This window comes from Camellia sinensis, chromosome 14, assembly GCF_055761805.1.
Source record: "Camellia sinensis isolate YWXY chromosome 14, ASM5576180v1, whole genome shotgun sequence".
Lineage (NCBI taxonomy): Eukaryota > Viridiplantae > Streptophyta > Magnoliopsida > Ericales > Theaceae > Camellia > Camellia sinensis.
The window spans coordinates 7,903,803-8,047,981 of record NC_138974.1 but is presented as its reverse complement, the minus strand read 5'-3'; the positions used below and the strand labels follow the sequence as shown (position 1 = coordinate 8,047,981).

General features: G+C 39.0%; 5 protein-coding genes and 1 pseudogene across 8 annotated transcripts; 2 read left to right on the top strand and 4 right to left on the bottom strand.

Moving 5' to 3' along the window:
* Positions 1 to 13,324: 13,324 nt before the first annotated feature.
* On the bottom strand, positions 13,325 to 14,728 carry LOC145806787 (uncharacterized). Its single transcript, XM_082904599.1, has 2 exons — positions 13,882 to 14,728; positions 13,325 to 13,713 (listed from the first exon to the last, which is right to left on the bottom strand). Exons 1-2 carry the CDS (start codon positions 14,726 to 14,728, stop codon positions 13,325 to 13,327), a joined length of 1,236 nt encoding a protein of 411 aa, XP_082760725.1.
* Positions 14,729 to 19,487: 4,759 nt separating this feature from the next.
* Positions 19,488 to 20,615, bottom strand: LOC145806786 (uncharacterized). Its single transcript, XM_082904597.1, has one exon. The coding sequence runs from the start codon at positions 20,613 to 20,615 to the stop codon at positions 19,488 to 19,490; it is 1,128 nt and encodes a 375-aa protein (XP_082760723.1).
* Positions 20,616 to 23,788: 3,173 nt separating this feature from the next.
* Positions 23,789 to 24,680, bottom strand: LOC145806785 (DEAD-box ATP-dependent RNA helicase 41 pseudogene; annotated as a pseudogene).
* Positions 24,681 to 34,469: 9,789 nt separating this feature from the next.
* LOC114278648 (putative plastid-lipid-associated protein 12, chloroplastic) lies at positions 34,470 to 95,365 on the bottom strand. 4 transcript variants are annotated; one of them, XM_082906249.1, is made up of 11 exons: positions 94,285 to 95,365; positions 78,029 to 78,082; positions 77,476 to 77,550; positions 61,609 to 61,728; positions 58,607 to 58,820; positions 58,373 to 58,461; positions 58,186 to 58,278; positions 45,527 to 45,580; positions 45,326 to 45,405; positions 34,848 to 34,955; positions 34,470 to 34,739 (listed from the first exon to the last, which is right to left on the bottom strand). In XM_082906249.1, the coding sequence occupies exons 1-11, from the start codon at positions 94,612 to 94,614 to the stop codon at positions 34,652 to 34,654; spliced, it is 1,305 nt and encodes a 434-aa protein (XP_082762375.1). In that variant the 5' UTR covers positions 94,615 to 95,365; the 3' UTR covers positions 34,470 to 34,651. The 4 variants fall into 4 exon arrangements, with proteins under 4 accessions (XP_082762375.1, XP_028076542.2, XP_082762376.1 ...); XM_028220741.2 differs by having other exon boundaries at positions 58,373 to 58,456; positions 58,629 to 58,820; XM_082906250.1 differs by lacking the exon at positions 78,029 to 78,082 and having other exon boundaries at positions 94,285 to 94,684.
* Positions 46,134 to 47,297, top strand: LOC145807665 (manganese-dependent ADP-ribose/CDP-alcohol diphosphatase-like). The gene has a single exon (XM_082906251.1). The coding sequence runs from the start codon at positions 46,275 to 46,277 to the stop codon at positions 47,133 to 47,135; it is 861 nt and encodes a 286-aa protein (XP_082762377.1). The 5' UTR covers positions 46,134 to 46,274; the 3' UTR covers positions 47,136 to 47,297.
* Positions 95,366 to 108,951: 13,586 nt separating the features above from the next.
* On the top strand, positions 108,952 to 112,123 carry LOC114278638 (uncharacterized). The gene is made up of 5 exons (XM_082904596.1): positions 108,952 to 109,797; positions 110,112 to 110,520; positions 110,654 to 111,008; positions 111,108 to 111,288; positions 111,971 to 112,123. Exons 1-5 carry the CDS (start codon positions 108,952 to 108,954, stop codon positions 112,121 to 112,123), a joined length of 1,944 nt encoding a protein of 647 aa, XP_082760722.1.
* The last annotated feature ends 32,056 nt before the right edge of the window (positions 112,124 to 144,179 follow it).

Below are 144,179 nucleotides of genomic sequence, written 5' to 3'. Positions count from 1 at the left end.
TACATTCCATACCCACATAGTCACATAAGCATGTTATCAATTAAGCACATAGCATATGACACTATATCTAAGTCTCTATCAAGCGAGACAAACTGTAGACACCCCATTTTTGACCGACCTTGAGACTCAGACGTCACCAGTTGAGCGCTTGGTGATATTGCATATTGTGTTCGTTCAGAAGTTTCAGAGTCTCGGCTGCGAGCCTTGCCTCCGGACTTCTGGACTCTTTTTGTGCTTTGCCTCGGTTTGCGAACCAGGCCCCATTTTCTCTGTTTTCGTTTCCCGAAGGGAGGGAGAGGTCTCGTAGATCATCTCTCAGTGGCCGTAGGCTACGTTTTGTGGTCGTAGGCCATTTTGCCCGTTTGGAGCCCGGTTTTCGATTTTTCGGGGCTGTTGGCCGTGTGCCTCGGTTCGGGACCGCCTAACCATCTCCGTTTGCTCCGGTTTTCGGCATACATCCTATTTGCTCCCTTTTGAAGGACACTGTGGTCCGAGAGATCAACTTCGCGGTCGAACACCACTCCCGGTGCTTAACAGCCCGTTTTCGGGGCCCCAAACTGCGTGTTTCGGCCCCCGAACCTTCGTTTTGCATTGGTTTTAGTTCATTTTTGGCAGGGACCTCTGTTTTATTGGTAAGAAGGCCGTAGAAGGGTGGGAGGCCAGTAATTGTTCTGTCAGCCAACTTTATCCCTTCATCGCCCTCCGTCGCCCGTTTTTCTTCACTTCAGAGCCAATGTTGAACACCCTTGGACCATTTTCTTGCACCCAAAACCACATATTTGTGATGTACACATCTGGGAGGCCACCAATATTTGGTGGCCGGCCAGTAATTGTTCTTGACCCTTTTGAACCCCTTTGAAAAGTGGGTTGCTCCCTCTCCTGGTTCACTTTTTTCAGTGTTCAACCACAGGGCTGTGTTGTGCACACATGGGAGGACCCTTTTCTGTGGTGGCCGGCCAGTAATTCTCATTGACCCTTTTGACCCCTAGCCGGCCGGCCATACGAAGTAGCCGGCCGGCCACCTGCAACTCTGAAAGTTGGCTGGCCATGATCCTTGCAATGTGTATATTCCAGCTGTATATCTGTTTTCCCCCCAAAAAACCTGTATCCGGGGGGCAACTTTTGGGGGGAAACTTGATCCATTTTCCCTCCACTTTTTCCCTCCATTTCTCCCCCATTTTTATCTATATAACAGAGCCTCCAGCTCTGTCTTGAGGGTTGAAAAAATTGGCCTTAAGCCTTGTATACACATCTCCCTCCATCTCTCTCTTTAAAGCTCAAGCATCCAAGTTCCTTGCACCATTCCTTCATCACTACCTAGCATCACCACCACTACTCCATTTCTAGCAGCTTGGGGAGCTTTCCAGTAGCTAGGAGGCATCACTTCTCAAGCCAAGAAGCAACCAAGGGTTGGTCTTCAAGGGTAAATGTTAATTCCCTCTTTTTTAGCTTAATTTTGCAACATTTTTCCTAGCTATTTTTCTTGCTGTTTTGAGCTCCGACCAAAACTGAAAGTACCCTTTATTTGAGCTCTATTTCATGATTCATTAAGGGAATTTTGTCATTTGAGGTCCCCATCTTGCACTTCCTTCTTTATCTCTCCTTTAGGCCCTAATCTTGCATGTTATTTTTGGCCTATGTGTAATCTGTTTTGGGGTATGCCATAAACTGTAAGTGAGATTTTTTTGAGCCCTTCTTCAACATTTAAGAAGGGATCATCACTGTTTAGATACCCCATGTGCTACTTGCTTTGAAATCCATGTTTTTGCCTCATTTTGCATGTTTTTTTAGCCTATTTTTCTTCTGTTTTTGGACCTTGGTCCGAACTGAAAGTGGCCATATTTTGACCCCCTTGTCATGTTTCATTAAGGGTCTTTGGCTGTTTGATGAATTTTTTGTATACTTTGTGTTTTGACCTCTTTTGGGCCCTACCTTGCATGGCATTTTGAGTATACTTGTATATTTTTTTGGGGGTTTCCATAAACTGTAAGTAGACATATTTTTGGTCCTTCTTCAGTGTTGTAGAAGAGTCTTTTTCTGTTTGGGCTTTGCATCTACCACTTGCTTCATTACCCCTCTCTTGGCCCCATTTTTGTATGCTAATCTAGCCTCATTTGTGTTCCATGTTTGGCCATGCTTTAAACTGTAAACATGCTTGTTTTGGGGCTTCCTAGCTTCTGTCTTCATACTTCATGTTCAAATTATGCATGCATTGCATAGCTATAGGCCATTTCATGCGCCAAAATTCATGTTTCGGGACTCGTTCCATGCATCGGGTATCATTTTGCCATGATTCGGGGCTGTTTTGCATCTCATTTTGCCTCTGAAAATTGCATGATCATATGCCATATTCCATGTTTTGCCATGTCTTGTTAGAGTGGCATTTCGTGCCGTAGGTTCGATCCTCGGTTTGCGTGCATGCGTGCGCCCATCTCGAGTTGTCTCATTTTCATCGCATGGCCTCTTATGTGAGTGTGGCTGAGGTCCACTCATGTTGGTGTAAGTCCATTATTGCATTGCGTATGCCATTTCATTTCATAGCATTGCGTATGCTAGGTTGTATGTTAGAGCATTGTGTATGCCTTGTTACATCACGCATTCTGTATGCCATTTCATAGCATTTTTACATGATAGGCTGTATATTAGTTGCATTTCATGCATGTCATGCATATTGCATTGTGCTTGGGATAGGAGTTTAGCCCGGGCACGGGAAACGAGGTACGTTTCGTACTCCGAGTGACGGAACGTGTCTCAATTCCAAGTCACCGACACTCCGGATTATCCATGATGGAGTTAGGTTTTAGTTGAGTTTTCATGTGCATTCATTCTATATTGAGTTGCACAATTTGATTCCTCTGCCATCATGCATAGATATGCGTGATTGGTGGCACGAGGATCGAGGCATGCATATATTTGTGAAAATACATTGCTATGCCCCTTTCTTGCTCTCTGTCGCAGCAAATCAAGAATTAGCAACCTTCCGGAGCTTGGCGCGCTTTCCAAGAGTAATTGAAAAACAGAGGCTAATTGGGGCATCCCAGTGGATTTCCGCGCAAGGCAGCCCAGACTTGCATCATTCATCAGAGTCAAGGCAGTCCCTGGCTTGCATGCCAGTTTATAGCTTTCTTAGTTAATTTGTAAATTAATTAGGAATTTGTTCATATTCGGACTGTATTATTTGGACTGTACTATTTATTTGGACCCTCTGCGTGAGGGCATAATTGTAATAAGTGTGGGTGAGTGTGATGTATGTCTTCCAACCCCACGTCTTTCTTTCCTTTTATTTACCTGTTTATGATGGTTAGATTAGGGCATGTTTCAATTAGCATACAGTATGATAGCATGTTTGCATCATTCATCTGTTTTGCATGCACCGGGCTCGGCGCATCATACTAACTGCATTGTATTTTCGATTCCAAGTTGAATACATGTTAGTTGTAGCATTTCATATGCCATGTTTAGAATAGCCGAGCCTGCTATAGTTGCATTCTTGCATGTGTTGCATTAGGCATTTCTGTATAATTAGGATCATGCATGGATTTCTAATCGGTTTTTGTTTTGGCTTGGAGTACTCGGTGAGTTTTATGCTTTAGCATCCTTGCATGTGTGTGAGTGACTGCCATGAATAGCATGCTTACCATGAGGCTATGTGCTTATGTGATATAACTGCCTGAATGCCTGTGGGTGAAGGTTGGGTTATTTGGATTGAAACAAATCATCAACTGTGAGTTTTAAGCCCACTAGATAGTGGCAAAACCATCTTTTCCTAAGCCCACCTGAGGGTGGCAAAATTTGCATTTCAAGCCTACTTGCGAGTAGCAAACCATCTTTCAAAAACAAACATGAAATATTTCGTTCCAATTCAGGCGACCCAGTCTATACTTGTATGTTGTGCGCATCACATAGTAATCTAGGCTAATAACCGGAATAAGAACACACAATGTTTTCAAAATTTGATATTATGGTTAGTAGAGGCCGATCTTTGATTGGGCGAGCGGGGGTGCTCACGAAGTGACCTTCCCCAATCGTACCCAAGTTCCCGAGCCGAGGCAACTTTGGTGATGACGGACACGTGGCCTTTGGCACCGAGTCAGGGTTTCCTAAATTTCCCATTAAAAAACATTTAGGTGGCGACTCTGTATCTGGAAAAGCAGTCCATGTTTGGCACTTCTTTTCTAAAAATCTGTTTTCTCAAAACGATTTGCCGGATTTGGACTCTTTGGTTCAGACTTAGAACCGTGACAATTTTAGAGTCCTGAGCTGTAGTGACCCCAAATGAACAGAACGGGAGCTCGTTCCTCCCGGGGCGTTCGGGGGACGTCTACACAAACCTATTGTGATCCTAATCACTTCCCACGTACCCAAAGTATTCGAACCCGGTTAGCTCTGATACCAAGTTGTAACGCCCTCAAAACAATGGATAAAACCTATCTCATTAGACATGCATTGATATAAAATAAACTAACCATTTTTATTTATCAGAGTAATTCTTACAACTGTATTACATGTTAACAACAAAAACAAATGCCCTAAGGGCTTACAGCTTTCCAAGTTAATACTTGGTTACAAAAAGAAGAGTACTAACTCAATACATATTAAGCCCTTGGCTTGAATTTACATATAATACATCACAATAAACAAAAATGAGTCTTCAACTCTCATCATCATCCAAGCTATGTCCTTGGAGGTAGCATACTACCTGTACCTGAAAATAATGTCCCATAAAGGGTGAGCCAACGCCCAGTAGAGATATGCTAAACACAGTATGGGCAATAACTAAGACATTAGCAATTGATAAATGTTCAGTTTTCATAAATCAATTCATAACTCAGTTTCATTTCATTTCAGTTTCCATTTCTTATCAATTTCACAATTCACATCAACGGCTCAGAACCTGGCCAATCCTTTATATGAGACAATGACTCATATTAAACATTTCCCATTTTTCAATAGATAAACATATTAGTTGTATCAACATCTCAACAGATAAGCATACAAGCTATATCCACATTTCAACAGATATGCATATTAGCTATATCAACACTTCTAATGACAAGCATATGAGCTGTATCAACACATTATCTGACAAGCATATGAGCTGTATCAGTGGAGTCCATCCCCTATCTCCTCCCAAACAACATCCGGTTTAGAGGTCCATCCCCTATCTTCCCCTAAACCGTGGAGTACATCCCTTATCTCCTCCCACACACACAATGCATATATATACACAAAGGTCATATACACACTCAGTCAATACATAACGTTAATGTATTCTGTCAACCGTCATACTCTATGACATATTCAATTGATTAGTTTTAGTTTGGCTAATCATCATGCATTGTCTACAACAATCAAAACTACCCTCCACCGGTAGCCCAAGCAATTATTTCTAAACAGATAATAAAAGCTCCAACAGATAAAATATCAATGTTTTCAAAAGCGAGCGATTTATAAATCCAACTCCATCATTTCACAACATAATGAGCCAATTTCATTATTTCCAACTCAATTCCATAAGTTCACAATTTTCCCAAATTAATTATACCAATTAATTTTAAACAACAAATTAGGGCTTTTACCCCAAACTCTCGATACTAACCCAAAGGTTCCAATATCACCAACCAACAACTATATCATCATTTTCAAACCCAAAATACACGTTATGAGCCCAAAATCACAAAAAACCCTCTTCAACACATTTTGAAACCCTAAGTCCCAAAATCAACCAACTCAACATTTTATCAAAACAACTAAACATCTAGGTCAAAGACCATAAGAGTGAGTAGGAACCCCTACCTCAAAAGATGAGATCCAATGAAGAAGATGGTGAAAACGAAGTTGCTCCAAACCACAAGTTTCTCGGATACAAAGATAGCCCTCGACGATCAACAACCTTTTGGCAAAGGCCAAAGGTAAGGAAAGCACCCTAGCTAGATCAATATCTAGAGAGAAGGCAAGGTTTTAGAGAGAGAGGCTCTCAAATGGCCTTTTCGGAAAGGTAAGAGAGAGAAAGAGTGAGAAAAAGTGATTTAAAACTGCCCCACAGTCAACTGATATACGACATTCCTGATGGTGGAAACAAACAGACAAGACAAACTAACCAAGGAAAGGACCAATCCATATAGCATCAGATTTACAACCACCCGTATTGGCTAGCTCGGGTCACCCATTCTAGTCTTTGTGGTTCAACATTGCGGCCCTTATGATTCACCCAAAGGAATTATTATTAGGAAAGGGTGTGCGCGGTGCCGTTTAAAGGTAAAAGAGAAATCACGCGGTGGATGGTGGCCTGACAAATTTGTTAGAAACTACCATTTTTTAATCAAAAATTGCTGAGCAATTGGCAAATAATGATGGTTTCGATTTGGTGGTTCAGGTGGATTGACAGATTAAAAAAAACTTGATTCAAATTACACTTGTATCAAAGATTAAAACAACTTAATTTATAAATTAACTAAAATAGTAGAAGTTAAAATAAATGTCCATTCATCTAACATTCAATATCCACAAACTAGAAATCTAAAAATCTGACAATCCAAATAAATTATATAATAACAATCCAATAAGGCAACAAATGGGTTGATGATGGATGGTGTAGTAGAAGGGTTGGATCACTCTAAGGGCTGCAAATGAGCTGAGTCGAGCTGAATTTTAGTATGTTTGGATTTATTTATTAAGATTTTAACGAACTCAATAAAAATTTAACGAACCGAACTCGAGTCAAGTTAGCTTAGATTTGACGTGAGTTCGAGCTTATTCATGAGCCTTAACGAGCGAAAAAAATTATAAATTTATATTTATGTGTGAGACTAAGTTATAATTGAAAATTTGATTATACAATTATACATAAAATATATATATATATATATATATATATATATATATAAACATATATTAAAAGAAAGGTCAATATTTTACTAAAATAATATCTACCACCATTATTATATAAATATTTTATCTATAGTTAGCTATTATTTACATTTATATTTTTTAAATATATAAATAACATGTTTATTTTATTTTACACATATTTTTAAATTATTTAATATATATAAATAATATATGTTAAATGAGCCCGCTAATGTGCCAAGTTAACGAGATGAACTTTAATATATTTGAGCTTATTTATTAAGATTTTTAACAAGTTCAAGCTCAAGTTTAAACGCAAAAAAAAAATAATAATAATTACAAAAATAAAAAATTAAATTAAATTAAATTAAATTATCGAACCAAGTTTAAATGAGCCGTTATCGAGTTGAGCTCGAGTCTGTTCATGAACAACTCTATTCATTTATCGTTCTAATTATTCTAGAAAAATACAGATTTAATAAACCAAACCAAATCAAACCCAACCCCACCCCACCCCACCCAACCCAAAACCAAACAGAGGTATACATATATCTATCTACTACTTTAAAAAGACGGAAGAATTACAAGTGTTTTCTACATTTTTGGTTCCATAAGTGTCCTTATCAAGTTGATGAATTTACTTATCAGCAAACGTTATCAATGGTTTCAAGAGGTGCCTATTCGTTAACGCTGACAACAGTTCACAACACCTGTTAGAGAGTCTCAACTATTTTCTTTTTAAATGTCGCAATCCATTCTCTTTGCGATAAGGAAAGCAGAGAGCATATCTAGACAATATGAAAAAGCACATCTTTTTTTGTTTATGTGGACTGCTTCTTCAGAATAAATGCATACTTTCTAGGTAAGTAATTGTATTGTACCTATATACTAATCTTTTTCCTTTCAGAAGATGCTATCGTTTTGCTCGCCCATAAGAAATAGAAGAAGGGATTGGGTTTGTAAAGAAAATGAAATGAAATGAAATGATTTTGATTTTGATTTCTCACCCTCTTGTTTGGTTGAGTTGATAAGAAAATATGGTGATTTCTCCCTAATCCTGTTTGGATAGACTAGATAAAAAATAAGAAATAAAACCTCTTATTTCTTTTGTAGGTAAATGGACAATTTTGATAATGTACAAAATTAGTAATTTCCTCATTTATTTTCTCTCCCAATCTCTCCAATTTTAGAGAGATTCAAAAAATGAGTTATGAAATTAATTTCTTTTCATTTCTGCTCATTTCTCTCATGTTTAGTAATCAAAACAAGTGATCATAAAATCAAGAAAAAAATTATTTCTTTTCTTTTCTCTCCAAATCACTCCATCCAAATGAGATACTAGAAAGCAGTAGAAATATATATGTATATATATAAAGTGTACGGGGGCGAAATATCCTCTGCTTTCTGTACTCCTTGGAGTTCAAGCTTCACGTGACGGCGTCTAACCTGACAACACAGAGAACGGTGAGCTGCCTGGCAGTGGTGTGCCGGATAGACCCTCCGACGATCAAGTCAGATCACTTGAGGAAGAAGGATGCTATTCGAGAGAGAGAATGTTTCAGATAGCGCAAGTTGCTTACCCCCAACGTTCATCCTCCCTTTCTTTTTCTAGGCTGGCCATGCAGCCTCAGGATTGTGCGCGCACTACCTCTACTGTCCTTCTCTGGACAGTTGGCTGCGCTCGCCTCCCACCACCTTACACGTGTAAAGGCCAAGTCCTGCATCCAGTACATGCAAGACTGCCAAACGGTACTGACGCGTGCCTGGAGTAGATATCCTCTCCCTCACGCCATTGGCCCAAGTGACACACCCGACCGGCATACCAAGACCGGCCTATTCCTTGGGAGAAAATCGCAACCATAAAGAACACGACCGATCCGCCGAGCTATCGGGCGCACACCGACCTCTTCCCGGCCTAGACTCTTTCCAGACCGTTATCTGCTCGGTCGCACCGTGCTAACGCGCGCCTACCGCCGAACACCTAACAGCCACAGCTCGGCCAGGCCTTAGAGCATGCCTGGTCGGCAAACCTAGCTTGACCGTGTAAAATAGGCCGAAGGGCCGTGCCGATTGAGGAGATAGCTCGGCACCGAGAGGCTTGCCACACCTGCGTTACCGTAGCTCGGCCGTACTGTCCGGTGCAAATCTCCCCTCTCAATTGCCCCTTAATCCCATCCGAGCTAATTGTGATTGGGGTTACCACCATGACCGAGCTAACGGTCCCTGAACTGCGCCAGTACCAAGCCGAGCGTGATTGGTTTGGAAGCCGTTACCGAGCTATCCCATTTGGTCGGTCACTGCTTCAGCGGTCTCGTCGAGGGCCGTACAACCGTACTGACAGCCGTCCTTTCGATGCCACGTGGCTTTATCCCATTGGCCCCGTGCGGCCCCAAAGCTGTCTTTTTAAGCGCAAAATTCAAACGGCGCAGCCATTTGGTTTTTCCCACTTCCTTAAACACTTACACGAAGGGTCACTTCTCCCTCATTATCCATCTTCTCCTTGAGCCAAAACCCTAACTCTAAAAACTCCATTTCCTTCACCGCCGTCGCTGCCTCTTGCTTCACCCATCGTTTCTGTTACTTCTGAAGCTGCTTACAGGTTTGTGGAGTCGGACCCCGCTCGTCATCAGGTTGCGGTGAGTTTCCCCACTCCCCCATTGTGTTTTCAGTTTTCATTTTCCAGTTCTTCAGACCTGTTCTTCATTTTTGTGCTATTGTTCTTCATGTTCTTTGCTTGGGACTATCGACGTTCCCTCTTATGCGTAGAACCTGTACACCTTAGGGAAAATGGAAATTGTAGGAATGAAAGGGGCCCTCGTGCCCTTGGTTCGAATGAACGAGCCCCATTTCTGGGATGAACAGTTTGAATCTGGATAGAACCAAGCTAAATGCTCATTTAGATCCGTAAGTGGAGCTTCAACCGAGCAAAAACTGGTTTGTGGCTTCTTCTCGGGGCTTTGATCGAGCTGAAGACTTAATTAGATCGGTAAATATGATTGAATCGAGCCAAAACTTGTCCGAGTCTTCTTCTTGGGCCTTGACCGAGCCAAGAATAGAGTAAGAACCAAACCATGAAGGCTGAATCAGCCGTGCAGTCGAGCCGCGATAGGGGTCAGACCGGCCAAACTCCCAAAAAACCATTCCCTGAGCTAAGAGTTCCAATATCAGTCGTGCAATTAATGTCGTGCTAACCCTTGGGCTTATTATTTTATTTTATTTTATTTTTTTAACAATGCAGAATAAACTAGGACTGATCAGGCCAGTCTAGAACCCTCACTGGTGGAGCTCAAAGTCTGAGCAAATACACCAGAATTTTTCGCCGAGATACAAATTAAACCACTAAATAAGTAAAACCGAGGTAGATGGGGAAGTACCGGTTCATGGTGAGCTCGCCCGGTGCACTAGCTGAGTTTCGTTAGGAGTATAACATTCCAGACGATGTCCATTTAGAGCTGGCCAAGAAGGGAGATACCCCATGGGGTGACCTAGATCGGTGCCCCTTCACGGTTGTATCCATCGTGGAAGGAGGGCTTCGCTTCCCTGTCCAACCCTTGAATTTTTAAGGCAGACAAGGCTTTGTTCGACCCAAGTCTCGAACAACATGTACAAGATAACAAACGGTGTGGCCGAGCTGAATAGGAGGCTCGGTCTCAATCTCGGTCTCGCTGAGATATTACATCAATACAGCCTTAGCAAAAATAAGGGTGGGTTTTGCTGGTACCTGAAGGTCAAGAAGGGCCGAGCAAAATTCATAGAGGGTAACCCAGATAAGGAGACAAACGACGATGACTTCTTGTGGGTGTCCGGTCGTTATGAGGACACCGAGGCGCCCATACCGGGCTGGTATATTAGGAAAGATTTTGGCAGTGCTGGTGAGTAGCTCAGTAAACTGCACTACTTTCTTTTTGCACTGATTTTCTTCTTGTCGATCTAACACTTGTCCTCCTTTTTGTAGATTACAAGCTCTTGGCCGACGACTACTCCCGAGCTAATCAAGAGGCCATCAGAGTTCTGCTTCGTCATCCGGTCGAGGAAAGGGAGTCTCCAAAACTCCTCGGCTTCGAACCGACCTACCACTACACAGGACCACGCAAGAGCAGGGTGACTGACTTTCTTCGTGCGCCCTCTCCAGAACCAGATCCAAGTCTCCCAGCGATCAAACTTGTTCCCCTCACCGCCGAACAGGAAATGACAAAAATCCGGACAATCAAATCAATGATCACCGGAGAACCGAGCGACTCCCAGCCACCAGAGGTACCTGGGGGGACTTCCTCTACTCCAGCCGAGCAAAGGGAGGGGGCGGTGCTGGCTCTTGCAAGCGAACATCCAACGGACCGGTCGAAGAAGCGACCAAGAAAAGACCAAACCGGGCAACAACTGGTCGACGAAGATTCAACCGAGCATGCATCCACCGAGTTGGGTGACCAGACCGAACAACTGAGCGGGCCATCCAAAGCCCCAACGACCCCCCCCGGTCGGGGCGCCCAAGATTAAGTACAAAGGCCGGGCTGTCTCTAAGGCCGACTCAGTGTACGCGGACAAGGATTACTCCCTCGGTTTCAACATGACCAAGGGGCTGATCCTTCCCGTCGACATAAAGAAGCACGACGAGCTGTCCGACCTGAAGGTGCTTCGATCGGCAGCAAAATCGATCGTTTTGGTAAGGTCCACGCTTTTTTCTACAAGTTGTTGACCGGTTTTTGCTCAGTTTTCTGAGTGTTTACAATCTTTCATTTGTTTTCAGGCCGCGCAAAAGAACTATTTAGCACACGACCGAATGATCGCAGTGCGGCAGAGCCTGCGGGATGCCATAGCTAAGAACAAGGCCCAAAAGGCCGAGATAGCGAAGCTTAAGGCCGTGCAGGAAGCAGTTGAGGCCGAACGAGATAATCTGAGCCAAAAGGTTGACCGAGCGGAAGCGGACAAACAGCGGGCCGTGAAGTCGACCAAAGCCCGGTATCTCGCCGAGCTGAGGAAGCTGCGCGATGCCCACAAAGAGGAGAAAGATAAGGCGGTTAGCGACGCTGAAGACAGGGGTTATGCTCAGGGTGAAAAAACGTGTGAACGGCAGGTGCAGGCAACCAAGGACATCTTTTTCCAGTGCGGTTGGAAAGCTGCCGTGGAGAAAGTTGGCCTTGGTCAGGATGCTGACATGTTCCTACATTCGCCTGCGGCCTTCATACCGCACTATATGCAGGCCTATGTGAGCACCGCGCAGAAGAGGCTCATAGAGGAGGCCAAAAAGGAAGCCGCAGAAGAAGCCGCCGCCGCGCAACAAACCGAGCAAACTTCTCCCGAAGCATCTCAGGATGTCGAAGATCAAGTAGTCGATCGGGAGGTTGTCGCGGTGGAGGACGCGGATGGTGAGTTGGAAGAAGGCTTGCCCGAGCGCAATGCGGAGGTTGCCGAGCAGACTCTGGAGGTCGCCGAGCAGACGGTTGACCTGGAATTGGATTGAAATGCCCCCTCCTATTTCCTGCTGTGTTTTCGTTTCTTTTCTTTCTTTGTTTAATGTAACCGGGCTAGGGCCCCACAATTGTAATGCAATTTCCTCAATCAATGAAATTTGAACTTTTTGCCCGCTGATCTTCTCTTTTTGTTTCGGTTGCAATGTGCAAAATGTCTTGATTCAAACTTTAATGTACCATAACTGATAGGCCGGCTGGCCACGCAATATGCCTAGCTAAAATCAGAACTTCTTCAATTTAAATGCTTGCGGCTGCTCTCTGCTCGATTTTTTTTTTTTTTTTTTTTGAACGAAACCGAAAATTTTCATTCAGCTGAGCAAAAATTACCACTGCCGTTATAGCTTTTACAACACTCCAAGTCTTGTGTTTGGGCGGGCAAAAATCATCTCGGCCCTGGAGGAAATTGGACATCTCAGTTATTTCACTTCGGCCGAGCCAAACCAACTCGGCCATTAAATTGGACAAAACACCAATATTCCGACATGGAGTTGGACAAAACGCCAACATTCCTTTTCTCCGAGCGAAGTCAGCTCGGCCTCTTGTAAGTTGGACAAGGCACCAACATATCGCTTGGCCGAGCTTATTTGTTGGACAACACCAACATTTCGTTTGAGCCGAGCAGAATCATCTCGGCCTTAATATCGGGCAAAACACCAATATTTCATTTAGGTTGGTCATGACGCCAACATCCCAATTGGGCGAGCAAAAAGCCAGCTCGGCCCTTGAATTGTTCCATATGCCAATCATTTCGTTGGACAACAATACACCAACTGTTGGTGCGGTCTGCTTCTATACCGGCGAGAGAAAATTAGTCTGGTCCCATTCAGGTCGGTCCCTTTGCCCCTGGCATCCACAATGGCCTTGTATCCTCACGGTGTCATTGTACAGAAAGATGTGATACAAAACAACAAGAGGGCTATTTTTCATTACAAAAAGCAGTGTTATCCTTACATTAAATGCCAAAAGGCTTAAGGTTCAGAAAGCTAAGCAACAAAAGCAATTACATTTTAAAAGTAAAAGACCTTAAGGTTGGCTGCATTCCACGGTCTGGGGACAGCTTTGCCATCTAAATCTTCCAGATGGTATGCCCCTTTGCCTGCGAGACCAGTCACCTTGTATGGTCCTTCCCAATTTGCACTGAGCTTTCCTTCGCTAGGGACCACCGTGTTGCCCAGCACTTTTCTTAAGACCCAGTCCCCGATCTTGAACAGCCTGGGGTGCACAACCTTATTGTATTTCTTGGAGAGTTCTTGCTGATAGGCTGCTATGTGGATTAGGGCCCACTCCCTTCTTTTCTCGGCAAGGTCTAGCTCCAATGCCACTGCTTCATTGTTCAAATCTGGCTGGAAGCTTTCGGACCGGATGGTTGGTATGCCAATTTCCAACGGGATAACGGCTTCCATGCCATAGGCCAAGGCAAACGGAGTTTCTCCGGTCGACCGTCTTGGCGTAGTGTGGTACGCCCAGAGTACGTTAGGGAGTTCTTCAGCCCACCTTCCCTTGGCCTTCTCAAGCCACTTCTTTAGCCCATCCAGGATGGTCTTGTTTGAGGCTTCTGCTTGACCATTTGACTGAGGATAGGCCGGCGTTGAATTATAGAATTCGATCTTTAGCTCTTCGCAAAATCCGCGAAAGAGTTTCCCATCGAATTGAGTGCCATTATCTGAGATGAGGGCCTTGGGTATACCGAAGCGAGTGATAACATTTTGCCAAACAAACTTCTTCACATCCTTTTCCTTTATGGTCGCCAGTGGCTCAGCCTCAACCCACTTTGTGAAGTAATCGGTGGCGGCGATGAAGAATTTGCGATTGCCCGGGACTGCTGGGAGTGGCCCCACTATATCCAATCCCCAGAGTGCGAACGACCAAGGACTTGTAAGGGGAAGCAATTCTTTCGCTGGCTGGTGGATCTGGTGAGCAAATTTTTGGCACTTTTCACATCGGCGAACGTATTTCTGCGCGTCTGCCTGCATGCACGGCCACCAATAACCTTGGAAAATTGCTCTGTAAGCTAGTGACCTACCCCCAGTATGGCTGCCGCAGATGCCTTTATGGATCTCATAAAAGAAGGCTTCCACCTTAGCAGGGTGAACGCACTTCAGATATGGCTCGGTAAAAGACTTCTTATATAAGGCTCCGGACGGGGAGAGCCAAAACCGTTCTGACTTGGCCCGGATCTTGTTGGCCGCCTTCTTCTCTTTCGGTAGAACTCTATCTTTCAAGAAGACGATGATGGGGTCCATCCAGGAAGGACCCAAGTCGGCGCAGAGCACCTCAGTTATTTCCGGTTCCTCAATGCTTGGCCGAGGTAAAAATTCTATCATCAAGGGGTTAGGAAAAGCTGTCTGAGCAGAAGCAAGTCCGGCCAATTCATCAGCCGCGTTGTTTTCCTCGCGGTTGATTTGTTCCATCCTGTAGACACCCCATTTTTGACCGACCTTAAGACTCAGACGTCACCGATTGAGCGCTTGGTGATGTTGCATATCGTGCTCGTTCAGAGGTTTCGGAGTCTTGGCCGCGAGCTTTGCCTCCGGACTTCCGGACTCTTTCATGCTTTGCCTCGGTTTGCGAACCAGGCTTTGTTTTCTCTGTTTCTTTACCGAAGGGAGGGAGAGGTCTCGTAGATCATCTCTCAGTGGCCGTAGGCTACGTTTTGTGGTCGTAGGCCATTTTGCCCGTTTGGAGTCCGGTTTTCGGTTTTTCGGAGCCGTTGGCCGTGTGCCTCGGTTCGGGACCGCTTAACCATCTCTGTTTGCTCCGGTTTCCGACGTGCATCCTATTTTCTCCCTTTTGAGGGACACTGTGGTCCGAGAGACCAACTTCGTGGTCGAACACCACTCCCAGTGCCCAACGGTTAGTTTTCGGGGCCCCGGACTGCGCGTTTCGGTCCCCGAACCTTCGTTTTGCATCGGTTTGGGCTCATTTTTTGTGGAGACCTTATTTTTACTGTTAGAAAGCTTGTAGGAGGGTGGGAGGCCAGCAATTTTTCTGAAAAGCCAACTTCTTTTTGGTCAAAAGTGGTTCAGCATGAATCCGGGAAGGAGAAAAATCTGCGTGGCTTCACCGAAACGGGCGTAACTCTTTTCACAAGAGGAATTAAGATATGAGGCCACCACCATTGGAAAGCTTACTTCCGGGGCTTCATTTTGCACTCAAGAATCTCCCAAGTCCAAGTCCGGGGGGAAGAGATGTGGTTGGTTGAAGTCCGTTTGGACCGAATCTGCGCGGCTTCACGGAAAAGGGCATAACGTTTTCTACAGGAGGAATTTTAATGCAAGGTTTGTGCCATTGGAAAGCTAACTTCTGGGGCTTCATCCTAGGAGGTGGTCGGCCACTTTTTTCCCTTTGACCTAGCCGGCCGGCCACTTTTTCTGGCCGGCTGGCCACTTACCTGGTGGATGACTTTTTTTCCCCTTTTAAACTGGCCGGCCATTTTTGCCCCTGTGAGTGCATTCCAGCCATGTATTTGTTTTTACACTTCACCCATGTCCGAGCGTTTGGCATTTTTTGGAGGGAAACTTGATCCATTTCCCCCCCACTTTTTCCCCCCTTTTTTCCTCCCATTCTTGCCTATTTAACAGAGGCTCCAGCTGCTGGTTTAGGGCTGGAAAATTTCCCTAAGAGCCTCTTACATTATATCCCTCCATCTCTCTCATTTCCTTCAAAAAACCTTCAAACCCTACACCATTTTACACTACACCACCAAGCCTCACACCACCACTTCCATTTCCAGCAGCTTGGAGGTCTTCTCAGAGGCTAGGAGGCAGCAAATTTGGTCCAAGAAGTTGCTAAAGGTTGGTCTACAAGGGTGAGTACCATTTCCCCCTTTTTGAGCTTATTTTTGCAACATTTCTTAGCCATACATTCTTGCTGTTTTGAGCTCCAGACATAACTGAAAGTAGTATTATTTTGAGCTCTATTTCATGTTTCATTAAGGGACTTTTGTCATTTGAGGTCCATATCTTGCACTTGCTTCAATATCCTCCTTGAATGCCATTTTCTTGCATGATATTTTTAGCCTATATGTGATCTGTTTTGGAGCATGATTTAATCTGTAAGTAGGCTTATTTTGAGCCCCTCTTCAACATTGAAGAAGGGCTCATCACTGTTTGGGACCTCCATGTACCACTTGTCTTTATATCCATCTTTGGTCCCCATTTTTGCATGATTTGTTAGCCTATTGTGCTTCCATTTTTGGACGATTTTCAGAGCTAGAAAAGGTCTTATTTTGGCCCTCTCTTCATGTTTCATTGAGGGTCATTCACTGTTTGAGGCACCCTTCCTATACTTTGTGTTGTATCTCTCTTTTAATCCCCATTTTTGCATGATTTATTAGCCTATTGTGCTTCTGTTTTTGGTCATTTTACAGAGCTAGAAAAGGTCTTATTTTGGCCCATTCTTCATGTTTCATTAAGGGCCTTTCATGATTTGAGGCATATTTTATACACTTCATGTTATATCTCTCTTTTGGACCTCATTTTGCATAGCATTTTGGACATATTTGCATACTGTTTTGGGTCCGACCCTCAACTGTAAAATGCCTTATTTTTGGTCCCTCATCAGTATTGTAGAAGAGTCTTTTTCTGTTTGGGCTTTGCATCTACCACTTCCTTCTTTGGCCATCTTTAGGCTCATTTCTTGCATGAAAGCTTAGCCATACCTATGTTTGTTTTTGGGCTATTTTCAGAACTGTAAAAGATCATGTTTTGGGCCCCTCTTCAACTTTGTTGAAGGGCCCTAATCTATTTGAGGACAGCAGCTGTGAGTTGCTTCTTAATCTCATGTTTAGGGCCATTTCTTGCATGCTAGTTTTGCCCTGTTTTTGTTTGCTGTTTGGCCATGCTTTGAACTAAAAAAGTGCTTATTTTGGGGCTGCCTTGCTTCTGTCTATTCATTTCATGTCCATATTGTGCATGTTTGGTATAGCTATAGGCCATTTCGGGTGCCAAAATTCATGTTTCGGGACTATTCCATGCATCGGGTGTTCTCTCGTCTTATTTCAGGGCTGTTTTCCCCCACATTTCAGTGCTGAAATTCCATTAGCATGTTTGCATGTCATTTTAGCCATATTGCATTGCATATGCCATTGCATCGGTTTGCGTGCCCGTGTGCACGCATTTCGAGGCACTTCATTTTCATCCATCGGCCTCTTATGTGAGTGTGGCTGAGGCTCTCTCATGTTAGTATAAGTCCATGTTGCATTCTATATGCCATTTTTGCCATATTGCATTGCATTGCATATGCCATTGCCTCGGTTTGCGTGCCCGCGTGCACGCATTTCGAGGCACTTCATTTTCATCTGATGGCCTCCTATGTGAGTGTGGCTGAGGCTCTCTCATGTTGGTGTAAGCCCATTATTGCATTGCGTATGCCATTTCATCCATAGCATTGTGTATGCTCGGTTGTGTGTTACCCCGTATAGCGTGTATGTCATTCCATAGCATTGTGTATGTTAGGATTGTATCTTAGTTGCATTTCATGCATGTCATGCATATTGCATCGTGTTCGGGATAGGAGTTAGTCCGGGCACGGGAAACGAGGTGCATTTCGTACTCCGAGTGACGGCATGTATCTCAATTCCCCAAGCACCGACACTCCGGATCACCCATGATGGAGTTAGGTCTTGTTGTGTTTTCATGTGCATTCATTCCATATTGAATTGTGCAAATCGACTCCTCGGCCATCATTCATCGAGATACGTGATTGGTGGCACGAGGATCGAGGCATGCATACATTTGTAGAAATACATTGCTATGCCCCTTTCCTGCTCTCTGTTGCAGCAAATCAAGAATCAGCGGTCTTCCGAAGCTTGGCACGCATTTCAAGAACAGGTGCAAACAGAGGCTAATTGGGGCATCGTCATGGATTTCCGCGCATAGGCAACCCGGGCATGCATCATTCATCAGAAGCAAGGCAGTCCCTGGCTTGCACACCAGTTTTACAGCTTTCTTAGTTAATTTGTTAATTAATTAGGAATTTGTACATTATTTGGACTGTAATATTTGGACTGTACTATTCTTTCATTTAGGACTGTATTATTTATTCGGACCCTCTGCGCGAGGGCAATGCTGTAATAAGTGTGCGTGTGTGTGTTGTATGTCTTCCAACCCCACGTCTTTCTCCCTTTTATTTATCCGCTTATGATGGCTAGATTAGGGCATGTTTTAATTAGCATACAGTATGATAGCATGTTTGCATTCATTCATCTGTCTTGCATGCACCGGGCTTGGCGCATCATACTAACTGCATTTGTATTTCAATTCCAAATTGAATACATGTTAGCTGTAGCATCCCATATGCCATGTTTAGAATAGCCGAGCCTGCTATAGTTTGCATTTTTGCATGTGTTGCATTAGGCATTTCTGTATACTTAGGATTATACATGATTTCTAATGTAGTCTCTATTTTTTGGCTTGGAGTACTCGGTGAGTTTTTATGCTTTAGCATCCTTGCATGCGTGTGAGTGACTGCCATGATAGCATGCTTGCCATGAGGCTAAATGCTTATGTGATATAACTGCCTGATTGCCTGTGGGTGAAGGTTAGGTTGTTTGGATTGGAACAAATCATTGACTGTGAGTTTTTAAGCCCACTAGATAGTGGCAAAACCATCTTTTCTAAGCCCACCCGAGGGTGGCAAAATCTGCATTTTAAGCCTACTTGCGAGTAGCAAACCATCTTCCAAAAAAAAAAAAAAACAAACATGAAATGTTTTGTTCCAACTCAAGAGACCCGGTCTATACTTGTTTGCTGCGCGCATCACATAGTAACCTAGGCTAATAACCGGAATAAGAACACACAATGTTTTCAAAAATAAATATCATGGTTAGTAGAGGCCGATCTTTGATCGGGCGAGCGGGGGTGCTCACGAAGTGACCTTCCCCAATCGTACCCAAGTTCCCGAGCCGAGGCAACTTTGGTGATGACGGACACGTGGTCTTTGGCACCGAGTCAGGGTTTCCTAAATTTCCCATTTAAAAAACATTTAGGTGGCGACTCTGTATCTGGCAAAGCAGTCCATGTTTGGCACTTCTTTTCAAAAATCTGTTTCTCAAAACGATTTGCCGGATTTGGACTCTTTGGTTCAGATTTAGAACCGTGACAAATTTGAGAGTCCTGAGCTGTAGTGACCCCAAATGAACAGAACGGGAGCTCGTTCCTCCCGGGGCGTTCAGGGACGTCTACACATCCTTATTGCAGCGAACTTCTTGATCTCTGCGCGTACCAACGCCTGATACTTGGCCAATCTTTCGTCCTTTGCCTCATACTCCCCCGAGACCTGATTGACCACCAGCTTGAAATCGCTGAATACCATCAGGGCTGACGCCTTCATTCTCAATGCGCTTCTTAGTCCGGCAAGGAGGGCTTCATACTCCGCTTCGTTGTTGCATGCTGGGAAGCCGAGCATAATTGCCTGCTCGATAATCAGCCCATCCGGTGAAGTCAGTACGATACCTAGCCCGGCCCCATGCCTGTTGGATGCCCCATCGACGAAGAGCTTCCACATCTCGCCAATAAACAGCTTCCAGCAATCAGAGGGGTTCTGGGAGCTTCTCAATTCCAAGTCTCTGATCGGTTCATTCTGGTCTCTTTCCTTGCCTTGATTGAGCACGCCTTCCAAGAAGTCACCCGGCTCCTTTAGTGCGGTCGCTCGTCGGCTTTCCCTCGCTTTTGAGCCAACACTCGTTTCTATTGCCAGAACCGTGGGCTGTGCTAAATTCGCACCAGCCAAATTAACTGGGCAAATTGGATGCGTTCCAGGGGCGAATTCCGCCACAAAGTCTGCAAGAGCTTGAGCCTTGATTGCGGTGCGCGGGCGGAATTTGATATCGTATTGCCCCAATTCCACGGCCCATTTCAAAATTCTTTCGGTGAAGGCTGCCTTTTCAAAAAGCACCTTAAGTGGGAACTCGGTTAACACAACTATTGTATAGGCATGAAAATAGTGCGTCAGCTTTCTTGATGTCATCATCAGGGCCAGCGCTAATTTTTCCAGCGGAAGATACCGCGTCTCAGCTGGGAACAAAGTCTTGCTTACATAGAAGATGGGCAAGTGCTGGATGTCTTCAGCGCAGACTAGGACGGCGCTCACAGCATGTTGAGAGATAACCAAGTAGAGATACAATTCTTCGCCCGGCCGAGGTGTGACTAGGATAGGGGCTGAGGAAAGGTATATTTTTAAGTCTGCCAGTGCACGGTCACATTCGTCATCCCAAAAGAACTTGGCCTTCAAAGTTTTAAAGAAGGGCCTACAATGATCTGAAGACTGGCTGATGAATATGTTCAGTGCGACTGCCATCCCGGCAAGATGTTGCACGTCCTTCACGGAGTTTGGGCGCTCCAGCTCTTGTATAGCCTTGATCTGCGATAGGTCAGCTTCAATCCCTCGGTTTGTGACCAAAACCCTAGAAACTTCCCGGTGCCGACTCCGAAGGCGCACTTGGAGGCATTCAAATGAAGTTTGTGGCGCTTAAGTATGGCAAACATTTTTGCTAGGTCGGTGAGGTGTTGAGACTTCTCCTTACTCTTTACCACCATATCGTCGATGTAGACCTCCATTGTTCGGCCCAAAAGAGGAGCGAACATCTTTGTCACCATCCTCTGAAAAGTTGCCCCGGCGTTCTTTAGTCCGAACGACATGACTTTATAACAATACAGGCCTTTAGGAGTAGTGAACGACATGATCTCTTGGTCCGGTTTATACATGGCTATCTGGTGGTAGCCGCGATATGCATCCAGGAAGCTAAACCTCTGATGGCTAGCGGTCAAGTCCACCAGCTAGTCAATTCGAGGGAGGGGTAAGCTATCCTTTGGGCATGCACGGTTAACTGTCTTATAGTCAACGCAGACTCGCCACTTGCCATTCTTTTTCGGGACTACCACCGTGTTGGATATCCAACGAGGGTATTGCACTTCTTCTATCGCTCCCGTTTCCAAAAGATTTTTGACCTCCTCTGCCACTACCTCGGCATGGTGCAGAGCCGAGCGGCGAGTCCTCTGAATGACCGGCCGCGCATTTGGGAAGACGTTCAACTGATGGCAAATGAAGTTAGGGTCGACGCCAGGCATATTGTAAGGCGTCCATGCAAAAGCCTCCATGTTGGAGACCAAGAAGTTGACATAATCCAACCGCTCGGTGCTAGACAAAGATGATCCCAAGAGGAAGAACTTAGTTGGGTTGTTCTCGTCGACGCGCACTTCCACCAAATCCTCGACCAATTTTTCCTCGGCTTTTCTTCTTACGTCATCAAGGACCTCCTTTCCCTCGGGTCCCTCAATCATTTGGATAAATCCTTTAGCTGCTCGACTGCCATTTACCGCAACGGCTCGGTCAGCGGCTCGGTCAACAGCTTGGTTAACGTGGCTCGGCTTTGGTTAACGACTCAACCAGTGACTTGGTCAGAGGGTCAGAGCACAGGTCAGAGCGGGTCAGCCCGATGACGTTAGCTGTTGTCGTTAGGTAGTCTTCTTCTCTGGTTTCGCGCATAAAGTGCATGTGGCCAATCGCTGGTGTGTGGAAACGGTGTCAGTGGTGCGTGTAGTGCGTGCGGCCTCTTTTGGCATCCTTTTTTATGCAGTTTTTTCTTGTGCGCTCGTCTCGTCGAGTGCTTTAACCTGGTGTGATCAAAAGTGGATTTCGACCACTTTGATTTCTAGGCAATTTTGAAAAACACACCCTATTTTCTCTGAAAAATAAACTAATGAGGCTCTGATATCACTTGTTGTGATTAAAGATGCCCAAAAAATTATCAACAATAGAGCTTAAGCTGTCGTCAAAATACCCTGCTTCTGAGTATATTTTGCTTACTGATAAGAGAGAGCCAGGAAGTTTTCAAAAAGCTCAGAATCATAAAAAGAAGAGTAGCTAGCAACAAACTATGCAAGAACAGATGCAGTCTTTGTAGAAAAATCAGCCTTATGATTTGGTAAAACTTCCCCAGGGTTGAAAAGCACTGAAGAACAAATGGGTGTTCAAGTTGAAGAAAGATGGCAGCAGAAAGCTAGTCAAGTATAAGGCATGATTGGTTGTCAAAGGTTTTGGGTAGAAGAAATGTATTAATTTTGATGAAATATTCTCGCTAGTTGTGAAAATGACATCCATTCGAGTAGTTTTGAGAGCACGGGTCAGCCCGATGACGTTAGCAAGATGACGTTAGCTGTTGTCGTTAGGTCGTCTTCTTCCCTGGTTTAGAGCGTGTGGCCAATCGCTGGTGTGTGGAAACGACGTCAGTGGTGCGTGCGGCTCGTGTGACCTCTTCCGCCATCCTTTTTTGACGCAGTTTTTTCCTGTGTGCTCATCTCGTCGAGTGCTTTAACTTGGTGTGATCAAAAGTGGATTTCAACCATTTTGATTTCTGGGCAATTTTGAAAAACACACCCCGTTTTTCCAAAAAAATTGACTAACGAGGCTCTAATACCACTTGTTGTGATTAAAGACACGTAGAAAATGATCAACAAGAGAGCCTAAGCTGTCGTTAAAATACTCTGCTTTTGAGTATATTTTGCTTACTGATGAGGGAGAGCCGGGAAATTTTCAAGAAACTCAAAATCATAAAGAGAAGAGTAGCTGGCAGCAAGCTATGCAAAAAGAGATGCAGTCCTTGTAGAAAAATTAGACTTATGATTTGGTAAAACTTTCCTAGGGTTGAAAAGCACTAAAGAACAAATGGATGTTCAAGTTGAAGAAAGATGGTAGCGGAAAGCTAGTCAAGTATAAGGCTCGATTGGTTGTCAAAGGTTTTCGGCAGAAAAAAAAGTATTAATTTTGATGAAATCTTCTTGCCAGTTGTGAAAATGACGTCCATTCGAGTAGTTTTGGGACTAGTGGCCAGTTTGAATTTGGAACTTGAACAAATAGATGTGAAAACAGCATTTCTCCATGGTAATTTGAAGGAAGAAATTTACATAGAGCAACCAGAAGGTTTTGAAGTAAAAGGGAAAGAAAACTTAGTCTGCAGATTGAAAGAAAACTTACCCGTGAACTTTTCCTGCTCTAGTCCAAGTTTTTGAAGAAACCGGTTCAACTACAACATCTCTTTCCCAGCTTCTGCTGTGACAATATACTCTGCCTTGGTTGTGAATAAAGCAACACACATTCCACACCATGTGAAGTAGGCCATGGAAGTCAAATGTAGCTTCTGCAAGATTTTGGGCTAGAGATTTTGTGGAGACATTTAGCCAAGCTATCCCCTTGTAGGGTGGCTGTATTGATGGCTTACCATTTATTTTTGGTGGTTGGTTGTTAGTAGGCTTTCTCTCGTTTGTGTATAAATAGGGAGAGATGTGAACTAAGTTGATAGAGAGAGATCAAGAGTGAAGAAAAGAGAGAGTTGTGAGAAGTGTATGAGCTGTGAGTTGAGTTGAGAGAGTGAGACGACTCCTCTGTTTTGTATTTGTTTTGTTCATAGTGAAACTTTCTCTCTTTCTCAAATGGATGTAGGCATTGGGCCGAATCACGTAAATATTTGTGTCTCATTGTGTGTGTGATTGCTTGTTGATTATTTTTTGGGTGTCTTTAATCACAACAAGCTCTCTAGTTGGTGTAAGAATCATTGATAATGGTTTTTTCTGATTTGAGAGCTTTTCACGATCAAAATTTGCACAATAGGAAATTACAAGAACAAAAAATGAAGCAGTTTTCCCTGAACCAGTGTCGGCTGAAACAAGCAGGTTTTTGCCAACCAAAGCAGCCAGTATTGCTTGCATCTGGACAGGGGTTGGCATTTCATATCCAGCAGCTTCTATATTTTGGAGGAGCTTATGAGGAAGATTACAAGAAGCGAATGACAGGATGGGTGTTGAAACGAAGTCTCCCTTGACATTAATTTTGAGTTTCCTTCTTAGCAATTCACTTGGATGATTAGTTAGAAATTGAGATTCTGATTCTGATTTTGATTTTTCATCAGAATCTCTTACATAAAAGCACTCATCATTGGTAGTGGTAGTGGGTAGTAGTCTTGTAGGATGCAAGAGACCAACTGGCAACCGTGAATTGGCAATCCTGCATAGAAGAGTTTGTTTACATTCAAGGCTGAATATATCATCAGTCCCGTCTCATATATACTCGCCATAGTGGCCACATACAACACAACGCGGCTCCCCAGGAAGAGCTTCTCTTTGATCCCAACTCCTTTTGTTTATATCATTTACTATATCATAAGAGACTAAAACAAAATATTATATAAGCTAAGTGGAACAGTCAAAATATAAGAAAAATAATAGTCAAAAAAGAAATGAACAAAATGCAAGCATTGGTACCTGGTTCTTCTTCTTCATTACCATTTGCTGTCACAGCTGAACTTTTAGATCGAATACCCTTGTCTCCTCCTCCTCCTCCTCCTCCTCCTCCTCCTCCATCTTCCATCATCTGAAAATTTGACATAAATTCAACCAATTGAATTTGAAGAGAGAGAGAGCATTCACAAGAGCTTTACAATCGATTTAACACAAGTTCAATTGGCCTACAGTACTCTTGACTCTCAATTCAATATACACAATAATCATGAACAAATAATAAACCTAAACCTGAAGATAATCTGAGAGGAGCATAATATATAACATACATTTATGTATGTATGTATGGATAGAGACCTGCCTGCCTGCCCTGGGTAGCTTCGACTTTGAATTGAATTGTGTGTGTGTGTGTGTGTGTGTGTGTGTGTGTGTGAGAGAGAGAGAGAGAGAGAGAGAGAGAGAGAGAGAGAGAGAGTGATGGTAGAAACAAACAGACAAGACAAACTAACCAAGGAAAGGACCAATCCATATAGCATCAGATTCACAACCACCCGTATTGGCTAGCTCGAGTCACCCATTCTAGTCTTGGTGGTTCAACATTGCAGCCCTTATGCTTCACCCAAAGGAATTATTATTAGGAAAGGGTGTGCGCGGTGCGATTTAAAGGTAAAAGAGAAATCACGCGGTGGATGGTGGCCTGACAAATTTGTTAGAAACTACCATTTTTTATCAAAAATTGCTGAGCAATTGGCAAATAATGACGGTTTCGATTTGGTGGTTCAGGTGGATTGACAGATTAAAAAAAACTTGATTCAAATTACACTTGTATCAAAGATTAAAACAACTTAATTTATAAATTAACTAAAATAGTAGAAGTTAAAATAAATGTCCATTCATCTAACATTCAATATCCACAAACTAGAAATCTAAAAATCTGACAATCCAAATAAATTATATAATAACAATCCAATAAGGCAACAAAAGGGTTGATGATGGATGATGTAGTAGAAGGGTTGGATCACTCTAAGGGCTGCAAATGAGCTGAGTTGAGCTGAATTTTAGTATGTTTGGATTTATTAATTAAGATTTTAACGAACTCAATAAAAATTTAACGAACCGAACTCGAGTCAAGTTGGCTTAGATTTGACGTGAGTTCGAGCTTATTCATGAGCCTTAACGAGCGAAAAAAATTATAAATTTATATTTATGTGTGAGACTAAAGTTATAATTGAAAATTTGATTATACAATTATACATATAATATATATATATATATATATATATAAACATATATTAAAAGAAAGGTCAATATTTTACTAAAATAATATCTACCACCACTATTATATAAATATTTTATCTATAGTTAGCTATTATTTACATTCATATTTTTTAAATATATAAATAACATGTTTATTTTATTTTACACATATTTTTAAATTATTTAATAGATATAAATAATATATGTTAAACGAGCCTGCTAATGTGCCAAGTTAACGAGATGAACTTTAATATATTTGAGCTTATTTATTAAGATTTTTAACAAGTTCGAGCTCAAGTTTAAACGCAAAAAAATAAAAAATAATAACAAAAATAAAAAATTAAATTAAATTAAATTAAATTATCGAATCGAGTTTAAATGAGCCGTTATCGAGTTGAGCTCGAGTCTGTTCATGAACAACTCTATTCATTTATCGTTCTAATTATTCTAGAAAAATACAGATTTAATAAACCAAACAAAATCAAACCCAACCCCACCCCACCCCACCCCACCCAACCCAAAACCAAACAGAGGTATACATATATCTATCTACTACTTTAAAAAGACGGAAGAATTACAAGTGTTTTCTATATTTTTGGTTCCATAAGTGTCCTTATCAAGTTGATGAATTTACTTATCAGCAAACGTTATCAATGGTTTCAAGAGGTGCCTGTTTGTTAACGCTGACAATGGTTCACAACACCTGTTAGAGAGTCTCAACTATTTTCTTTTTAAATACCGCAATCCATTCTCTTTGCGATAAGGAAAGCAGAGAGCATATCTAGACAATATGAAAAAGCACATCTTTTTTTGTTTATGTGGACTGCTTCTTCAGAATAAATGCATACTTTCTAGGTAAGTACTTGTATTGTACCTATATACTAATCTTTTTCCTTTCGGAAGATGCTATCGTTTTGCTCTCCCATAAGAAATAGAAGAAGGGATTGGGTTTGTAAAGAAAATGAAATGAAATGATTTTGATTTCTCACCCTCTTGTTTGGTTGAGTTGATAAGAAAATATGGTGATTTCTCCCTAATCCTGTTTGGATAGACTAGATAAAAAATAAGAAATAAAACCTCTTATTTCTTTTGTAGGTAAATGGACAATTTTGATAATGTACAAAATTAGTAATTTCCGCATTTATTTTCTCTCCCAATCTCTCCAATTTTAGAGAGATTCAAAAAATGAGTTATGAAATTAATTTCTTTTCATTTCTGCTCATTTCTCTCATGTTTAGTAATCAAAACAAGTGATCATAAAATCAAGAAAAAAATTATTTCTTTTCTTTTCTTTTCTCTCCAAATCACTCCATCCAAATGAGATACTAGAAAGCAGTAGAAATATATATGTATATCTATAAAGTGTACGGGGGCGAAATATCCTCTGCTTTCCGTACTCCTTGGAGTTCAAGTTTCACGTGACGGCGTCTAACCTGACAACACAGAGAACGGTGAGCTGCCCGGCGGTGGTGTGCCGGATAGACCCTCCGACGATCAAGTCAGATCACTTGAGGAAGAAGGAGGCTATTCGAGAGAGAGAATGTTTCAGATAACGCAAGTTGCTTACCCCCAACGTTCATCCTCCCTTCCTTTTTCAGGGCTGGCCATGCAGCCTCGGGATTGTGCGCGCACTACCTCTGCTGTCCTTCCCTGGACAGTTGGCTGCGCTTGCCTCCCACCACCTTACACGTGTAAAGGCCAAGTCCTCCATCCAGTACATGCACATATATAATTGGGCCTTCACTTGAAAATAGTATAGATTTATGCACATATATAATTGGAAACTGATTGGGTGTGTGTGAGGATATGTTTTATTAAATACAATTGGTGGGTCGGGTCAATCTGACAAGTGGGTTGGCCTTTTGAAACCGCCATCTGAACCGACCTGTCACTCCTAGAACACCTAACCAGCCTCGCTAGTCCTCCAAAAATGCACAGATCGACTTGGTTCGAATGGTTTTGGTGGTTTTGTTGATATTTTACACAGCTCTTAGATTCAAGTTTCTCCGATCTTAGTGGGCTTCATTACGCTAATCATTTTTGATGTTTTAAAGTATTTATTTTATCAAGCATTATGTTTAAATTATCCAAATAAAAAATAAATTGATTAAATAATCATTTCTATATAATTTTGTTAAATTTGTCTTCGAATATATTAAAATTATATAATTATAACTATTGAATCAATCTAATTTTTATGTATAAATAATCTATACATAAAATTTGACAAAATATAATTCAAATTATTAAAATAGCTAATGTTGAGCCCTACAAAGCCCAACACCCCCCTCCAAAAAAAAAAAAAAAAAATGAACTAGAGGCATGCTTAACTCTTATTTATTTATTTATTTATTTATTTATGGTAATTAGTGAAAGGAGCTTGTATGTTTTATTTTAGGATAAATTATGCTTTGTCCTTTTTAAGTTTTATAATAAGGCGAATTATATTAGTAGTACTTGTAATTTGAGATTTGTATCATTTCGGTCCATAACCTTGCCAATTGTTATATATTTGATTCTAAATTTTAAATCTCGTTCTAAATAAGAACAATTGAAGGCGCTATTTCCTTTGCAAACAACAAATGCTCTATTCCTTGAAACGTTGTCAATTTGATAAAATATAAACTAGTTTGACAAAAATAAATATCAAAAAAATATTTTTGAATGATAATTTTGTAAATTTTATAAAAAAATTTATAAATCTTACATTTTTTTTATATATTTTTTTACCAAATTAATTTTTAGTATGTGTTTAGATTATGATCATGTAATTGGTGGTTATTTTTGTTAATGTTTTTTCATGGTTATCATGTAATGAATGGCTGTTTTTGCTGTTAACAGATGTTTTTAGATGGTTAACATGTAATGGATGGTTATTAAATTTTTAATGGGTAATGAATATGTTTAATATATAAAATGTATTTCGTTTTGAATTTTTTGATTTAATAGATTGGTTTAATAATGACATCAAAATTGTTGTCATATATATATATATATATATATATATTTTAACGTGAAGTTGTCACCATGTTTGGCTTGAGTTTTTGAGACTATTTTTAGATTTTTTTTTTTGAAAAAATAACAACTAATTTAACGAAAATAAATATAAAAAATTATTTTGAAAAATTATTTCTACCGTCTTAAAAGATAAAATTATATAAAAATGATAAGGTGCCGGTTGGTAACACTTACGTTTTCAGTTTTCTGTTTATATTTACAAAAATTTAAAAAACTCAAATAAAAACTTGTTTGGTAAATTTTTGATTTATAAATTAGTGATCTTAGTTTATAAATTTGGCCAAAAAATGTAAACTCAAAAAATGTGTTTCCGTTTTGAGTTTTGAATTTTTTTTTTACCACCCAACACTAGCCACCACCCGCTACCATTTTTCACCACCGTCTTCCGCCACCATTAATCACCCATCTGCCACCACCACCACCTACCACCCGCTACCACCACCCACTTGCTACCACCACCCACCCCTTGCCACCACCACCACCCACCCGCCACCCATCTACCACCACTACCCACTTGCTACCACCTACTTGCTACCACCTGCCACAGTCACCAAACTACCCACCACTACCACTACCCGCCACCTACCCGCCATTTGCCACCCACCTGCCACTACCACCCACCACCCACTCGTTACCACTCACTACTTGCCACCGTCACCCACCTACCCATCACTACTACCACTACCTACTTGTCAGTCGCCACCCACCTGCCACCACCACTCACCAGCCGCCGCCACCACCACCACCACCACTACCACCCACTCGTTACCACCCGCCACTGTCACCCACCCACCCACCATCACCATCCGCCACCTACCTACTACCACCACCCACCCGCCATCCGCCACCCACCTGCCACCACCACCACCACCACCACCTGCCACCGTTACCCACCCACCCACCACCACCACCACCACCACCACCACCCACCCGGTACCACCCAGCACCACCAGCACCACCCACCACCCGCCACCATTACCCACCCACCCACCACCACCACCCGCCACCACCCACCACCACCCACCACCACCCACCATCCGTTACCCACCTGCCACCACCACCCACTACCACCACCACCACCCACTCGCCACCACCCACCACCACCCGCTACCCACCACCCACCGTCACCACTTTCCACCACCGTCTTCCGCCGTCGCTTGCTACCACTTGTCATTTCTCACTCTTTTTTATATTTTTAAATTTTTTTAAACATTTTGTCAATTACCAAACGCGTTTGTAGTTTATGTTTTTTTAAAAATAAACAAAAATCAGTTTATAAAATTTTTGTAAATATAAACTGAAAACGTAAACGCTACCAAACAGACCCAGATGGGTTTTAATTTTTTTTCACCAATTTCATTTTTAGTTTCTTAGAAATAGATTCTGAAAATTAAACCAAACAGAGCTTTATAATTAAGAATGTGCTAACATTATGCATTAAAAAAAAGACCATTGCATTTCAAATAGCATACAAGGTTTTTTATTAGCTCAAACAACATATAAGCTAACCAACAAAAAATAAGTTGCATGACGACTTTGCTCTTGAAATGGAAAAAATTTCATTTGCATAGAAAACGATATCTTTGATTGTCTTTATTTGGAATGAAATTCAAAATTCACGATCAAATGTATTACAATTGAAAGGTTAGGGACCAAAGTGGCACAAATCTCAAACTACCAGGACTGTTAGTGTAAAACGCCATTTATAATTTTTTCAAGGTGAATTATACTTTACACCCCTACACTTTGCACTAAATTTCACTTTGGTCCATACACATGAAATCATGACAGTCACCCCTGCACTTTTATTCAAATCTCACTTTGATCCTTACATAAGTGTTAATGCCCCTCTTCTGTTATTTTATTTTTAAATCTTTAACAAAATCTAGTCATGTGACAAAAATATAACTACAAAATGAAGGTAAGAAAAAAAAAATCATCTATGTTTCCCACCAATACACTTTGTCCTATGTGATAAGCACGTGAGAGTTATATAATACAATATATATATATATATATATATATGTTCGTATGGTAAAAATTTGAACAAAAATGTAAGAAAAATAAAACTTTTAAAATAAAAAATGCGACAAAGAAATCAAAGAGAAAGAAATATGAATAGACAGAAGACTGTGTTACCATATTTCATGATTCCAATTTATGCAAAACCCTAATTCATTTTCTTAATTGTTCACAATTTGCGTTTTGTTTTAGCCTAATACAATTATATTTTGATATAAATTTTGGGATAAAATGTGTATTGGTGAAAAATATAGATTTTCCTTTCTTACCCTCATGTCGTAGTCATATTCTTATCACATGACTAGATTTTGTTAAAAATTTAAACAATTGAGTAACAGAAAGGCGACATTGATATTTGTGTAGGGATCAAAATGAGATTTTACTAAAAATACAGGGGGTTGACTGTCACAATTTCATGTATAGTGACCAAAGTGAGATTTGACCAAAAATGTAGGAGATTGACTGTCATAATTTCATGTATAGAAGCCAAAGTAAAATTTGGTGCAAAGTGTAATTTACTCATTTTTTCACTTTGATTCCAACTCAGCACTCCTAAACGCTGTGTTTGATTGAAAGATTTAGAAAGTGATTTGGAAACAGAAATGAAAAAAGTAGAGGTGAAAATATAAATAAAATATATTCATATTTTACTTAATTTCACATATATATATATATATATATATTTTTATATAATTTTTTTTTAAATCTCTCAATTAAATACAGCGTAAGTGAGATTTCAAAAATAGTTGCTATTTGAAAAGCACAGTATGACGAAAGTGATGAGTTGTGTTTGGGGGAGTGTTGTTATCTGTCGTTGGCTTCTATGATAGAATCAATGGAGGAAATATGAGACGAGATGATTAGGCCAAATGGCGTGATCCATGTCGTCATATAGTGTTTGATTTTGAGATTGGCGTAGAAGGACTTCAACCTTATTTTATTATTTTTATTTTTTGTGGCAATGGTGTTGGGATCATACCTCCCTTTCTCATCTTTTTTTAGTGAACGAATCTAGCCAAAAATGATTTGACAAATTTTAAAATGCAGGTCATTTGGCCATATTAAGAAAATTATTTTCTATAAATAAATATTTTAAGTTCGTTTTGTTCAATCAAATATTGAAAAACCAATAAAATAATTTTGAGGAAAATATTTTCAAGAGAATATTTAAAAAATATAAGTTTTTACAACTAGAATATGTAGATCAAAAGTTATATTTTTAAAATTTTTAAAATTAAATTTAACCACTATAGGTATATTTTATTAATTCGGCTGTAGGTAATACGAACGTTAGATTTTTACGACATAACTTGTGGCCCTATCCTTTTTGTATAAAATCTTATTTTGAGAGTCTTATTACCAAAAATCCCAATTTTTAACTATTCATAAGAAATTTGTGAAATTCCCCCTTCCCCCCCTAAAAAAAACAAAACAAAACAAAACAAAAACAAAAAACAAAACAATTTCATGGCAATACCAATTGAATTAGTTTCTATAATTTTCCTTTTCCAAGCAAATAAACAATATATAAAAAAAATTAAAAAAAAAAGACAAAACAAAACAATTTCATGGCAATACCAATTGAATTACTTTTCTATAATTTTCCTTTTTCAAGCAAATAAACAATATTTGGGGATTTTTAGTTTAAGATCATTAGTAATATTTAAAAAAGAAAAGAAAATATAAGAACAACACAATTTTCTATATTAAGAACATCTCCAACTGGTGTGCCAAATCTTACATGCCACACCAATCAATTTGACCCCAAATTTTTGCTCCACATATCAAAACATGACCAGAATTTGGCAAATGGTCTCAGCATGTCAAATTTGACATGTTGAGAAGTCTTGCCTTTTCTTTATTTATTTTTTTAAAAATAAAGCAGCTTGATCCAGTAGCAATAAAGTCAACAATAAAATTTGGCACATAGGTTAGAGAGTTTCAAGAGATATCAAATTAACATATATTAATTTTTCATCCAAGCCTTTTTGACATACCAGAATTTGGCAATCTAGGTTTAGGACCTCAAAAACCCATGGTGACAAAATTTTATAACTTTTCAAACGTATTTGAAAATTCTAGTTCTTTTTATCTAGATATTTATTTTTTTTAATTCTTTTTTTTTATTTATAAAATTTGTATTTGTAAATTTTTTTCATCAAGATCTGTAAAATAAGATCCATGATAAATACAAAATTCTAAAAAAAAAAAAATTAACGAAATTTCACTGGCCTAAGATAGGTCAATGAAATTTTAGTTAGTCAATAAAATTTTGATGACCAAGTCTAAGTCAATGAAATTTCGTTAAGTCACTGAATTTCTGTTGATCAGTGAAATTTTGATAACCAAGTCAATGAGTTAGTGAAATTTCATGAATTTTTTTCTTCTAAATTTCATATTACTCATCGATCTTGTTTGAAAGATTTGTCAATTGAATTATAAAAATATAAATTTTATAGAAAATAGAGATGTAAATAAAATTTTTTATTAAATTTTAAAGTTTTGAAATCACTTAAACAATGTAATAGGTAAGAGGCGGAATAAAAGACCTAAGCTACTAAAATAATAAGAGTGAGGATCTTCACTAGGAAATTTTTTTTATCTTAGATCTCTCTTACTACCTAAACTTTATGGAGGATATATTGCTAATTTTTCTTCAATTTTAGTTTTTTGCAAAAATTTATTATTAAATTAACACAAATAGGAAAATAATTTTTCCTTTCTTTTACTGTATTTAGATCAATTTATTGATGGGATTTGTAGGGCAGAATAAAAAATAAAAACAATTTTTTTTTTCCATTCTATTCACTTTTCCCCTTCATTATTATTTCCCTTCATAAATCCATCCTCAAATATTTACCCAAACACAATCTTTCGCACCAAACGAAACCATAGGATTATGTTGCAAATTAACATATGATAGATCCAGTACCCATTTACAAGAGGTGGTTCCTTCCTGATCTCATGACAACTGAAAGAAAACTTACATTTAGGTAGTGTTTGATTAATTATAATGGAATATAATTGAATGATTATTCCATCAAAATTTACATTCCCAGGTTTGTTGACTAAAAAAATAATAAAATGATATTGTAAATAAAATCATCATTCACTATTGCAATGAAATAATCATTCTATAAGATAGTCTAAAGAATGAGTATGTCATCTTATTTTGGTGAACCAAACATTGTATTAAAATAGGAAAAAACTTCTCTTCAGTCTATATCGGATTAGAGGGTGATGTTGAGCCTCCGTGGGCCCACCACAAACCCTGCATTAATGATCCAAACCGTTAATGTGTAGAACTCATCGAATACTTTATCATTGCAAAAAAATCACGTTAATCAGATATTGATAGCTACTTGATCATATCACATTTGTGTTAATAATTTATTTTTAAAATTAGTAGTTATCGATATCTGATTAACGTGATTTTTTGCAAGAATGAAGTAATCGACGGGTTCTACATGTTAAACAATTTGGATCATCGATATGGCTCCGTGGTGAGCCCACTAAGGGCCAACAACACCTTATAGTTGGCAAACTCAACTGGAGAGAGTCCGGTCCCTAAGGGATAACATATTAAACCACTAACCATTGAAACCCCAACTACTCAGCAATCTCGAAAATACCATCCATTCTACTATATCACCAAAAAATGTCTCCAAATTGTCAACAATAGTGTGTAAACAGAATGTCGGGATTAAACTTGGTAATAAATATGCAAAATCAGTTCTTTGCATGTGTCATATTCAGAAGCAACATAGGTTACATATCTATCTTCTTCAGGTTGGTGCAGATAATTCATTTCTGCTTAGACCCATCCACATGTACGTGGACAAAAATAATATTGTTGTACCCTCGGGTAATTCTGATCTTTTCATCAGTATAACTGCAAAATGACAATCAAAGTAAAATAACGGCTTCTTATTTATATTATACCATCTAAACAGAGAATATAGACTAGGCAATGCAACTACTATAATTGAGAGGTTCTTACAGCAACTCCAACTTGAACTTGCTCTCCATCTCTACTGGAACTCCAAATTGGCCAGCCAGAATGGCTCCATCATTCATTATAACATCATATGTGTTGGTGCCAGATTTCCTGACATCAAACAATATGATGCAAAATTAGTTTGTACCAAACAATTTAATAATTGTCATTTCAAAACCAATCAATCTCCATTGTTCCTTCCTTTTGTAAAATCAGCCGTTTTCATTTTCAGAAGGAACTAAGTTAATTTTAGTTTTTACCTTCACTTCTACCCATTTCTTTTATTTTTTTAGAAGAAAAGTATGTCCCTATAAGTTGGAAATCGTACAATACTAGAAGCAGCCAGAACTGCTAAATGAAAAATCAAACTTACAGATCAAAAACATTGCACCTTTTTGTTCCCCCCAAAAAGAGTCCACACAGGAAAACCCTATGCTAGAGTTATCATTAGCATTGAGTTGGCAATTTCCAGAATTTTATAGTGCAACCTTGGGTAGAAACCCGAGCCACTAAAATAAGGAGAGCACATTGGACTGTCTACATCATCTTGGAAGCTTGAAATGGTATGAGATCTTCACCGACATTAATGGAGTGCTGTGGAAGAGTTTCACCAGCATGAAGAAGGATTTGGACAAGCAGGGAACCAGGGTAGGACAAATAGAGCTAAATAAGCCCAAGTTTGTCAGCTTGGTCGGTCCAAAGAGCAGTAGGAGAAGTCTCAATGTATGATCGACCAGAGTGGAAGTCCCAGGAGCCCAAAAACTTCAGACCACATTATAGTCGACCACATTGGCTTTTGGTCAACCATGACATCGTATGGTCAACCACGGTTGGGAAAATTTTAAAATTGTAGCTTTTTTTTGGCTAAGGCTACTAATAACAACTGCCCCCATTTTTATAGATTACACAATCTTAATTCTCCCTAACACATCTTATAGAAGTTTACATCCTCGCAGGATTGAGGTTGGTTGTGGTACTTTCTTGCAACCTTGGTTGGAGGACTTACTCCCATTGGAGCCTTGGAATTCTCACTTGAAATGTATATTTTCTCAGTTGTGTTATACTTAAGCTGTGTTTGGTTGGGGATTTGGGAAAGGATTTGAAAAAGAAATGAGAAAATGTGTGAAACTAGATGAAATATATATATATATTTTATTCACATTTCACCCACCTTTTCCCTTTCCCTTTCCCTTTCCCTTTCCTTTTCCTAATCTATTCCCAAATCTCCCAACCAAACACAGCGTTAGTTGTATACACTAGTTCCATCACAGATCTTCACAAGTCTCACAGAGATACTAAGGTTCTATTAGTGAACTCCATTGTTTAAGTGATCCTAGGATTGTGTTGGTAGTTGCTTGTTTTGGGTTTAGCAAAGAAAACCCTATTCTTGTATTTGTAATTGTTTGATGTTGAAAAGGTTTTTGAGTTTTCATAGGGAAAACCTGATGGAGTAAAGATTTTGGGTGAACCTAGAGAAAACTCGTAAGGTCTAGTGAAAAACCCCCACACAAAGGAGGTTGGGGATGTAGGCACAATTGGTGTGCCAAACCACTATAAAAATCTTGTTGTTCATCTTTTTGCATTACTTGCACTAATTTATGTGCTTTGTATGTATCAGATGAATGTATGATTGATTATTTTAATTCTTGTTGAATGAGTGCTTGAAATTAATTAAGATTAACATAAGCGTGAATGACGCTAGACTGTAAAACGCAATGAATGGTATAAAAGACATAATTAATCATCATTAGAGGAATTTATTTATGTTGAACAAATCCTAGTACATCGAATCATTTCATAAAGAATATGATAGTAATCTTAAGGAAGGAAAACATTTGTCTAGCCAACACAAGTAAAAAGAGAAATTGGGATTAAGAACGTGAAAAACAAAAAAGATTAGAACTGTTCTATTCACCCCTGATAGAAAAATTTTACCGGGCACTTTAAATAAGTGGTTTCTAAATACTTTTTGAAGGGACATGTACATTCAAATGGATGGAGCCATGGGTAGCATCTTATCATGTAACTCTAAAGTTGAAAGGTGACTAAATTGAGAAAACCAAAGCTTTCATAAACTTGTAATATAGAATCCGTTTTAATAGATAGGAGTGGTTTTTCAAAAGGGTATTGGCCTTATCATTTTGAACCATTTTTTCTTTTCTTTTCCCCTTTTTTCTTCATTGTACAAGGGTTGTGCTTCCTTGACACATTCCTCTAATACAATTTCTGTTGCTGCTAATAAAAAAAAGATCCAGCAAATGGTTCTACTTCATGAAATTCAATCGAAATCAGTGATGGCTCCCATCCTCACAATGATTCCATTGAATTCCACACATATTTGCTTGTGAAGATGAAATCATTCAATTTGGAAAACCCAAATGCTACCTTGTTTCTCTGGCAAGTATTTTAAGTATCACATCTCACCACTCTTGTCTCCCCAAATAAATAAATAAATAAAAGAAAGATTAGTATCACATATACATTCGAGTCTATATTATGTAATGATTTCTATTGGGGAAGGGACCAGTAGAATTACATACCAATGCAAAAACTGATAGGTGACTTCTATTTATCACAAATTTCAAGCATGTAACATATAAAATTTAACTGTTAGGATTAGTCCACACGCGTGATAAAAGTGGGTCGCATACATTTATTAGGTTGGTTTATACATGTATTTGGGTTAGAGTAGTAGAGTTCGGAATCTACTAGAAAACCTAATACGCGTAAGATTTGGCTTACCTAATTGTATGGATACAGGATTCTCATGGGTAGACTATTATAAATAGCCATGTGGACTGTAGGGTTTCTCTGAGAAAGATTGAGAGAGCAGTGAGGAAAGAAGTACAGATGTAAGGAATGAGAGAAAAAAATACCATGGGCATCGGGTGAACGAGGGCCCAACTATCCTTGAGCATGGGGTTTGGATAGTGGTGTAGGTTTTGAGTGTTTTGGCCATCTAACATGCATTCTCTATTTTATTTATAGTGAAAGCTCTCTCTCCCATGGATGTAGGCAATTTGGGCCGAATTACGTAAATTTCTGCGTAATTTTTTTTTTCTTCTCTCTTTGGCGTGTGGGTGGGTGTGCTTCAGTTTGCGTTGGTGGGATGTGGTATAAATCTCAACAAGTGGTATCAGAGGTAAATGTTGTCGATCCTAGGTGCAGTTGGCAGAAGGTGTAGTTACTGCACACAGAGGACTCACACATAAGAAAAAGAAATCCCGGTGGCGCATGAAAGAAAAAATCATAATCCGATGAAAGCAGCTTGGAGGCTGATATAGTTAAAAAAGCAAAACTTACTAAAGAAGTAAAAAAATCAAAACGTCATAATAAAAATAAAAATAAAAATAAGTAAAAGATTCAGTTTGGTTGAGGCTTTAAGTAACTTGGTCTGGCCGAGCTCTGCATGCTCAGTCTGGTTGAGGCTTTAAGTAACTTAGTCTGGCCGAGGCTTGTAATGCTCAGTCTGGCTGAGGCTTGTAGTGTTCAGTCTGGCTGAGACTTGTAGTGCTCAGTCTGGCTGAGGCTTTGTCATGTTCAGTCTGGCTGAGGCTTGTAGTGCTCAATCTGGCTGAGGCTTATAGTGCTCAGTCTGGCTGAGGCTTGGAGCTGAGTGCTGCGATCAGGACGTTATTGAGATACCACACAGATAATTGAGATACAGGATTGTTGTCATGTAAGGTGTAACCCATATGATCAGAAATTTACATCATGTGATAGAAGAACAAGAACATGTAGATTGTCGAAAAGAAAATATAATAACTGATCAATACAAAAATAAGAATTTATTGAAAATAACGCTTCAAGTGTTCAGCGTTCCACGGATGGGGGCAGTCTCGGCCTTCCATGTCTTGAAGCCGGTAAGTGCCCGAACGAGATCTGGCTTTAACAACGTAAGGTCCTTTCCACTTGGCTGCCAGTTTGCCTTCAGCCGGATTTCTTTTAGCAAGAGTGGCTTCGCGCAAAATGAGGTCCCCCACGGAGAACTCTCTCGGTCGGACTTTGCGGTTGTAGTGTGTTCTCATTTTCTGTTGGTATGAAGCCCGTCTGACAACGGTGGTTTCTCGGAGCTCTTTGATCAAATCTAGGTCTGTCCGACGCAGCTCTTTAGTTAGTTCTGGATGAGGATGTAGAACCCTTGGGGTAGGCAGACCAATTTCCACTGGGATGACCGCCTCAGCGCCATATGTTAAGCGAAAGGGGGTCTCTCCAGTGGGGGTTCGAGCTGTAGTGCGGTAGGCTCAGAGTACATTTGGTAATTCCTCAGCCCAGAGTCCTTTAGCGGCTTCCAGCTTAGTTTTGATGATCTTCAGAAGGGAACGGTTGGTAACTTCAACTTGGCCATTGACTTGGGGATGGCCTGGAAAAGAGAAACATGGCTGGATTTGAAGTTCTGCACAGAATTTTTGGAACTTGGCGTTGTCGAATTGTTTGCCGTTGTCGGAGACGATGGCTTGAGGGATGCCAAATTTGCAGACGATCGACTGTCAGATGAATCTGGTTGTGTTCTGCTCGGTAATTGTGGCAAGGGGTTCTGCCTCCACCCATTTAGTGAAATAATCAATGGCGACAACGGTGAATTTGGTTTGGCCTCGGCCAGTGGGCAATGGGCCAACTAGGTCGATCCCCCATTTGGCGAATGGGTAGGGACTGCAAAGTGTGATCAATTCTGTAGGAGGAGCATGGGGGATGTTGGCAAAACGTTGGCACTTATCACATTTGAGCACAAAGTCAGTCGTATCCTAATGGAGAGTAGGCCAGAAATAACCAGTGCGAAGTATTTTGTGGGCTAGGGACCATGCGCCCAAATGATTACCACAGATACCCTTATGGACTTCCCTTATTACGTAGGTTGCTTGAGCTGGATTAAGGCATTGTAGGTACGGGCGTGAAAAGCCACGTTTGTACAAGAGGCCGTTGACAAGAATGTAGTTGGACGACCGGGCCCTCACTTTGGCAGTCTACTGTTTGTCGGTTGGCAGTTCCCCCGTTGTCAAGAATAGAAAGATATCGGCCGCCCAAGGAATGGGTTCATTTTGGAGGAAGTAAATTTGCTGCTGGTTTGGGGAAATGGCTGGGTGGGCTAGGTACTCGAGGCGGACACCGTGGCTGAGGTTTGACTGGTCTGCCAAAGCCAACTGGGCCATTTCATCTGTCTTGGAGTTTTCCATCTGAGAGATGTGCTTGATGTGGAAGGTGTTGAAGAGTCGAGCAAGGGAGAGTGCAATATCCCTATAAGCCTGCATGGTGTCTTCCTTGGCATCAAATTCTCCCGTAATTTGTCCGACAATAAGCTGGGAATCGCTGAACACCCGGATGTGGCTGACACCAATGTCTCGGGCTAGGCGGAGACCTGCTATCAATGCTTCATATTCTGCCTCATTATTGCTTGCATCGAACAAGAACTGGAGAGCACACTTGAAATAACCACCATCGGGGGAGGTGAGAATGAGACCAACCCCACTGCCCTCTTTGCGGGATGATCCGTCGACGTTGAGAGTGCAAGAGTGGGGGTCTTCTGGCTCGGTAGGGGGTGGCGGGGGCGGAGGAGCTGTGGTTGGAGTGGGATTAGTAAATTCCAGGATGAAATCGGCAACAGCTTGCCCTTTAATCGCCGTTCGAGGCCGGTAGGAGATGTCATATTGGCTGAGCTCGACCGACCATTGCATAAGTCTGCCGGAAAGTTCTGGTTGTTGCATTATCTTCTTCAATGGTTGGTTAGTGAGGACCACTATGGAATGGGCTTGGAAGTAAGGGCGGAGTCGTCTGGAGGCGATGACCAAGGCCAAGGACATTTTTTCTAATAATGGGTAGTTCTGTTCCCCCCCCTAAGAGTCCAACTGATGTAGTAGACCGGTCGTTGGACAGAGTTGTCTTCTTTGATGAGTGTTGCGCTGACTGCAGTGTTTGACACGACTATATAGAGGAAGAGAGGTTCGCCCGTGATAGCTTGAGAAAGTAGGGGGGGTTAGCCATGCACTGTTTCAACTGCTGAAAGGCCTCTTCGGATTCTGCCGTCCATTCAAAAGTTTGCCGAAGAACCTTGAAGAAGGGGAGGCACTTGTCCGTTGCTCAGGAAATGAAGCGGTTGAGGGCGGCCACTCGGCCAGTAAGCCTCTGAACCTCCTTAACCGTTCTAGGTGACTGCATTTCGGTTAAGGCCTTGATCTTTTCAGGGTTAGCTTCAATGCCCTGCTGACTGACCATGAAACCCAAAAACTTCCCAAATCCTACGCCGAAGGCGCATTTCTCCGGATTGAGCTTCATTTGGTACTTTCGCAAGGTGGCGAAGGTCTCTCGCAGGTCGACCAGATGATCAGTGGAGAGCTTGCTCTTGACCAACATGTCATCAACATATACTTTCATGTTCCGACCTATCTGATGATGGAAGACAATATTGACCAACCGTTGGTAAGTGGCCCTGGCATTCTTCAACCCAAATGGCATCACACGATAATGGTAGGTGCCTCGGTCGATGATGAAGGAGGTGTGTTCCTGGTCAGACGGGTGCATCAGGATTTGGTTGTATCTAGAGAAGGCATCCATGAAGCTGAGCATTTGATGACCGGCCGTGGCATCAACCAACAGATCTATGTGAGGGAGAGGATAGCTGTCTTTGGGGCAAGCTCGGTTGAGGTTGGAGTAGCCGACACAGAGTCGCCATTTACCATTGTTTTTACGAACCAAAACCACATTCGACAGCCATCTGGGGTAGTCCACATTCGTGATAAACTGTATCTGAGGGAGCTTATCTACTTCAGAAGCAATAAGGTTATTGCGCTCCGGGTGAAAAATGTGCTCCTTCTGGCGGACAGGTCGGAAATGGGGCTCAATGCTAAGACGGTGGCTGATGAAGGAGGGGTCAATACCCAGTATGTCAGAGTGGGTCCAGCCAAACACATCGCTGTGTTCAATCAGGAGGGCGGTGAGGTCGGCCTTGGCCTGGGGGGATAGTTGGCTGCCAATCTTGGCTGTTTTGGCCGTGTTGGTGGGATCGATGAGGACCTCGACGAGCTCCTCCACTGGTTCCCCTCTGACCAGCTCGTCCTCGTCTCTAACGTCGAGTCCTTCAATGATCATAGCTTCCTTGAGCTTGACTTCTTTAAGGGAGGTGACATAACATTCTCTGGCCACGATCTACTCTCCCCTCACTGTGCCGACCCCAAGATCGGTGGGGAACTTGATGGCAAGGTGGAAAGTGGATGTGACAGCCTGGAAAGCATTTAGGGCGGTGCGACCAAGGATGATGTTGTAGGCAGAGGGGCAGTCGACAACAAGGAAGGTGAGCAACTTTGTGGTCTGTTGCGGGTACTCGCCGATTGTGATGGGAAGATCGATGGAGCCAATGGAGGTCACCCGATCACTAGTGAAACCGACCAAAGGGGTTTGGAGAGGAGACAGACTTTCTTCCCTAATCTTGAGCTGGCGGAAACAGTTGAGGAAGATGATGTCTGAAGAACTGCCGTTGTCGATGAGAACTCGTTTGACCTTGTAATTGGAATGGAGGGCAGAAATAACGAGAGGGTCGTCATGGGGGTAACGGATGCCTGTGCAGTCGGCGTCCGTAAAGGTGATAGGCTCAGCCCACTGCCTGGGCTATTTGGAGGGTCGGTCCAATGTGGCAACTTCTTTGTTTGAGCCCTACCTTATTTTTCTGAGTTCTGCCCGCTGAGTCGAGCGGGATGGTCCTCCACAAGCAAGCCCGCCGGAAATAACTCTGATTTCTCCAACAGGTGGGGCGGGGTTACCTTGTGCCCGAGGTGGTTGTGGAGGGCGATCACGACCTTGGTTAGGTTGTGCTGGTTGTCGGGGAAGGGTGCGCCGACGGTTGTTTCTGGTGAGTTCAGTCCGTTGTCTCTGCTGAGGGCGAGTATCTGTGAATCGATTGAGACATCCTTGACGAATCAAGCCCTCAACTTGATCTTTGAGGTTAACACACTCCTCGGTATTATGGACGTGGTCCTAGTGAAAGCGGCAATATTTGGACTGGTCTCTCCAATTGGAAGGAGTCCGTGACGGTTGGGGCCATTTTAGGGGGTAGTTCCGCTGGATCTGATTGAGGAGTTGTTCCATGGGGGAATTGAGAGGTGTGTACCGCTCGAATCGGCCGGGCTGGTGCCGACCAGTCTGCTCGGGGTGGTCGGTCATTGTACTGAGGTGTTTGGTGAGTGTACTGGGTATTCCTGGTTTCTGAGTCCTTTCTCTTCTCTCTGGAGGTCGGGTTTTTGGCTATTGGGTCTTGTCGGGCGGCTAGTGAATCTTCGGCATTCATGTATTTTTGGGCTTTAGAGAGTAGGGTTGCCATGGAGGTCGGGGGGTTTTTTGAGAGGGAGAAAAGGAAATCAGATGACCGTAGATAGGCTATGAAAGCTGTAAGGATGACCTTGTCATCGTTTTCTGCTACCTGCAAGGCTTTGGTGTTGAAGCGGGTAACGAAACTACACAGCGACTCCACCTCGGTCTGACGGATATTGAGGAGTTGGGTTGCTGGGCGTCGCTGGCGCTGGGCTCCAATGCAATGGCTGAGGAAGGAGTCACTGAGGTGCTGGAAAGTGGAGACAGAATCTGCTGGTAGTTGACTAAACCAGAGTCGAGCCGACCCCTTGAGTGTTATGGGGAAAGCCCGACACATGATCTCGTCGAGGAATGCATGGAGGATCATGAGGGTTCTGTAGGTCTCCAAGTGATCGACTGGGTCCGTTGTACCGTCGAAAGAGTCGATGGTGGGCATTTTGAACTTGGGGGGTAGACGTTTGTCCCGGATGGAGGCAACGAACAGCGAGTTGGCCGTAGTGGATGGTTTATGCTGTATGTTTTGCATGACTCCTTGGAGCTGGAGCTTCATAGCTCGGAGTTCTGCGTCTCAGAGAGGAATGTTGTCACCACTGTAGGGGAGTGGGGGCTGGATGCTACTGGCCTCTCCTTCGGGGGTTGGTACCGGGGCCGATGGGTGCGGGGCCCAGGGTGGAAGGTTTATATCTGGGAGGGTAGCTCGCAAGCCTTCCAAGTTGGGTGGGTTAGGTTGCAGGACAGTATGGCTCGGGGCTCGTTCTTGGTTGGATGGAATATCTGGAGGTGGTGGAGGAGGCATAGGAAGGTTTCTTTGGAGTAGAGCATTAATCAGGGCTTGGTTTTGCTCGGCCAAGCGGTTAATGCTGTTGGTGAGTTCGGTGAAATACTGTGGTGGGTTATTCGGATCGGGAGGGTCGGCTTGATGATCGGGAGCATTGGGGTGAAAAGCCATGAATCTAGTTGTGACCATCCACCTTCACAGGTGGTAGGAGGGGGTTATTGGGAGAGGGTCTCCGGCAACAATGAGCACAATTGGCGCGCGGAACAAAAACCTTTCCCACAGACGGCGCCAACTGATGTTACAGCAGGTTCCAGACGGAACGGGTCGGACTGATCTACGCTTCCCATACCGGAGTCCGGATGACCAAGCCCACAGAGGAACCTGCACAAGAGTTCAACGGGGAACGGGGAGTTCCCCAGCGAACCCTCCGACGAGCAAGTTAGAGAGAGAAGTAGAATGCAGGGATGAATTAGAGACAGAAAAGCTTAACCTTCTTCCTGTCTTCGACGTCTGCTTATATCCTCTGGTAATCATTTTGTTGTCCCTTCCGACCTGTCACCTTGGCCGAAAGTCTATGCTCTAGCTTACCTTGTTCATGGTGAAGGCGTTCTGTCCCGACGGAGAGGGCTTGTCGCAATAAATGTTGTAAGGGGCTTCACTAATGGTGATGTGCAGTGGTAATAACTTTGCAGATCTTTGTCTGCTTATGTGGCTTGCCCTTCTCTTGACATGTGTCTTGATGTCATTGGTTCTTATTGCTACTTGGGCCTTCGGCAGTGCTGGGCCTTAGTATTTGAGTTGTGTATTGGGTCCTAAGTGGTGGGCTATAATCTTTATGGGCTTACCCATGTCAATATATATATATATATATGTGTGTGTGTGTGTGAGAGAGCGCGCATGTGTGTGTGTACATGCGTGTGCACGGTTGTTTTCCTGTGGGACACTATAGTTCTCTATCTTCACTAAACATGGGTGCGAAGAAGAAACATTGTATAACTATTATGTTGTTAGTGTTTCCTGAAAAAAATAAATAAATTGTCCAGTGTAGGTCTTTCCTAATATCTAAGTTAGTGGCTAAGTTTCATATATATTCTTAATACAAGTCTCACAACCGGGTTTACCTCCAAAAGCGTCCAAGTTGTTAAATGCTAGTTATTTAGTGCTTATATGGACTAGAACCCTCCCTCCACTCTCATTATAAGAGAACCCACCCCAACCAAATATACAAGTGCAATACTGAAGATGCACCTACATAGATATAATAAAATTAAACAAAATAATACAGTTTCATAAGCTTGTTGCCTTTATTCTGCAATGTTGTAAAGAAAATACAAGCAGAGCCACGTTCCTTAGTGGGAAAGCTACGGATTCATAGATGTTATTTAATCAATATAGAGAAACTTACACAAATGTGCCATCCATAGAGAATCTGATGCCAAGCAATATGTCGACCAGAAACTTCAATTTTCCATTCGATTTGACTACCTAAAGCGCCATTATTGGAAGACTAAGTTAGCAGTATAAGATGTCTATGGTAAAAAAAGAAGCCTATGCAACTGCATATGAATGGTATAAAAATTATATCAATGTTCATTCTGCAATGCACCTGCATGCCCATAAGACCATTTGCAGCATTCTCTAACCAGCTATCTGTCTCCATCTGCAAAAGATGAGGGACGTCTCAACTGTAAATAAATAAATAAATACTAGATTGATATCAAGTTTAGAAGCATAAATTGTTGTTCTCTGAGCAATATATAACAAGGAAGGTTAAGAAAACACTGCATGTGGTTGTGTGTGGCCAAAGATTACGTTAACAATATACATTAAAGTATCTCACTATTTTCTTCACATGCAACCCTGTTAGAATTTCCCATCTTTACCTTCACCTACTCCACTACACACTCCACTTCACCTACCTCCACTTCACCACACACTCCACTTCACCTAACCCACTATCACCTCCACTACACCTACTACCACATTTTCTTCTATATATAGATTGTATAGGAATTGTAATTTATCAATCTTGTAAGATATCAATCAATCAATAATACATAATTTCTTACATGGTATCAGAGCGAGTTTAGAACCTAATATTTTTCGCTTCCCCGGCGGGCGGCAATCTCGCCTTGGCCGCCCGCCGGACAAACCCAAATTTCCCTAATTTCTTCTTCAATGGCAGTGACGAAGAGTTCGAAACCGATCTTTCTCAAATTTTCTCTCTCTCTCTCTCTCTCTCTCTCTCTCTACCTATATATACGTATATCGGTGTATATATATATGCAAAATAACACATTGACATTAGAGCTCGTTTCATCAGATTCGTGTCTGGATTCTTTTACTTGCTGACCATGGGTTCTGCAACTGGGATAGTGAGTGCACAAGGGAAGCAACCTCTTCTTTCTTTTGGGATTATATCGGATGTGCAGTATGCTGATATTCCCGACGGGCATTCATTCCTTGGTGTTCCTCGTTACTATCGACATAGCATTCTTGTCTTGCAAAGGGCAGTTCAGAAATGGAACAAAATGCAAAAGCTCAAATTTGCAATCAATTTTGGGGACATTGTTGATGGGTTTTGCCCCAAAGACCAATCTCTCAATGCTGTTGAGAAAATTGTCCATGAATTTGAGATTTTTCGCCATGGATCTGTCTATCACATGATTGGCAATCACTGTCTCTACAGTCTCCCTCGTGACAGGTTACTTCCATTATTGAGAATTCCCAGTGTTGATAGCCGTGCTTACTATGATTTTTCTCCAATTCCAGAATACAGATTTGTAGTCCTCGATGGCTATGATATTAGTGCCATTGGTTGGCCTCAAGATCATCCAAAAACTATAGAGGCCTTGAAATGTCTGGGAGAGAGAAACCCCAATTCAGACAAGAACAGTCCAACAGGGCTCGTGGGCCTGGAGAGAAGGTTCCTCATGTTCAATGGAGCGGTTGGAAAAGATCAATTAGAATGGTTGGATGGTGTGCTTCAAGACGCAATAAATTCAAACCAGAAAGTCGTTATATGTTGCCATCTACCCTTAGATCCTGGTGCATCTTCCCCAGCAGCACTTCTGTGGAATTACGACGAAGTAATGGATGTGATACACCGATATAATTGCGTGTTTGGTTTGCTTTTGCTTTTCTTTTTGGGATGTTTTTGCTTTCATCTGAAGCACCTCTGTTTATCTCCACTCAAGGCCACCCTCATAAAATAAAATAACAACATATCACCACACTGCAGCAGCCGAGGGACCAGGTTCACACACACCCACGTTCTTTCCCACTTATCTTTTCTTTTAATATATATATATATTTTTATTATAATATCTTTCCACCAATATATTTCCACCATCCTCTAAAATAATATTTCTTTCCATCCTCCCACTTTGACCCATTCTTTGTATTATTATTATTCTTATTATTATTATTATTATTATTATTATTATAATATATATATCTTTAAAAAAAAAAAAAAAAAACATTTTACACATTTGCACAACAGCCCATATTTTATTTCTCTCAGGGATCCACCCCGATCACAATTTTACATAAAAAAAAAAAAAAAAAAAAAAACCAAAAGACAACACCGAAAGCTTTGTTTTTTTTTTTTTTCTGCAGATGGCCACCCACCGCCATCACTTCTTCGCCTATTCCGCCGGCCTTTTCTTCTTGCCTCCGTCCTGAGTGGCCCTTGACGGTGCTGCCTCCGTATTTTCCACGCCGCCGAGCACGTTCACTCCCCCATACTCCTCCACTGCAGCATATGGCGGCCCTCCAAATCGAAACATGACGGTGGCCTTCCGCTTCAGCTCCTTGTTTTCTGCCCTTAGCACGCTTATCTCTGCTCGCGCATCCTTATACATGCGTTGAAGCAGAGCCAGCTGGGAATTTAAATGGTGCACCTCATTTGTCCTACTCTGCAGCCGGTTCGACAAATTTGTGACCGCCGTCATGGTTTCCACGCATGACTTCAGAGTATACTGATTAGCCTCAATATCAGTTTGCATCGCCATTTTTTGCTCCACCGACCGCATCGGAAAGTTCAATGGAGCAAAACCAGAGGTGTTTGGTTGCGGTTCAGTGGCCACCGCACCAGTTATTTCTCTTGTGGGCTCGTTCAGTTCTGGAAAGAGCGTGAGCAGGTTCTGGGTAACTGGATGGGAAGAAGAGGCCATGTTTTTGAGTTGCTAAGTGTTTCAGAGAAGGGTTGGTTTCCGGGTGTTTCAAGATTTGCAGAGACAAGCTCTCCGAGCGTTCAGAGGTTTCAGAATGGTATGCCTCAGCCTCAGCCTTCGTCTTGGTTAAATAGCCAAGGCAGCCACGCGTATCGCGCGCCCCTTGACGCCAGACGACAAACGGGCACGCCAACCAAGGCGCCCACGTGCCTCGCCATCATGTCCGGCACACCTTTTGATAAATTGGGCACGCCTTTTGATGGCACGCCTTTTGAAAAATTGAGCGCACCTTTTGAGGATGCGATTTTTTATGGGTCCGACAAGACTCTGTAAACTGTCCCGACATTGATTCCGGTTAGTTCCTTTATGGGTCCGACAAGACTCTGTAACCTGTCCCGACATAGATTCCGGTTAGTTTCTACAAGGGTCCGACAAGACTCTGTAAACTGTCCCGACATTGATTCCGGTTAGTTTCTACAAGGGTCCAGCAAGACTCCGTAAACTGTCACAACATTGTCTTCTACAACGGTCCGACATGACCCCATAAACTGTCTTCTACAACGGTCCGACATGACCCCATAAACTGTCTTCTACAAACGGTCCGACATGACCCCATAAACTGTCTTCTACAACGGTCCGACATGACCCCATAAACTGTCTTCTACAACGGTCCGACATGACCCCATAAACTGTCTTCTACATCGGTCTGACACCACCATACAGTGTCCTCTACAACGTTATGACACCCCATACAGTGTCTTCACCAACGGTCTGACACGACCATACAGTGTCTCCTATCCTTTTTTATTTTTATGTATTTTCTTGTTTTGTTACTCTCTCCAAACTCAAGTTGGTTAGTTTCTCTCCTCCTTGAGTTTGCGGGGGGCTGTTAGAATTTCCCATCTTTACCTTCACCTACTCCACTACACACTCCACTTCACCTACCTCCACTTCACCACACACTCCACTTCACCTAACCCACTATCATCTCCACTACACCTACTACCACATTTTCTTCTATATATAGATTGTATAGGAATTGTAATTTATCAATCTTGTAAGATATCAATCAATCAATAATACATAATTTCTTACAAACCCCATCTTGGATGTGGAGAGACAAAACAAAGCAGGGTCCGAAGGGTATTGGAGAAGCAAACCCTTACCCTGAGAAGCACAAATACGGACACAAATACAGACATCATACGTTGGAATGTGTCCTACATTGCCTGGAGTTACTCCATTTGTGCTAGTTATAAGGTTTCAGTTTCCCTCTTCTTAATACCTGGGTTTTAAGGAGAAGTGTGGGTTGGACTTTTTAATTTGGTATTAGAGCTGGGTTGAGCCTGTGACTGGTGTGCCGTTTGTCCGGCTAGTGTATGTTGTGGTCCAGGAGGCTGTGTTGGAATGTGCCCCACATCGCTTGGAGTTACCCCATTTGTGCTAGTTATAAGGTTTCAGTTTTTCTCTCCTTAATATCTGGGTTTTAAGGAGAAGTGTGGGCTGGACTTTTCAATTGGAATTAGGAAATAGTAATATTATAATTATTGTAGTGTTAAATTAGGAAATAGTGAATATTGTAATTATAGTAGTGTGTATAAAATCTGTGATTGTATCCATCACAGATTTAATACCTTTTTTTTTATTATTTTCGTTTGCTATTTTGTAATATTATTTCATTATAAATACAAAGCTCTACCTCATTCATAGGTAAGCTAAAACAATTTTTTTTTCATCCTTTTTGGTATCAGAGCCAAAGATTAGCCACCCTAGCCCTCCTCTCCCTCTGTCGACACCACCTAGTCCCACCTATCACCATCGCTAGCCTTTTTTTTGCCTCTCTCAGCCATCGACAGCCCTACCCACACTTTCTAGACTACCCAACATCGCTTCTTCCCTGTTTTCCCCTTGGCAGGTCTCCTACACTTCTGCCGAGGCTCTGTTTGTTGCTGACTAGATTTTGTTCTCGTCCTGTGTGCTTTGGCTACCCCTCTAGGGTGGTTCGGGGTCCCTTTTCCCCTTCTCGGGGTGTTGTGCTGATGCTTTAGGCACCTTTTTTATGTCCTCTTGATTCATTAGGCTACCGGATTTGTTCAGTAGCATTTATTTGGATAAGCTGTTTAGTTTATTTCAGCCATTGTTGTTGTGATTTTGTGTGTTTTTCAACTCCTATTCTTCCACCATGACTGAGCCATCTCTTATTGTCTCTTCTGATGTACCCACCAAACCTGTTAGAATTTACCATCACCTACCACCACTACCACCTCACCTACTCCACTAAACCTAACCCACTACACCACTATCACCATCCACTACACACCATCCACTACACCTACATCTATATAAGGAACCATTTGTAATAGACAGAATATGTATCAATAGAACAATAACTCATCAATCAATAATATACATCAATATATTTTAACATGGTATCAGAGCCAAGTTAAGCACTTAGTATTTTTCGCTTCACCGGCGGGCGGCAACCTCACCTTGGCCGCCCGCCGGACCTCAACCTAGTCCGCTAGAATTTCTACACATACCTTGAAATTTATTCTCATCCACGACCCATCACACTGATACACACACACGGCAGAAATCTCTTTCCCTCAGCTATCTTGCAGCTTCCTCAGTGACTTCAAACCCATTTGTTCTCACAACACATGCAACTGAAACCTCTCCTGCTGATTCATCTTTCATCGGCACAATAGCAGCCTACAAACAGTCACCAACAGCTGTGTGAAGTCCCAAGGCCCATGTTCACGCGCCAACAGCTGCGTGTAGTCAGCAACATCTTCAACAAACCCACTACACCTCCTTGCCGAAGCAAACAAAAAAAAAAAAAAAAAAAAAAAAAAACACCGCATCTGTCGCCGATGTAGCAGCGACGCCAGCAATCCGAAAACAGAACACCGGCGTGGAGGACCATCCCGGTGGTGATGAGTTTTTTGTTGTCCGCAACAGGCAAGGATGCAACTGATGATTTTGAGGATGTCGGCCACAGTTCCAGTGCTAGGGCACTGATAGGTTAATTCTATGTTGGTGACATCGATTCAGCAACCAGCCCATTTTTCCTTTCGGAAATGAATTGATAAAAGTTGCAAAAGTTCCATGACAGCAACTGCAGTCAATTATCATAACAGGCTTCTTATTTGCCAGTAAATCAAAAAATGCTCTTCACTTGAAGCACTTGACTTCACCCATGCCTTCAGTACCTATGTTCCAGAGACCCGGCATCACCTTCTGCTGGAACGGCGACAGCGCGTACACCACCGCCTTCATCCTCACCGGTGTCTTCCCCATCCTTCTTCTTCTTCTTCTTCTTCTTCTCTCTCTCTCTCGATGCACACTATAGCAGCTCTCTCGTCTTCGTCGTCTCCTCAGGGATTGGGTTATCTCTCTCTCTCGTGTTTTTAAACCCATTTTTACTTTTCTTCTTTTATTTCTTTATTTTTTTCTTTTCCTCCATGAACACCACCGACAGAGAGACTAGTGCTGTGTGTGAGTTGTTCTCCCTGTCAGTATCTTCTGTGTGTTGATTCCTTTTTTCCAACTAAAGGAGAAGCTAGAGCACATGGATATGTGTGTTGTTTTTTTTTTTTTTTCTCTCCCATGTGACCCACTCTCCAACTCACATTTTTTTCTTTTTCTTTCTTTACACCCACTCCTTCTTCTTTTTACTACTTTGTTTATTTATTTATTTATTATTATTATTTTTTTTTATCTCCTCCTCCTTTTTATTTTTCAAACATGCCACGGTAGTGTAACCACTTTACAACCACTCCTTTTTATTTTTACTCATTTATTTATTTATTTTATATTATTATTTTTTTTATCTCTTCCTCCTTTTTATTTTTAAAACCCATTTTTTTCTTACACTTCTGTTCCCCACTCCACTTTCCTCTTTTCGTTTCTTTTTATTTTCCTATTCTCTACTGATTTAAATATCACCTTTCTTTGTTTTTCTTTTTTTTATTCCTTTACCATTAAACAAACACAAAAAAAAAAAAAAAAAAAAAAGAAGAAGGAAAAGAAAAGACACCCAACACCCAAAAAAAAAAAAAAAAAAAAAAAAAAGACAAGACTTGCACACCAACCTCTCCTTTTATTCATGTCGGGGCTCACCCCGTTCACCATTTTACATCACAAAAAAAAAAAAAAAAAAAAAACAACAACAACAACAACAACAACAAAAAAAACACATCCACAGGCAGGATTTTTTTTTCTTCTCTACTCTACTGCAGGTCTCTTCTTCTTGCTTTTCTCTTGGGTATCCCTTCCCGGCGCTGCCTCCATACTTCCCACTCCACTGGGCATGATCACCACTCCCTGCTCCTCCACTGCAGCATATGGCGGACCTCCAAACCGGAACATCACGGTGGCCTTCCGCTTCAGCTCCTTATTTTCTGCTTTCAGCACACTTATCTCTGCTCGCGCATCCTTATACATGCGTTGGAGCAGAGCCAGCTGGGAGTTTAACTGCTGCACCTCATTTGCCCTACTCTGCAGCCGATTCGACAAGTTTGTACCCGCAGTCATGGTTTCCACACATGACTTTAATGTATACTGATTGGCTTCCACATCCGACTGCACTGCCATTCTTTGCTCCACAGACCGCATCGGAAAGTTCAGCGGAGTAAACTCCGGGGCACTCGGTTGAGGTTCCAGTGCCACCGCTCCAGTTCTCTCTCTTGTTGACTCGTTGAGGTCGGGAAAGAGGGTGAGCAGTCCACGGGAAGACGAGGCCATTTTCTGGGCAACAAAGTGTTACCTATTCCTGTTGGTTTTGATTTTTCTCTTTCTCATCACGCTCCTGTTCATTGTATTATGAGTGTGGTGTTGAATGGAAAAAAATTTGTTGCTTAGAGCCGTTCCCTTAAACTCTCTTAGGGAAAAGGGAAAGGCCCATTAGCTTTTATCTACTATTACCCCGCCAGCTGTGACAGACCCTATACGTGCTTAGTGGGATATCGATAACTGCATTATATTGGGATGGATGTTCAATTCCATGGAAGATCGAATTTATCATATGTTCTTTTATTGCGATACAGTTCCGAGTTTGTGGCAGACATTGTCACAAATGTAAGCTCATGCTCACAATGATGCCCGTATCTTTGAGCTTTACCAGGATATAGCCCGGGCCTCTCAGTCCTCTCTTGGCTTTTCTGTCGCTGAATTCTTTGAATATCTTCAGGCTCGTTGGGAGGAACTTGCTCAATATGAGCCTTTGATTGACCTTCCACCAGCAGCGGCCTCCCTTGTATCCAAGAGGCTTGACCGACAGCACACTTATCAGTTTCTTATGGGTTTAAACTCTGAATTTGAATCTCTTCGAATTCAGATTCTAAACACATCACCCATGCCATCTCTTTATAAGGCTTTTGCTACTATTGACAGTGATGAGCGTGGCCTGCGATTGGTTCAGCCTAGTGTTCCTTCAGTACCTCTAGTTTTAGCAAATCAGCTGGCTCTTGCTGCGAGTTTTGGTTCTCGAAGTTCCACCGGTTCTGTTACTTGTCATCATTCTGGTGCGCCTGGACATGTCAAAGCCCGTTGTTTCAAACTTCATCCTGAGTTGAGGCAATACCCTTCCCGTCCTCATGGTCCTGCTCCACGTGGTTCTGGCTCTGCTCACACTGTTGCTTTGGTGGAAGTTACTCCTGTTTCTGAGCCTCCTAATGTCCCCAATCTAGAGTAGTTACAGACTCAGATTGGTCAGCTTCAGGCTCAACTTGGGTCTCTCACCACTGGTTCTCTTGGTCCATCATCCTCTACTGCCACCCTTGCTACAGGTACTTCTACTGCTTTCCATGTTTGGTATGCTAGTCCTTCATAGATTCTGGATTTTGGGGCTACTGATCATATGACTGGTGAGTTTTCTTTTCTTTCCTCTCCTGAACCCACCATTGTTGCCCTATCTGTGTGTCTTGCTGATGGTTCTTGCTCTTCTGTCTAACATAAGGGTGTTGCGTCTTTATCCCCTGCTAGCACTTTATCTTTTGTGTTGCTTGTTCCCAAGTTTACTTATAATCTTTTATCTGTTAGTCGTCTTGCTAAAACCTTTAACTGCGTTGTTGTCTTCTTCCCTTCTTCATGTCTTTTACAGGACCTGAGTTCGAAGAGGATTTTTGGCAGGGGATATGAGCACAACGGGCTATACTACTTTGGGAATCCACCAGACCAACCTTCGACTTTAGCCAGTTTTTAGACGTCTGTTTTGCCTACTTCTATATCTTGTGTTTTTCTGTTCAAACTTTAGAGTTATAGCACGCTCGTATGAGTCATATTAACTTTTAATATTTATGTCAATTTTTTCCTTTATTAAATAAAGCTTGCAAAGATTCTAAATTTCACTGTGTTACTTGTGAGTTGTCTAAACATATCCCTACTAGTTATATACCACATATGACACGGGCCCCTAGTGCTTTCGACCTTATTCATTCTGATGTTTGGGGCCCCTATTTTGTTTCTGCTTTTTCGGGTCATCATTATTATATAACTTTTATTGATGATCACACTAGGTGCACTTGGGTCTATTTACTTTGCCGCAAGTCTGATGTGTTTCCCATATTCATTCAGTTTTTGCAAATGGTTAAGACACAATTTCATACAGTTGTTAAGAACATCCGCTCTGATAATGGTGGGGAATATATCTCAAACGAGTTTCGTTCCCACCTTAATCAAACGGGTATTCTTCAACAAGTTACATGTCCTCGGACACCTGAACAAAATGGTGTGGCTGAACATAAAAACTGTCATATTATGTTTGTCGTACGTTGTCTTCTTCCTGGTATGCGTGCGTCCAAGTCTTATTGGCATATGGTTGCTTTTATTGCTGTCTAGCTCATTACTAGGACTCCTAGTCGTGTGTTATATAGCCTTACCCCATTCCATATTTTTAGGCCTAATACTACCTTTTCTTCTTTTACCTCGTATTTTTGGGTTTACATGTTTTGTTCAAGGCCGCCGTCCCACTCACACTAAGTTAGATGACGAGTCTATTCGTTGTATCTTTTTGGGGTATTCCTCCATGTCTAAAGGGTATAGATGTTTTGATCCTGTGTCCCGTCACTTTCACCACACTCTGGATGTTACTTTTTGTGAGGATCTTCCTTTTTCTAGTCTTAACCCCCCTTTGCAAGTTTTCCCTTTAGATACTCCAAGTGTTCGCCTAGTCCCCATTTTAGACGAGGTTGCGGATGAGGTTGTCCCCCCCCTCTCATCCTCCACCTTCGCCTCATTTCCCTCCCTTGCAGGTATACTCTCGCCGCCCTCGTGCTCAGCCCCCTCTTGCTACCTCTCCGGCTCTTGGGTCAGGTAATTCTTCCCCTTTACATGCATCTCCTTCCCTTCCTCGTCATAATCCTCCTTGGAATTGGCATCCCCCCAGCCATTAGGGTTATCTGTGTAGTACTGATCATTCCATTTCCCAGTTTCTCTCATATGCCATGGTTTCAGACTCATATCATTCTTTCCTTGGCAAGCTTGAGTCTGAGTCTATTCCTCGGTCTGTATCTGAGGCCTTTCAGAATCCAAAATGGGTGGTGGCCGTGCAGATTAAAATGGCAGCTTTAAAACAGAATCATACTTGGGATTTAGTTCCTTTACCTTCTGGCAAGAGTACCGTGGGTTGCAAATGGATCTTTGCTATTAAGTACCTACTTGATGGTTCCATTGACCGTTATAAGGTCCGCTTAGTGGCCAAGGGCTTCCCTCAAGTTCCTGGCAAGGATTTTAGTGCAACCTTTGCCCTTGTTGTCTAGCTTACATCTGTTTGTCTACTCATCTCCCTTGCCGCATCCCATTTTTGGCCCCTTCATCAGCTTGATGTCAAGAATGCCTTTCTACATGGGGATCTTCTCGAGACGATTTATATGGCCCCTCCTCCTAGTTTTCGAGCTGAGGAGGAGTATTGGGGGAAAGTATATCGACTGCGCAAATCTTTATATGGCTTGAAACAGTCTCCGTGAGCTCGGTTTGGTCGTTTCAGCTCAGTCATCATCTCCATGGGCTTTGTTCAGTGCTATTCAGACCATATGTGCTTCATCCGTCATAATTCTGCAGGTCAATGTACAGTCTTGTTGGTTTATATGGATGATATCATTCTCACCGGTGATAACTCTATAGGCATTGATCAAGTAAAACAGGATTTGGGATACACCATTGATATTAAGGATTTAGGAAATCTCAAGTATTTTCTAGGAATTGAGGTGGCTCGCTCATGGCAAGGGATCTCCTTATCTCAAAGGAAGTACACTCTTGACTTACTTAAGGATACTGGTATGTTGGGGTGTAAACCTGCTTCTACTCCTATGGATCCCAATGTCAAGCTCACATCAGAGTTCGGCGAATTACTAGAGAACCCAGGCATGTATCAGCATCTTGTTGGACGGCTCATCTATCTGACCAATACTAGACCTGACTTGACATTTGCGGTTAGTGTGGTTAGCCAATTCAAGCATGCACCTCGTACAGAACATCCTGATGTGGTTCATCATATCTTGAGATATTTGAAGACCTCACCTAGCTTGGGATTGTTCTTCATAGTTGATCCTCAATCTGGACTCTCTTGTTTTACTGATGCTGACTATGCAGCATCTAGAACAGATAGGCATTCTACTTCTGGCTTCTGTACTTTCTATGGTGATCATCTTATATCATGGAAAAGTAAGAAGCAAGCAGTTGTTTCTAAATCTTCTATAGAAGCAGAGTATTAGGGCTATGACACAAGGCACTTGCGAGATTCTATGGCTACGTGCTATTTTGGCAGAGTTGGGATTTGAGGAGATTTCTCCTGCTTCTTTGTTTTGTGACAATAAGTCTGTCATTATGCTGTCTTCGGATTCTGTTGTACATGAGCATACTAAGAATATACAGGTTGACATACATTTTCGAGAGAAGGTTCAGATTGGTATTGTGAGACTATACTTTGTCTCTTCTTCTCAGCAGTTAGCAGATATGTTCACCAAGTTTGTAGGCCCAACATTACTCCAGTTGTCTATCAGCAAGCTGCGTTTATTGAATATCTTCATACCAACTTGAGGGGGAGTGTTAGAATTAGGAAATAGTGATATTATAATTATGGTAGTGTTAAATTAGGAAATAGTGAATATTGTAATTATGGTAGTGTGTATAAAATCTGTAATTGTGTCAATCACAGATTTAATGCCTTTTTTTATCTTCGTTTCCTATTTTGTTCATTTTCTATTTTGTAATATTGTTTCATTATAAATACAAGGCTCTACCTCATTCATAGGTAAGTCAAAACAATTCTTTTCATCCTTTTTCATACACAAGAAACAACATGATTCAGACACTCCGATATTGCATTTAAACAAAAAGATTGACATGTGACAAAAAAAGGGATCATCATGGCTAAAAAATATTTTTTATTACACATGCATAAAAAATTAGAATAGAAAAATAAAACGAAGTCCAAATAAAAAAGTGTAATTTACACTAACCTCACCCAAGGTTTCTACCAACTACAACTGGCTCCTTCGTATGAAAATATTACACTGATCATCCCTCCAGTAATGGTAACTTAAAGGAACATAAAGCTACTTTTTAACCTTAAATTTTCACTTCAGATATGTTTGTACTTCTAATGAAAAAAATGCCCTCCATAACTAGCATGAAATTAACAAATCTCCCCCACATTCTCTCTCCACCTTCTCTGCTTCTTCTTCCAAGCCACATAGACCAGTCCCTCTCTGACCAAACCACTGACACCTCCTCACTTTCTTCTCTTCCCTCTATCACCCTCCTAACCACCATCGCCTCCTCCCCTCATCTTCCCTACCCCACCCCTCATCTCCCTCACCCAACAGCCACCCATTGCCATAGCCATCACAGCCACCCACAACCATCAACTTCAATCACCACCATCACCCAATATCCTCTTCTCCCCCTCACTCTTCTCCTCTACCGCTCAACTCGTTGGTCAGACCACCACCACCAGCAGCGGTTCATAATCATATTTTAGTATAGGAAAAAACATCATATATTGAAGGAGTTTTTGAGGGTCCAATATAATTTTGATTTTTTTTCTCAAATAAAAGAGGATCAAATTTTATTATTATCCAAAAACTACCTGTGAACTCCATATCATTTGCCATTCCCCCTCAAGCAGTTCTGGTTCACCTTTGGCTACATTCTTAGTTAGGAGGATGAACTCATCAATTGCCTGCAAGTGTTAGATGGAGACCATATCAACAACACTACAATCACAATGAAACCTTATTCTATAGATCATTATGAGGATTAAAAGACAATCTCACTTCTCTCACTCCTGTATTTGTGGAAATGGCTGCCAGCAATCTTTGCCTCGGTTCAGTTTTCTTTTGCAGCACAAATGTGGTGCCCTGCACTACAGCAACATAACTGGTAGTCCTTAGTCCTTGGCAGATCACAGACTAAAGGAAGTTTGAGAAATTCTTTATTGGTTGCACAAATGGAAGTACATGTATCAACAACAAAAAAAAAAAGGGAAGCAAAGGAGGTAGATAAAGTACTCTGATATAACAAGTTGTCTACCTTGTTTCCTCTCGAGATGCGAAGGTTTCCAGAATTGGACAAATATGTAGTGTCTAACCAACCCTTTGCTTCATCTCCAAGAAGCCTAAATGGTACTGGATATGGAACCTTGAATGGAAGAAATCTGAAAGAGAAGGCTGCTTTATCAAACTGAAAAAGTATTCGTTTTCCATCCTTAATTGATGCTGCAGCCTGAGTTAAAGAAAATATGAAGAGTGTAAGATATATCAAATATCAAACCACGTGTGCAGAAAGTCAAGACCACAATCATGAAGACATTGAAGTATGTGGAGAAAACGAAGAAGAGGAAGAAGAAGAAGATAACACACTAAACCTAGGTCCTGAATAATTATAGTAAACTAAATTAAAAAATAGAGCAAGAAAAGCCAAAATTATTGTTATATTTATGTGCATCAACATATCGAATGGAAATTTCTCTCCCTCTTATTTTTGCGAAGTAATTGTAATTTTATCTTTCCAAAGAGAGGGATGCAAACAGTTTAAAAAGTCACAGATAAAACCTTGGGCAACAAAGAAAAAGAAAAAGAAAAGGAACATTGGGCAACAAACTGCCAGAAAATGAGGACTAAGCTTCTCCGTTTTTTCTTATTTTTTGTTAATTTTCATAGGACATAAAGATATACTGATATAGAATATCAGCATCATTGATTTTTAATAAGGATTTAAAAAGAGGCAACAAGGGGTTGCAACCTGTACACAAAAGAAGCAGCACAACAGAATTCCCAACCATGAAACATCACATAATTCTTTTCAGCAAAACCAACTCGACACCCACAAACTAGGAAAAAGCTACGAATTGGGGTTCTCACTCTACACCTAATAACTTTCATCTAAAATCCACTTTCAAATATTGCATATTTCTCTTTGATTCAAAAGACTAAGCGCACACAGAGAATTTATTTGGTTATGTAACCCTCATAAATCTAGTTATTTGACAGTCTCAAGTTTTCAATAACCCCTTTTGCGTAGCCTTCAACTAGGCAATGGACTTCATTCCCATAATGCCTGCCTTTTCTATATTCACCTCCACCGAATGATGTTGTGCAAACTCTAATGTTATGTCCGGATGGATTTGTGGAAAGAACTCTAAAGCTATGCTTGGATCTTGGGTTTGTGGAAGGAGAGGAAAATATACAAAAAATAAAATGAAGCCAAAGAAGCTAAATTTGTTTCTTTTTTTTGGTTACATTAGGAAAATGAGAAGAAAATAAATAGGTATTGCAAAAAAAAATCATTTTTCTTTTTTCTTTTTTTGTTTAGTTACCCACAAAAAATGAACATGTATAAGTAATTTCCTTTCCCTTGGTAAATCCAAAATCCAAACATAACATAAAGGATAGACGAAAAATTATTTCTGTCTTTAATAATTGTCTTTTGTTGGATGACAACAGTTGACAAGTCAAAATAGCAATTAGAAGGATCTAAATGTTGTCCGTAAGTAATATAAATTGTTTAGTCTCTGAAATTCACTGCTTGGTTGATAAGCTTGCTTTTCATTGTAACAACTTCTGGCGAACTCATGCATAGAGATGCAACTTTAGTGTATGGATGCTACCACAATATTAGCTAAATATTGTTGGGGAAATTGGGGGCTCACAAATGTGCAACAAAATTGCCCAATCTGTCAGGGAGTAGCTTACGAGTTCACACGCGCAACACCAAGGCCCAACATATATTGTTTATAACTCATACTCACTTAAAAGTTTAAGCCTGTAAGTGGGAGTCTATCCAATGTTTATTAAGACCACTTTTTTTATTTTTTATACAATGTGGGACTACTGCATTCACATATACTCCAACAATATCCCCTTTGTATGTGAATCACTTTGTCATCAAGAGCCACCATGTTGCAGCCCTGTCAGCCACGTGCACCTAGATTTTCTTTGCTCCATTGAGAGTCTACTCATGGATTTTTACATGCTCCATCAAGAGTCTCTGTGTAATCCTACCAACATCAGTTTAGCTTGGAGAGTCCGCCAATATATTAGTAACCATCGACTTTGATACCACTTGTTAGGGAAATTAGGGAGCTCAGAAACACATAACAAGACGGTCCAATACATCGGCGAGTAACCTATGAGTCTACATGCGTAACACTAGGGTTTAACATATTTTTTTGGAATTCACGACCACTGAAAAACAAAAGGTTGTAGGTAGTAAATTAAGACTCACTCCATTTACTTTTATTCAATGTGGACTTCTAACTTCATACATGCTCCAACATATATGTATTCATACATCACTACAACATATTTAAGTTTTAAAGACAAAAATTTACGGACAAAATATTTTAGTTGCCAAAAGTGTCATTATAGTATTTTTAGTGATGAAATTGGACATTTAGTGATGAATTGCTATCCTTTTGGGACCAAAATTTTTGTCTCACAAAATAAACCTTTTTGGAACCAAATTGTTTTGTCCCTAAAAGTGTATTTATTAACGAAATTTTCAAAATTTTGTCGCTAAAAGTCCTTTTTTGACTTTTTGAGACAACCTTTAGCGCCGATCCTCCTCATGACGACAGAAATTGGTCTCCAAACATTTTTTGCAACAGAATTTTTACTTTTCGGGACAAACATTTGGTACCTAAAGCCTTATATGTTGTAGTGCATGTTAAACACCTAGAACACATAGAATTGCTACACCTCTACAATTAATTTTGCACTGATGCCACAAGGGTGAAGAGATTATGAGCAACATGCTGAACCAATAAGGTAAGTCAAGGACCCATGCTATTGATTCATGCCAAATATAGTCAAGTGCAAACACTTCAATTAGATAAGATGCACTGAAGTAGAAACATTTATATTAATCATCAACTCAACATAATTCAGAAATAAAATGCAAGTGTGATGTGATAGGCATTTGAAAAAATCTTGCATTTTCTAAACGTTATAATCCTTGCACATAAATAGTTCAACAAAACATGCAATAAAAATTATAGACAATGAAGTCATACCTCTACTTTCAGCTCACCTATTGCATCAGAGAATCTTACAATGTTGGACACACGGGGGTCATTTGTTCGTAGGTATACCTCTTGAAATACACTGAAGAAATCAACTCCAACAAATGTTCTCTGCAATGGTAAGCAAAGCATGTATTAATCATCATGAAATATGAGAAGTGAGTATGAGAAAGACCACATACCTGAAAAAAGTTATTCACCTCCTCACCAAGTAAAGTCATTTCAAAATGGTAAAGAGTTCCAATACATTTGATTTTCCCCCTAATTATTTATATATAAATTTAGCCATTAATTTATTCCCTTTAGAAATGAATATATTTATGAAATGGTCGAAGTACTAATTGAAGATGAGAGATGACATGATAAGATGGTTTACTTCTATCAAAGACCTAAGCTATAGATGTAACAGAAAGAATGAGTGATGTGTTTATGTTCGTATTATTTAGTTTAGTCAGCGTAGTTTGGTCTTATTATCTGTAATTAGGCTTATACGTTTCATTAAGGGTAGTTTAGTCTTTGTCTCTGTAATTAGGTCCTTAGGATTTTGGCTTTTACCTATTTATATTGTAGTTTGCAGCTTTTGCATTTTATCAATTCAATACATACGTATTTTGCTCTCAAAATTTTTTCTTGGTATTAAAGCCATACAGACGGCTGACCTAGCTTCTGATGTATGTCGTCTCGAGCAGTTGCAGGCCCTTTCAGCCCCTTTGCAAGCCTTTGCTGGTGCCCACTCTCTCGTCTCGCAATGGTCTCTCTCTCTTTGTCGCAGACCATTGTTCGTGGTTCACTCTCTAAACCATTCAATCGAAACAGGTCCTTCATCTCTCATTGTCTCTCCCTCCGATTTCCCTTTTGTTGCTTTACTTCGCTTCTGCTTCGCTGTTGTCTCTGTTCTTTGCAATTCCTCAGGAATCAACCCACCATCATCATCATAGGACATTGCAGCCCATTCGTAGATCTCTGCAGATGCTTTCTCTCTTGTCGCAGGTCATTGTCGTTGTTCTCTTTCTCCCTCATCGCTGCTCTAGTTGCAATCGCACCTTCATCTGGTGCCCTGAAGCTGTTCGCGATCTTCATCTGGTGCTTATAGTTGTTCACAACCCCCTATTAAGGTTGTGCGTGACGTCTCGTTGCCTTCGTGACATCTCCGGTGTGCACCTTGTAAGATTTCTGAATTGTATATTCAATTGTGTAGAATTTACAAAGAGTTCATCAGTTTATATAATCCTAAATCTATGACTGAAAAATGAAATATAATCAATAAAAATATTTACACCATAATTTTTCCTAATTCCTAATAGACAATATATATACAATATATTCTCACACCCCTACTCAAATTCAAGTGTTTTAACTAAAAACATTGAGAGTTTGCTAAGAAGAAATTGAAACCTAGTAGTGGTGTGAGTTTTGATAAAGAAATCAGTCAGTTGCAGAGTCAAAGTGATAAAAGGGAACGAGATAAAGCTAGACTGCAGATGCTGACGGACGAAGTGACAATCAATCTCAATGTTCTTCATCTGTTCATGAAAGATAGTATTATGAGCAATCTAAATAGCATTACGGTTGTCACAATAGAGAGAGGTCAGAGCAGACTAAGGGATGCCCAAGTCAGATCAAAGACAACGAACCTAGACAATTTCAGCAGTAGCGTGAGCCATAACACGATACCCAGCTTTTGGCAGTAGAAGGGCAACAACAGTTTGTTTCTTATTTTTCTAAGAAATCAAGGAATCGCCAACAAACATACAGAAATCAGAAATAGACTTTCGATCATTAAAATCACTAGCCCAATTAGCATCAACATAGGCCACCAAGTCCAAGGAAGAAGTGGAAGATAACAAGAAGCCCTAAAAGATAGTACCATGAAGATAGAGAAGAATCCGAAACAAGTAGCCCAATATGTAGAGCAAAGAGCAGAAATGAACTGGCTAACCACATGAATAACATAAGCAAGATCGGGACGAGTAATTGTCAGATAGACTAAGAAATCGACAAGCTCTAGATATAAAGTAGGATCATCTAGAGGGACACCATCAATAGTGTTGAGCTTCACATTAAGCACAATGGGGTATCAAAAATCTTACCGTTAGTAAGACCGACACGGTGAATAATTTCATTGGTATACTTGGCTTGAGACAAAAAGTAGCCCTTAAGAGAGGAAGTAACCTCAATACCAAGAAAATATCGCAATAGGCCCAGATCTTTCATTTCGAAGGTGCAAAGGAGATGTTGCTTGACCTCAAAAACAACAAAAGAGTCAGAACTAGTGATGATCATATCATCCACATACAATAATAGGCTTACAAAACCAGCAGAGGTGTGGAGGAGAAACAAAGTAGAGTCTTAGGCACAAGAATGAAACTCAAGCTCAGTAATAACTGTTTGAAAGCAATCATACCAAACACAAGGAGATTGCTCTAAACCATACAAAGCACGCCGAAAATGACAAATCTGTCTAAAAGAATGGTGAAGGCTAGGGGGAGGATGCATGTAAACCTCCTCAGTGAGATGACCATTAAGAAATCATTCTTAACATTCATTTGATAAAGAGGTCAATGATGAATAGTAGCGACGAAGATCAAAGTACGGACAATAGTCATCTTGGCAACAGGGGCAAAGGTCTCATCATAATCAATACCATACTCCTATGAGAAACCTTTGGCAATCAGGCGAGTTTTGTAGCGCTCAAGAGAACCATCAGAATGAGTCTTGACTTTATAGACCCATTTGCAACCAATCAGATTCTTACCAACAGGCAAAGGAAACAGCTCCTAAGTAGTAGTCTTCTACAAGGCAGACAACTCACCCGCTATAACTTGAATCCAATTAGGATCTTGACAGGCCTCCTTGTAAGACTGGATTTCTAAAAACGAGTGAATAGTAGACAAAAAGGTGTAATATGAAGGAGAAAATATGTTTTAGCAAAACCAAATTTGACTACCTGTTACGGATGCGGAGGGGATACTTACGATTGGCAAGATCAGAGTCATCAGAGGCAGGAGGATCAGCAGCATGGGCAAAGACAACAGGTGAAGGAAGAGCCTTGTGACGAGAATAGACTAACAACGGAGGAGGAGAAGAGGGAATAGACTCATGGGGGATAGTGGAAAGGGACTCAACAAGAGAGGTGATAGAGGGAACAAGCTAATGGGAAATAGTGGAGATGTACTCATTAAGAGAAACCTCAAAAGGAAATGAATCAATGTGAATCAAATCCTCTTTGAAAATCAGAGCAGTGATAGGAGGAAGTTGAAAGTAATATAGACATTCGAGAAAGGCAACATAGTGGGAGACATAAAGGTGACGAGAAATAGGGTCATAACAGCAATAGCCTGTCTAGGTAAAACTGTAGCCCAAAAAGACACAGAACAGACCGGACACTAAGTTTGGTCCTATCTTTATGGAGAGAGACAAAATAAGCAGACCTAAAAACATGCAGAGGGAGTAATTGGAAAGTTGGGAAAACAGAGCCTCACAATGAGAACGACTAAAGATTAGGGGAATAGGCATACAGTTTAGAAAAAAAGCAACAGTAAGAACTATTTCACCCCAAAAAGGAGTCAGAACAAAGGTAGAAATAAAGAGAGACCTAGCTATCTCAAGGAGATGGTGGTGTTTATACTTAGCGCGACCATTTTGGATGGGTGTATCAATACAGGAAGTTTGGTGAATGGTTCCCAAAAAATTCCCCACCCAAGTCCGACTGTAAAAAATTAATTTTAGATCCAAACTGTGTAGTGATCATAGACTGAAAGGTATGGTATATCGGGTAGAAGTCAGATTTATGAGTCATAAGATAAACCCAAGTATAGCTAGTGCAATCATTAACAAAAGACACATAATATACAGAACCCTTGGTAGTGAGAACGGGGGAGGGTCCCTAGACATCAGTATGCACAAGAGAAAAAGGAGAAACAAAAATAAAAGTACTTTTATTAAATGGTAAAACAAACATTTTAGCAAGTTTACAACCCTAACATTCATCAATTTGACTAGGAGAAACTTTACCCAACAATCCTGACTAGGTTAAAGACCGTAAGTGGTCAACAGGCAAATGACCTAGGTGAGAATGCCATAAATAAAACTAACTTGATTGAGAATCTAACTAAAACGAGAAAAGTGCAACTGGAGAAATGGATAGATGGAGATGCAAGCTTTCTACCACATAAAGATCTCCATCTCTATGGCCGGTCCCAATCTACTTCGTGGACACCCGATCCTGCACACAACAGTTAGAAGAAGAAAGAATAATATCAAAACCAGAAGTATCAAGTTGATTAATAAATAATAAACTAACGGATAGCTAAGGGACATAAAGAACAGAGGAAATAGTAACAGCAAACATAGCAGAGGGTAAGACAAACCTAATAGATAGAATAGACATACCAGACCCATTAGTAGTATGAATAGTGATACGAATGGGAGGGGGGAAATAGTTTTGAAGTAAGGAAATGTAGGGAGTCATATGATGAGAGGCGTTAGAATCAAAAAGCCAGACAGAAGAAGAGATACTTGAAGAGGACCCAGACAAACCTAAACGAAGAGAGGTAAGAGTGGAGGCAGATGGGCATGGCTGAAAAGTGGACAAGATATGCTGAAGCTGAGCAATCTGAGCACTCAAGGAAGCCAAGTCAAGATTAGGAGCTGGAGTAGATGTAGTATAAGCGGCAAGAGGCCAGAAAGTACTTGGAGTAGGACCTTGGAACTGTATCTGAGGCAGCTGAGAAGACGGAGCAGGTTGACGCCCCTTCTTGGGATAGTTGTGCTTCCAATGACCCCTCTGATGGCAAAAGGCACTCTCATCAGAAGTTAATGGCCCCTTTTTAGGCTTCGTTGTGGCCTGAAGTTGATGAGGAGTTAGGGTTGATAATAGAGGAGGCTGAGCAAGAGCTAAGAAGATAGAGTCTGACTGGCGGTTTTAAGACGGGTTTCCTCGGAGAGGAGCTTATAAACAATAGCATCCACAGAGGGAAGAGAAGACCGGTGAAAGTTGCCACCACGGATAGCCTGATATTGAAGGGAGAGAGCTGTTAAGAACTGCACTAAACGATCCTGCTCCCGAAACTCAACGTAAGTGTCTAGTACCTTGAGGTTAGATGATTCCATGAGAGCCAACTGATCCTAGGGACCTGTCATCTCAATATAAAAATCTTGAATAGTTTGATCTTGCTGACAAACACTCTGGATAGCTGTTTTCAACTCATACTGCTTGGCAAAGTTGAACTGCTGATAAATACCCCGTAAATAATCCCACACCTCCTTAGGAGTATTATATTTGGAAAACATCATTCCAATCAGGTCATCCACAGAATTATGAAAACATGTTAGAACTTGGGCATTATCATAATCTTAAGTATCATAGGAAGTCAGATATCTTTCTTTTTTCGAGTTCAATGGACGAGGAACAAAACCAGAAACATAACCCATTTTTTCGGACCAAGAAAAAAATTGTTCAAGCATAATTGCCACCAATGAGTGTGCATTTGATGGCTTGGATTTTGGTGTCCAACATTGTAATAAAACAAAGATGATTGGTCGAAGTATAATAACTCGAAAATTGATACCAAGTAACGAGATAATCACAAACAAACAGAAGGGGCTAAAGTGTAAATGAAAGCATTATTTACTAGATTGACACAGTGAATCAGCAAAAGAGAAGAGAGAGAATAGAACCAGAGGTTGCAAGCCTTCGCGTGAGAGAGAGAAACCTTTGATGGAGAGGAAGAGGAGCTTCGCGAACCACACACCCAGTCGAACCAGATGAAGCCGTCGCACGAGCAATCGAACTAGAGGGAGAAGATTTTGGGTTTTCTTGAAGCAAATAGGTCACGATTGGACCAGACGAAGCAACTAAAACCAGAGAGAAGATGAGTCAAAGCACTGAGAAAACGACCAACGAATCCGTGAGAGAGAGAGAGAGAGAGCCGAATCAGAGAACAATGGTGAACTCTAGGGTTTTGAATCAGAGAACAAAGATGATGGCTCTGATACCATGTAAGATTTTTGAATTGTATATTCAATTATGTAGAATCTACAAAGGGTTCATCAGTTTATATAGTCCTAAACCTATGATTGAAAAAGGAAATATAATCAATTAGAATATTTACACCACAATCTTTCCTAACTCTTAATGGACAACATATTCTCGCATTGCTTCGACTTCAGCCCACGACTGGTTTCTTTGATCTATCTTAGCCTTCAGTCTTCAATTGTCTCTCTTCAGCCTTCAATCATCTCGGTTTCTTGTTCCCAGTTCGCAACAACATCGCAGCGCTGTTCGTAGCTTTAGTTCTTCACAACAGTAGTCCTGCTTCAGTTCGGCAATCGTAGTTTGCAGCCCTTGTTTGCAGTGTCTCTGGATTTCTAGTGCTAGTTGACCTGACTTTGACTCCTCTCTCTCATCTATGTTTGAGCAATTTTCGTCATTGATGGCTGCCCATCAGGACATTTCTTCTTAGGCTTCTGGTATGACAACCACTTCACCAGGTTTGCATAGTTTTTTTACCTCATGCATTCTCTCTACCACATGGATTCATGACTCTGGTTGTTCTCACCATATGACCCATGCTATGATTGTTGCTGCTAATGGATCCCCTATGTTTGTTAGTTCAATTGGTTCTATCTCCTCTTCCCTTTTAACCATTCCTTATGTCTTTTATGTTCCTGAACTATCTCTAAGTCTCCTATCTATTAGTCAATTATCTGATTCGGGTTTTGATTTTGTCTTTTTTGCTCCTAATTATGTTGTATAAGATCAGGTGTCCAAGAGGCAAATTGGACGTGGGCGTAGAGTTGGTGAACTTTATGTCTTGGAGCACTTGCATCTCCCTCTGACATCTCCTTCAATTGCTATGTCCTCTTTTTGTTTAAATCACTAGTCCTCTCCTTTTTACCTTTGGCATTCTCGACTAGGGCATTTATCTAGTGATCGTTTGAAGCTTTTAGTGAAATCTGGTCATTTAGGCAGTATCTTTGTTAGTGACATTTCATAATGCAGTGGGTGTAGATTTGCAAATATGTTTGCTCTTAGGTATTCCTAAAAATAGTTTTATTTCTTCAACCCCTTTTCAATTGTACATACAAATTTGTGGGGACCTACCCCAATTGCTACAAAAGATGATTCCTAGTATTATGTATCATTTGAAGATGACTATAGCCGGTTTGCATGAGTTGATTTACTGACCCAAAAATCTGATTTTTCTAAGACTCACTATGATTTTCATACCACCATTCCGTTCTAATTTGGGGGTGAGTTCTTCCTTTTTGAGTTTACTAAGTTCTTAGCTACACACGGTACCATTCATCAATCCTCTTGTTTTGGTGCTCCTAGATAGAATAGTCAATCTAAAAGAAAACATCATCATCCGCTTGACACCGCTCGATCCCTTCTTCTCTCATATTTTGCTATTTCTGTCTTTTGGGGGGAATCTGTACTTACTGCTGCCTATCTTTTTAATCGCATGCCTACCCCTCTTCTCTCAATTGCTTCTCCGTATGAGCGTCTCCTTGGTGAGATTCTTAATTATTCTCTTCTTCATGTATTGGGTTCTACCGGTTTTATTCTTCTTCCCAAACAAGACCGTTCCAAGCCTAGCTTTTGCCGTGGCTTGAGTTTTTTTTCTTGGGATATGGTATTCAACAAAAAGGTTGCCATTGTTATGATCATGTGACCAAAAAGCTCTATGTGTCTTGGCATGTCACCTTTCTAGAGAAATTACCTTTCACTTTTCGTTCGCATACTTCTCTCCTAGTTCACAAGCATCGCAAAACACCTCCGAACTTCCCTTCATCTAGCTCTACTGTTCCTCCCCTTATCTTTTTGGATCCCGCTCCTCCTACATTTCGTTATCCAACTCGGGACTGTCATCCTTCAATAAGACTTGGTTTTTCTCTTCCTCCTATCATTCTTTTCTTTCTTGTTTGCATACTTATTATGAGCTCAGGTCCTATAAAGAAGCTTGTCATGATCCGAATTAGGTTATTGCCATGAATGAGGAGTTAACTGCATTTGCTAAAACTCAGACTTGAGACTTTGTTCTATTGCTTGTTGGTAAGAATCTTGTGAGTAGCAAATGGGTCTACAAGGTCAAGACTTTTTGATGTTCTTTGGAACGTTACAAGGCCTATTTAGTTGCTAAGGGGTTTTCTCAAGAGTATGGGATAGATTACAAAGAGACTTTTGCCCCTGTTGCCAAGATAACCACAGTTCGTACTCTTATCTCTATTGTTGTTGCCCTTCAATGGCCTTTGTTTTAGTTAGATGTCAAGAATGCTTTTCTTAATGGACATCTTGTAGAGGGAGTGTATATGCGACCTCCACTTGGTCTTTCTTATCTTCCAAGTCTTGTTTACCATCTTCGTTGTGCCCTCTATGGTCTCAAATGGTCTCTATAAGTATGGTATGACCAGTTTCAGTCTGTTGTTCTCCAAATTGGTTTTTGTCCTAGGCTACATGATGATCTTTTGTTTTTCATACTTTTGCTGGTCTTGTTTTTCTTCTCCTATATGTGGATGATATGATCACCAATGGGTCCAACTCTAGTACTATTCAAAAAGTCAAACAATAGCTTTTTTAAGAATTTTGAGATGAAGGATTTGGCGTCTCTTTGACATTTTCTTGGTATTGAGGTTGTCTCTTTTCCTACTGGGTATCTTCTTTCTCAAATTGAATATGCTAGTGATTGTGAGAATATTCCTATATTCGCATGCCTATATTCAGTCTTTTTCCTTTTAGGATTAGGACTTGGTGTTCTATATCTATTAGAATTATATTCAGTGTTGTATTAGTTTAGGATTAGGAATTAGTGTTCTATATAAGTGAAGTATTCTTTGTTCAATTAATTCAATCTAATATACAGTTTCGTTCAGAAAACTTATATGTTATCAGAGCTAGGTTCTAAACCCTAGCTATTTCGCTTGTTGCTATCGTGGTTCGTTGGTCGAAGGGTCATCGATCTTGACCCCTCCTTGGTTCTTCTGGTTCGTGATCAGCCCTAAGTGGTGACATTCTGGTTTGTTTGGGTCATCACCATCAGCCTTAAGTGGTGACATTCTGGTTTGTCTGGGTCATCACCATCCGCCCTTTCTGGTTTGACTGGTTTGTTACCATTGGAGTCGCGACTTCTCTCTCTCCAGACTCGCGAAGGTTCGAAACCCTAGCCCTCTCTGGTTCGTCTGGTTTGTCTCGCAAAGGCCCTTCTCTTCCTCGCGATCTCTGTTTAATTTGATTTGCAACTATCTACTACGGCTCTTTGGTTAGTCTTGTTCGTCTGCCTCTCTCTTCTTCACGATCTCTATCTGATTCGATTCTCAACTTCAGTCTTTCTCTCTCTGTGCTTCAACTTAGGCCCCATTTATTTTCAGAGGTAGAATAGAGGGAATTCATAGTGAGAGGATTAATAATGAGGGGATTGTTAGTGAGGTGATTGATAGTGAGGGGATTAAATAAAATTGTGTTTGTTTTGATAATAGTTGTTAGTGTAGGAATTGTTAAATTATTTTTATATAAAATAATAAAACAAATAAAAAAATACAAAAAATTAAACATTAATGTTCAAAAAAAAAAAATGCCCAACATGTAAAAAATAAAATAAAAATTCTAGTTCCCTCACTATTTTTCTAATACCACCTTCACCTCCTTCATCCCAATCCCCCTTCCAACCTCCATCTTAATTCCCTCCTCTATCCTAATCCCTTCCTCAATTTTACAAACAAACACAACACTAAATGCGCCCCACCTCCATCCTAATCCCATCCCACCCTCTACACCTCAAAACGAACGGGGCCTTAGGGTATTTCTATTTAAAACCTTATTTCAGGATTATTGCACTAAAGCCCCATACTAGTCTGTTTATTACAAACTTTGTTTTATTACAATGTCGGATAGTAAAATCTAAGCCATCAAATGTAAACTCACTGGTGGCAATTATGCCTATTAGGCCAGTGTCATGAAGAATTTTCTTCTTGATCAAAAAAAAGGAGCTATGTTTCTGATTCTGTTCCTCGTCCATCGGACCCGAAGGTGGAAGTGTATCTGCCTTCCTGTGACATTTGCGATTGTGATAATGCCCAAGTTCAGACTTGATTTCATAATTCTGTGGATGACCATATTGGAATGATGTTTTCCAAGTACAGTACTGCCAAGGAAGTATGGGATTATTTACTAGATGTTTATCAGCAGTCCAACTTTGCCAAGCGGTATGAGTTGGAAACAACTATTCAGAGTGCTCGTCAGCGGGATCAAACTATTCAAGACTTCTATATTGAGATGATCGGTCTCTGGGATCAGTTAGCTCTTATGGAACCGCCTAGTCTTAAGATACTGGACGCTTATATTGAGTTTCAAGAGCAGGGTTGTTTAGTGCAGTTCTTAATGGCTCTCTTCCCTGAATATGAGGCTATCCGAGGTGGCATCTTTCACCGATCTCCTCTTCCCTCTGTGGATGCTATTGTTCGTGAGCTCCTCTCCGAGGAAACCCGTCTTAAGACGGCCAGCCAGACTCTGCCTCCTTCTGTCTTCTTGGCTCATGCCAAGCCTCCCTTGTTATCAATCCCACCTCCTTATCAGCTTCAGGCCACTGTGAAACCCAAGAGAGAACCATTAGGGCCAGATGAGTGTGCTTTCTGCCATCAGAGGGGTCATTAGAAGAACAACTGTCCCAAGAAGGGATGTCAGCCTGCTCCATCTTTCCAGACATAGTTCTGCGGTCCTACTTCAGGTACTTTCCGCCCTCTTGTAGCTTACACTGCATCTACTCCGGTTCCCGATCCTGACTTGGCTTTCTTGAGTGCTCAGGTTGCACAACTTCAGCATATCCTCTCCACCTCTCAGCCATCCCCATCTGCCTCCGCTCTTACCTCTCTTAATTCAGGTTTGCTTAGGTCGTCTTCAGGATCGGGTGTCCAAGAACAGATTGGGACCGGCCGTAGAGTTGGAGATCTCTATGTGGTCGAAAGCTTGGGTCTGCTTGTTTCTGGTCAGTCTCCTTATGAGGCTCTGCTTTCTTAACTTCTTAATTACTCCCTCCTTCTTGTGTTTGGGTCTGCTTATTTTGTCCTTTTACCCCGTAAAGATAGGACCAAACTTAGTGCCTGGTCTGTCTTATGTGTCTTTTTGGGTTATAGTCTCACTCAGAAAGGTTATCGCTGTTATGGCCCTGTTTCCCGTCGCCTTTATGTCTCCCGCCATGTTGCCTTTCTCGAACATCTATCCTACTTTCAGCTTCCTCCTCTTACCGCACCAGTTTCCAAAGAGGATTTGATTCATATTGATCCATTTCCTTCTGAGGTCCCATATGATGAGTACATCTCCACAGCTCCTCCTGCACTTGTTCCATCTTCTCCTCCTGCTTTACCTTTGGCTGCTTCTTCACCTTCGACTTCTTCTCCTCCTCCATCGTCAGTTTATTCTCGTCGTATGGCTCTTCCTCCACCAATTGTCTTTGCCCCTGCTGTTGATCCTCCTGCTTTTGATGACTTTGATCTTGCGATACACCGATATCCTTCTCGAGCGCGTCGTCCTCTAAACAGGTTGGGTTGGTCTAATACTTATTTTTCTACTTCCTATCGTACCTTTTTGTCTGCTATTCACTCTTTTGTAAAACCTCTGTCTAACAAGGAGGCCTGTCAGGATCCTCATTAGGTTCACTCCATGGAGGATGAGTTGTTTTCTCAATAGAAAACTAGTATTCGGGAGTTAGTTCTTTTTTTTTTTCTGTTAGTAAGAATCTGGTTGGTTGCAAATGGATCTACAAAGTCAAGACTCATTCTGATGGTTCTCTTGAGCGCTACAAAGCTCGTCTGGTTGCCAAAGGTTTCTACCAGGAGTATGGCATTGATTATGAGAAGACGTTTGCTCCTGTTGCTAAGATGACTATTGTCCGTACTTTGATCTCTGTCGCTGCTATTCGTTCTTGGCCTCTTTAGCAGATGGATGTTAAGAATGCTTTTCTTAATGGCCATCTCACTGAGGACGTTTACATGCGTCCTCCCCCTAGTCTTTACCATTCCTTTGGTCAGGTTTGTCGTCTTCGGCGTGCTCCGTATAGTCTGAAGCAGTCTCCTTGTGCTTGATATGATCGCTTTCAGACTGCTGTTACCGAGCTTAGGTTTCATCCTTCTGCTTCCGACTCTACTTTATTTCTGAGACATACCTCGGCTGGTTTTGTTGCTCTTTTACTATATGTGGATGATATGATCATCACTGGCTCTGATGCTTCTGCTATCTCTAAGGTCAAGTAGTATCTCTTCCGCACTTTCAAAATGAAGGATCTGAGACCATTGCGATATTTTCTGGGTATTGAGGTGGCTTCTTCTCCCAAGGGTTACTTTCTGTCCCAGGCTAAGTATGCCAATGACGTTATCCATCGTGCCAGACTTACTGACACTAAGCTTTCTGATACCCCCATTGAGCTTAATGTGAAGCTCAACACTACTGATGGTGTTCCTCTGGATGATCCTATGTTATATCACGAGCTTGTGGGTTGCTTAGTCTATTTCACAGTTAATCACCCTGATCTTGCCTATGCTGTCCATGTGATTAGTTAGTTTGTTTCTGCTCCTCGGTCTACACATTGGGCTGTTTTGCTTCAGATCCTTCGCTATCTTCGCAGTACTATCTTTTAGGGCTTGCTATTCTCTTTTTCTTTGTCCTTAGATTTGGTGGCCTATGCTGATGCTGATTGGGCTGGTGATGCTAACGATTGTAAATCAACTTCTGGTTTTTGTATGTTTCTTGGCGATTTCCTAATTTCTTGGAAAAGTAAGAAACAAACTGTTGTTGCCCGTTCTACTGTCGAAGTTGAATATCGTGCTATGGCTCATGCTGCTGCTGAAATTGTTTGGCTTCGTGGTCTCTTATCTGATTTGAGCGTCCCTCAGTCTTCCCCGACTTCTCTATTGTGACAACCGAAGTGCTATTTAAATTGCTCATAACACTATCTTCCATGAATGGACAAAACATATTGAGATTGATTGTTATTTCGTCCGTCAGCATCTATAGCCTGGCTTTATCTCGCTTCCTTTTGTCCCTTCGGCTCTGCAACTTGCTGACTTTTTCACCAAGACTCACACCACTGCTCGGTTTCGATTTTTTCTTGACAAACTCTTCGTGTTTCCTGCTAAAAGACCTTAAGTTTGAGCGGGGGTGTGAGAATATGCCTATATTCGCATGCCTATATTTAGTAATTTTCCTTTTAGGATTAGGACTTGGTGTTCTATATCTATTAGAATCATATTCAGTGTTGTATTAGTATTAGTTTAGGATTAGGAATTAGTGTTCTATATAAGTGATGTATTCTTTGTTGAATTAATTCAATCTAATATACAGTTTCGTTCAGAAAACTTACAGTGATATCCTCTCATATCAATCTCATTGATGCCAAGACAGTGGATACTCCTATTTAATTGCATGCTAAGTTTTCTACTTCTGATGGGGTTCTTCTTAAGAATCTTACTATATATTGTGAGTTGGTTGGTTGTCTTGTTTACCTTACTGTGACTCGCCCGGATCTTTTTTATATTGTGCACATTCTTAGCCAATTTGTCTCTGCTCCTCATTCCACCCATTGGGTTGCCTTGTTACGTGCTCTTCACTACATTCAGAGTATCTTGTTGCAATGCTCATTATTGCCTTCATCTTCGGATTTGACTCTTTGTGCCTATATTGATACTGATTAGGCTAGTGATATCTTTGATCACAAGTCTACCTCTGGTTTCTGTGTTTTTCTTTGAGATTCTTATCTCTTGGAAAGTAAGAAACAATCTGTGGTTGCTTGCTCCACCGCTAAAGCTAAATATTATGCCATGGCTCATGCTACTTCTAAAGTGGCTTGGCTTCGATGGCTTCTTTTTGATATGGGAGTATCTTTCTCAACTCCATTTTACTATGACAATCAAAGTGCTATTCAGATTGCCCATAACTCGGCTTTTCATAAGAGTACGAAACACATTGAGATAGACTGTCATTTTGTTCAGCATCATCTTCAGGCTGGCACTCTTACTCTCCCTTTTGTTCCCTCCTCTCTCTAGCTGGCCGATTCTTTACGAAGACTCACACTACTACCCACTTTCGTTTTCTGTGTTCTAACATGAAATGCAATAGTAACAATGATATGGATTTAGTTAATTTAATTGAGCATAAAGCCATTGATAGTAAAGCTATAATATATTTGAGTAGAGAATGAAGAATAGCAAACAAACAATAATGGAAAGATATAGAGGGCCTAATTACCCTCCACCACAACCTCAAAGACAAATATATAGACAAAAAGAATATATACAGCTGGAGCCTATTCCAAGATGCCTCATAAATATATACAGGTGGGAAGATAATGAGGCGGTGTAACAGACCCATTAGTTAACTGTTATCTAACTATATTTAATATACTATCTATCTCTCTACATTGATAGAGTGGATGGCAAAAAGGGATGCATGTAGCTGACCCAACCTAAGTGACACACAAGGCTTGGTTTGGTTTCTTTTTGTATCTTGTTTTGTTTTCATTTATCTTGAGACCATTATTGAGTTGCAATAAAACCCATGTGCAGTTTAAACTAATGAATTGCTCCTAATATTACAATATCTCAATTAACAGCTATGCATGCAAAATGCTTTGGTGGCGTTTGGAGATAAAGAACAAATATTGGTTCTCAAGTTTTTGCCTCTAAAGTAAACTAAGCATTGGTTTTCTTCACTGGACCACAAGCAACTTAAATTATGTGCTAAGCTGGCCTTAGTTACTATGCAAGGACTAAGGTATGCCTTATATCCTAGAACCTAAATGGGTAGGTGCCCAAGTTGTTTTGCAAGTCCTTTTCCTATAGCATGTGATCTAAAATTCATAGTTGGGATCTGACCCCATTTGTTGCAAACTTAGAACCAAATGGTCCTCAAATGGTAATCAGAAGGAATTTGCATGATCTACTGATTTTCAGTCCTTTGATCTTTAGAGTTTGACAACCACACATTCTAACATGATAAACCAAGTAGGCTAGAGTGACCTAATTATCCTAAATGTTATGAGATTGGCTATCCTTAGTATCTGATCCTTCAGTCCCATAATCACCACACAAAAGATACAAATATAACAAATGATTACTGAATCAGAGATAGTCTAAATTCTAGTGTCAGTTGGACACAGGTCTTCAGTACAAGTTTCAATCTTCACATACTATCATTTTAATATTTTTGTTTATTATTACTATTTTTTATTGATTTCAACAAGACACCTTAAGCACATGAATGTTTTAATTATGTTCTAAAATTTAATTCCTTTCCCCCCCTTGCCTGATATGGTGACCCGAACAATGAAATATGCAGTCCCAACATTCACATGTGTTAACTTATGCATTAGGTCATAGGGAACTTTGTTGCATGTATAGTGAAGGTGTAAATAATACACTGTGAAAGTAAAAAAATGAAATCTTTAACTTGGAAAAAGGGCAAAAAAGGTAAAAAGAAAAAGAATACACTTTTTTATATGTGATTTAAACATGTAGAGCACACAATTCTTATCCATATGAATATTTGTCAAATGATTACTTGTTGAATAAAAATTTAGTTATTGATTTCACACAGTTTAATTAAATCCACACATTCATATTAAATTATAAGTAACGGTCTGAAAAGTTTAAGACTGATATAAAAACAAAATACTCTTTGATGGGTTATTTAGGAAGTATGTTTGTAGTACAAAAATTCTTATATTTATGCTACGCAGTTGGATAATTTGTTTCGTGATAAATAGTTATATTTTAATATGCTACACCTACCAAGTAAGTTATGAGACGTGAGCTTCTAACTTCAAACCAGGGTTACAATAATAATATTTGAACCAATAGCATCAAGTCAACCTGAATAGGGGATGCAGTTCCAGGTCTTGTTGTAAACATTAATTGCCAGCGACCTTCAATCAAACTAGAGCTTGTCTGCAAAAGTTAGAAATACAAAATCAGTCAAGACTCCATTGGAATAAAATACTGAAGACAAGCTCTGAAATTCATATTTTGTTATCCCGGTCCAAATAGAAATTCATATTTTGTTTTTCCAGTCAAAATAAAATACTGAAGACAAGCTCTAAGTCTTTCCAGTTTTTTATTCCAATGGAGTCTTCAATATTTCAATCATTAATTGTTTGACTGGAATAGAAATTCATTAGTAAGCCCTTGAGAAATGCCAGTTGTACCCTACTCAGTGTGCATTGCTTCATTGCTATCAAGAATTTAATACAATGTCTCTGATAAATATTCATACCCATGAAAAAGTACTTAGAAATTGTAATAATCAATTTATTCCATATTTCAGCCAAATATTAATATTAAACCAGACAGGAAAAAATAAATAAATAAAAAAGAAGAAGAAGAGTAAGGAAAAGAAAAATCTATATTTACAAAGATAATCACAAACCGGATCAAGTACACCCTCTAAACCTTCTAAAACTTGCACCGCACGTTCAACCTCCTGTTCAATTTCTCATAATGATTAGCAATTTTCAAATGTTTGCATCAAGCCAATTGTTTTCAAAACAAAATGTACAGAAAAAAAAAAAAAAAGAACATGGCAATGGAAGTAAAACAATTAAATAGCATGTTATATGCTATTTCACTTATGATTCCGTAGAATCTAAAGATGATTTAGTATTTGTCATGCTATTAGAACTGTTTTCTTCTACATTTCGTCTTCGTTAATGGTAGGTATAAAATGACCTTAATAGCCCTCTATTATATGTTCTTTTTCTCTCTCTTCTCTTTTGCTATTCAAATTATTTAATTTAACACCATATTAATTTACTAAATCACATATTAACCCAAATATCATAATTTTGTAACTTGATTTCCAAGTTTAAAACGCAAATACCTCAGTTTCTAATTTCACTGCATCTATATAGACATATAATATATATTTACATATTAAATATATGTATAATGTTTGTATATATGGTGGTAGAAAGCATTTGGGACCTCAACGGAATATAGAATCTCAAGATTTGAATAGAGAGCAACTGAATCTGAATTTGAAAACTAGCTGAATGTGTATCTTAGGATTTGAGAGTTAGAATAGAACTCAATTGATCAGAGCTTTGAATCAATAGATCAGAATTCAACTTGACCAATTCTGACAGAGAAAACAGAGTTTAAATAGCTTGGATTGGTTCTCTGAATCAATAACCAGATTTCTTGTACTTTACTTAGTAGTCATCTTCTATTGTTGCCTTCCTCAATAGAGCAATTAATGCGTAGTGTTTGCGTTGAGGGAAAAAATTATGAAGAAAGGATGTGAGAAATTTTTAGTTCTAGATAGAATTTCTCTTTCACGAACAACATTTCATAAATAAATAAATATCAAACTATATCAAAAGTAGAAGCGAGAACACTAGAGAAAATGGTTTTGCTTTCATTTACCTTTCTTTATCCTTTTCCCTTACCAATTCCAAGTTCCCAACAAAGCCTTAGGCTCCATTCTATTAATGGATTGGGTGATGCAAAGAATGAGAAAATAGAAAGGAAACACTTTTCATTGTATTTTTACCATCAACAACAAAGCCTTAGGCTCCATTCTATTAATGGATTGGGTGATGCAAAGAACAAGAAAATAGAAAGGAAACACTTTTCATTGTATTTTTACCATCAACAACAGTGTGGAAAAGAAAAATTAATGAGAGGCCACTAAAACTTTGAATTCTAGATGTCATTTCCTTTTCTCTTGTTCTAAGAGAGGGTAATGGGTGTTATGGGAAAAAGGGAGAAGTTGTAAGGGGGTGGGGAGGGGAGAGGGGTGGTGGCTTGTTGGCCAAATGGCATGGGGAAGCTGTAGGAGGAAGCGGACAGCAGTCTGAGGGGCATTGAGAGAAGATTATTGGGTTAGGCTAATAAGGCGCCAACCTAAGAAGTATCAAAGATGGGTTTCGTGTTCATGTTTGAGACGACAGGGACACACATGTCCTGTGTTTGGACACGCCTGAAGACACTAAAGTAGGTTTTTCCTTGGAAAGATGATTTGGCGTCAAAGTAAAACATATGAAAATAAAGACGGGAAAAGTTTAAAAAATAAAAAATAAAAAAAAATTCACCAACATATGTATCAATGCCTTTCATATCTATGTATTGTAAATTTATGTTCATATACATAATAAATAAAAGGGTAAATTGGAAATGAAATTGGAAGCACTAGTTTTTAGGGAGCAGATTTTTTGGGGGCAAAGGGAAAAGCTGAAATGCGCAAAGGAGGGTGATATAAATCCCAGATTCTTTCATAGAGTTGCATCAGAGAAGAGGAAAAAGAAATTCATTAAGAATTTGGAGGTTGGGCAAGGGTTGGTAATGAAGAAGGAAGATCAAATTATTGATGAGATATTCAATTTTTATTCAAACCTTTACTTTGATAGAGGAGTGGATAGACCAAGGGTTGAAGGCATTGAATGGAAACCGGTGGATATCTCTAAGGAAAGATGGCTTGGGAGACCTTTTGATGAGAGTGAGGTTTAACAAGCTGTGTTTGAATGCGAAAGAAGTAAGGCTCTAGGCCCAGATGGGTTTTCAATGGCTGTTTTCCAAGATTGTTAGGACATAGTTAAAAAGGATTTAATGAGAGTTTTTGGTAAATTTTTTGAGAACGGGGAGGTTAATCTATGCACTAATGCAACATTCATTTGTCTCGTTCATCTAGAGGACTAAGGCAAGGTGACCCATTGCCTCATTTTCTTTTCATTTTGGTACTGGATGTATTAGGGAGGTTATTTGATAGAGCTAAGGAAAAGGGCGTTGTCAAGGGGTTTGTGGTGGGGAGGGATGAGATTTGTGTTAGTCACTTATAGTTTGCGGATGACACTAACTTTTCTCATTAAAGGAAGATAGGAAAAGTTGGCATTGTGCTAGCACTAGTGAGAATCTTCGAAATTGTGTCCGGTCTCAAAATCAATATTGGCAAGAGTAGTGTTGTAGGCATTAATTTGGAGCATAGTTATGTGGAAAGGATGGTGGTCATGTCAGTTTGTCCCATTGAGAAATTTCCTTTTAGATATTTGGGGCTTCCGTTGGGGGGATATCCTAGGTCGGAGGTTTTTTGGAACCCTATCCTCGATAAGATTAGAGTGATGGAATATAGCCTTGTTATCTAGAATAGTTGTCAAATCGGGATTCGTATCGTGAATCGTAATGGTCTCGTACCGAATCGCGAATCGAATTGAATTGTGAATCATAAAGATTCGGTCACTTCTTCTAAATTATTTAAAAACATATATTTACACATTTAGATGTTAAATATGTCTTATGAATATAAAATATTTAGACTTAAATCAATAAAAATGTTATTTTGAATGATAATCACGTAGTTTAATAAGTAAGAAGTTAACAAACGTTCCTATGTAAGATCACCATCTTACCTTTTTTTTCTTTTTTAGATATTTCTTATCAACCATTCTTAATAAAAATAATAATCAAATAGATAAACTATCAATTTCTAAAGTAACAATAATTAACAACGATATTAATATTTAGACAACAAGCATACATACTTTTCTAAATAACAGTGAGCAAATAATAAGAAAGAATCATTTAGAATCTTTTTTTTAAAGCCTAAAATATTTTAAAAAGTATAACTGACCTCATAGATGTGATATTTAATTTAATAAAATAGCAATAGATAATTCATAGTGTAATTTAAATCTTAAACATCTTTAGAAGATATATAACGATTTTTTAAAGGAAAAAAAAAATGAGAAGAAAGGTTAAACATATGTTAGGTCTGACTAAAATTAATTGGATCCTATTAAAAACTTTATAATCACTAAAATAATAACAAATCATGTATATATGCTGGTTATTTTGGTATTAAACGCTATTAGAAGTTGTATTATGTCATTTTTACTAAAAAGATGGAGGAAAAATAGAGTCGAAAATACGTCGGACATAATAATTTTAAAAATTGCATGAATCGTAAAAAGCGAATCGAATCGTGATTCGATTGTGAATCGTGCGATTCACTAGAGATTCACTTCCAAAATAGATTCACCCTTAGATTCGTATTGATTTTGCAAAAATTGTGAATCGAATCGTGAATCGAATCGCGAATCGTAAGATACTGATAACAGATTCTAGAGGGGGAGATACACTTTGGTGTAGTTCGTGTTAAGTTGTATTCCTATATACTTCTTGTTCTTGTTCAAGATTCCGGTTATAATAGCAAAAAAGATTGAGAAGTTAATGAGGGACTTCCTTTGGGAGTGAAGCGCTGAGGGGAAAATGGATCACTTAGTTAAATGGGAGGTCGTTTCTCTTACTAGGAATAAAGCGGGTCATGCTATTGGGAATATTGTTGCAAGGAACATAACTCTCTTGAGCAAGTGGTTGTGGAGACTTCCTGTTGAAATTGAGTCGTTCTGGTAATCCATCATAAGAGCAAGTATGGAGTTCATGACAATAGTAGAGATTCTATCGTGGTTAGTAGAGCCACTTCTTGCCACCTTAGAAGTCCATTTCGCAATTGCTTCCACTAATGTTTAGTTTCCTGTCACTGAAAGTGGGTAATGGTGTAAACATTCGGTTTTGGGAAGGTGTTTGGGTGGGGGATTCCTCTTTTGAAACAAATTTCCCACTTCTTTATAGATTGGTTCATTCTCAGAATGTGTCTATTGCGTCGATGTCATGTTCTAATGTGGCACCAATCTTTTGGAACTTCAATTTCCCTAGGAATTTAAGTGATAGGAGGGAGTCTCTTGAGTTGGCATCTTCGTTGTTATTGATTGGTGGGGTTTCTTTGTCTCCTTCGTCTAGTGACGAGGGTTTGGAATATCACTTCTTCAGGGTATTTTTTTTTAAAATGTAAATCTATGTTTGATAAAATCATTGTGATTCTTCTATTCCTTTGTTTCACTTCATAATAAAATATGGAAAGCAGTTGTCCCTCGTAAAGTGAAGTTTTTTATGTGGTCCTTAGCTCAAGGAAGTGTCATGACCAATGATCTCTTCCAAAGGAGAAGGCCTAATCTCATCCTTTGTCCTCAGTGGTGCATAATGTGTAAGCAGAATGTAAAATCGGCGGATCATTTATTTCTTCATTGTCTAGTTGCACCATTCTTATGGAAGGCATCTGTTTGGACTGTGTGATGTACAGTGGGCAGCTCTGAGAGTGTATACAAATATGCTTCTTCTTAATTTTGCAGGGTTTGACGGCAATAGGAAAGCCAAGACATTGTGGTCTTACATTGTTTTTGCTATTTTTTGGACCATTTAGTTGGAAAGAAATGCAAGAGTTTTTTATGACAAGGAGTTAGATGTGGAATCTTCATGGGATAAGACGAGTTACTTGGCTTTGTTTTGGGCTTTTGTGTCTCCTCTATTTAAAGGAGTTCTATTTTTTATTTTATTTTATTTTTTTTTTCTAGGAATTGGATTGTTGTTTGCTATTCTTAGGTTGCGTTTGGTTGTGTTTTGTAAATGTGATTTGAGAGTATGAATTGTATTTTGAGTTTGTGTGTTGTAGAATTATAATTTGAGTGCAGAAAATTTGTTTGGTAAAGAGTTTTGAAAATAGTTTTGGAAAAGAGGTTTGATTTGAGTGGGGAATTGTTGATGTGATATTTGATATGCGATACAAAAATTTACAACTCATAACTAAATATACAACTCAAAATTATTTTAAAGCACATTAAAAATTAAAAAAATTTCAGAATTTTTTTTTTCCAATTATATAAATCAATTGCAAAAAAAAAAAAAAAAAAAAAAAAAAAAAAAAAAATCCTGTACAGCAGAGGACATCCGGGTGGATGTCCCCAAGGACGTCCGGGTGGTAGTCCCTAAGGACGTCCAGGTGGTCTTCCCCTGGCCAAAATTTTCACAAAAAACGCGGCTGTAATACAGAGCTCTCTGCAGAGGTTTGGAAAGTTGATTCCAAACACACAACCAAACATCATACTGAAATACACCTGTGAAATTACATTTTGAATTCACAACCAAACAGAGCCTTAGTTTTTGGAATGTTTTCCAGGTTGCACTGTTGATTTTTGTTTAGTTTTCTTTTCCATTGTATGAGGACTCCTTGTCCTCTCTTTGTTTCATGCATGTTTCTTAATAAAACTTTCTTTCTTGTTGCTCAAAAAAATAAAAGAATAAATTACACTAACCTCCCATGAGGTTTCTGAAATGACACTGATCTCTCTTATCAGTGTTGTTGGACACACTGAGGTAACATAAAGTTGTCTTTTACAATTTTTCCTTCTATGTTTCTTAGATTTCCATTACAACACCCAAGTCCACTCACTCCTAACATAAAACCAAACCACAGCCAATCTCATCTCCTTCAATATCTTAGATTCCTAACATTATCCCTAAATACAGACTATACAATATCCGAATGGATGATGGTTAAAGGCAATAGATGGTAGATGGGTTGGTGGTTTGAGGCAGAGAAGAACCACTGGAGGTAGTCGGGGACTATGGTAGTGGGGGTATGCTATTGTGAGAATGAGAGAGACGGTTTCCATAAGGGTGGGACTATGGTGGAGGGATGATGGTTAGAGGTGGTAGATGGTGGATGGACTAGTGGCTTGATGTGGTAGAAGGCCCAAGGTTGGTGGATTTAGGTGGAGAGGTGCCATTGGAGGTGGTCGTGGTCTATAGTGGTGGGGGTTTGCAATTAAAAGGAGAAAGACAGTGGCCATGTGCGATTCTTGTGGGTGACGTTAGAGGGTGTGTGATGCCTTGTTGGTAGCGATGTAAGGCACACTAATGGTAAACTGTTTCCTACTTTAACGTCATTGATAGTAATAATGAGAGCACTATACTTACTGTATGGAATGTGAGTGTGACTATATCTTCCATGTATGTACTTGTTGCTTTTGTATATTGTGCCAAAGTTGTCTCACCTGTTTCTTAGGGTAATTGATTTTCCTTTTTTCTATAATGTGCAAGCTTATGGGGTTTTTAAGTTTTTCGTTAATTCATGATCATATTCTCGATTACAGATTCCAGGGCTGGTAAACATGGATTTTGTTTATATACGAGCTATTATGTACTCCTTTTTCCCTGTCCTCTTTCCCGTCTCCTCTCTGTCTCTCTCTCTCTCTCTCACACACACACACACACACACACACACAAAATCTCGATTTTGCATTGTGGGGTTTGTGGTGGTGATAGTGGTTGTAGGGGATGGGGCTAGAAATGGTCATGGTCAATTGTGGGGGGTGGGGCTTGTAGTGGTCTTAATTGTGATGGTAAGTAGATGTGGTGGGGCTTGTAGTAGGCCACAGTGTTGTGACAATGAGAAGGTTGCAGGAGCTGATTGAGGCCGAAATGTGTTTCGTTGAGACCTTCAATTGAGATTTCTTAACTATCTTTTGAATATAACTTGGTACATGTTATGAGTATTTGATCTTAATTAGGGTGGATGTGCCTAAGGTGAAAAATGAGTCGAAAAGTGAAGTTTTTGTCAAGAAACACTCATCGTGCGGCGATGCGTGCGCGATATTTTAAACCTGTTTTTGAAAATTGCAAAATATAAAAGAAAGAAGAGAAGGGTGAAGTAGGGTTCAAAAACTTTTGGAAAAACAAGGAGAGGCTAGGGTTTGGAAGGGTTTGGACTTCAAGGTTGAAGGTGCACTCATAGTGGTTTCACCATCCACTTCCTCTTCTCAGTCCTCATTGAGTGGCTACTCTCTTCTTTCTAGGGTTTTGATGAAACCCTAGCTAAGTAAATAGGGTGTATTCTTAGGTTTTGATTGTTGTAATGGTTTGAACAAATTGTATGAATGTTTTAGAAGTTTTTATTACATTTCTACTATTCTCTTTAAGTGTTCCTCTATCTGTAATTGTTGAATGCTTTTCATACAATTGTTTTATTTGCGTTCGTGTTCAAAGTATAAGACGAATCATGTTGTTACCTTAGTTTAGAGCGAGCACCTTGTATTACTTGAGATGATTTGTGCATATATGTTGAATGTGACAATCCTCTTGATCAATATTTCAAGCTTGTATTTGTGAAATATTGGGTAGTTCAAATCATATCACAATCAATTCCCGTTTTTAAACCCTATTTATGTAACTAGTTGTAACCCTAGTATTTTCCCCAATTAATTTCTCAACTCTAGTATTTATTTTTAAATTGAATTTATATTTCCATTTCAATTCGAGATTCGAGATTCATCAACTATTTTCATCAAATTAATTTAGGAATCTTGCAAATCAAATTGGTTTAATTTCACTTTAGTTCCCATGGATCGATATCTAAACTTATCTCTATTCTAAGGAATTGGAACCTAGTTTAGTCTTTATTTTTGGTGTGCTAAACGACCTATCAAATTTTGGCACTGTTGTCGGAGACTTCTGGCAAGATTAATTAGTTTAAATTTGATTCTTATTTTAATTTTAATTTAGGACTGGACTTTAATTGTCAATCCTCTTGTGTTGCGAGTTGTGCAGAACTCGTTGGTGTGCTAAACGACCATCAAGAGCGTTTGAGTTGCGGTGGGTGGGGAGCAAGGAAGCACGGGTGCGGGTACGAGTACGGTACGGGTACGAGTGCGGGTACGCCGATTCGGCAAAACTCAAAAAAAGTACGATACGGGTACGGCTACGGTACGCCGATATTTTTTTTATTTTTTTTTAAATATAATTTTGATTAAAGGATCCAACCTACAAATTAAAATTAAATATCAAAACTAAAAAAAGAACTACTCATTTTCCTATAATTTAAAACCATTAAGCGTTAAAAATAATATTTGTGAAATCTCTCACTTTGATATGTTATGCACTGTGAATTTGTGATCATAATTTATTTTTAAAATCTTTCTTTTTGCTCATCAATTTGCTATTTTTATAGGGTGAGACCAAAGAAATAACAGGAGACCAAAGAAAGATTTAAAGTTAATTACCAACAATAAAGGAAAAAAATTCTCAATTGGTGCAGGTTGTCAATTGCAATTTGCATAATACATAAAATTGCATCATTCCCAACAACTACTAATCAACTAATACAGTATCAATTTTTAATGTTATGTGCATAAACTTTAAAAGTTTGTTATGATTAAAGATTTTATAAAGAAATTTTAGGAGGATCTAAAGCAAAAGCATAATGCATAGTCATACACAGAACTACCCTTTATAGGCCTTGTTATTTTTTTTTGTTCAAATTGCTTTTTAAAAACATTAAAATCATTTGTTGATATGCTTCTACAATTTATACAGACAAACAGGACAACAGAGAAACATCAAAATTACTGATCTGCAAGGACACCAAAAAAAATAAAAAAAAAATAATAATTGCTAATTTGCAAGGGCAGAAAAAAAAAAAAAAAAAAAAAAAAAAAAAAAAAAAAAAAAAAAAAATTGGCGTACCCACGCCGTACCCATGCCGTACCCGTGGCGTACCCATGCCGTACCCGAATAAGCCAAACGTACCGGACCCTCTTTTGCCGTACCCGGTACGCGTACCGCCGTACCGATACGCGTACCCGCACCCGGTAAGTACCCGGTACTCGTACGGCACTATTTTTGGAGTACCCGTGCTCCATAGGTGGGGAGAGAGAGAATGGAGATTTTTTTTTTTTTTTGCATTTTGTATTTTTCTCTTTTATTATTATTATTATTATTATTATATAACTAAGAGTTTTTATGTCTTTAAAACAAGATATGAATGGCATTTATGTCATTACACAATTTATAAGGGAAAATTTGGAAGTGCACAATTTTGTTGGTGATGTCAAGAATTTTCGTTTTTCTAATTGACAGTAATTAATAGAAAGGGGTATAAGTAATAAAAAACTAAACCTCAGGGAAGACTTTTGTCATTTTACAAATTTTAGGAGAGGTATCTGTAATTTGTCATAAAGCTCAGAGAATATCAATATAATTTACCCCAAGGAATATTGTTATATAAAAATGCCTAAACTAGAAAACAGAATTAAGGCTGTATTGCTTAGTTATTTTTCTCAACTAGAACCTTAACCTAGAAAATACAAGGAAAAAGCAAAGAAAAAGGATTAGAAGTAGTGTCTATGGGCTGTTACAGGGAGTCCATTAAAAGGGACTCGAACAGACACCAGACAACGAAGGGCACATCCCTTCTTTATAGACACAACCAGAAATTCAAATATTTGAACTAGCCCAACATCCATAAACTGCCAAAACGGTTAGGACCCGAAATCTTTGGAACTGTTAAGATTACAACAGTCTGAAACCACTGTCTTTAACTCTTTGATTTCTCCCTCTCTCTCTCTCTCTCTATATATATATATATATATTAAAAGAACTAGAAACTACATCTCATGAATATCCTCAAAGGAGGACCTGTTAGGATCAAACACACCCAGAAATATATCTCACACACACAGGAAACACAATATTTACGTGGTTCGGCCCAATGCCTACATCCACGGACAGAAATGAGAAGTTTTCACTAAAATGGAGCAAAATACAAAATACAAAATACAGAGGAGGAGATGAAACTCACTCAACTCACAGCTCTCACTTTCTAATTTCTGATCTGTATCTCATCCTCTCCCTCCCGTCTCTATTTATACACAAAGGAGTAGGTGGGAGAGCCTTCATTCTTGACTTTTGACATGGTTGGTGGCCTTCCTTTGTTGACATGAGGATCACCCCTTTCACATGGGGTGACCTTCAACAATCACCCCCTCAGCCCATGTGAGGTGATCCACAACAAAACCTGCTGCCAAGGTATCAAGCACCCCCTGATTGGATGCCCTGCACCCCCTGCTCGGGATACCCTTGCATTACCGTGCAGCTTCTTGCATGATGAAACACGGGAGCAACTAGAAAACTTCAGAGTTTGACACATCAACATCTTCAATTTTCCTTGCTCGGAGCTTATTTCTGAACAACCAGCCTTTGCTTTCTGCACTTCAGAACAACTTCCCAGCGATCTCATACGCCCGTTGTCTGTGCTGCAATCCCTGATGTTTGGTTCTGTCTCACTTGTACGTCCGTTCTGATGTTTGACAGTTAGCCCTTCTGCCAAGACACCTTCCACCGGTCTGTACAAGTTACCACTATGCAACTCCGTGCATAGTGCTTGCACCCCCTTATTGGAGTGCATTGCAAAGCTCACTTTGCGACTTGAAATTGCATCCCTCCCTTGCATCTTTTGAGAGGTTGCAAAATGTCTTTAACACGGGAGCAAAAGAAACTCTCTTCTTCACTGGCATAGTTTCTACAGACTTGGTTTCTTTGCTCTGAACTTTCTTCAAGATTGGCTTCACTGGCTCAGATCTGTGCACCTTTGAACTGCCTCCTTGCGTTCCCGTGCACCGTTTTCGCCATTCCTGATGAAAGCCTTGCTCAATCATACGCTTTGGTTGCGTATGTTCTCTCTTTGTACCCTTTGACTGGCATTTGACAACACTCATCTTTGTCAAAGCTTCTCCTTCCAGTCTATACAGTTTGTTGCACAATTTGCCTTGCAACATTTCTCTATCACCTCTGCGTACATGAAGAACCCCGCCACTAGATGAGAAACAATTTCCTTTTAGATCTAGCATACTCAGGGAGATTAGATTCCTCCGTACTCCTGGCACATGTCGGACCTCAGATAAAATTACTTTTCTTCCATCCTTAGTAAGGAATCGCACTGTCCCTGTGCCGACAACTCTATTCACTGTGTTGTTGGCCATCCGGATAGTGCTACCGCTGACTCTTCGATAAGTGGAGAAAAGCTTCTTATCCGCACATATGTGGAACGTACACCCTGAATCCAAAATCCAGCCGGGTGTCTCCAACTCTGACGAGATTGTAAGCAACACCTCTTCATCGTCAGAGGAATGCACTGCAACTGCTGTAGTTGAGGGACCTCCGTGTCCCTTAGCCTTCTCTTTGGCTTGTCTGTCCGCCTTTTTCTCTGGGCAATCTCTTATTACGTGATCCTCTTGATCACAGTAAAAACACCTCCTCGTGTTGTCCTGTCTGAACTGTGAACGCCCTCTGCTTTTACTTCTTCCTCTACCTCTGCCCCTTTCTCTATCTCTGCCTCTACTTTCTGTGACAAGGGCATGGGACTGCTCTCCTTCCATCTCTTTCTTCCTTGCCTCCTCGTTGAATAAGGCGTCTGTGACCATTCCCATGGTCAGCTTCCCTTCGGGTGCAGAATTACTGAGAGAAACCACCAACGTCTCCCAGCTATCTGGTAAGGAACTGAGTAATAACAATGCTTGCATCTCATCCTCCAACTCCATTTTGATTGATGCAAGCTGGTTCACAAGGCTGTGGAATTCACTGGTGTGTTCAGCAACAGACACACCATTCTTCAGCTTCAAGTTTATAAGCCTTCTCATTATCAAGGCTTTGTTCCGTGCGGTCTTGGACTGGTACATGCCCTCCAATTTCATCCATAGGGCATAGGCGTCTGTCTCTTGGGCAACATGGTGGAACACACTGTGGTCAATCCACTGTCTGATTTGACCGACAGTCTTCCGGTTGGTTTTTATCCAGTCCACATCCTTGTCTCCATCTGGTTTGACCCCCTTTAGCGCTATAGGGTCAAACAAATCTTTACAATACAGGACGTCCTCCATCCGCGGCTTCCATATCGCATAATTAGAAGCGTTCAACCGAATCATCGGCCCTGAAGCTGATGTGGATTCCTCCATCATCCAGAAAGTAATCTCTGTTTGAAAAACAGGCTTTGCTGTGAAGTCCGGACTGCTCAAATTAGCCGGAAAAACACTTTGGATTGCCAAAATAAAAACTGCGAATTTTTGAAAAACTTATTTGCAAAATCTGACCGTACGGATGTGTCCGGAATACTCCAAATAGTCAGAAACCACTATTGGATCACCAAAAACGGACTCCAAATGGCTTAGATCAAGCCAAAACAATTTTAACGGTGCAGATCGGCAGAATCTGGTGCGCCTGCGAAGCACCAGATTACTCCTCCAGTTATGCTGACGTCAGGCTGGCGTCATCGGCTCAGTCATCGGCTCGGTCAGCGGCTCCGGCTCGGTCAACGCGGCTCCTGCTCGAGCGGCTTGATGCGCGCGCGTGCGGCGCGTGTCGCGCGTCAACTCACGCGTCGTCTACCTTCGTCCGCGCGTGTAGCGCGTGTCTGAGACTGTAACCACGCGCCGGGAGCCTGCACGGCGCGTGTAGGCGCGTGACGCGACTGGGATTCACGCGCCAACTTCCAGAGGCGCGTGAGGGCGCGTCCTGCCTCCGTTGGGTGTCTGCTTTATATTTCTGGACTCCTCTCGTCGAGCCCTTGCTCCTGGTATACTCAAAATCTGATTTCGAGCAATACGATTTCTGGGCAGTTTCGGAACAACACTCTGTTTTTCCGCAAAACGCACAACACCGGCTCTGATACCACTTGTTAGGATCAAACACACCCAGAAATATATCTCACACACACAGGAAACACAATATTTACGTGGTTCGGCCCAATGCCTACATCCACGGACAGAAATGAGAAGTTTTCACTAAAATGGAGCAAAATACAAAATACAGAGGAGGAGATGAAACTCACTCAACTCACAGCTCTCACTTTCTAATTTCTGATCTGTATCTCATCCTCTCCCTCTCGTCTCTATTTATACACAAAGGAGTAGGTGGGAGAGCCTTCATTCTTGACTTTTGACATGGTTGGTGGCCTTCCTTTGTTGACATGAGGATCACCCCTTTCACATGGGGTGACCTTCAACAGGACCTCCAATGGAAGCTTCAAGAAATAAGGAAAATTCTTCCTTTATTTATAGGAGATGAGAGCATAATCATTTGCTTAAGATTTCAATGTGGGAATGAAGCTAAAATTTCATGGAGGGAAAACAAAAATTGAATTCCCTCCAAAGTGAAAGTATAGATATTCTTCTAGATTCCAATATGAGAACCAAGAAATGATGATAAATAAAAAACATGGAGATTATTATTGTTATTAATAGTAAATAATATATAACAACTATATATATTTCTTTGTCCTATTCTCATTGTGTCTATCCTAATCGTTGCGTACCATATCCATATTGTGTCTAAGTTTGTTTCCGCATTCCTACTTCTTAGGTGTAGTTTTAAGACTCGCCCATTAAAAAGCTAAGGCCAAAAATTCTAATCTTGCCAATGTGTTATCACGGTACACTGTAAAACTTACTGAATTTAGAAAAGAAAATAATAAATAAATAAAAGAGTAAATTACAAATACAGTCCTTGAGATTTTCTTAAAATGCAGATTTGCCCTCTGGTTCTAGAAATTACAATCAGAATTTTTCATTTAACAAAATTGAAAAAAAAAAAAAAAAAAAAAAAAAAAATCCTAACTATCCTCCTATACAACAATCAAATTATCAAAGCTATTAATTTGAATATATTGCTGAAATCATTTAAAACTATTAATTGACTCAATAGTTAATAAATGAAAGGAGTTATTTGTTATGTGATTAGAATTTTAAAGGACATAATGTAATTTTCAAAATCATAGGAGGCAATTAATATTTTAAACAAATCTTAAGAGTTGTATTTGTAACTTATCTAAAATGGAACTGTGGGACGTCCAAAATGAAGAATGTAAATAATATCACTTAGAGTGGCAAAGCTATGCAAATAGTAGATAATTTGAGGGCTGGAGAGCAAGTAGCTAGATGAGAGTAGAGCAAGCGGTTTAGGAATGAAGAAATATGGCAATAGAAATGAGCAACATCTCTCCAAATCTACAAAAAAAATCTCTTCTCAAACCTTGGGAAATGGGTCCTATTTGTAGGCTTTTCTTTGGTACTGAATATACCAAGTGGCTAAATAGAGTGATGCCACATGTCTCTAGGATCACATGGAATATTCCTTGTCCTAACCGTAGAGTTTCAGTGGACATGTGTCTCCCTCGGTATGTGCTGTTTTGGTATGTACCTCGGCAGTACCTCTTACAATATCACCTCTCATGGTGGTACCTTCTGAGGTGGTATTTCCCTCAAGAGTACCTACCTCGATGATACTTTACTCTGTACCACCTTATGTAGTACAATTTCCCAACATACCTTACTCATCAGTTATAGCCTGCATTCAGTTATTCTTGGATCCACCTCAACGACTCCCTTACTCTTAGCCACCAAACCACAAGATCCCCAATTTCCTTGTTTTGGGTCAGAACAAAGGCTCAACTCAATCGAGTTGTGCCTCATACTAAGCCTCAAGGGCTCCCTTGGTCCTACCATTGCAACCAATGCAGGTCCATAGCCTCGGTAAATGGAAAGGAAGTCCCTTACGTTCAAGCTTCTCTTCATTCATCTTCGCAGGAGTCATGATCCTGACTTGCCGCGGTATACTGGTACCTTTGGAGCCTGTTGTCAGCTCCAAGCATTGCTCTCTATTTCCATAGAGAAGGGGTCTTCCTCTAAGGTTGCATTCACCTTAGAGAGTCTTGCCTCAAATAGTAGTGTCTGTGGCTGCAATCACCTCAGATAGTCTTCTCTTAGGGGGAATGCCTTAGGTACTTGTGCCTTGGAGGAGGTGGTGGCGCAACGGTTGTCTTGCGGGGGGCGGTGCCTTAGTAAGTCACCTCAGGTACTAGGGCCACAATAGGTCCTACCTCGGGTAATTACCATGGGTACTTATACCGTAGGTGGTCTTTTCAGATCCAATAAGTTGGACCTTATTCGGTCCATTGTTGACCCGTTTTTCTTAGGGTTTTGCCCATACTCCTTTTATCATAATCATTCCCTAAATAAAGGCGACTTTAGTGGTTAAGTCAACATTAGGATTTCTAACCCTCTACAGGAACTGTGGACATTGAATGGACAATCTAGTAGCACTCATGAATTGGAATGAATCACAAAGACTAGAGGTACCTAAAATCCTTAATGTATATAGTATATTAGACTATTAATTATTTTATATACAAATAGTACATCAAATTATTTTTATATACATAAAGTAGGTTTGAGAAATTTTAAATATACAAAAATTATTGTTTTTATTTGATTTTAAAAAATAAATATTAGATGAGATGGTTAAAAAAATATTGTCTGTCTTAATACCAAACATAAACTCCCACTATATATATATTAGTGATACTGATGGTTTACCCCTTTAAATTTTGAAGTTTTAAAAGAAATTTTACAAATAAATAAAAGCATATTAGAATTTTTTCAAATTACACGTATCACTTGAAGAATATTACTATGTGTTAATTTTAAGACTCCATTAACTAAAAACGAATATATACTAATAATTTAATAAGTTCATTAATATGTGTTATTTAAAATCAACTATGTCACGAGGAAAGTAAATTCATTACTATCAATAATTTAAAATAAAATTTAATAAAAAAATTATAATAATATTAAAAAATGAAGAAAGCTTTCAATTTATAGGAAAATGTTTGGGTGTGGAGGACTCCCCCACCAGTGACGTATTCACCATTGATGTGTTAGAATTTTTTTAAAAAATTATTTCTGACAACAACATAAATAGTTCAGATCATTTTAAGAATTGTGAGGTCGTGTTTTGTGAGTCTCTATCATTACTATCATTACTGCAGTTTTATATTGTCAGAAACCACATTCAGCTGGTGAAGATTCATTTGTTTAATTTTTCCTCTGTTTAACAGAGGGGGCACCTTTTGAATGCATTGATTTCAGTTAACCATACACTACTAGTTGTCCATATAATAATACCGTAATAATCTTTAAAAAGAGAGAGAGAGAGAGAGAGAGAGAGAGAGAGAGAATAGGATCGTACTTGGAGTTGTTGGGGAGAAGCAGAGCGGCCTCGGCCCTGAATGCCGATGAGTGCAACAATAAGTGAATTTTCATGGTCGTTGAAGGTAACCACCTCATCTTCTTCTTCGTCTTCTTCAACTTGCCTTTGTTCGTCTACCAGAGAACACAAACAAACAGGGAATAAAGGCAGACGAACAAGGGCAACTCTTCCATTTCCACTTGGAGTTGGAGTTGAGGGCTCAAAAGCTTTGTGAAATTGCAGACCAGCTCTGGGTTTTAGTTTTAACGGTGATATCGTTGGCAATGGCGTCAATCCAAACCCTAGATTTCCGACTTGGATCGTTGCCATTCACTCCGGCTTCACTGCCTTTCCCTGTTCTGTTTGCTTGTTTGTTTGCGTTGGTAATTCAACTAGATACGCTCCCATTCCCGTGGATGTGATCTGCCACGTGGCTCATTCTTATTCAAACACCTCGCACGTCAGTGCAGGGCATCTTCTTGATATGTTATCATTTGCACAAAATTATCCCTAACTAGTATTGGCCTGAGCTAATTCAAAATCGGTTCCGTTGAGTAAAATGGGGATATCCATCTTATAATAATAAAATACAAATAAATAAATAAATTACAAACACATTTATTTAAATTACAAATTATTTTTTTAATTCTAAAAATTATATTATGCTTCTTAAGATTTCTAATTTCATAATAAATAAGTCATTTTATTAATAAATTATCAAGTTAATTAACATTTTTTTAATAATGTTAAAATTTTATTTAAGATAATTTTATTATTGTATAGGTAAACAGTTAGAAATCTCACTTTTTAATTAATTCTATTAAATAAAAAAATTCTGACAGGAAACCGTTTGGTAACACTTACGTTTTCTGTTTATATTTACAAGAATTTAAAAAACTCAAATAAAAACTTGTTTGGTAAAATTTTTGATTTATAAATTAGTGATCTCAGTTTATAAATTTGGCCAAAAAATGAAAACACAAAAAATGTATTTCCGTTTTGAGTTTTGAGTTTTTTTTTTTTACCACCCAATACTAGCCACCACCCGTCACCATTTTTCACTACCGTCTTCTGCAACCACCGGCCACCACCACCCACCACCAACCACCCACTCACCACCACCACCCACCCCTCGCCACCACCACCACCACCACCACCACCCACCACCCATCACCACCACCCACCCGCCACCACCACCCACCACCCACTCACTACCACCTATCACTCGCCACCGTCACCCACCCATCCACCCACCTACTACCACCACCACCCGCCGCTACCTACCCGCCACCACCACTCGCCATCCGCCACCCACCTGCCACCACCACCACTCGCCATCCGCCACCCACCTACCACCACCACCTACCACCCCCCACCATCACCCACCCACCCACCATCACCACCCACCACCGACCCGCCATCCGCCACCCACCTGCCACTGCCACCGCCACCCCCACCCGCCATCCGCTACCCACCTACCACCACCACCTACCACCCGCCACCACCACCACCACCACCATCCACTAGCTACCACCCACCACTCGCCATTCGTCACCCACCCACCGTCACCACCGTCTTCCGCCGTCACTTGCCACCACTTGCCATTTCTCACTCTTTTTTATATTTTTAAATTTTTTTAAACATTTTGTCAATTATCAAACGCGTTTGTAGTTTATGTTTTTCTAAAAATAAACAAAAACCAGTTTATAAAATTTTTATAAATATAAACTGAAAACGTAAACGTTACCAAACACAACCAGTATTTGTAATTTTTTAAACCACATGAGGCAATTCATATTTTAAGCAAACCTCAGAGGTGTATATTAAAATTTTCCAAACCAGAATTAAATCATTATGTAAATTCGATAAATTACACTTTACCCTTTTATATCTTGTCATTTTTTAACTTTAAACATTTATGTTTCAAGATTTTTTAATTTACCTTTAAAATTAATTTTTATTTAAAATTATTTAAAAAAATATCACGATAATTATCATATAACATAAAAAAAATAAATGCTAAAAAAAATTTATGTCATTGATATGAGTTATATATATTTAAAAAATTTATATTACGTGTTTGTTTTAATTTTTAACAGGAATTAATTTTAAGAAAAAACTAAAAAAAACTTCAAATATAAAGGGTTAAAGTGGTAAAAAAAAATAAATTTTAAGCATTAAAGTGAAAAAAAAATAGCCAAACATAAAAAGGAAAAATGTAATTTTTTTTAATCAAATTTAAAAACATATCAAACTATTACAATATTGAAAGATTTTATTTGAAGCAATGAATTTTAAAATTTTCTTATTATTCATAACATAATCACAAAATTTAAAATTTTTTAGATGATTGTTTAGAATTGTTCTGCTACTATATAAGAACACTTTTATAAAGTAAAGAGTTATAATTTACGTATATATTAATAAAATTGTATGTAATAAATTATAAACTGTTCTGTTTAATCTCAAACCATATCCATAAATAGAAAATCATAAAATATAAGGACTGATACCCATTAAAATATAAATTAATGTGTCAATAAAAATATACCTAATAATAAATGGATTTAGGGTAACTGTTGTGCTTAATGCATATCGGTGACCGATGTGAGACTCGTTTCAGATTTTATGTTCAGATTTTATTTTGATGATCTAAACTGTTTAAATTTTAAAAAATATCAAGAAGAATATACTTATAAAAAATCAAATTAATTAGATATTGACAACCCCTTCATCAAATCACATTTGTATTCAGTTTGATACATACATATTTATTTATTTTTATATAGGGCAAATTACAAACACCCCCCTCGAGGTTTGTTGAAAATACGGATTCCCCCCTGAGGTTTGAGAAATTACATCCCGCCCACTGAGGTTTATATTTCTATAACAAATTGCCCCTTGAGGTTTTTATTTTCATACAGATTCCTTCATAATTTCCCCTAATTTGTTATGAAAATGTAACCCTCAGGGGGCAATTTGTAATTTCTCAAATCTCAGGAGAGAATCTGTATTTTCACCAAATCTCGAGGGGGGTGTTTGTAATTTTCCCTTTTATATACATATGTGTTTTGATGAAAAGATTATCGATATCTAATTAACTTGATTTTTAACAAGTATATTCTTCTTGATATTTTTCCAAAATGTAAACAGTTAATATCATCAAAATAAGACCCGAAACAAATCACACAGACCGCACAACAGTCACGGTTGTGCATCAACCGTACCGGTGACACCATGTCCATAATAAATAAGGTGAATCACTTGACAGTGGAGATAGGGAAAAAGTATTACCAGTCAATGGTTTATTTTTCAAAATTGTTACAACAGTGATGAATACAAAAGTTATTGTCAAAAGATAAGATAGAGAGTTGCTATTCTCACTCTACTGTATTCTAAATACACTTCATTCTTTATTATTATTATGTGTGTCAATTTCCGATCACACTGCCAATCAAGCATTCAGCTGGAGAACACTGCCAGAATAAATTAAGCCCGAACGACCTGTCACAAAAAAAAGAGATTCCGGCGGTGGTTCATCTACCCGGGGGCACTCCGACGATCAAGTTAGTTATCTCTCAAACATAGCAAAAGTGCTTAACTCACTATTCAGAGCATAAAAGCATACCTTAGACCCATGAGGGTGCCCCTCTTTTATAGCCAACACAAACCTAGTCCCAATAGAAGCCTACCTTCAATGGACTTAGGATTACTACTAATCTTGGACTCCCAGTAAGAATGTGATAAACTCTTTAAGAGTCTTATCTTTATCCAAACTGAAATCCTCTCTCATTCTAAGACTCTTGTCCCTTATCCGCTTATCCCCGATTCCGGTATCTTCGCAGATAACCTCGGCCTAGCCGAGATCATATTGACGTCATGATCAGGGCACGTGGCACCTCGACTGGCACTTTAGTGACACCTCGGCCAAGTGTTGTCATTCAAAAATTATGTCCCCACAACTGCCCCCTAGGTTCTATTACCTCGGCATCCTAAGGTGATGAAACCTATATCATTCCTTCCTTTAATCATAACCCCAGTTTAACTTCAGCTTGTAAATTTTTTTTTAAAATTTCAACAAGTGTTAAACATGACCTCGGTTTAACTTCAACTTGTAAATTTTTCTTAAAATTTCAACAAGTATTAAACATGACATCGGTTTAACTTCAACTTGTAAATTTTTCTTAAAATTTCAACAAGTGTTAAACATGACCTCGGTTTAACTTCAACTTGTAAATTTTTAAAATTTCAACAAGTGTTAAACATGACCTCAGTTTAACTTCACCTTGTAAATTTTTCTTAAAATTTTCAACGAGTGTTAAACATGTCCTCGGTTTAACTTCAACTTGTAAATTTTTAAAATTTCAACAAGTATTAAACCAACCTTAGCTTGTAAGTTCCAACTCCCAAGCATCATTCTCCAGCCCTCTTTGATTCTCCATGCCCGACCTCCCGTGAAGGCCGGTGAGAATGCCCCTTTGCCCTGTCGTGCTGAGGGACTGCAGGAACTGTGTTCTGCCTCCCTTTTCCGGGCATCTTTTATTCCGTCGTTGGCCATCTATTCTCCTTTCTTTCCCATAGACGGCGCCAAATTGTGTGTGCCAATTTCTGACCACACTGCTAATCAAGCATTCAGCTGGAGAACACTGGCAGAATAAATTAAGCCTGAACGACCTGTCACAAAAAAAGAGATTCCGGCGGTGGTTCATCCTCCCGGGGGCATTCCGACAATCAAGTCAATTATCTCTTAAAGATAGCAAAAGTACTTAACTCACTATTCAGAGCATAAAAGCATACCTTAGACCCATGAGGGTGCCTCTTTTTTATAGCCAACACAAAGCTAGTCCCAATAGAAGCCTAGCTTGAATGGATTTAGGATTTCAGCTAATCTTGGACTCCCAGTAGGAATGAGATAAACTCTCTAAGAGTATTATCTTTACCCAAACTGAAATCCTCTCTCATTCTAGGACTCTTGTCTCTTATCTACTTATCTTGGATTCCGGTATCTTCGCAGATAACCTCAACCTAGGCGAAATTATCTCGGCATCATGACCAGGACACGTGGCACCTTGTCTGGCACTTCGCTGACACCTTGGCCACGTGTTGTCATTCAAAAATTATGTCCCCACAATTATTATACATAGTTACATTAATACATTTTTTTACTTTTACACATATACCTCAATTGCCCTTTATTAAAGTATCATAATTAAAAGCTTGTGCACTTTTTCTCCGCAAAGAGACGAAACCCTTTTTGTTGTTGTGTTTGCCTTCATCTTCTTGCATATGTTTCAATCTTTCTTTTATTAGCAATTTAGTAAAACTTATGGATCTTGTTGATGATGAGGATGTCTTAGATTGGCATCCAATAACAGAATTTACTAATGACTTACTTGAGTTGAATAAAGTAATCAATTTCACCAGAACAAAGACACTGAAAAAATGGCAGAGCTACTCAAATCATCCAACTCTAACAACAATGGTTCTGGTAATTTCCTTTCTTTTTGGTTTGGATGCGCAATGGTTAATTATGTTGTTCTGGTAAGGAATGATAAAAAAAATAGACTTGTAAAGTCTGGAAGCTTCAGAGATATTGGGAGAATTAATTATTTTAGAGTAATTTTTACATTATTTTATTTGAGGGGTAGTTAATGTACATGTGCAAAAGTAAATATTGTGTGAAATTAAATTAATGTAACTATATATAATAAGGGCAAAGAAGGGAGTGTATTTGAAATAAAGTGGAGTAGAAATAGCGACTCTTATGAGAAATTGTGTTGATTTTACCATTTTACCCTTGTCTCTACTGTCTTTTCTTTTCTCACACCCACTAACGCACTCTGTACACACTAACACCTCTCTTTCTCTCTCTTTTGGTCACACATATATACTCAAACATCATGTCGTACATACATATACACAGTTTAACATAGTCTAACATATACTCCTCACACTCACTGCACACTCTTCCGCATATTCTTCAAATTAACAAATATTACATAGTTTTAATTTGGCTAGAGCATAATTTGCATCTTCTTGCAAATTAATTTATCCTGAATAGCCACACATATTTTCTTTAATTATGGTGACAAAATCACTCAACATCTTAACAAAACTTAAAAAGTTTCATAAAGAGTTGCCTTCTGGTTTTTTCCAGAATAAGATTTTTTCTATTGTCTTAGCCATTGTAAACAATTTCCTTGTAAGGTTGCTGTAATATAATCTAAGAATCTTTCTTTAGTCCGTGTTGACTTATAATTTGTTATTAAAGTAGACATGGATTGTGCCCAATCATCAATTGTTTTTAATTGATATTTGAAAGCAACATGTGCTAAATCCATATAAGAACACCGTGTTGGGTTACTGAATTTTTGTTTATATCATCTTTTCTTTGGTAAAATGGTTTTGGATCGCTAGGTTCTGTTTCACTAGTGGATGTGTCCAGTGTTGTTTGGTAGTTTTTATGAGCTCATTAAATTTTGATTTTGTTTCAAATTCCTCTGGATCTAATGGTTCATCTATTTTTCTTTTACCCTTGCTTGTAGTTGCATGATTGGTTTCTTCATCAAAAGTTTTAGAGTCTGATGAGGTTTTTGAGATTCTGAAGTCTATTCGTCTTTGATCACTATGCTAGTTGCGTTAATGAAACGAGATGAGGAGTCGTCATCAAATTCATTATCTATATAAAACTTGATAGCCAAAATGAGTAAACAAATTTTCATTTTCTAAATATAATTTTGAATTTGAGTAATCAACTTGTTACATTCTTCAATAGTTGATCTTGGATCTACATAAAGCTTTTTCCAATACTTGATGACTTTAACAAGATTTTCATATTCTTCTTTTTTGTAAGAAGAAATTGAATTTTCAATGACGTTTATTTCATCATTCCCATAAAACAAATGAGGTATTTAGGTATCCTTAGGAAGATCCCAACCTTCATTATGTTCATTTAGAAAATCTAATTTTGTTATTAGATTTTTCATTTGTTTTTATTTTTATTTTTATTTTTTATTTTTTATTTAAATCTATATTAATTATATTACCAAGATGCCTAACATCCTACATTTACTAAAGTATGATGCAAAACATCTAATTTCTTATCTATATACATATGATTATGTTTTTGTGTTTTTTCCTGTCTTTTCAAACTAAAAGGAAAATAAATCACACATACCATTAACAGTAGAAGTTAAAGCAAGTAAATTATTACTATTTCATTTATCTATGTGCATACTATGATCAAATTCATATTCCAACCTTCTTATTTGCATAGCCATACAATTAATATTTTCTTGTATACTTTTTGCCATACTAGACTATCAATGGTACTTAAAACCTTCTTGTTTTTTTCAGGTGCCTAAAGTCGTGTCCCAAAATGACTAATACCCTAGGAGCCTTCAATTGGCGATTAAAGATTAACAATATGTGGGTATATAGGCTTTGAAGGTTAACAAGAATATGAGTTTTTTGATAGCTAAAAGTGTCACGTCCCTAACCCGCCCCTAAAGATTGGAGAGGTGACCGGCCAGTAATCTTATATTACTAAGGGCCTCTTTAACCAAATCTGAAAATATTAATTTAATATTGTGCCTAAAACAGAAGCAAAACAAAAATATGTGGTCCATTGAGCAGTGCATACATAATTTTTAAATATTCCAAAATTCTTTCTTCTTGAATATTTTTTCCTCTAAGTTTTCTAACTATTTATTTCTATATATATATATATATATATATATTTTATTTCAAATATTCTACATACTAAAATGGTTAGTTTGACTTAAGATATTCAAAGATGATTATTAATATGCTGATGGCACATGGTATTCTTTGGAGCGTCACAATCAGTGAAACAAAAATACCGTAATAATTTATTGGTTGTATAACTATCAAAAAGAAATAAAATCTAAAAGAATATACTTACATAGAACTTGATCTTGCTATAAAGCTTTTCACTAAGTTCGTTAGTTGGGCTTTGATACCAAATACTTACTAAATATATTTTCTAACTAATTGCGGAAGTAGAAATATGAGATGTAAGCAAAAGATGAGAGAGTTTATAAAAATTTACAATGCTTCATTTCTTTGGCCTCAATGCCAATTTATAGCTTACAAAGGCAGATACAAATGCCAATTTTTAGAACAAAAGTCTAAAAGCCTACACGTAGGCTTATACCAATTTCCTACGAAAGTCTAAAAGCCTATACGTAGGCTTACCAATTTCCTACAAAAGTTTTTTCACAATAAAAAAAAGTCTTCAACAAAATAAATGCAAAGACTTTTAAATACATCCTTGTTTTTGAAAAAGAAAAACTATTTCAAATAAGATTTGGCTAATCTTATTTTTTTCTTATTGTTACAAACGCTACTACATGTGCTAGATAAGTATGCAGTCAGTCAAGTATATTTGTAACGTGTTTTCAGGGGTCTACTATGCTTCCATCATATTTTCTAAATTGTGCATAAAGACACTATCTTCGAATAATGGAGAATCTTGGGCATGACTCCATTCTTGTGTTCTGAAAGTTTTCACCTCATCAGCTTGCATAGCCAAGTCTAGAGGAAGATCTAGCAAATTTCATTTTACTAGATTGTTGAGAAAATCTTTTGTTTCACTTTGTTATTTAGTAGTTCTTGTATATGAAATTGGTTCCAAATCAACAAATAGTCTTCTTCTATCCGTTACCATGAAAGGCAACTCATTGCAACTTTTTATGCTTTGTGCAACTTGGGACAACAATACACTACAAGAAATAACACATTCGGCGACTAATTTTGCCGACTAAACTAAATTTAGTTGCCAAAGGTACACACATTAGCTACTAAAAATTTGTTTGTCGCCAATGGTAGACACATTAGCTACTAAACAATATTTGGTCGCCAAAGGTACATGCATTAGCGAGTAAACCTTTTTGGTCGGTAAAAGTCCACTATTTTGCTACTAAAAATACATTTAGTCGGTATTGTCTTTACTTTTGGCGACTAATTACGTGTTAGTCGTTAAAAATATCATTTTGGGTGACTAAAAATGATGTTGGTCACTAATTGCACAGTCTTTAGATATTATAATTTTTTTTTATTGGTATTTACTTAATTTTTGGCTACTATTTGTGTGTTAGTTGTGGAAAAACAACTTTTGGGAGACTAAAAAATATTTTGTTTGCTAAAATGTCCAATCTCTAGATATTATTAATTCATTTTTGGCTACTAAAGTGTTTTAGTTGTGTAAAATAAGGTTTTGGGCGACTATTTTTATTTTGGTCGCTAAATCTAAAATCTTTACCGACTATAATTCAGTAGTCAAACGTGGCAAAAAATTGTGGAGGGAATATTAATTTTTTCATAAAAACATTAGCGAACAAAATGGAATTTTGGTCGGGAATAACCAAGCTTGTTTTATTTTTATTACAATAGAAGTCCATTTCCCTCCCTCTCTCACTCCTGCCTCTGTCACTGCTCTGTCTCCATCGCCATCACCGCAAGGCTTGCTGGATCATCACTTTGTCTCCCTCCCAAGTATGTCCTCCATTTTGCCTCTCTCTCTCTCTCTCCCTCTCCCTCTCGATTTCTGTCTCTTTCTCACAGAGGCCTCTTGGTTTCTCTCTTTCTCTCTCTTGCTGTTTACACACACGCACACATATATGCATATATATATATACACACACATACACAAATCATATATACATAACCTTGATCCCATATATGATCGATTATACACTGGTACACTCACGCCTCTGTGACTACGTCTTATTTACGCCGCTGCCCTCTTCTCTATAGCTTTGTCTCCATCGCCATCACCGCAAGGGTTGCTGGATCATCACTTTGTCTCCCTCTTAGGTATGTCCTTTATTTCACATCTGTCTCTCCTTCTCGATTTCTCTGTCTCTTTCTCATTGTCTCCCTCTCGATTTCCCTCTCTCTTTCTCTCTGTCTCTGTTTACACACACACACACACACATATATATATATACACAGAAATCATATAAGAAATGTTGAAAATTAGGGCATTGTTATTGAAATGTGATTGAAATTAAAAATTAGGGCAATGCTTGGGGTGAGATGTTATTGAAATTAGGCCAATGTTATTGAATTTGGGTGTACAAATTACAAAAATGCTGAAATTAGGCCAATCATTTACTATGACGACCCTGACCTCCAAACTAGGACATTATATAATTTAAATGAGTTTGGTTGCATGATTATGTGCTTGATTGTGTGATTACATGTTTAATTCTATAATTATCTGTTGATATATGGAATATCTGTTTAAATCGACAACTTAGAGTCGGAAATTGGGAGCCTAAACGGCTTCATGAACTGAAATTGACTAGCCCAATAGGCTAATAAGAATATTTAAAATTTTATGGCAACTTTAATTGATTGTTGATTTGGATCAAAATAATTAGAATAAACTGATTGAATTAGTTAGAATTAAGCCTAATTAATTAATCCTAACCGTATTTGATTAGGCTAACTTAATCACATCCTATATAAGACCCAAATTAAGCTTATGAGCCCATTTTATTACACACTCCGCTGAGAATTGAGAGAAAGGAGAAGAGGGTTCAACATTTAGAGAGAGATAGAGGAGAATTGTAGAGAATTAGTGGGAGGTTCAAAGATTGGAGCCATAATACACTTGAATTCAACACTAGGTATGGCATTCATCACTAATTCATGTAGTTATGGCATATAGCAGTTGAATTCCTCTCATTTTTAAACTCATTGGCATGTTATTGAAGAAAAAAAGCTATGAATATCATAAAAATGGAAGAATGGAGTTGAATTGCTTACATACATGCATATTTTGAGTTAAGCTCCATGAAATTCATACATGCATGGCATAATTATACCTCGTTTTGGAGAATCCTTCTTGTTTTCATGCTTCTCATGTCACTTGATCATATTTTGAACATGTTTTGGAGAAATGTACACTCAAATTGAGTTAAACTTATTTTATAAATTGAGGTTGGAGTCATTGGTTAGGAAATTACCATGATTTTGAATAAATGGGTTCCAATTGGAAGTGTTTTCATGTTATATAGTGACTCTCCATGTTTTTATACCAAAAACACAAGATTTGAAGCTTTGAGTACCATGTTTGAACTTCAAACACAGTTCTAGAAATTCCAGAATTCGTGCTGTCCGCTTGATCAAGGGAGTCCACGCTCGAGCGTGGAATTTAGGCTCCCAGAAGTTTCTGAAATTTTACAGTCCGCTCGAGCGACTAAAGTGGCCCTCGAGCGAGGACCCTTTTTTTCTCAGTCTTCCGTTCGAGCGACCATCAAGCGGGAATTTCATGTATCCAGTACTTTTACAGACCGCTCGAGCTGCAAAAGTTACGCTCGAGCGACCACTTTTGTTTTTGAACCCCCGCTCGAGCGTAGGAAGTTGCGCTCGAGCGGAGACCCTGTTTTCAGCGAAATTTTACCAACTCTTTTAAGTGCATATTTGTATCCTTATGCCATTCCAAGCATTCTTAGGCACCATTTGGACTATGATAATCATACAACAAGTTAGAGACGCATAAGCGAATTGAATTAAAATGAAATGGAGTTTCATTTGTACTTTGTTATGTGCTTCGTTTAGGTGGACGTCCGAGGCTTAGTGTCACCGCAAACCACTGTGAGTAATAACCTTATAAAGATATGTTCAAATTATCTTTATTTTCAAAATTGTTATTGCTATCAAAATGGATATGTGATTGATTGAATGAATTCTTAAAATGATTTGATAATTGATAACATGGCTTATTGAAATGTTATGCCCTCTAATGAATGAAGTTCTATTTTGAAACGATATTGTGGCATCCATTGAATATAGGCCCTTGCCTGGGGGTAACAATGCCATAGCTAGGCCCTTGCCTGGGGGTAATAATACCATGGCTAGGCCCTTGCCTGGGGGTAATAGTACCATGGCTAGGCCCTTGCTTGGGGGTAACAATACCATGGCTAGGCCCTTGCTTGGGGGTAACAATACCATGGCTAGTATGATACGTTATCATTGAAATAATATTTGTCACTTCATGGATATACCACATATAATGTTACGAATGGCTTTTGTCACTGCAAGGAGATGCTATTATTGCTAATCAAAATGCCTTATTGTGAATTTGATCTAATGTGGTGAATATCTTCCTTTGAAAATGATTTAAGATTCATTTTGAAATTGTAAGACATGTTTTTGTATTATTGTCGAACTTTATTATCTTATTATTCATTGGGCTCTAGCTCACTATTTATTTATATATGTAATTGTAGGTGGACAAACTGAACTTCAAAGTTAGATAGCCTCGAGTCTACCCGGGTCAGCCTTTTGTGGAGCTTTCAAGTGAAGTAATTAGGCTTGGGCGGAGCCATGCTTGTCGAACCCCTTTTGTGTGGTTTAATGGTTTTGTATTTGTACATAGTTGGGGTTGCATTTTTGTAAGATATGAATTTGTACTTATGTTGAGTGTAACTTGAAACAAAACCTTGCTTAACATATTTGCTCTCCTCATATATGCACAACTCAATGGATGAATTCTATAACATTTTAGACTTCCGCTAAGCCCCGTACTTTATATTATTTGTTTATTTGTATGGAGGCCGTAGGTAATCTATGATTACTGGCCGGTCATGACGCTAAACCTATAGGGGCGGGTTTGGGTCGTGACATTTACCATATGCTGTGAATTATAAATAAATAAATTACTTTAAAATAGTTTAATTTGCCCAAAATTATGGGCATATCATTTACCATATGCTGTACAAGAAAATCTAAAATAATTTAACAATAATGAAATTCATAATTAAACTTCTATCAGTTTGAGAACTAGTAAATAATAGGCTGAAAAAGTGTGTGTGCGACTGTATCTGTTCATGTGTGACTGTATCTATTAAAATGTGTGTGTATATATAAATTGATCTGTCTATTAATCATGTTATGCTCTATCTAAAAGATGGTTGGGTAATAAAACCATGAAACTTATTTGTGTGTCGCAACAATGCAAGGCTTTCAACTTATGAGATTTTAGCTCGATTCATTATTTCAAACAACTGTATTTTTTAGCTCGATTGACTAACCCAGACCCTATATCTCAAATTACTTTAATACTGGTCTATAGTACATTAGTCCTTTCATAATACTAGGAGAACAAAGTGTAATCCCAACAAGGTAAATTTTCTCTTACATATTGATTACTGAATGAATGAAGAGCAAACGGTGTCATGTTACCTTTGCCAGTTTAATTTCATCTGAACGCTTAGTTCTGCTACATGGACATCTAGTTCTGCTATGGCAATGTCAGTTCCATTATGAACACCTACGTTAACAGTTTTGTTGCTTTCCTCAATTTTGAGATTCCATGCCACACATCTTGTAACCATGCTGGATGGTGCTACCACCATTTCGTTAGATTATTAGTTTTGTTACAGTTAGAATGTGTTAGAGGATTCCTCTCCGTTCTTATTCCGTCTACATGGCTTGCGAATAGAAGATTGAATTTCTTGAATGATAAGAAGTGTCAACCTTTCCAATCAGCTAGACATTTGATAGCTTTTTATCTAGTTTCTTAATATTATTAATGCTTTGCCACCTTTATATGTATGATTAAACTTATATTTTAGCAGTTTATGTTCTAACTTTTTGAAGTCAACAAAGTTCCTCCTCAATTAACCTTATGTTAGAATAAGATAAATAGGTTATTGTTTCCCTAGCTAGTTCTTCATACATTTGTTCTCACAAAACTGTTCAAATTTTAGTGAAATTGTTTTCACCAACGGTTTCTCCTTTGCAACCCACATTCCCTCATGTCTGTACCCTTTTCTTAATACATCAAGCAAACAAGACCATTTGAATACTTAAGGCTTACTTCCTTGGGTGTCATTGGTGCTATATATTTGTGTGTGTGTTGTCATGACTATTCCTGTTGTTTTTTATATATTCGTGTCAAACATTAGATTTAAACGTGGATATGTTTATTTGAAGTTGATGTATGTACTAAATTTGAAAGAAAAATCAGTTTAAAAGAACAATAATTAACTACTATTGACAATGTTAGTCCTGGGTAGCTGGTTATATTGAGAAGCTGTTTGCAGCCAATGTTGTAAATTTTGGTTTTACTGCCTCAATCTCACGGGTACCCATGAGGAATTTTTTGTGAATAAAAAACATGTCATGCACACACGCTGTTGAGAGCATAAAATTAATTTGATTCTTTTGATATATCGTTCTATTATTGACCATATGGTTTCACTAGTAGTAGTGCTCTACTAGTTATGTTGTCTAGTGGTCCAAAATTAGGGATCATTTCTTAAATTAATTTCCATAATTACGCATTTCATGGTATAAATCGTTTCATTTGGTCCCACCCTAAAAGAGATTTATGTAACAAGCCAAACAGTGAATGAAAAAACAACATAATCTATGTCAACTTGAAATGCGTGTTCTCATTTGTTCCTCTGTTAATCTTTGCTTAAGTTGTAGGTGACAAAAAATGGACAAGAGTTGGATGACGATAAATAATAGGTTGACAAGTAAAGAGTATCAACAGGGGTGAAGTCATTCCTCGATTTTGCTACAACAAATTTAGGCGTAGAGAATGAAATTAGGTGTCCGTGTGTCGATTGCATTAATGGCACAAAATATAATAGACAAGTTGTGTGGATGCACTTGATCCGAAGAGGAATGGCATCTTCATATATAACTTGGGTGCACCACGGGGAACATGTTCTCGTGTCTCATCCTAGTGTATCAAATGACCAATGTGGAGGTAGTGGCGAATGTATGCCAGATATCGATGATCTGCTCATGGGTGAATTGCCTATTATGTTGGAAGAAATTTACGTGAGTGGTCTTATGGATGATCATACCGACGAGGAACCTAATGGTTTGGAGAGGGACGATTTGCATAAGTTCATTAGGTTATTCGAAGATACACAACGCAAAGTTTACCTGACATGTGAAAAGTTCTCTATGTTATCATTCGTCATTAAGATGCTTCAGGTGAACAACAAATGGAGCAACAAGTCATTCGATATGGTTATGCAGGTATTCAAGGACATTCTACCAGAATGTGATCAAACTGTTCCATGGACACTCTATGATGCTAAGAAGTTTTTACGTGACTTGGGTTTGGGATATGAAACAATTCATTCGTGCAAGAATGATTGTGCACTATTTTGGAAGGATAGTGCAAATTTGGAGAAATGCCCTACATGTGATGCATGTAGATACAAGTTAAATGATGATGGTGGTAAAAAGATTCCACACAAGGTATTGCGGTACTTTCCTTTGACACTGAAGTTGAAAAGACTGTATATGTCCAAAAAAACTGCCACAGATATGAGATGGCATAATGAGAAGCGTGTGGATGATGACATATTAAGGCATTCGGCTGATGGTGAAGCATGGAAGGACTTTGATAAGCAACATCCGACGTTTTCTGATGACTCTCGAAATGTAAGGCTAGGGCTGGCAACAGATGGTTTCAATCCATTTGGAAATATGAGCACATCATATAGCATGTGGCCTGTAATCTTAATGCCTTACAATCTCCCACCGTGGAAGTGTATGGAAGAGCCATTTTGCATGATGTCATTACTTATTCCTGGACGTTCGGCACCTGGAAGAGACATTGATGTTTACTTGCAACCATTAATAGAAGAATTGAAGAATTTGTGGGAGCATGTGTGCAAACATATGATGCATTGAATGGGCAAATTTTTAGAATACATGCGACGGTAATGTGGACCGTAAATGACTTCCCTGCGTATGGTAACATGTCAAGGTGGAGTACAAAGGGTTACTTGGCTTGACCTAATTGTAACAATAATGCATCGTCCCAGGATTTACGAAGTAAAATATGGTATATGGGTGCTCGTCGCTACTTGTCTGAGAACCACACTTGGCGAACAAGTGAGCTCTTCAACAGTCAAACGGAGCATAGGTCCAAACCTTTGGACTTATCAGGGGAACAAATACTAGAGCAAATTGATTCTGGGACTTACAAGCCATATGAAAAGAACCCACAAAATCAAAAACGACAAAGGAATAAAAATCAAAATTTGAATTGGACCAAGAGAAGCATTATGTTTGACTTGACCTATTGGAAAACGTTGAAGCTTCGACACAACCTTGATGTCATGCATATTGAAAAAAATATATGTGACAATGTCATTGGGACATTTTTGAGCGTAGATGGAAAGAACAAGGACACAGACAAAGCACGCTTAGATTTGGAGGACATGAGAATACGTAAAGAGTTACACTTGATGAGGCGTTCTAATGGGTCCTTTGAGAAGCCTTCCACATTGTACACATTGTTTGTGAAAGAGAGAGAGCTTTTGTGATTTCTTGAAATCAATTAAGTACCCTGATGGCTATGCAGCAAATATCTCAAATTGCGTTACCGCTCAAGCTGGAAAATTATCTGGCCTCAAAAGTCATGATAGTCATGTCCTTATACAACGACTTCGTCCAATTAGGATGCATGGCTACCTTAATAAGGAAATTGGAACGACACTTTTTGAGTTGGAAAATTTCTTCAAACAGTTGTGTTCAAAGACATTGAGGCGTTTAGATTTGGAGAAATTGGATAAACAAATCGTACTCATACTTTGTAAGCTTGAGAAGATTTTCCTGTTGGCTTTCTTTGATATCATGGTCCACTTGGCAATTCACTTTCCTCGAGAGGCTATGCTTGGAGGCCCAGTGCAATATCGATGGATGTACCCAATTGAGAGGTATTAACTCAGCCCTCTTACTAGTGTCAAATTTTAATTAACGCTTTAGTGTTGATATAAAGATTATAGTATAACATTGTCATCGGGCTTGATCGTTAGGTTGCTTGGCCGTCTAAAAGGGTTTGTGGCCAACAAAGCTCATCTTGAAGGTGCTATTGCCGAGGCTTACATTTCCAAAGAATGTACAATATTTTGTTCAATGTATTTGGATGGAGTTGAAACATTGTTTAACCGCCCAGAAAGGAATCATGACATGGGTGACCGTGGCCCAGGGTTGGTGGTATTCACTTAAAATGTCCGTCCCTTTGGTCTAATGACAAGGGCGTCCGATGTGTCTGTAGTTGAATGCGAGATGGCTCATTGGTTTATCCTACACAATATAGCACAGAAGTGGAAAAACACGTAGAGTATGAATCCTTCAAACGTATTTAGAATGTGTTTATTGTAAATTGATTAGTCTTTATCTTAGTAAATATTTTTGAATCGCATTTCTTGTAACTAAAGAGCACAAGAACTTGTTACAATAAAGAGCCGGTGCATCAACAACGAAAACAGACAACGAAAAGAATTTCTTAAATGGTTCAAAGATCATGTAAGCTAGTATTCTCATATCCTTCAATCAATCGTACATTACGTTAATATTGTGCATGCTTATAACATGACACTTATTCTTCATGTAAATGAATGAATTGCGGAGCCAAGTTTCCCCCGAAGCAACTGATGAGATGTGGTCATTGGCCAATTGTCCTAGTGGCTTAGTGAACACATATTCAGGATGTATTTGTAATGGTGTTTGTTTTCATACTATTGACCGTGACAACCGTCGTAAAAATCAGAATAGTGGATTAGTCGTGGAAAGGGAGCATGAAGGCCAATTGATACATTTCTATAGACACTTGTGCAAAGTGTGGAAAATGAACTATTTGTTCATATGTCGGATTGTATTGTTCCAATGTGAATAGTTTAACACCGGTAGTAGCAGAACTATGCGTGTAGAACCACATTTGACAGCAGTTGATGTAACAAGCCGATGGTACAAAGATGATTCATTTGTATTACCAAGTCAAGTTGAACGAGTATTATATGTTAATGACACCAAATTAGGTACCAATTAGAGAGTCGTAGAAAAGTTTCAACATTGAGGAATTTGGGATGTGCCATAAATGGATGACGTACAACCTGATAATGTGTTCCAACAAGAAGAAACCACTGAGGTCGTACCAACTACGACTATTGATGATGATGTGGTTTTATGTCGACATGATATTGAATCTGAAATTATTCCAATGGAAGTTTTGCAATCTGTTAGAGGTGTAGAAGCCAAGGGTGTTACAGATGATGCCTTCATCTGTGATGATGAAGATGGATTAATGAGGAACGGTGACGATCCAAAAGAAGAATATGACCTAAAAAGAGATTTTGATATAGATGTTGATGTAGAATCTTGATGTATTTGCTTTTATGATTGGGATATGATAATGAACCAAAATTAGTTGTCTTATTAATTTGGCAACATCATGTCATAGCTTGTTATTTATTTTTATTGTTTTTGTCTAATTTAGTTCATGTATATCATGCTTTATAATGTAATTAAGCATGTATTAGTTGAGTTATTTCATGCTTTCTAATTTATTTTTGTCTAATTTATTTCATGTATTTCATGCTTTATAATGTATTTTATTTCATGTATATCATGCTTTATAGTGTTACTTGTGTTATTGCAGTTTGAAAAATGGTTCCTGGCTTAAAGACTGGTCGGCTTCGAAAAAAGACACTCACGAGCACAATAACAGACTCGCAGGCTGCTATTCCTTTAGGATCAACAGTCGCTTCATCTCCTGTTGTCCTCGTACGATCAAATGTGAGACCATCTCATCATGCCACTAGCCCACCATTGGTTGATTTTGATGAGACACAAGCCCTATCCGAAACGCAGCTGAGTGGCGTAAGTAAGATCAAAGCGTATCAAATTTGTCAATTATCACTTGCCATTATTTACAATTTTCGTATTGTTATTTTGTTAACAGGGACTTCGAAGCCCACACGTGTACGCGGACCGACACTTGGCAAAGGAATACAAAAAATAATTAGAGCCAAGAAAGGGAAAAAATGTTATGTTCACATTGATCGTGCGTTGAATGCAATGACTGGCAAGTATGCCACTCCAGCAACTAACGAGTTAGGAATTCAAATTAGGAGCTTGTGCCCTATGAAAGATGTCAAGTCGTGGCTGGATCTTGATGAGACTACAAAATCAGCCGTCATCCAAGCTGTTCTTGTAATTGATATTACTTGTCCACAAGATACAATTGTATTATGTATACTTATAAGAAAGACTTTCATTTAATGATTGTAATTTCCATGTGTTGTGCTTGTAGGACAAGTTTGAAATTGGAGACGATTTCCACAATGACTTACAAGCACAACAGATTGTGAATAAGAAGGCATATGGGTTGTACAAAGATTGGAGGTACACCTTGAAGCAAGAATTCAAACTGTTAGAGGGACTTCCAAGTGATGAGATCTATGCTCATCCGCCCCTAGGGATGAGTTTAGATGATTTGAAGTATTTGATCGATGTGGCATGGCAAGATGCATCTCACCAGGTAAAATAATAGACTAGAAAGAGTACATACATCTATGCCAAAATGTGATATGCCTTTATATTTATCAAAAATTTGTTTATCTGTTTGTCTTATTTTTAGAAACGGTCAAAAGCTGGCAAGAGTAATAGGAGTCAATTGCCGTATAATCATACCAATGGGTCTCACTTATTTCCTATCGCAATGGCTGCTATGGTGAGATTGATTTTATTTAAAATTAAATCCATTATATGTTGTTTGGATATGAAAATGCTATGTTGTGATTTTTAGGGGCAATTTGGAGTCTATTAGTACTGTTATTAAACTATAAAGAAAAATAAGAAGAGCTATGTTTCCATTTCATGCTTTTTCCTCCCTTTCTAGGTAAGTAGTTGTATTATAACAAAAAATGAAACACATAATAGAGCTCATATACCCAAAAAAAAAAAAAAAAAAACAACTTGCCCTTTGAAAATGCATCTTATCTAGAGAAGAGAAGGCATCTCTCTCTTTCAGCACTCATAAATACAACACACATCCAATGTATGTTGATTGGAGAAAAAATAGGGATTTTGTGCTCATTAAAATAACACTATGGACAAAATAACCGTTATGTGAAATGTATAAATATATAACATTCTCAGACATTTAAGTAAAATAGTTATGTTTTCAACACCACAGGTTGTTGTTGTTTACAAAAACTCTATCTAGAAATCTGGCTGCAAAAACTCTGTTATTAAACATTTACTATCTGCAAAAAATCTATCTGAAAAAATTCTATTAATGATACCCTTACCACTTGTGAAATTTGTCTAAACCAGAATATTGGTGCTCAATGGAAATCTGTCTGCAAAAACTCTGTTTGAATTCGAAATCTGTTTAAACTACAAATCTATCTGCAAAAACTCTTTTATTATACATAATGTTTGCAAAAAATCTGTATGTAAAAATTTGCTTAAAATCTGCTTAAAGTGTCATTGTTTTATACGTTGATGTGTTAATAGGTAGCAAAAACTGGAGAGTTGGATTTTCCTAAGTTCTATGAGGGCAACCACACTTCCAAGAAAACGAATGACTGGATCCATCCGAAATGCAGTGAGTTGCATGTAAGTATGTAACAATGAAATAATTGTACTCAATATGACTTTACTTAGTACCCAATAATACATATATGTTAGTTAGCTTTTTTTGTCTTACTTATTTGCAATGACAGGAATAGATGGTCAATGTACAAGCGGCTGCCATCGAGTTAGGGACGCCATTGACACAGGAGAAGCTTTCAAGGCAAGTGCTTGGACAGAAGAAAAGGTACTTGCTTGGATTTGGGAGTGGCCCACGACCCTCTACCATAGCTGCATCACGAGCACGCGATAAGGACATGAAAGCAATGCAAGTTGAGGTGGAGGCACTTCGTGAGGAGTGACAAAAAGATCATGAAGAGTTAATGAAAGAGCGAGAGCAACACGAGAGATGTTACAATGAGATGTTGAAAAAGCGAGAGGAGCGCATTCAATTAGCCAATAAGATGTTGAAAGAGCGGGAGGAGGGACAAAAAGCAAGGGAGGAGACAAATATAAAGGTCGAGCATCTTAATAACGTAGTCGCCAAACTGTCACAACTCTTGAGAATCTAAGTTGGGCATTCGATGTTTGCTTTTTGGTAAGAACAATTTCATTAATGTCATACTTTGTTTAAATATGTTCGCTTTAAGAGTTAAAAATGTCATCAATTTGGGAGTTAGTCTACCTCACAAATTCAATAGGAGTTGTTTAAATATGTTCGCTTTAACTTTTGTTTTTAAGTTTCTGACCTGATTCTTTATACTCATTCCTAGATTTCTATTGGCTAACAACATTCTTAGTTTGTAGAATGTTGCCTCATTTTTTGGTGCAAAGTGTAGTCTTGTTAGAGGCCACTGTAAATGAATACAAAAAAGAAACTATGAGAACTGCTTTTAGTTAAGGTAGATTATGAGGGAAAAAATAAGACCTATAATTTTGAATGACTCAAATATGTGCTAAAATGCGAATGCCACACAGTATATGAAGTTAGCACATATATAAGGTTTTGTACTCATCAACTGTCCCTTAAATCTCTACTTATATAGCGAGCACCCAAATGAATGCCTATTAGCCAAGTCAATGAAATAATATTTTGATACTGTATACATATCTTGGCATTTCATCTAGATTAATCAAGACAATAGACTACTGCAAATGAAGATAAGCTAAAGCCTTTGTTGTATTACACCTAGATCGACATTCCACATCTAAAATTCCAGCAAAAGAAAATTTTAAAATATACACCTAAATGGACATCTTTTTTGGTTCATCACATGAAATAGAAGGAGAGTCCTTGAAGCAGTAAATGATAGTTAGGGCTACAACACTGGTATACTTGGTGACTACTCAAAGAAGGGCAATGATCCCCCCACATATAACAATAGTTAGAAGAACCATTGAGATGATATGCAAGCTACAACACAATAAAAGAGGAGAGAGCAATCATGTATGCATGCTCACACAGAATACCTATACCTGCATACTTGTAATGCGAAAACTGAATTGCCAAAGGAAAAAGTTTTCAATCAAAAAATGCACATCTCACTAATACAAACAATCGATCACCAAAATCAGATTGTGAAGATAGTAAAGAACCTTAGTTGGCAGATGATTTAGAGGCCCAAAAAACATAATTACAATCCAATGATGAAAATTATATCATACTTCATGTTGGAGTTCAACGCATATTTTTCAGGACGAAGTTAATCCATTCAACTCGCACTTCACCAAGTTCGGTGTTTGTGTAAGTCTTTTCCCATTAAAATGCAAGATAAATTTTAAAAACAATTAGCTAATAAATTACATGTTCTAGTATCATGAATATAATATAGGTCTGAGCTACTAAATTTGGGGGGTTTTTGGTGGGCAACTCCAGATTCAGTTGAGGGTGTGCTCCAATGGTGGTTTGGAGTGAAGCAAAGTAAATTGGAAATGAAAATTTGGAGAGCAGTGCTTGTTATCTTCCGATGGTCAGTGTGGAAACTCAGGAATGATTGTGTATTTAATAATGGGCCGCCTTCTTGTGTTGAGCTAGGCGAAGTAGTGAAGGTTAAGCTGGCTTTATAGGCTAACTCATTTCTAGGTTTGTTGTCTTACTCTGGCCAGGACTTGCTATTAAACCTTGGTCAGGTTAGGCAATGTATTGGAGGTGATAGTAGAGGCAAGGGATGTGCATAGAAGATGCTGCCGCTGAACTAATTTGTTGACTGGGTTGGAGATTTAAGAAAGGGCAAAAGCAAATATGGAAAGAAACTCTTATGGTAGTCATTGGCAAATTATTTGGAAATTCAGTAATAATTGTGTATTCAATAACAAACATACAGACACTGAAGAGCTGTGTGATCTCATTAAAGTGAGATTGGCTATTTGGCATCTTTGTATGTATTGGTCTATATGTAAAAGTGATTAATATAAAAACCAGATTTATGTGAGTATATTACACTAGCAAGATTTAGAGGTTGACCCCATAGGAAATAAAGATGAAAGACAAAACAAAAGCTAAACCAACCAAAGTACATATACTTCACATCACAACAAAATCCATAAAATTTATTTAAGGAAAAAAAAAGCAAAGAAAAATCAACATTTTACTACTATGGTTGCACAAAGTCCTAACAAGTTAAAAAAGAAAAAAAGAAAAATTAAGGTAATTGGATCAACAACTTTCTCCTTCACAGTTTTCAGAATCCAAAAGTTAGAGAGGGATATAGAACAAGAGACAATCAAACTTCTCAAACTGAAACTGGCAATATTAGTGTAGGCCCTGTTGTTGGCTTTTCTTTAAAACATAGTACTCTACTTTGATTAATCAAAAGTTTCTGAAACTTCAAATATTATCCACTTCTATGATAATACCAAACAACCCAATTCAAAAACCTACTTTACATATAACTCTTCTATGCTTTTCTCTCTCCAATTCTCCACCATATGCTTGTATATGACATAAACCCACCCTTGTAAATCCCACCAACCATCAACAAAAACCTTTGCAATTTCAACTCTAATTTACATTGTATCATTACCACCCAAGACCCTCATTCATTGAACTCTTACCTAGCAAAAGGAATAATTCAAACAAGAAGTTGTCAAGGAAGAGCACTACTAAGTGACAATTAGGAGACATTTAAGATGCCTTGACAATTCATTGAACACTCTAATAACCAAGTTTAAAGTTTCATTAAACTCTCTACTAGCTAGAAGTTTAAAGCTTATTTGTTTAAAGAGCAACTTATTTATCCAAACGCATTGTAAGTCTAAAAATTCATTGAACTAGCTATTGAAATGGAAATAAAAATGTATATATGAATTATGAAACTTGGTTTTTACCATGCTTCACTATCTCATTTTTGTAACAAAAATTCAGTTTTAGTTGTTGATTGAGCAACATTAACAAAATTTCCCCTTTTGTTTGGTTGCTGCCCTTGTTTTAACATAAATATTTATATAGTCTTAAAGTGAATGTATATGTCTTTACTTGCTGCATATATTAATTTATATATTTGGTAGTTTAGGAGATTTGAGTTTTTTTTTTTAATTTATACATTTATCAATTGACATCTAATCATGTTCAAAATTTTTACTCAAATGCTTAAGGCTATCTGAAAATAATACATGGTGCTTTAAAAATCGTGATTGGCTTTGTCTTATGGTTGGCATGTTTTTTTGGTTCCTTCGAGTATCGAGAAATAGTAGGTGTCTTTGTCTTGGTGTATTTGGGCTACCAAGGGGCTGCAAGCAGTGGCAGTGGTGGATTTGACTAATTGCTTCATTTGTCCTATTTGTTTAATCTTGTCCATTGAATTTGTGAGGCAGACTAACTCCCAAGGATAGGAACCACATCCAACATTAGCAAAATTATGTTGATAATGCCACAAAATTAGTCGAAAAAAGGCATTTGGGGGGCGAAAATGCGAAACAACCCCCGAACCACTGTTTTTACATAACGGGATGCTTCTCGGTGCCAAATGTGACATGTAGGGACAGACAGTACGTAAATAGGACACGTAGGTTAGGAGATGGAGTTGATAATATCATAAATGTAGTCGGAAAAAGGCGTTCGGGGGGCAAAAATGTGAAACTGCTCCCGAACCACTGTTTTTATGTAACGGGAAGCTTCCCGGTGCCAAATGTGGCATGTAGGGATGACGGTACGTAAATAGGACACCTACGATGGGAGCTAGAGTTGATAATGCCATAAAAGTAATCAAAAAAAGATGTTCGGGGAGCGAAAATGCAAAACAACCTCCGAACCACTATTTTTACGTAACGGGAAGCTTCTCGGTGCCAAATGTGACATGTAAGGACAGAGGGTACGTAAATATGACATGTAAGTTGGGAGATGGAGTTGATAATGTCACAAATGTAGTCGAAAAAAGGTGTTTGAGGGGTGAAAATGCGAAACATTCCCCGAACCACTATTTTTACGTAACGGGAAGCTTCGTGGTACCAAATGGGACATGTAGGAATAGACGGTACGTAAATAGGACACCCACATTGGGAGTTAGAGTTGATAATGCCACAAAAGTAGTCGAAAAAAGGCGTTCAGGGGCCGAAAATGAAAAATAGCCCCCGGACCATTGTTTTTTCATAACAGGAAGCTTTCCGGTGCCAAATGTGACATGTAGGGATAGACAGTACGTAAATAGGACACCTACATTGGGATTTATAGTTGATAATGCCATAAAAGTAGTCGAAAAAAGGCGTTGGGGGGCCGAATATGCAAAACAGCCCCCAAACCACTATTTTTTTTGTAACGGAAAGCTTCCCGGTGCCAAATGTGACATGTAGGGATAGACAGTATGTAAATAGGACACCTACGTTGGGATTTAGAGTTGATAATGCCATAAAAGTAATCGAAAAAAGGCGTTCGGGGGACGAAAATGCAAAACAGCCCCCGAACCACTGTTTTTATGTAACGAGAAGCTTCCCGGTGCCAAATGTGACACGTACGGATAAACGGTATGTAAATAGGACACCTACATTGGGAGTTAGAGTTGATAATGCCATAAAATGAGTCGAAAAAAGGCGTTGTCGTGGGACGAAAATGCAAACAGCCCCCAAACCACTGTTTTTACATAACGGGAAGCTTCCCGGTGCCAAATGTGACATGTGAGGACATATGGTACGTAAATTGGACACGTAGGTTTGGAGATGGAGTTGATAATGCCATAAATGTAGTCGAAAAAAGATGTTCGGGGGGCGAAAAAGCAACCCAGCTGTTAAACCACTGTATTTATGTAACGGGAAGCTTTCCGGTGCCAAATGTGACATGTAGGGACAGGCGGTAACAACTCTTGGGGTTCTATGGGGGCCTTACAAATATTTACATTCACAGAGTAACTTGAATAAAATGCATGCTAAATGGTCTTCATTTCTTCAAGAGTACACACTTAAAGGAACTAGGGTTTAATTTAAGTTTCTTAACCATAAATCCTTTTTCATTTCAGGATTTTGAGGATTGATGATTGATGAGTTCTTTCATGAAAATCCTTTTTGTAAGGATTTTGAGGATTTAGTTTACCATCTATCTTAGTCAACACTAGAAGTTTCTATTTTTCAATTGAGCCTCATTGCAATAGACTTATCAAGTTTGACCGTTCTTGTGTAGTATTACGTCCCCAAATCCATATCTCTTCATATAAAGACACTTTCCACTCAAGCTACCCTACCTTGTTTTTCTTTCCCTTTCTTTCTCCATGTTTCATTGTAAATAGAATGGAAAAAGGGTGGCAGACAAGGCATTGCCATTCCCACTCTAAATGCCACGATAATTGTTGTATTACTTTTACCTTCTGGTCCATGTGTATCTATCTATACCACCTATTTTGAAATTTTATGGCATTTTGACATCTTCATAATGATTCTATTAGCCTTTTTGTGGCTGAACATGTCATCAAGTTACGCAGGCAAATATAAAACGAGCCATGTAAGGATGCCTCTTCATTGTTGTGGACACATTATTCTACTGGTATTTCATATAAATCCTTTTTGTAGAGATTTTGAGGATTGATGAGTTCATTTAATCTCCACCTCTATGTTATAATATTATTCTTTGACAATAATATTGTTAACCTTACTACATTGTCTAGTGTTGCAGCCCTACATGCATGTACAATACTAATGATGAATTTTTTTTTTTACCAAACCAATATGTAGTCAATACTAGTGATTAATCTTTTTTGTTTGCAGATGGTTTTGGACGTACAAATGTGGATATGACTTTTTTTGACACGTACGGAAGGGCATTGTTTTTATACCTCTGTCTGTATATATAGTGGTTCGTTCAGTAATAATTTCTTTGTGTGGTAAATATCTCAAATATGGCATGGTAGAAATTAGCATTGGACGTGGTATAAATTAGTTTTTGGGCCGGTACAGATTAGTTTTTTGGTGTGGTATAGATTTCCTCTATTATGTATATTTTTAAATTATTGAGGTTGGATTATACTTGGGTCATATGGAATTTGTATTACATATGTCGAATGGAATGGAATGGAGTTGGATGTCGAATGGAATGGGATGGAATGGAATTGGATGTCGAATGGAATTTTTTGCGTGCACGTTGTCGAATGGTTGATAATATATATTAAGTATTGATGGATTATATTGTTTATACATTGTATAGGTTGTACTAATAATGGATACAGGTGGTTCAAAATTTTTTTAAAAAATAATTATTTGTAATATAGTATTTGGCTACTAAATATTTTGGTAGCCAAAAACTATTTTCAAATGTTTTGGCCACTAATAATGTAGTAGCAAAATGAACAAAAGATGGCATCCTTTGGCGACTAAATTCCACGGACGGCAAATAGTTCAATTGGCAACTAAATACGGTTGGTATGTATTCAATTGGCGACTAAAACTTTAGTCTCTAAATAGTTCAAATTAGCTTTTTTATAACTTTCGGCGACTAATATTTTGGTCGCCAAAAATATCACTTTTGCCGACTAACCAAAGTTTAGTAGCCAAACGTTGACGTTCAGCGACCAATAATTTAGTAGCCAAACATTTAATTTTGCCAACTAACCAAAATTTAGTAGCTAAGAATTAACTTTTCGACGACTACTTTCTTAGTTGCCAAAAGGTAACATTGTCGACTAAACAAAAAATAGTAGCCAAATGTTTCACCTTCAGCGACCAAACACAAGTTTAGTTGCTAAAACTATCGCCGACAGGATTTAGGTGACGAACTTGGCGACAAAAAAAGTTAGTCGCTAAATGGTATCGGCGACCAAAAATGGGACCTTTGGCGACTAATATTTTGGTCGCCAAAACTGTCATTTGTTGTAGTGATATTAGACTTTCTATCTAATATTGTTCAAGACCTAATGCTTCAATTAGTCCATGAGGATTAACAACCTCACCTCTAGAATTTATTAAAGGTCCAACATGAGCTAATTTTGATTCTTTAGTGCCTATTTGGGAAGTGGGTTTGGAGGTTTTTTTTTGGCTAAAATAGCCATAAAAAACAAAATAGGCTTTTTAATCTAATAAGACAAAACATCACATCCAACTCATACTCATTACGTTCTTTCTCTCATAAAAAAATCAAAAAATCCAAAAGCCCTTCCCAAACTAAGCTTTTTAGCTCTAGGTTAAAATAGCCAAAAAGCCAAAAAGCTAATCCACTTCCCAAACCAAGCATAAGTCTTTTTCAAATATCAAATCTGATATGGCTAATAGAACTTTTTTCCTTCATGCCGTCCAATGGTGCTAGCAATCCAGAAAGTAAAATATTATTTGCTTAATTTGTACTTTTTTATTACTTTTATGAGCGTTGCCTTGATCATTTTGGGAAATTTTTTCCATTGTATAGGATGAGAACTTTGAAGAATAACTTGGTTGGTTATTCTGCAATCAATTTTTTTTTTCCAGAGATCCTCCAATCATTATCCTCATATAACTATTCTTGGATATCTAGGAATAAATTGTGTGTGTCAATTTCCGACCACACTGCCAAACAGGTACTCAGCTGGAGAATATCGGCAGAATAGATTGAGCCCAAACGACCTGTCAACAAAAAGATAAGATTCCAGCGGTGGTTTGTCCACCCGAGGGCATTCCGATGATCAAATCAGTTATCTCTCAAAGATAGCAAAAGTGCTTAACTCACTATTAAGAATACAAAAAGTGTACCTTAGACCCACGAGGGTGCCTCTTTTTTATAGCCAACACTGACCTAATCCCAGTAGAAGCCTAGCTTCAATGGACTCTGGCTCAATGTTGATCCTGGACTCCCAGTTAGATTGGGATAAGCTCTCTAAGAATCTTATCTTTATCCAAATTGAAGTCCTCTCTCATTCTAGGACTCTTATCCCTTATCCACTTATCCCAGATTCCGGTATCTGCGCAGATAACCTCGGCCTAGCTGAGATAATCTTGGCGTCATGACCAGGACACGTGGCACCTCGGCTGGCACTCCGGTGCCACCTCGGCCACGTGTTGTCATTCAAAAATTATGTCCCCACAACTGCCCCCTAGGTTCTATTACCTCGGCTCCTGAGGTGATGGAACCTATATCGTTTCTTCCATTTAGCACATTGGCTAAGCTCGCTTTGTCCTTCATTACCGAGGTCATCATTTGTCGGCTCAATACGACCAAGACTTGGTCTGTTTTTCACCAATGCTTTCAGAACTAACAACCAAGTTTGTTCAAGTTTCTCAGCCGAGATCATCTCCCTAGCCGAGGTCCTACTACATTACATTAAGAACTCTAAGAGTTTCAACACGTGTATGAGTTATCACGCACGGTATTTCAACCGTTTCTGCTACTCATCTTTTCCCCATTGAACTGTACCTGACACGCGCCATTAAGTCACCTCGCACTTGCGTGTGCCGTCTGACAAGCACATCGCCCTACGCACATTAATTGCCATTTTGCTGCCATTCTATGTGTTTGATCAAAATCATCACTCTCTCTCCGTCTTTTCACTTTTGTATCTTCATTTTCGTTTCAAACTTTCTCTCTCTAACATTCATCTCCCAAATCCTCCATTTTCGTTCCTGAAGCTTTCTGCAACTTTTTCATTCTCCCCTTTCGGTGAGGCTTTTGCTGTACTTCTTTGCTCATTGCCACCGTCTGACATCGGCATTCTTCACACCGGCTTTTTTCCTCGGTAAGAGACTATTTTCCTTCGTTTTAGTTTCTTGTTTCTCCTCAAACTGTTATGTTTGTATACTGTTTCTGTGACTTCATTCATGTTCTTGAATCTTCATTCATGTTGTAAATTTCCCTTGCTTGCAATTTGTTTATGGATATATACACGTATTCACACACTTAGTCACTCTACCACTGTTTTTGGCCTCACACCCTTATACACACTCTGTCATAGTGTTCTTGATAGTTCATCACTTTTCTTGATTCTGAATCACATTCTTGCTTCTGCTTTCTGTGTGTTTTCCAGATTCTTGCCTTCAATTTTCTGTTTCAATAGACTTAGGTTTTGGGATTTGCCTTAGAACTCCAAACTCTAGGAAAAATTGAAACAAATTCCGTTTACATCCTGAAAAACCCTTGCCCCAGCATTCGTTTTGGTTTTGCCGAGGTCCCTAAAACTTTAGACAAAAAGCACTTGCTTTTGTAACCCAATACTTGTCCCCTTAAGCCGACGTTATGGGTATGTAGAGATGGAAGGTAGATACCCATATTAAGCTAGAATATTTTAGGTAGGAGTTCGCTATTCCTGCCGATGTCCACCTCAGGCTTGCTGGGGAGGAGGACTCCATCATGCCTAAGGATGATTCCATGCCCTTTCCAGTTGTAGCCTTCGTAGAATGTGGACTTAGGCTTCCTTTCGATATTCTTTTCCGAGAAGTCCTACACTACTACTAACTGAACCCAATGCAACTTGCCATTAACTCCGACCTAGTTATCAATGGTATAATTGCCTTCGCCAAAAGAGAGAATGCTAGGGTTACCCTTGCCGATATCCAGTACTGCTACACCATGTACGGCCTTAAGTCAGAAAAATGCTATATTTACTATCTTAAGCCGAGGTCAACAGAATACAAACTCATTGCCGACCTCCTTGATTCTAACAAGGGCGCCGGGGACGATTATTTCATCATCTTAGGCAACTGGGAATTCCTTCTAGCTGACGACCTTCACCTCTACCCTCTTAGCCATACACTGTTCAAAGATGGAGATGGTAAGAGCCAAGTGTTTGCTTCTACTTGCTTTTAAGTCTTTTTTACTTGGATATTTTTTGTATGTTCTAACGTCTGTTTGGTTTTGTTTTGCAGTTCTCCCCCAGCCCCCAAAGGACTTCTGCAAAAACTTCTTTCCCAGTAAAGATTTTAAGAAGTTGCTGGACTTGCTTGTTAATCAACGCAAGGCTTCTTTATTGCTCAACTTTATCCCGACGTACAAATCTGTTCTTCCCGACGTCCCAAGAAAAAGAAAAAGCAAGTCTCCTTCATCAGACACAACTCCTCAAGCCGAATTATCAAGGCCTGACCAAAGATCAACATTTGGTCCTGTGGAATAGCCATCAACCTCGGCTCCACAACTAATCCCTCATTCTCAATGCAAACGCCGACGCCGAACCGTAGCCGCCACCGAGATGGACTGTAAGAAGGCTGTAGCAGACGCCCTTCTGGCCGATATCCCGAACATCACTAGCGTTCAATCTCCATCTTCGCAATCTCAGCCGAAACCAAAGCCAAAAAGGCTGAAGAAAGCCCAAGCTAAGGCAATGGTAACTCAGATTGACACTGAGGATACCTTGCCAATTTCAAAACTGGCCGAGGCGAGAAACCCTCTTCCGCCGTCGAGAAGAGGCCTGCCAAGGATGAACCATCTGAATCCACCAAGTCAAAGAGGCCGAGGTCGGCCTCTAAGTCCACCTCGGGGTCTCTCAAATCCGATGCCCCTGGGCCCCTCCAATCACAATTAAGGACAAGCCAGTCAGAGCTGGTGACAACGCCGATAACATTGACGTCGGCGTTACCCTCTCTACCGTCTTGCTCCTTCCCAATGATCTCAATTGCAATGCCGAGATGAGTAAGTACGAAAATTTTGCTTTGATGTTGTAGCGCTCTGTACAGGTAAGCCCCCATCACTTGGTACTCTCCACTCTTTGTTTTTCCATACTTAGAGAGTTTTTACAAACATTTGTTCTTTTTCATTTCTTTTAGGCGATCCAGCATGGCCACTCCTTCGCGATGCAAGCCTTCGCCATCAAGAAGGAGTTGGTCTAAAAGACAAAGGAGGCTGCCAATTTGTCCAAGTCCCTTAGCAAGGCCAAAGGCAAAATGAAGGCCTTGGTAGATCAGGCCGAGACAGCCAAAAAAGCTCAGGACGAGGCCGAGGAAAAGGTTGATGCTGCAGAGGCCATCGCCAAGGTCCTTGAGGCCGAAAAGAGTGAGGCCCAAGTGAAAACTGCCGAAGCTCAGGCCGAGCTCCGGGCTGCCCTGGCCACAAAAGAAACCGAGATCCAAGCGGCTGATGAGAAGGCGTACGTAGAGGGAGTAGCCAGTGTTAAGGAAGATTACAAGAAACAAGTGAAGCAGGCATATAACAAAGGTTTCACCATTGGTTGGATGGCTGCTCTGAAGAAATTGGCTGTCCCTGAGGACTTTTCCCTAAAAAATGCCACCAACTTCATCTTGCCATTCCCCCATACTCCAAGCCAATCCGAGGATGTAGCTGAGTCCGAGGAGGAAGCTGTGGCCGAAAAGTCTGAGAAGGTGGAAGCTGCTGGGGCCAAGTCCCCAACTCTGAATAAGCAAGTTGACTTGACCCAGGATGAGGATGATGAAGTCTCAAAGGGTGCCTCCTCCTAGAAGATAACCTCCGAGGTGCCAATCACCGAAAGGAGCATCTATCCGACTCTTTAGGAGATCGACGCCGAGCTCGAGGCTAAGAAAGCTACTGAGAAGTCCTCCCAACTGTCTTTTGGGATCGAGACCCAGCCTGCCGAGTAGTCTTGTTATAATCTTTTGTTTCTTGTACCTTGTACTTTTTTCTCACTTTTGAAACAATGTTTTAGCTTTTGTTTGGCCGATGTGCCTTTTTCTACTCTGAACAAGTAATCTCCATTACCAGGTCGAAGTGCCTCTTTGTATTTGAACTTACTTATCTGAATGCAAGTATAACTTTCTTTTTGCATTTCTTCTGAGTGCTTGGATGTATGCCTTTTCTTTACTGTCTTGTATGATTCTATACTTAGAATAATTTGCATGTCTTTGACGTACACCTTAACTGTGCAATCTCCTCGGGGTAAAGTACCTCAGATATACCCACCGACTATTTATTTCAGCCTTCGCTTGAAAATATTTTCACAAGTGTTGGCACCTTACTTTTACTTATCAAGACTTCTGTCTTCCATTATTTTCCAAGTCTTGGCAACATGGTAATCTCGACAAGTACGTAGATACTTCTTTCAACATAATCTTGACTTAACTTCAACTTGTAATTTTTTCGTAAAATTTCAACAAGTGTTAAAACCAATCTTCTTTCAACATAACTTCAGTTTAACTGCAACTTGTAAATTTGTCTTAAAATTCGACAAGTGTTAGACCAACCTTAGCTTGTAATTTCCAACTCCCAAGCATCATTCTTCCAGCCCTCTACCCCCTAATGTGAACTTAAGTTCCACTTGGGTTCTCATTAACTATGTGGCTTTGACCTCGTCGCCGAGGTAATATTCAAACAAAGACTGGCCAAGTTTTACCAACCTTGGTTTCTCTGTTTAACCTATATACTTAGTTTTCAATCTGTGTTTGACTCTGCCGATATGGCAAGTCTGGGTTAACTCAACTTAGTTCAACTCTATTATATGCAAGTATAATTCAACTCTGCCATATAATAAGAGTAAGTTATTCGTCATGTTTCGATCAGAAAACATTGCCGACTTAGTTCAACTCTATTATATGCAAGTATAATTCAATTCTACCATATAATAAGTCTAAGTCATTCATTATGTTTCCATCAGAAACATCGCCGACTTAGTTCAACTCTATTATATGCAAGTATAATTCAACTCTGCCATATAATAAGTCTAAGCCATTCATCATGTTTCAATCAGAAATATCGCCGACTTAGTTTAACTCTATTATATGCAAATATAATTCAACTCTGTCATATAATAAGTCTAAGCTATTCATCATGTTTCAATTAGAAACATCGCTGACTTAGTTCAACTCTATTATATGCAAGTATAATTCAACTCTGCCATATAATAAGTCTAAGCCATTCATCATGTTTCAATAAGAAACATCGCCGACTTAGTTCAACTCTATTATATGCAAGTATAATTTAGCTCTGCCATATAATAGGTCTAAGCCATTCATCATGTTTTAATCAGAAACATCGCTGACTTAGTTCAACTCTATTATATGCAAGTATAATTCAACTCTGCCATATAATAAGTTTAAGCCATTCGTCATGTTTCAATCAGAAACATTGCCGACTTAGTTCAACTGTATTATATGCAAGTATAATTCAACTCTGCCATATAATAAGTCTAAGCCATTCATTATGTTTCAATCAGAAACATCGCTAAGTGACTGGTCAATCCTTTTGCACAAGTTTGAAATCCGAAAATCGAGCTAAAGTTTTATTAATTACTTCGGCTAAAATCAGAAAAACTTAAAAACAAAAGGAAATTTTTAATGATAGAAAAACTTCAGGTTGCAAGTGTTCCAAGGCCTCGGTAACTCCTTGCCTTCACTGTCTTCAAGCCGATATGCCCCATTGCCTAGGACCGAGGTGATTCTATAAGGTCCCTCCTAGTTTGGGCCAAGCTTGCCCTCTCTGGGATCCTTCTTGTTGCCGACGACCTTTCTCAGGACGAGGTCCCCAACTTGGAACTCTTATGGGTTAACCTTTCTGTTGTAAGCCTTGGCAAGCTGTTGCTGGTATGCCCCCAGCTAAATTGCTGCTTTCTCCCTTCTTTCTTTTAGCAGATCCAGATCTCAGGCCAAAAATGCCTCATTGGTCCCATTTTCTACTCCCTGGTTTTTGATCCCCGGGATGCCGACCTCTAGTGGAATAACTGCTTCTGTGCCATAAGCCATGGCAAATAGAGATTCCCCAGTTGATCTCCTTGGCGTAGTCCGATATGGCCAGAGTACACTGGGTAACTCATCCACCCACTTTTCCTCAGCTGCTTCCAGCCTCTTCTTGATCCCATCCAAGATGACCTTGTTAGATGCTTCTACTTGACCATTGCTTTGAGGAAAACTTGGAGTAGAGTAATAGTTCTTGATCTTGTATTTTGCATAGAAGCTCTTGATTAGCATACTGTTAAACTGGGTACCATTGTCTACTATTATTGCCCTTGGGATCTCAAACCTGGTGATGATGTTCTTCCATATGAAGCTCTTCACATCAACATCTTGAATTTTTGCAAGGGGTTTAGCTTCCACTCACTTGGTGACGTAATCTGTTGCCACTAGCAGGTACTTCCTTTGTCCAGTTGCTTGAGGCAGTTGTCTAACAAGATCCATGCCCCATTGGGCAAATGGCCAAGGGCTGGACACTGGGTTCAAGTTCGCTACTGGTTGGTGTATCAAAGGTGCAAACCTCTGACACTTCTCACATTTTCTGACATAGGCTTCAGTATCTTTCTGTATATAGGGCCACCGGTACCCCTGAGTTATGGCCCTATGAGCAAGTGATCTACCCCCTGTGTGGCTTCCATATACTCCTTCATGTATCTCATACAAAAAGTCTTCAACTTGTGAAGGATGCACACATCTCAAAAGGGGTCCAGTAAAAGATCTTTTGTAAAGATGTCCTTCTACCCCCTGTGTGATTTTGTGTGCTTCTTTGTGATTATCTGGTAGTTTTCCCTCTTTAAGGAATACTATTATTGCATTCATCCAGCTTGGTCCCATCTCCACACACATTGCTTCATGCTCTGTGTTCAGTGGTTTTATGCTTGGACCTGACAAGTAGTCCATCATTATCATCCTTGCCTCTCCAGGTTTCATTGCACTAGCTAGGTTGGCCAGAGCATCAGCATGGCTGTTGTCATCTCGGCTAACCTACTATAGTCAGTAATTATGGAATAAGGCTACCAGTCTGCCCACCTCCTTTACATAGGCCGACATCCTTTCATCTCGGGCTGCGTATTCGCCTGTTGTCTAGTTGACGATAAGTTGGGAGTCACAGAAGACTATTACCTCGTCAGCTTCCATTGCTAGTGCCAGCTTTAATCCTGCGATCAGTGCTTCATACTCTGCTTCATTGTTTGAGACTTTAATGTCACACCCCAAATCCGGGCATGACCGGCCATGGCCCACAGGGACTCAGCTTAAGGCACACGTAAGCCTAAACATGAACCCAAAATCACGAAGGATAAATGCGATGATGGCCCATAAATGAATAAATCAAAACCCATTCCAATGACAAGTCACAAGTATAAATGACAAAACCAACCATAACCAACTTCCAAAAATATATACTAAATAGAACACAAACCGCCCACAAAATAAAATAATTCTAAATAAAAAAAAATCCAACCACAATGTATGCACAAAACCCGACATAACAAGGTAAAGCAAAATAAATGAATGTCCTAGAGGTCCATGCAATTGAGTCCCCACTACGTCACGAGTCCACTCTAAGTCCTTCTAACACCTGGAAATGATAAACAACTAAGTCAGCTGATAACTCAGTTAGTAGCAACATGGATAGTAAATACAGTTTTGAAAACAAGATTCGATTCTAAAATAAGATATATATATATATATATATATATATATATATATATATATATATATATATCACAGAAACTACATTGGCATACAGTTTGGTAAAGAGAATCTGTTTCAAAAACAAGGTTCCATAGTTCAATAGTTAAAATACTCATGTCTCTCAAGAATATGATAAATGACATTTTTCACTTAAAACAGATTACAACATGAACACTAATAATTTTCTGGGTACCAAGAAATAACAAATAATATGCCACACAATTCTCAAGGCTATAAGCCCCGTTGGATCCAATACTGAACTAAGAGTCATCCTCAGGGTGGCAACCTGGGCCTTTTCTCTAAGACGATCCGATTGAAGGTCACCTAACTTAACGTAGGTCTTTTCCTTACAATTGTTGAGCACTAGAGTCATCACGGCCCAACCTGAATCTGTTCCCTAGTGGCCAGAGTCACCACACACAGTGGAATAATTTCCCTGGACTAAATACACAGATGGTCCCAATAATCAATACACATTAGTTTCACAAAACATGGTAGTTCACCATTATAAGCATAAGACCAAAACAAATAGTTTACAGTATGCTAAGTTCACACATGTTTTAGAAATAATTTGATTCCATTGATAATATAATAATTTATCAAAACAGCTTAATCCTGAAACAACAATTTAATTTTCCAACAGTTCAGGGTAGGGGAACATTTATAAAAATGTGTAGCATGAAACTACTCACCTGGAAACAGAATAATGTAATCCTCGAATAGAGTATAGAAATCCAACTAGTGCCCTGAATCAAGTGTGAAAACTACACGTTACTACTAATTTAAAAATACTAAAGAATAGGAACTAAGTAACCTCAAACTAAAGCGCACTAACACGGCTCAACCCAACTCACCGTTACTATTAAATATTACCTAAGTTCATGTTCTTCAAGGTCTAAAATTACCCAAGATATGGGTTCCGATCGAAAATTAACTAAAAGTAACTTTAAGATAAAATAGAGTTTTAGACAAGCTTTCTCAATCTATTCGCTAACTTTGAAAATTACAAAACCCACTCCATGCTGTTCGAAAAATTCGAAAATCCTCCAGATATCAACTAATATATCCTAAGTTTCAAACCCAATTGGTTTTACTTGATTTTCTTATCAAAATAATTATTTACAATTAATTATGCCCAAACAGATTATTTTCTGCAGCACTTTAAAGAAATTGACGGTTCTCTTAGTATACATGAGAAATCAACGCAAGGTCAAAAAATTACGAAACTAGACTCATAACTGGTTCTAATGACGCTGATTTGATAATTTTCAGATTTATACCCAAAGAGAACAACACTCCCGAACTTACTGTTTAAAACCAGTTTTCTGGACAGATTTGAACGCATCAGTTTATATGGATTTTGACTCCCAAAAATTATGAGAAAATTCATATATGCAATTCAATATGTAATTAATCTACTATAAAAATTTCAGTTCAAAATTCATTTGTTTGATATGGTTTCTTGATTTTTAAAGTTTGTGATTCCGTGTAGAATTTTTGGACTACGCATTTCTCCCATTCTTTATACATAAATTTAACTCCTCAGATTTCTTAACAATATATATATACACAAATTACATACACCTACAACCTCCCCATTAATGAATTGAATCATAAAATAGAATAAGGATAACGAACAAATATAAAATAAAGAAGAAAGTTAGAACCCTACCACACATCCAAAAGTTCTTTGATTGCAACACCTTCTTTTTTTTCCTTCTCTCAAACCCTCTGCCGTGGCTGCTGTGTTGTTGCCCTATGTGGCGAACAAATAATAGAGTAGGGTTTGTGTTTATTTTATTTTGTACTAGTGGTGGACACACATAGATCAAATAAATAGATAAATATACAAAACATATGTATAAGTTATATGCAACTCAAATGGTAAGAGTCTTATATATTAACCTGTGGTCTAGAGTTCAAGTCACATCCTCCTCTCTCTATGTATATATATTTTTATATAATAAATCTTGCCTCTAAATTAAAGACTTTCACCATAAATTTATTTTAGGTTTTAAAATTAATTAGAAGACCTTCCAAATATATTTAATTTGCACTTAAAGATTCACAAGAAAAATATTTGAGATTGTAAAATTATTATTATTTAATTATTTATTTGATTTGTATATTCCGGTTCTCACATTTAAACTACAAATGAATGGATTGTGCCAGTATCTGCCCATCTGGAGATACTAGTACTACTCCTGCTCCCACTCCTTGTCGGTTTGAACTCCCATCAACAAACAGCCGGAAGGAGTCGCCGATGTAAATACTGCATGGCCTGAGTTTCTTTTCTTTCCTCTATTTCGTTATCCCCAACTGGGTTTCTTCTTGTTCACCTGGACCTCGACTCTACGGAGCCCGATGTGCGATGGCGCCTGGTGTGAACTCGACCACGAAGTTTGCCAAAACTTGGCCTTTTATTGCTGTTCTGGATCTGAATTCCAAGTCATATTGGCCTAACACCACTACCCATCTGGCTATCCTGTCTGTCAAATCTCCCTGCTGCAACAGGGACTTCAAGGGATACTCAGTTAACACCACAATTTTGTGGGCTTGAAAGTAACGATTCAGCTTCTTGGAAGCCATTACTAAGGCCAGTGTTAGCTTTTCCAAGGGCAGATATCTGGTCTCTGCATCTGTTAGGGTTTTACTCACGTAGTAAACTGCCCTTCGCTATCATTTTTCTTCTCTGATTATTACTACATTCATTGCATGCTCTGAAACTGCCAAGTATAAGAACAGCTCCTCTCCAGGTACTGGATTTAAGAGAACTGGAGCTGTGGTCAAATACTTCTTCAAGTCGGCCAAGGCGACTTCGCACTTTTCTGTCCATAAGAAGTCTGTGGCTTTCTTCACTAAGCTGAAGAAAGGTTTACATTTGTCAGAATTTCTGCTGATGAATCTGTTTAGGGCTGCAGCCTTTCTAGTCAGCATTTGCACTTGTTTTGCCGACGTTGGGCTCTTTAATTCTAAGATGGCCTTGATCTGATACGGGTTACCCTCAATGCCTTTTCTGGTAACCAAATATCCCAAGAACTTACCAGACCCAGCTCCAAATGCGCACTTTAATGCATTAAGTCGGAGCCGATATGTTCCAAGGATGTCAAAAACTGCCTTTAAGTCTTCCAGATGATCCTCAGGTTCCTTGGTCTTCACGACCATGTCATCTATGTATACCTCCACTATTTTGCCTATCAGATGTCTGAACATCTTAGTCACTAATCTCTGGTAAGTTGCTCCTGAATTTTTTAACCCAAATGACATCACTCTGTAGCAATACAGCCCTTTTTGGGTGATAAATGCAGTCTTCTCCTCATCTGGGTGGTACATAGCTATTTGATGGTACCCCCTGTATGCATCCAGGAAGTTCATCCTTCCATGCCTTGAAGTGGCATCCACCAATTGGTCAATCTTGGGTAGTGGAAAACTGTCTTTGGGACAAGCCTTGTTCAAGCTGGTGAAGTCCACACAGACCCTCCACTTTCCATTCTTTTTCTTCACAACCACCGTGTTTGATAACCATATTGGGTAATTTACCTCTCGAATGGCCTTGGCCTCCAGAAGTTTATCCATTTCCTCTTCTACTGCCTGGACATGAATCAACGTCAGCCTTCTTGCTCGCTGGATGACAGGTTTAGCCAACCTGTCCACCTTCAGTCTATGGCAAGTGACCTCGAGGTCAATGCCAGGTATCTTGTATGGCGTCCAGGCAAACACCTCAATGTTTGCTCTCAAGAACGCCTCTAGCTCTTTTTCCTCTTCCTCGGCCAAGCCCGAGCCGAGAAGGAAGAAGCGCTCGTTATCCCCTTGCTGGACAAGGATTTTCTTTAGGGCTTCCTCAATTTTCTCGCCTGGCTCTTTACCGACGTCATCCAGGACTTCCATGTTCTCATTCTCGATCTCTGTCGATTGTGCTTCTCGTATGTTGCAGGTGGATTTCATTGCTTCCATGGAGCGATTCTTCGCCTGCACTTGGTCATCTCTGACCTCCTCAACTCCATGCTCTGTTGGGAATCGCAACAGCTGGTGCAATGTTGAGGGAACAAGCCCCATTGCATGCAGTCATGGCCTTCCCAAGATAGCATTATAAGGGGAGGGACTGTCAATTACTGTGAACTCAATTTTTATCTTCTTGGTGCCAGCCTGCACCTCCAAATTAACTGCTCCCAGGGGCCATGTCGGCATTCCATTGAACCCGATCATTGGACCATTAGATTATTCCAGATCATCTTGGTGAAGGCCAAGCTCCTTGTAACACCTAACATACATGATGTCACAAGAGCTGCCCTGATCAATTAAGATGCGCTTCACTTGGCATTCTCCAATCTGAAGGGATATTACCAAAGCATCGTTGTGTGGATGTTGCACCATCTCTAGGTCGTCTTCAGTAAAGGACACCACTGGTCCCTGGCACTCGTCTACCCTAGGTCTTTTCTACCTGACCTGGTACACATGTTGCAAGTGTTTTACCTTCTGAGTCTCTCCCCGCATTTCGTTCTCATTGACCTTCGAGTGAATCACATTGATTACTCAGGGTCCGCCTGTCTACGGTTGTGGTGCTAGAGGGGGTGGTGTTGCCGGTGCCTGAGGTAGTTTTGCTTGCTCTTCCCTTGTCCTGGCCTTGTCTACAAGGTCCCTTAAATGACCTTGTCTTACCAGGTCTTTCAGATGTGCCTTTAGGGCTCTGCACCCCTCAGTCAGATGCCCATCTTCATTGTGGTAAGCACAGTGCTTGCCAAGGCTTCTCCCCATAAATTCGCCAGGAACCCTTGCTGGTGCTCTGTAATAAGGCTGATTCCTGATTTTTCCAAGACTTTGTACACCGGGATCCTAAACACTGTGGTGACTGCCTGTACAGCCCTTAGTCCTGTTTCTGGTTTATTGTATCCGCCATTACCTCAGCCACGCTTCGGGAGCCGTTTCCCTTCTCTTATTTCGACGCCTTTGTCCCCGGCGTGTCTTCCTCGGCCATCGCATACTTCTCAAGTCTGGCCATTAGTTACTCCATACACTTTGGCAGTGTCTTTGCCAATGATTTTCGAAGCAAACAATCATTTTTCAGGCCATTCTTAAAAGACACGACTGCCACCTCTTGGTTGTATCTTGGTATCCGGTTGAATACCTCATAGTACCTCTTGGCATAGGCCCTAAGGATTTCATCCTTACTGATTCTCAGAACCATTAGGGAGTCCACCCTTAATGGCTGTAGCTTGTTTGTCACAAACTTGGCCATGAACATCTCGGCTAGGCCTTTCCAGATTTTCAGAGTTCCTTTCGGCAACTTGTGAAACCAGTCTGATGCAATTTCCCCGAAGGACGAGGGGAACACCTTGCAAAGCAACGGCTCGTTCCCGGTGTATAGTGCCATTGAGTTTAGGTACAAGCCGACATGAAAGTTGGGGTCTGACTTACTGTTGTATATCTGGAATCTCGGCATACTGAACCTTTTCGGGGCCTCAAATTTGTCCAATTCTACCAAGAATGGCGTTCTCGGCTTGACCGGGGAGGTTACCTCGGCATCCTGTCGCTTCCTCTGGAGGTAATCCCTCAGATCCTCCTTGGTCCGTCCAGGAGCTCGACTATCTCCGAATTTCAGTCTTTTCAGCGCGCTACTTCCGGCGTCATTTTGAGTCCTCTTAGACCTCCCTCCATTGGTCGTGTCGAAACAGAGTTCCTTCCCTTGAACATCCCGATGTTCTTTGGTGCATGCTTCTTTGGTTCGACGTGTCTTCTGGGATTCTCTTCTCATTGATTCTCCATGCCCGTCCTCCCGTGAAGGCCGGTGAGAATGTCCCTTGGTCCTGTTGTGCTGTGGGACTGCAGGAACTGTTTTATGCCCCCCTTTTCGGGCATCTTTCTTGGTTACTGGAATCGGTATATCTTGTAACGGGAACGGTGGCTGCATGATGTTGTTCTGTATCATGAAATTGACAACCATTTGTAGGTCCGCCAATTTGTCTGCCATTCCCTTCATCTCTCTGTCCCTCCGCAGGCATCTATCTTTCCATACCTAGAGGTCATCCTCATTATAGTACCCGATTCAGTCTGATTTTTTGGATATGTTGCCTTCCTTGCCGACGTCTTTTTCTTCGGGATTCTTATCCCGAGTTTCTTCATTGCAATTGTCTTCCTCGACATCAAGGTCAACGTGTTTACCACTTCCAGTGGGGATGTCGTCCCCAACCTTTTCTTTCCGTCCGTCGTTGGCCATCTATACTTCTTTCGTTCCCACAGACGGCGCCAAATTGTGTGTGTCAATTTCCGACCACACTGCCAAACAGGTACTCAGCTGGAGAACACTAGCAGAATAGATTGAGCCCGAACGACCTATCAACAAAAAGATAAGATTCCGGTGGTGGTTCGTCCACCCGGGGGCATTCCGACCTTCAAGTCAATTATCTCTCAAAGATAGCAAAAGTGCTTAACTCACTATTCAGAATACAAAAGCGTACCTTAGACCCACAATGGTGCCTCTCTTTTATAGCCAACACTGACCTAATCCCAGTAGAAGCCTAGTTTCAATGGACTCTGGCTCAATGCTGATCCTAGACTCCCCGTTAGATTGGGATAAACTCTCTTAAAGTCTTATCTTTATCCAAACTGAAGTCCTCTCTCATTCTAGAACTCTTGTCCCTTATCCGCTTATCCCAGATTCCGGTATCTTCGCAGATAACCTCGGCCTAGCCGAGATAATCTCGGCGTCATGACCAGGACAAGTGGCACCTCAGCTGGCACTCTGGTGCTACCTCGGCCACTTGTTGTTATTCAAAAATTATGTGCGCACAATGTAGTCTTTGAATATCATCTTGTAAATTGATCTTATTAATTGATTTGAGAAGAATTTGTTTAATTCTTTCATAATGATCTTCCACTTTTTCTTTAATGATTTTAAAAATTTCGCAGGAAATAATTTTTCTTGCTTTTTCAAAAAGGCAAATTCTTCTAATTGTTTCAAAAGAGGTATCTGAATATTCATGATTTATGAATTCTAAAATTTGTAAAAAAGTAATTATTTTTTCAAATCTAAAATCTTGATCCCAATTCATTTGTTTAATGAGCTGGAACAAAATTTTTGTAACTCATTTATTTTAGTGGTTTGTTCCACTAATTAAAATGATAAATTAGACACGTGTGATGGAAAACCTTTTTTATTTTCTGAAATGTGGGTTTTTTACACCATTTAATTCATCATAAATTTTTCTGGGAATACCAAGATTAAAATTTTTTTTACTTTCATATTCATCTGGTTTAAATTTTTAAAATTCCAAAGGAACTGGATTGGTTTCTTGCTGCTGAAAAATAGGCATTGATGGAGCACTATAGAAAGCTTTCTTTTTTTAGCTTTCTCCAAATTGTCATCATTATAGCAAGCTCTGGGACAATCATGATAAAATACAATGTGATTATTGGACATTAATACATTATTAATGAAAATCGTAGAAGAGGATGAACACAAAAAATCTCTAAACCCCAAACAACTACCAATTGACCAATAAGGCTCAAGATTGTGAAGTACATCAAAACCTTTTTTCCTAGTAGAAATAAGGGTTCATAAAGAAGTAGGATCAGGTCTTAACATAAAATAGATATCAATAATATTTGGAGAGAGAATTTGGGAAATAGAAGTTCTTTTAGAAGGAATAAGAGTTGTTTTAATGATTTAAAAGCAAGTTTACTATATAGAAATTAAAACAAATAGTTAGTAGGGGAAAGTATATAAGAAGTAAAGAAAGAAAAGTAGGAAATCCGAAAATTATATTCCCAAACAAAGAAAGGCTTGAAATGCAACCTCACAATCATTCAAACTTCCACAGAGTGATAAAACAATCTTTTCTTTTAAAAACGTAAGAGTTAATTCTAGTTCTTGAACAAACCAGTATTTTGTTGGGATCAATTTCACATTTATAATTATAAAACTTTCAAAAAAAAGTAATATAAATCTAAACTCTTTGATTAGCACATTTGAAAATAAAAAAAAAAACAAAACGCACAAACACAAACAAACATCTAATAATAGTCTGTTGAAGTTCAAACTACAATTCGAATTGCAATAATATAAATAAAATAAAGGGCTTAGAGGCAAATCTAATAATTAAAACCACAATACCATTAGAGCAAGCTTGAATTGAACATAACCCAATTTCAAATTAATCAAATTTTAATTCTCATTAATAGTAAAAGCCTATTTCATCTTTTGTTGTAGTTTAGGTAACCCTATACAACAGCCTCCTCAAAAATTCTAAAAATTTTATTTGCCCTAAATTGTAAGTAGAAAATAACATCAGAGAACTAAACACAATTCCAAATTTATACAAACAATAAAGAAATAAAATTTGTTCAATTGGACAAAAACTTAAACTAATCACTGCGTTCTTCATAGATACATGTATATATGTATGTATAGGCAGAAAGAGAGAGAGAAAGAGAGAGAGAGAGAGAGAGAGAGAGAGAGAGAGAGAGAGAGAGAGAGATTGAAAACGCACAAAATCACTATTGAATCAAAATTTGCTACGATCTTTGTTAGAAACCAAATCAATCTTGTATATATCTACAAAAACAATTTGAAGAAATGATAGAAGATCTCATAATTTGTATATGTGTGTGTGTGTGTGCGCGCGCGTGTGTGTGTGAAGCTTAACAAAAAAAGATAGAAGATCTTAGAAAATTGTGCGTGAAGATGAAAATCTTTGTAGCCATAAAAATCATTGATTTACCTTTAGATTAAAGCCAAAGAACTCAGATCTGCATTGGAGCCATAAAAATGAGATCAATCATGGCAAGTTAGAGCAAGAGGAGTCCTAGACAGAGATTGATCAATTATGAAAATGAGATCGATTGAAGATGAAGATCTCTATTAGAGTCTTGGACAGAGATCGATCAATCAATTATGAAAATGAGATCGATTGAAGATGAAGATATCCATTGGAGTCTTCGGAGAGAGTGAATTTGGCAAATTAGGACTGAAGAGAGAGAGAGTCCCAACTTTTTGTATGTTTGTTTTGATTTAGCCTTGATTTTTAATTGTGAAAAGGTAAAAAAATTTGATGCCTAAATGTTTTCAATTGGTAATGAAAAACATATTTGGTCTTTAAAGATGTTAATTGTGTATTTACAACTAAATTAATTTGTCTCAAAAAAATATTTAAATATTATACAAAGAAGACAAGTAAAAAAAGTAAGAAAGTTTACATTTGTCTATAAAGAATTTGTTTTAAAGACTAAATTTACTTGGTTCCTAAATATTAGTCTCCAAAATTCTGATTTCTTGTAGTGCCAGTATGTGAAGTTTTTGGAACTCAAAACTGACCAGGCCTAATGACAGCTCGAATAACCAAAGTTGCACTCAAGTGAACTGTGTTGACAGCCCAGGCACTCAAACTTCAAATGGACGTAACTCTTTGTTCCGAACTTCGTTTTGGGAAATTCAAGTGTCTAAAATGAAGCTCCGACAATAAGCTACCCAATGATTCTAGTCTTACATCGAAATTTAAAACGTGGAGAGAAAAAATGTCACGACCCGCTCCCCGTACCCAAGGGTTAAATATCGTGATGGCCAGTAACTGAAGTTACCTCCAGCCAATTCTTTAACAAATTAATAAACGTGAGCGAAAATAATATTTAAGTGAGGGTACCAAAATAATCATCAGATCTTCTATTTTTATTACAAAATTTATTGACCAAAAAGGCCGATATTTACATATAAAAACATTATAAAAGTGCTGTGTGTGTCTATTCTGCAGCCTCGCATCAAAGACTTTCCAAAAACTATTTCTGAATTGCATTGTTTCTTGAAAATTGATAAACAGCTATAAGCACATGGCAGAGTGAGAAATATTATACCAAGAGTATAACGGTATAAAATTCACCATGGATAATTATTGGCTAAACAGAGCTTGATATTAAAATATAGAATAAATATAATACATAAATCATTTAACATATAATACAAAATAATCATAACCACGGAACAGAATAGATGTATGGACTCAAGAGGTGGCTCGTACAAACTCTAGAGGTGGCTTCCACAGTAGTGTAGCACTTAACTCCGTACAACACTTTGCTCCACACCAGAAATTAGAGTGTCAATGGATCTATGACAGACAAAGGGTCACAAAGTGGTGACTCATGGTATAATATAGCTCACCTTAATATTGACCCTTAGCCTTACTCTACTGTCACAACCTTCCTACTATAAGTTCCTACTACCAACAACTTACGTGCCTCTCCCTCTCTGTTTTTTTCCTTTTCTTTCCACATAGTTGATCACCTCCTCCCTAGGGAGGTAAGAACATTATCAGGTCAACACGTGGCTGGCGCGAATCCTCCCACAAATTTGATCATAAATTATATGGATTTATACTTATCTTTAATAAATATTTAAGATAATTATACTTGGGCTCAGTTTTCTAATATAACTATATAAATAAATTAATCCCTAATTAAATTACACTCTATCGTACACAAATAGAAAATTAATTATTGATTTTACTACCACACCCATTATTATTTATTTATTTATTTATTTAACTTTAACTTGGCCCCAAATAATAAACCCTAATTAATCCTATATTTGATAATCCAATGCCAAATTAGATTCTGTATTTATTATTATTTATTTAATAATATATTATCACATACAATCATAATACTAGTATAAAATTTAAGGGACAACTTAAACTTTCGGGTTGTTACAACCTTCCTTCCTTTTAAAAATTTCATCCTCGAAATTTGCCATATGTGTAAACTAACCGCTGCGCACTCTGATAAATACGTGTTAGATGATTAATCTGATATAAAATATTACCTTAAATTTTTTTTTACCAAAAACAACTCACTGTCTAGTTGTCAAAATTGTTTTGGGCCAAAATGAGAAACAAGCGGTGGCTTTAAAAACTTTTCATTGGTTTTATTTCTGAAAAGAAAAAAAAATGAGAATGTAATTAAACAAGTGATTGAAAATGAAATGACAAAATCACATGCAAAAGTTAAAGGAGTTTGAGATGAACTCCTATTTCTTTTATCTGTGAACTTTTCACTGATGGAAAATAGTTTCAAAATTAATATCTTTATAATTTGAACCCACTTTTAAAAAGTCGAAATGATATTTTTTTTTGTTTGAATACTGAACTGGAAATTATATGTATTTAATTATATTATAATTTTGGTGGGTGCTTGAGCCCGACACCCTTTTGTTTTTTTTCCTTCTTTTGCTATAACAAATATAAATTATATCTAATATCCTTCACAAATTATGCACAAAAAAAAAAATAATTTTAATATATATATATATATAAATAATCATATAAAATTATAATATAATTAAATTGACTAACAAAATATAATATTTATGTACTAATTACCCGTTATCCTATTTCTTAAATGTGCGTGTGTCCTATGCTCCAATGATGATTTTATTAATTAATTAATTTATTTTTATAAACCATTACTCTGATACCATTTGTCACGACCCGCTCCCTGTACACAAGGGTTAAGTATCGTGATGGCCAGTAACTGAAGTTACCTTTGACCAATTCTTGAACAAATTAATAAATGCGAGCGGAAATAATATTTAAGTGAGAGTACTAAAATAATCATAACCACGGTATAGAACAGAACATAATAGATGTATGGACTCAAGAGGTGGCTCCCACAATAGTGTAGCACTTAGCTCCGTACAGCACTTTGCTCCATACCCGAAATCAGAGTGTCAGTAGATCCATAACAGACAAAGGGTCACAAAGTGACCAAACAGAGGCCGATGGTTATTTAAGTCCCCCAAGGCGTGGGACTCCCGTGGTGGTACTTACAAAATATAATTGTTTATATGGTTATAGTCAAATAATCTTTAAAATTTAAACAAACATATCCATGGATTTCATTTTAACAAATAGAGTTCAGAAATTAATCCACGTAATTGAAATATTTTGTATTAATATAACTAATAAACTATAACTTATATAAAATAAATTATGGTAAGTCAAAACATACGTAAAATATATTATGGTGACTCATGGTATAATATAACTCACCTTAATATTGACCCTTAGCCTTACTCTACTATCACAACCTTCCTACTATAAGTTCCTACTACCAACAACTTACGTGCCTCTCCCCCTCTCTTTTTTTCCTTTTCTTTCCATAGTTGATCACCTCCTCCCTATTTATATTATTAGGCCAACATGTGGCCATCGCGAATCCTCCTACAGATTTGATCATAAATTATATGGATTTATACTTATCTTTAATAAATATTTAAGATAATTATACTTTGGCCCAGTTTTCTAATATAACTATATAAATAAATTAATCCCTAATGAAATTACACTCTATCGTATACCAACAGAAAATTAATTATTAATTTTACTACCACACCCATTATTATTATTATTATTATTATTATTATTATTATTATTATTATTATTTATTTATTTATTTAATTTTAATTTGGCCCAACTAGTATTATAATTCTATATTTCTGTTAATTTGTCCCCAAATAATAATCCCTAATTAATCCAATATTTGATAATCTAATGCCAAATTAGATTATGTATTTATTATTATTTATTTAATAATATGTTATCACATACAACCATAATAATAGTATAAAATTTAAGGGACAACTTAAATTTTCGGGTTGTTACAATCTTCATTCCTTTTAAAAATTTCGTCCTCGAAATTTGTCATATGTGTAAACTAACCGCTGCGCACTCTGATAAATATATATTAGATGAGTAATTTGATAGAAAATATTACCTTAAAATTTTTTTTACCAAAAACAACTCACTATCTAGTTGTCAAAAATTAATTTGGGCCAAAATGAGAAACAAGCGGTGGCTTTAGAAACTTTTCATTGGTTTTATTTTTGAAAAAAAAAAATGAGAACATAATTAAACAAGCGACTGGAAATGAAATGACAAAATCATATGCAAAAGTTGAAAGAGTTTGAGATGAACTCCTATTTCTTTTATCTGTGAACTTTTCACTGATGGAAAATAGTTTCAAAATTAGTTTCTTTATAATTTGAACCAACTTTTAAAAAGTTGAAATGAATTATTATTTTTTTTTGAATACTGAACTAGAAATTATACGTATTTAATTATATTATAATTTTGGTGGGTGCTTGAGCCCGACACCCTTTTGTTTCTTTTCCTTCTTTTGCTATAACAAATATAAATTATGTCTAATATCCTTCCCAAATTATGCACAAAAAAAAAAAAAATTTAATATATATATATATATATATATAATCATATAAAATTATAATATAATTAAATTGACTAATAAAATATAATATTTAGGTACTAATTACCCGTTATCCTATTTCTTAAATATGCGTGTGTCCTATGCTCCAATGATTTTATTTATTTATTTATTTATTTTTATAAACCATTGCTCTGATACTATTTGTCACGATCCGCTCCCCGTTCCCAAGGGTTAAGTATCGTGATGGCCAGTAACTGAAGTAACCTCCGGCCAATTCTTGAACAAATTAATAAACGCAGGTGGAAATAATATTTAAGTGAGATTACCAAAATAATCATAACTACGGTACAGAACGGAACAGAACAGATGTATGGATTCAAGAGGTGGCTCGTACGAACTCTAGAGGTGGCTCCCACAATAGTGTAACACTTTGCTCTGTACAACACTTTGCTCCACACCAGAAATCAGAGTGTCAATGGATCCATGACAGACAAAGGATCACAAAGTTTCACGACCCAAACCCGCCCCAAAGGGTTTAGCATCGTAACCGGCCAGTAATCTTTGGATTGCCGAAGGCCTCTGAACATAATAATATATATAACAGGGGCTGTGGAAGC

Excerpts from the sequence above, each read along its gene's own strand:
- LOC145806787 (XM_082904599.1), bottom strand. The coding sequence starts at position 14,728 with ATGGAACAAATCAACCGCGAGGAAAACAACGCGGCTGATGAATTGGCC. Across the intron at positions 13,714-13,881 it reads GGCCTATCCTCAGTCAAATG|CCGTTATCCCGTTGGAAATT; the intron begins GTCAAGCAGAAG and ends ATGGCATGGAAG.
- LOC145806786 (XM_082904597.1), bottom strand. The coding sequence starts at position 20,615 with ATGGCAGTCGCACTGAACATATTCATCAGCCAGTCTTCAGATCATTGT.
- LOC114278638 (XM_082904596.1), top strand. The coding sequence starts at position 108,952 with ATGGCATCTTCATATATAACTTGGGTGCACCACGGGGAACATGTTCTC. Across the intron at positions 109,798-110,111 it reads CATCATATAGCATGTGGCCT|GATTTACGAAGTAAAATATG; the intron begins GTAATCTTAATG and ends GCATCGTCCCAG. Across the intron at positions 111,009-111,107 it reads TGGATGTACCCAATTGAGAG|GTTGCTTGGCCGTCTAAAAG; the intron begins GTATTAACTCAG and ends CTTGATCGTTAG.
- LOC114278648 (XM_082906249.1), bottom strand. The coding sequence starts at position 94,614 with ATGGCAACGATCCAAGTCGGAAATCTAGGGTTTGGATTGACGCCATTG. Across the intron at positions 78,083-94,284 it reads CTTCTCCCCAACAACTCCAA|GAGGTTGAACGTGCGGTGCA; the intron begins GTACGATCCTAT and ends GAAATTGAACAG. Across the intron at positions 58,821-61,608 it reads TAGGTGAGCTGAAAGTAGAG|GCTGCAGCATCAATTAAGGA; the intron begins GTATGACTTCAT and ends TCTTTAACTCAG.
- LOC145807665 (XM_082906251.1), top strand. The coding sequence starts at position 46,275 with ATGGGTTCTGCAACTGGGATAGTGAGTGCACAAGGGAAGCAACCTCTT.